At 43.1% G+C, this 138,490-nt stretch overlaps 17 protein-coding genes and 1 non-coding gene across 25 annotated transcripts; 10 read left to right on the plus strand and 8 right to left on the minus strand.

The window, feature by feature from the left end:
• Positions 1–9,210: 9,210 nt before the first annotated feature.
• LOC127768240 (IAA-amino acid hydrolase ILR1-like 3) lies at positions 9,211–11,812 on the plus strand. The gene is made up of 5 exons (XM_052293776.1): positions 9,211–9,498; positions 9,812–9,937; positions 10,032–10,346; positions 10,793–10,921; positions 11,333–11,812. The coding sequence occupies exons 1-5, from the start codon at positions 9,211–9,213 to the stop codon at positions 11,717–11,719; spliced, it is 1,245 nt and encodes a 414-aa protein (XP_052149736.1). The 3' UTR covers positions 11,720–11,812.
• Positions 11,813–13,348: 1,536 nt separating this feature from the next.
• LOC127765797 (IAA-amino acid hydrolase ILR1-like 4) lies at positions 13,349–17,139 on the plus strand. Its single transcript, XM_052290756.1, has 5 exons — positions 13,349–13,633; positions 14,723–14,848; positions 15,197–15,508; positions 16,467–16,595; positions 16,715–17,139. The coding sequence occupies exons 1-5, from the start codon at positions 13,358–13,360 to the stop codon at positions 17,114–17,116; spliced, it is 1,245 nt and encodes a 414-aa protein (XP_052146716.1). The 5' UTR covers positions 13,349–13,357; the 3' UTR covers positions 17,117–17,139.
• Positions 17,140–17,272: 133 nt separating this feature from the next.
• On the minus strand, positions 17,273–22,693 carry LOC127765795 (mRNA-decapping enzyme-like protein). 2 transcript variants are annotated; one of them, XM_052290755.1, is made up of 8 exons: positions 22,423–22,693; positions 22,284–22,324; positions 21,330–21,379; positions 20,692–20,758; positions 19,578–19,634; positions 18,851–18,974; positions 17,962–18,723; positions 17,273–17,676 (listed from the first exon to the last, which is right to left on the minus strand). In XM_052290755.1, exons 1-8 carry the CDS (start codon positions 22,612–22,614, stop codon positions 17,620–17,622), a joined length of 1,350 nt encoding a protein of 449 aa, XP_052146715.1. In that variant the 5' UTR covers positions 22,615–22,693; the 3' UTR covers positions 17,273–17,619. The 2 variants fall into 2 exon arrangements, with proteins under 2 accessions (XP_052146715.1, XP_052146714.1); XM_052290754.1 differs by having other exon boundaries at positions 20,692–20,836.
• A 3,522-nt stretch (positions 22,694–26,215) lies between these two features.
• On the plus strand, positions 26,216–32,069 carry LOC127765766 (probable cellulose synthase A catalytic subunit 5 [UDP-forming]). The gene is made up of 14 exons (XM_052290716.1): positions 26,216–26,649; positions 26,745–26,940; positions 27,026–27,234; positions 27,327–27,429; positions 27,512–27,686; positions 28,076–28,342; positions 28,425–28,770; positions 28,855–28,992; positions 29,104–29,229; positions 29,325–29,537; positions 29,630–29,921; positions 30,018–30,214; positions 30,303–30,653; positions 30,749–32,069. The coding sequence occupies exons 1-14, from the start codon at positions 26,569–26,571 to the stop codon at positions 31,331–31,333; spliced, it is 3,279 nt and encodes a 1,092-aa protein (XP_052146676.1). The 5' UTR covers positions 26,216–26,568; the 3' UTR covers positions 31,334–32,069.
• A 4,978-nt stretch (positions 32,070–37,047) lies between these two features.
• LOC127766458 (transcription factor MYBS1-like) lies at positions 37,048–38,251 on the minus strand. The gene is made up of 2 exons (XM_052291494.1): positions 37,842–38,251; positions 37,048–37,276 (listed from the first exon to the last, which is right to left on the minus strand). Exons 1-2 carry the CDS (start codon positions 38,249–38,251, stop codon positions 37,048–37,050), a joined length of 639 nt encoding a protein of 212 aa, XP_052147454.1.
• Positions 38,252–38,521: 270 nt separating this feature from the next.
• On the plus strand, positions 38,522–45,365 carry LOC127767603 (nicotinate phosphoribosyltransferase 2-like). Its single transcript, XM_052292988.1, has 15 exons — positions 38,522–38,727; positions 39,464–39,608; positions 39,869–39,988; positions 40,147–40,281; positions 40,365–40,426; positions 40,645–40,720; positions 41,101–41,202; positions 41,355–41,471; positions 41,677–41,735; positions 42,316–42,490; positions 43,134–43,268; positions 43,361–43,459; positions 43,649–43,757; positions 44,488–44,600; positions 44,713–45,365. Exons 1-15 carry the CDS (start codon positions 38,582–38,584, stop codon positions 44,788–44,790), a joined length of 1,671 nt encoding a protein of 556 aa, XP_052148948.1. The 5' UTR covers positions 38,522–38,581; the 3' UTR covers positions 44,791–45,365.
• A 9,076-nt stretch (positions 45,366–54,441) lies between these two features.
• On the plus strand, positions 54,442–55,253 carry LOC127766459 (uncharacterized). The gene is made up of 2 exons (XM_052291495.1): positions 54,442–54,559; positions 54,634–55,253. The coding sequence occupies exons 1-2, from the start codon at positions 54,442–54,444 to the stop codon at positions 55,251–55,253; spliced, it is 738 nt and encodes a 245-aa protein (XP_052147455.1).
• A 6,757-nt stretch (positions 55,254–62,010) lies between these two features.
• On the minus strand, positions 62,011–64,865 carry LOC127765954 (uncharacterized). Of its 2 annotated transcripts, none has more exons than XM_052290932.1 (8): positions 64,674–64,865; positions 64,350–64,439; positions 63,624–63,683; positions 63,376–63,418; positions 63,190–63,283; positions 62,795–62,854; positions 62,594–62,685; positions 62,011–62,453 (listed from the first exon to the last, which is right to left on the minus strand). In XM_052290932.1, the coding sequence occupies exons 1-8, from the start codon at positions 64,802–64,804 to the stop codon at positions 62,370–62,372; spliced, it is 654 nt and encodes a 217-aa protein (XP_052146892.1). In that variant the 5' UTR covers positions 64,805–64,865; the 3' UTR covers positions 62,011–62,369. The 2 variants fall into 2 exon arrangements, with proteins under 2 accessions (XP_052146892.1, XP_052146893.1); XM_052290933.1 differs by having other exon boundaries at positions 63,376–63,415; positions 64,674–64,864.
• Positions 64,866–66,321: 1,456 nt separating this feature from the next.
• LOC127766131 (uncharacterized) lies at positions 66,322–73,261 on the plus strand. Of its 4 annotated transcripts, XR_008016205.1 has the most exons (13): positions 66,322–66,782; positions 66,882–67,002; positions 67,391–67,476; positions 67,699–68,095; positions 68,205–68,305; positions 68,387–68,453; positions 68,821–69,048; positions 69,817–70,266; positions 70,423–70,495; positions 71,141–71,509; positions 71,630–71,673; positions 71,758–72,072; positions 73,066–73,261. XR_008016205.1 is itself a non-coding variant. In XM_052291196.1 (10 exons), the coding sequence occupies exons 1-10, from the start codon at positions 66,382–66,384 to the stop codon at positions 71,383–71,385; spliced, it is 2,169 nt and encodes a 722-aa protein (XP_052147156.1). In that variant the 5' UTR covers positions 66,322–66,381; the 3' UTR covers positions 71,386–71,623. The 4 variants fall into 4 exon arrangements, 1 of the variants encoding a protein (XP_052147156.1); XR_008016206.1 differs by lacking the exon at positions 71,630–71,673; XR_008016204.1 differs by lacking the exons at positions 71,630–71,673; positions 71,758–72,072.
• TRNAQ-UUG (transfer RNA glutamine (anticodon UUG)) lies at positions 72,244–72,315 on the minus strand. The gene has a single exon. It is a non-coding gene; the product is annotated as a tRNA-Gln (tRNA).
• LOC127766130 (G-type lectin S-receptor-like serine/threonine-protein kinase At1g34300) lies at positions 72,973–76,423 on the minus strand. The gene has a single exon (XM_052291195.1). The coding sequence runs from the start codon at positions 75,871–75,873 to the stop codon at positions 73,297–73,299; it is 2,577 nt and encodes an 858-aa protein (XP_052147155.1). The 5' UTR covers positions 75,874–76,423; the 3' UTR covers positions 72,973–73,296.
• Positions 76,424–83,121: 6,698 nt separating this feature from the next.
• Positions 83,122–86,906, plus strand: LOC127765607 (ammonium transporter 3 member 2). Its single transcript, XM_052290546.1, has 3 exons — positions 83,122–83,823; positions 84,107–84,392; positions 86,114–86,906. The coding sequence occupies exons 1-3, from the start codon at positions 83,164–83,166 to the stop codon at positions 86,605–86,607; spliced, it is 1,440 nt and encodes a 479-aa protein (XP_052146506.1). The 5' UTR covers positions 83,122–83,163; the 3' UTR covers positions 86,608–86,906.
• An 89-nt stretch (positions 86,907–86,995) lies between these two features.
• On the plus strand, positions 86,996–87,879 carry LOC127768580 (subtilisin-like protease SBT3.17). Its single transcript, XM_052294189.1, has 3 exons — positions 86,996–87,225; positions 87,339–87,436; positions 87,541–87,879. The coding sequence occupies exons 1-3, from the start codon at positions 87,050–87,052 to the stop codon at positions 87,615–87,617; spliced, it is 351 nt and encodes a 116-aa protein (XP_052150149.1). The 5' UTR covers positions 86,996–87,049; the 3' UTR covers positions 87,618–87,879.
• Positions 87,880–95,637: 7,758 nt separating this feature from the next.
• LOC127767194 (zinc finger protein STOP1 homolog) lies at positions 95,638–97,638 on the plus strand. The gene is made up of 2 exons (XM_052292451.1): positions 95,638–96,017; positions 96,107–97,638. The coding sequence occupies exon 2, from the start codon at positions 96,139–96,141 to the stop codon at positions 97,294–97,296; it is 1,158 nt and encodes a 385-aa protein (XP_052148411.1). The 5' UTR covers positions 95,638–96,017; positions 96,107–96,138; the 3' UTR covers positions 97,297–97,638.
• A 114-nt stretch (positions 97,639–97,752) lies between these two features.
• On the minus strand, positions 97,753–100,100 carry LOC127767195 (uncharacterized). 2 transcript variants are annotated; one of them, XM_052292453.1, is made up of 3 exons: positions 99,869–100,100; positions 99,340–99,412; positions 97,753–98,576 (listed from the first exon to the last, which is right to left on the minus strand). In XM_052292453.1, the coding sequence occupies exons 2-3, from the start codon at positions 99,409–99,411 to the stop codon at positions 97,992–97,994; spliced, it is 657 nt and encodes a 218-aa protein (XP_052148413.1). In that variant the 5' UTR covers position 99,412; positions 99,869–100,100; the 3' UTR covers positions 97,753–97,991. The 2 variants fall into 2 exon arrangements, with proteins under 2 accessions (XP_052148413.1, XP_052148412.1); XM_052292452.1 differs by having other exon boundaries at positions 99,861–100,098.
• Positions 100,101–100,589: 489 nt separating this feature from the next.
• Positions 100,590–103,568, minus strand: LOC127767196 (uncharacterized). The gene is made up of 5 exons (XM_052292454.1): positions 103,332–103,568; positions 102,191–102,390; positions 101,239–101,340; positions 101,091–101,142; positions 100,590–101,003 (listed from the first exon to the last, which is right to left on the minus strand). Exons 1-5 carry the CDS (start codon positions 103,438–103,440, stop codon positions 100,891–100,893), a joined length of 576 nt encoding a protein of 191 aa, XP_052148414.1. The 5' UTR covers positions 103,441–103,568; the 3' UTR covers positions 100,590–100,890.
• Positions 103,569–104,110: 542 nt separating this feature from the next.
• Positions 104,111–109,380, minus strand: LOC127766978 (uncharacterized). Of its 2 annotated transcripts, XM_052292169.1 has the most exons (10): positions 109,262–109,380; positions 109,034–109,133; positions 108,801–108,903; positions 108,299–108,442; positions 107,571–107,629; positions 106,948–107,015; positions 106,809–106,860; positions 105,718–105,906; positions 105,027–105,629; positions 104,111–104,760 (listed from the first exon to the last, which is right to left on the minus strand). In XM_052292169.1, exons 1-10 carry the CDS (start codon positions 109,276–109,278, stop codon positions 104,545–104,547), a joined length of 1,551 nt encoding a protein of 516 aa, XP_052148129.1. In that variant the 5' UTR covers positions 109,279–109,380; the 3' UTR covers positions 104,111–104,544. The 2 variants fall into 2 exon arrangements, with proteins under 2 accessions (XP_052148129.1, XP_052148130.1); XM_052292170.1 differs by lacking the exons at positions 109,034–109,133; positions 109,262–109,380 and having other exon boundaries at positions 108,797–108,900.
• A 1,010-nt stretch (positions 109,381–110,390) lies between these two features.
• Positions 110,391–113,866, plus strand: LOC127766979 (protein DETOXIFICATION 54). The gene is made up of 2 exons (XM_052292172.1): positions 110,391–111,500; positions 112,847–113,866. Exons 1-2 carry the CDS (start codon positions 110,526–110,528, stop codon positions 113,420–113,422), a joined length of 1,551 nt encoding a protein of 516 aa, XP_052148132.1. The 5' UTR covers positions 110,391–110,525; the 3' UTR covers positions 113,423–113,866.
• The last annotated feature ends 24,624 nt before the right edge of the window (positions 113,867–138,490 follow it).

Raw genomic sequence — 138,490 nt, forward strand, 5'->3', positions numbered from 1 at the left:
ACGCCAACATAATCAAGACCATCCTAACTATATTCTGTTGTTTATCCATCTTCCTTGACAGTTCTTGCACTGTATGTGTCAGCTCATGTGTGAAGTCTTGTGGATTTATAAATTAGTTTATGAATTTTCCATTTTACAATTTGCAGGTCAGGTTTTCACTGAGTTGGTTGGGAGTGCATAGTATGTTGCTCATGAGGTACTGCACAAATGTTATGGACCATAATCTGAGGTACTACAAAAATATTATGGACCATAATCTGAGGTACTACACAAATGTTATGGACCAGAATATTTAATATATTCTGGAATTGCTAAAGTGATCGCATCCTATCCTTTTCCAGAGACACGACAAGGAATATTTGATGCAGTTCTGAAGGGTCTCATCGATTTTCAATCAGTTCTAAAGATATCTAACAGTGAAAAGTATCTTATAGGGAAAATGCTATCTCAATGTCCTTCAGAGCCTTTGAACTTTGAAGGGCCATGAAGTGTTAAGTAAGTATATTTGACCTATTTCTTCACCTAAATTAGTTGCCCTTTTGTTTCGTTGCCTATCCATATAGCTGAGGAGCTCTGCATTGTTCATAACATATTTTGGTACATAATTTTTATGTCCACTAATTATTTTAGAGCCACAAACCTTTTGATTTGCTGAGTGAGATATATATATATATATATATATATATATATATATATATATATATATATATATATATATATATATATATATATATATATATATATATATATATATATATATATATATATATATATAAAATGTTAACATCAGGACACCCTTGGATGTGTGAAAGTGGAGTTGCTATTGATCAAGCAAAACCAACAGATACACTGATCAGTTTTGGCGAGATCACTAGACAGCGGCAGGGCGCTTCATCACTATCTACCCAACATTAGCCTCCTACGCTACTAATTTGAACTGCACTGTCTCTTCACAACATACAAATGGCAATTGGACTATAAGCCTGCACCCTGTGCTCTCTATGCAGTCACAAGCAGAACAATCCCTCATGAACACATTGGCAGGACAACAGTTACAGCAGAATATCCTGGATAAAAGATCTACAGTGACTGGCTCCATGGACATCACAACATCAACAAACTACAACCTACTGACATACCATGGTATATTATGGCAGCCAGCATCAATCATCTGGAACAAGGCAACCCCCAACACTTGCCGCATCTTCCTTTGGTTGGCCTTCAGGGACAGACTTAACACCAATGCAAACAGAGTTCACAAAAAATGGGCTATTGATCCACACTGCAGCTCTTCCCCAGCTATTGAAACAGCCAACCACATCATTCTTCGCTGCAAGCTAGCCGACGAAGTTTGGAAAATGCTAAACCTTCATATGCAAGCAATGAGCAGTGCCAACATTCAGGCCTTCGTCGAGCTAATCTTGGATAATATGCCGGAACAACAGAAGCTAGGTTGGTCAGCGTGCTTCGCAGCTTGTGCACATGGCTTGTGGAAGGCGCGCAATCAACGGGTGTTCAAACACACTGAGCCTCACTCTGCTACTATCATACAACAAATCAAGGAAAATCTACACCTGTGGGTCCATCGCCTTAAGCCAAGCCTTCGCATCCACATCAACACTTGGGCAGACAAGCTTAGTTGACATAGCACCCTCCTGTCTTGAGTTGCTTCTTCCTTTTTTCGTTTGTTTCTGTTCCATTTTTTCCATTCTTCTTCTTCTTTCTTTCTTCTTTAATTCTTCTTCCTTTCTTCTTGCTTCTCTGTTATTTGTATTTCTCACCTATAACTCCCTTGCCAGTTTCTGGCTCGGTACTTCTTTGACCACCATTAATACAATGGTTATAAGGTAGAGTCTCTCTACCTTTTGCATCAAAAAAAAGCTCTAGATCCCAGTGTTATCACTTGGCTCAAACATTTCTCTGCAATGAACAAGTTAAAAAGTTGGCTTTAAGAGCGAGTGCTTCATCTACCCTTATGCTTCCATATTGCTGCTATGATATTTGCTATCATATCATCTTAATCAATATCGCCGATTGGCCTTCACTATAATCCCTTTGCATGCCATGCTATATTGTCATTCTTCTTTGGATCCTTCCGATAGTAAAATAAGTTAATTTTGGTACATGTCAACTTTGAGATCTTTACAAGGCTGATAATATGATTTTATTGCAATGTCAATCATCACTAAGCTGCCACCTATATTCCAAATCTTTAGTTCCATTACCAACTACCATATTGCAAGATCAAAGAATAAAGATTCAATAGCCAGACTGGCATGGATCATCACTTGGCTTTAACATTAATCTGCAAAAGAGAAATGATCACATGGCTGCCAAAGTCCATTCTGCGTTGAAAGTTCTACAAAATGATAAGAAACGTGCGACTGTTGTTTTTCTTTGGGTGATTCTTAGTTGTACAAAGACATTCATGATTCACTTCATATTCTCAGAAACACTGTCAGGCTGAAGTCAGTGAAGATAAATCCAAAGCCTATAATGTTGCTGATCTTGGAGAGGTGAGATTAAGTGAAGAATTTTTCTTTCTGAATGGCTATCAGGTTGCTCTTGAGTTTCTCTACAAAGAGGATCGTTGTAATGTTACTAATGTTAAGGAAGTTGTGCTTAGTGTTATTGAGAACACACCGGTTCTCCACTTGATTGATCCAAAACGGATCAAGTTCCTGGCAGAAAACCTTGCTGGCAAAGAAAGTGAGACCAACCCAACCACGGCTCACTTGACCTTGGTTTTGCTTAGTCTGAGACATGCTGATTTGCTATCATGTTAAACATATGTATTTATTGTTCAAAAGCTATATGCATTTCTCAAAGTGCATAATATAGATTCTTTTTTTTCTGACGTAAATCTAACGTACATATTTTAGATCAGAAATCTATTGTTCCAATCACCTGTATTGCCTTAACAAGGTCACATAGCTAGAATGTCTTGAATATTGTTTCTTCTATTACTCCGTATACAAATGAATCATAAAGCTGAATCTCTCGGCGGGGAGCAAGATTCAAAATGATAGAAATTGTTTTCGTTAAAGCATTGAACACCATATGAACATTATCTGAACAATTAGTTCAGTGTTAAGGGATGCTTTTGGGCATGTGTTTAACGGTACTGATTTCATTTCATTTCATTTCATTTCTATAGGCGAAGATGAACTTGATGAAGGAACCTAAACATTCAGTATAGTCCCTTGAATTTTATTGAATAGTTAGTTTATGAAACTTTTGTTACTGAATATATGCCAGGGTGTGCCCCAAGAATCGCGTATTTTTGAAATTTGAAAAGAAAAGGTAACAAACAAATTTGTAGTGTGATGAATCTTTTCTTCTTTAGTGACAATATTGTTTTATGTTTTTGTAAGTGCCATGTTTGTGCTAACTTCCCTAAACTTTACGTATCTCTAGACGTGAAACAATGTTCAAATAACTGATCATCACCGTAAGGCGCGGCAAAGCCGCGGCAAGTTTTCTAGTACAGCCTCAATCTTTCCTTTTTACTTATCATTTATCAGATAATTTAAATTTTAAAATCAATTTAGGTTTTATTTTTTACTTTGTTTTTCATCCTTTGCTTTTAAATCAATAAGAATACAAATATAAAAGTTTTACTTATAAGTTATTTTTAAACCCGCCAGTGTTATGGGTTATATGACCTGTTACAAGCGAAATTAAAGTACTGAGTACATACTACTCTTTTTGTCCCCCAAACATAAAAGATTTTGGATAGATGTGATACATTCTAATACTACGAAACTGATATGATTTTGGGTGGATATGACTAGTATGAATATAAGATAGGAAAAGAGAAGATTGAGAAGATACGCAAAAAGAGGTGAGTCATTAGCATATGATTAATTGAGTATTAACTATTTTTAAATTTTAAAAATAAATTAATATGATTTTTAATAACTTTTCTATCGAAAATTTTTATAAAAAACACACCATTTAATAGTTCGGAAAACGTGTGCGCGGAGAAGACAAATCTTCTCACAATCTCCTTAGGGCATCCACAATGTGGTGTAAAAGTAGTCCATAAGCAATAGAATATTCCATTCAGCTACCTATTACCATTGTGCAACTAGTCCATATAGAAAAAATAGCAAAAGATACCCATATGCATATGGACTACCCATATGGAATAAATTATATTATCTATCTCTACTCCTCTTTCTTCTCCTAATGATACCTTGTATCTATACATTGTGGACATTGCCATAGGGATAAACTATTTATGTGGGTCCCATCTATATGGATCACTTTGCTATATACATTGGTGATGCCCTTAGGCTGGGTCCTTTTGGATGGGTTGGGAACCCCTCCCCTCCACACGGAAAATAGAGCAATAGATTAACACGTGATTAATTAAGGATTAGCTATAAAAAACTTGAAAAATGGATTAATAAGATTTTTTAAAACAACTTTCCTATATAAACTTTTTGTAAACGCGTACCGTTTAGACCTTTAAAAAGCGTGCACGTGAAAAACGATGGAGATGGGTTGGGAACCCATGGGAAACACAGCCAAATCTTTTTTTTTCTTGTAGTTTTTTGAGAGCTGTATTGAATGCAACAGATTCCAAGGATGGGGAGAATGTCCTAGCATTAAACTGTGTGGATCTGTGTCTGTGCATCTGTGAGCAGGGTGGTGTGGTTCCTCTGCACCATCTCCTTTCCTGGCTGGTTCCTCCTCAGCATCAGTGTTCATTGTATTGGAAATTTGGAATGGATTGATTAGTGGTGCCATCTGTCAAAGCATTTTTACAAGAATAACCAACTTTTTATAACACTTCTGTTTACCTTGGATTGAACATCACTTAAAGTCTAGGCTTTCAATAGTATGCTTATTAACATATCATGCACAAGAGTTTAATTTTTTTTTTTGAGGGAACAAAGAGCTTTATTGATTATGTAATAGCAATACAATCTTGCTGCAAAGTTTGCATAATACAGGACGGGGCACTATCACGCCAAACCGCGCTATGCCCCGACCGTTAAGCAAATTGAGCAAGTTCATGAGCTACCCTATTACAGTCTCTGTTACAGTGCGCCAGCTTCACCTCTTGGATGAACGTCATCATAGCTTTCGTCTCACGCAGAAGGAAGGTCCATCGTGATCTTTCTTCACCCTTGGCTTGAAGTCTCGCGATGACTGTGGCACAATCTGACTCTAGGATTACTGGCATTGGCAACCATTCAGCAACAATTTTCAGTCCCTCACAGCAGGCCAGAAGTTCAGCCTCTTCTGCTGCCGCACATTTCCTCAGAAATCTCCAGGATGTGAGGAGGACCTGCCCTGTGGAGTTTCTAATCACAATCCCGATGGCACCGCATCCATCCTGTGGAGAAAAAGCGCCGTCCACATTGAGTTTTGCCCAGCCACTCGGAGGTGGATTCCAGGTTCTTTGTCCCACAGTACGAGGGTTAGCTAGAGGCTTTGCAGAAGGGAAGTTGCTCCAACTACCCCTTTACCTTTCGGGTCATCAGATTTTTGTCGGGTGATGAGCAGTACCTCGGCATAGTTCTGAAGAAAAATCACAGACCCTTTTACAGTAGCTTGTCCATTACCATGCACAACATTGTTTCGTAGATACCAGGCTCTCCAAAGCATTAACAGGATGGCTGCTCTGGTGGAGGCATCTTATTGCTGCAGCAGCAGGAGTAACCAATCAGGTCCGTTTTGGACAAACTCCTTTTCTGGGGGAAGAATCCAGTGTTTGCGTAATTCAGTCCGCAGAGCTAGCGCTTTAGTGCAGGCCACCGTCGCGTGGAAGCTATCTTCTTTGCAGTTCCCGCAAATCTCACACACCGGGGAGCTGACAATGTTCCTGCGTTGTTTCTTTGATTATACTGGCCAGACAATCCCGTGCTAGCCTCCACGCGAAGACACGAACTTTCTGCGGGACTTGGGCATTCCAAATATTCTTCCATAAACTTCTTTCTCCATTCGCCGCTATTTTCAGAACACAATTCTGCCTCCGAGGCTAGCTTGTAGGCACTTCTGACAGTGAAAATGCCCATTTTGTCATAGTGCCAGGCCGCAATATCATCCCCAGGGCTGTGCGGGAGTTGTATCCGGAGGATTTCCTCTGCATCCGGGGGGGTAGAAGATGTTTCGCACTAGCTCTTCGTTCCACTGTTGGCGGTCCGGCAAAAACAAGTCAGAGACCCACTTCAGTCTGGATCGGGTTCTTCGACCAATTACTTTCAGGTTGTGTTCCCTAGGAATCCAATTGTCTCTCCAAATTTTCACTTTACTGCCATCGCCAATTCGCCAAATTAGTAAAGCTTACTGTAGAATTTTTTTAATATTTTGTAACATTATATTTTAAACTGCTAGTAACACAAATTTAAAAATTTTATCTATAAATTATTTTTCACTGTTTTGTTCATTTTCTACGACTTATCAACCGTAGCTGGAACAGTCAAAGCCTATATGATTATAATACTTACTCCTAGATAACAAAAGGTATCAGTATCAACACAGTGATGTAACTAAAGGTAAACTATTTTGTGTGAGAGAGGATTTGTTCCTTGAAAGGTGAAAAAAAAATCAGCTTTTTTTGTGTGTGAAACTTGTAATGTAATCCCTGTGTAGTGCATGACACTACTACTCCAATCTTTTCAAAGATAATCATAACATCATGCACAAAAACACTTTTTTTTGTAGAAGGATCATCGCATGTGGAGATTGCTGTTTACTATTCTTCCCTGGCACCTTAAGGAGAAATTTGGGATTATACCATTGCAAAAGAGTGGTTCTGCTGGAATGTCATCGCTTCAAACTGATTCGCTGTAATGCCATTCTAAACTTAGTGGTGTTCATCAAAATACCATTTTTGTTGTTTTCTGTGAATAGAAATGTTTTTGCTCAATTTTATATTTTTCCTACACCAAAATACCCCTAACGCGTCCCCACCTGTCATACTCTCTCCCCTCTCTCTTTCTCCTCTTCCTCTCTTTCGAGGACGCCGTCAGCTAGCAGGCGTGGCGGGAATGGTTGGCGGTTGGGAGGCGGGCAGTGGCCGGTGGCCGGCGGCAGGCGTGGCGGGAAGGCAGGCGTCCAGCGGTGGCGACGGCCACGGCATGCCCCTCGCAGACTACGCTACGGCCGCCGCGGGTGGGGGTGGCGTCGCCTCCTTCCTCTCCTCCCACCGTAACTGCTCCTTCGGCCGCGTCCACTCGTCGCCCTCCGCTCTATGACGCTCGCCTCCTCCTCCTCCTTGTCCTCGTCCTCCCCGCCATGCCCGCGCCCTCACCACGCCCGTCGTTGGGGCGCTCGCTCGACGCCTGCCTCCCCGCCACACCCCCCACGCGCCCACGCCCACCAGCCACCTGCGCTTGTCTAGCTCCAATTCTGTCGGAGTAGCTGGATTATGCGCGGTGGGTATGGCTGTCGCTGCCACTGGATGCCCACCTCTCCACCACGCCCGCCGCCGGCCACTTGCCACTGCTCGCCTCCCGGCCGCTGGCCACTACCCGCCAACCGATGGCGTCCTGGAGAGAGAAAGGAAGAGGGGAAAGAGAGAGAGGGGAGGGAGTATGATAGGTAGGGCCGCGTCAAGGGTATTTGGTCTGGCAAAAATATAAAATTGAGCAAAAACATTTCTATTAACATAAAAAGCGAAAATGGTATTTTGGTGAACACCTCTCAGTTTACAATGGCATTATATAGTGAATCAGTTTAAAGCGATGGTATTCCAACGAAACCAGATGGTATAATCCTAATTTTTGGTACTACTACTGGTACTATACTCTGTTGACGACTTGCGCTGCATACTTTACTGTTTAGAGAAAAGGTTTTTGCTTGATTGACACACAAAAAATAATGGCACCGTTATAGACTGATGAAAAAAAACTGTGTTTGTCAGGATCCCATGATCCTGGCACTACATTTGCTCACAAATCACTTTGATTATGAACTTCCTTCTTTAATTAATGTTACACTTTGGTTAATGATTAGGGAGACCTAACTTGTGGTGGACAGATCACATGATGAGGGTGTGTTTAGTTATTTAAGTGTAAATTTTTTGAAGTATACGAACACACATTTGAAGTATTAAACGTAGACTAATAACAAAACAAATTACATGTTCCACCTGTAAACTACAAGACGAATTTATTAAGCCTAATTAATCCGTCATTAGCAAATGTTTACTATAGCATCACATTGTCAAATCATGACGTAATTATGCTCAAAAGATTCGTCTCGCAATTTACATACAAATCGTGCAGTTGGTTTTATTTTTTTCCCCATTTAATATCCCATGTATGTGTCCAAACATTTAATGTTTTTAACCAAATTTTTTTTATCTAAACAAGACCGAGTTGTGAAAATTTGGCCTATATGCTATGGAATGAAGCAGATGAAGAGGCAAAAAGTACAGCTGCTAGCACAGCAGACAGACTGGCGTGCTCATATAGATTTTAACTTTTTTTTTCAAACTTCTAACTTTTCCGTCACATCAAACTTTCCTACACACATAAACTTTTAACTTTTTCATCACATCGTTTCAATTTCTTTAAACTTTTAATTTTAACGTGGAACTAAACGCAGCCTCAAGTGTTGGGGCAGATGAGTTCACTGGTTAGAGTTCACTGCTCATATAATGCGCTTGCTAGCTAGCACCATTATTCATCTATCGATCTATCATGATATACTATTATATTATATATTACTTTCTCCGTTTCATAATATAAGACTTTCTAGTATTATCCATATATATATAGATGTTAATGAATCTAAACACATACATATGTCTAGATTCATTAACATCTAAATGAATATGAACAATGTTATAAAGTCTTACATTGTGAAACGTATGATGTATACGGTATTAGTACACTGTACGTGAGATACCATGCACGTTATTAGAAGATCATCGTGGATTAAATTATAACAATCATAGGTATAGAACAAAAAGATAAGAGTATTACATATAAAGGAATACTCAATCAACCAATAGAAAATTAGCCACGCTGGTCTCGCCCAGACTTATTATTATTATTATTATTCGTGATACCAATCTTTTTTAAAAAAGCCAGTACGCTATTTTCTCGGCCATCGCGTACTCATATATAAATCGTACGTACTCAGGGTGTTGGGCAGATCAGTTCACTTGGTTAGCGAGCGCGTGCGGCGGCAGGCATTGAACCCTGTGATCGAGCGATCGAGCTAGCTAGACTTCCAGCACGAGCGGCGATGTCGACGGCGGCGGCGACGACGCTGGGGCGCGAGCTCCTGGAGGCGGCGAGGGCGCCGGAGTTCGCGGGGTGGCTGCGCGGCCTGCGCCGCCGCATCCACCAGCACCCGGAGCTCGCGTTCCAGGAGCACCGCACCAGCGCGCTCGTGCGCGCGGAGCTGGACGCGCTCGGCGTCGCGTACGTGTGGCCCGTCGCGCAGACCGGCGTCGTTGCCACCGTCGTCGGTGCCGCCGGCCCCGGCCCCGTGTTCGGGCTCCGCGCCGACATGGACGCGCTCCCCATCCAGGTCAATTAATGCGCGGGTGTCGCATGGGTATTCGTGTATAAAAAAAACTAATTACAAAATCCGCAAGTAAATCGTGAGGCGAATTTATTAAGCCTAATTAATCCATCATTAGCAAATGTTTACTGTAGCAACATATTGTTAAATCATGGAGCAATTATGCTTAAAAGATTTGTCTCGTAAATTGGTCGCAATCTATGCAATTAGTTATTTTTAGTCTATATTAAATACTTTATACAGGTGTTCAAATGTTCGATGTGACAGGGTGAAAAATTTTAGGGAGAGAACTCAACCGGGCTTGGCATTTAATTGGCAGGAAATGGTAGAATGGGAATTCAAGAGCTTGGAAGATGGAAAGATGCATGCGTGTGGGCACGATGTTCATGTCGCAATGCTGCTGGGAGCTGCTAAGCTGCTGCAATCACGCAGGGATCATTTCAATGTATAATACTAGCTAAGTTTAATTAATTTCAAAATGCAAGCTGATCAACATGAAAATTAGAGAATAAAAACAGTGTCACTGCAAAATAATTTAGGGGAAGGTGAAGCTCGTGTTCCAGCCGGCGGAGGAGGGGTACGCCGGCGGGTACTATGTGCTCGAGGAAGGCGCTGTGGACGATGTGCAGGGCATCTTCGGCATGCACGTCGATGCGGGTTTGCCGGCGGGCGTAGTCGCGTCCAGGCCGGGGCCGTTCCTCGCCGGCTCGGCTCGCTTCACGGCGACCATCAACGGTAAAGGCGGCCACGCGGCGGCGCCCCACCACGCCGTCGATCCGATCGTGGCTGTCTCTTCCGCCGTCCTCAGCCTCCAGCAGATTGTTGCTCGCGAGACAGATCCCCTCCAAGGCGCGGTACGTATGTACGGTACATTAATTAACTCGCTCTTCGTCTATACTACTCTCTACTCCATTCGTCCTAAGGGACCGTAACTCTTCTCATGTATATGATTTCTTCATTTCAATAAAAGTTCAGGCTGGTGTCTAACACCCACCGTAGTTTTCCTAAAAAAAATATAAGAGACCCAAAACCCTTATATTTTACAAGGAAGGAAACATTATTATAATCCTCTCCTATGTCTCAAAATAGATACTACTTTAGGATTAAAAAATTATCAAAAAGTGATCATGCATATAATGCAATAATGAATGATAAACAATTATACTACCTCCGTCCTAAAATATAATAACTTTTGGCTATAAATCTAGACACACAGTTATTCAGATTTATAACTAAAAATATTGATATTTTTTTGACAGATGAGTAACAAACAGTGATAATTGATGGGCCATGCATGCAGGTGGTGTCTGTGACCACCATCAAAGGAGGTGAAGCTTTCAATGTCATTCCGGAATCTGTCACTCTGGGCGGCACCTTGAGGAGCATGACAACCGATGGCATGTCTTACCTCATGAAGAGAATCAGAGAGGTACTACCTCCGTCCCAAAATAAGTATAGCAGTGAGAATCCGTGTTCAACGTTTGACCGTCCGTCTTATTTGAAAAATTTATGAGAAAATTAAAAAAAATTAGTCACACATAAAATACTATTCATGTTTTATCATCTAATAACAATAAAAATATTAATCGTAAAAAATTTTTAAATAAGACGAACGGTCAAACGTTAGACATAAACAGTGCAAAACTACACTTATTTTGAGACGGAGGAAGTAGTAAAATTATGCTGATAAATGAGCCAGTATATATCTAGTACTAGTACATGCATATAATATAGGAGTTTTTTTTTAGAAATTTTATAATATAGGAGTATCCTTGTATTTTTTTTCTTCTTGGGGAAAACATATTTTTTTTGTTGAACTTACATACTGGAATATATGAAGGTGATAGAGGGGCAAGCAGCCGTGAACCGGTGCACGGCGGCGGTGGACTTCATGGAGGATAAGCTCCCGCCTTACCCAGCGACGGTGAACGACGAGGAGATGTACGCGCACGCCAAGGCGGTGGCGGAGAGCATGCTCGGGGAGGCCAACGTGAAGCTGTCCCCACAGGGCATGGGGGCGGAGGATTTCGGGTTCTACGCGCAGAGGATCCCGGCCGCCTTCTTCGGCATAGGGGTCGGCAACGATGGCGGCGGGATGGCGGAGACGACAAAGAATCAGCTGCACTCGCCGCACTTTGTCGTCGACGAGGAAGCGCTCCCCGTCGGAGCCGCCTTCCACGCCGCCGTCGCCATCGAGTACCTCAACAATAATAATATCCAAAAATAAATGGTCCTACTAGCTACTAGCTGCCCAAGAACAGGCCGTTACAAAAACGTGTAAAAACTATTCCAGTTGGTCAGCACAAGCAGTGATAATAAATTCCCGGATTGTTTTCTTTTACTTCGTCTGCCATGGCCTCATGGGTACGACGAGCGAAACCAGCCGCTCCATTTTCCAAACTAGTCTCACTACATTACTTCTCGAGACTATACATATTCTCCTCGTTGGCAAACACACAGGATAGGGAAAAAAAAGTAGAGTAGGCGAAATTATAGATGGCCAAAAGGTCCAAGGCCCAACGGTTCGGTCCACGGCACGGTATTTTAGCTCGACCCAAGCACGACACGGCCCGACGAGGGTCGGGCCTATGCCGGCCTGGCCCGACCACCGGGCCGCGCCTGGGCTCCTCCACCAGCACATTGGGCCAGCCCGGCACGATGGGCTGCAGGCTAGGCCAGACACACAAACAATAGGGAGTAACAATAGATATATTATATGCCACGGTCGAAAGAATAGAGATATAAAATAGACTTATTTAGTTATATATATGTCAGTCCAAAGAGTAGGGAAGAAAAATAGACTTATTTTAACTATATATGTCACAGCTCAAAGAGAAGGGAGAAAAAATAGACTTATTTATTTAAAAATAGGCACGATAGGCCACCCGTGCCTTCGGGTCGGCCCAACTACTGGTGGGCCGTGCCTGGGCCAAAGGTGCAGCCTATGGGCCGGCACGGCCTGGCACGAAGTACGGCCCGATGGCTGGTGGACCGTACCTGGGCTGGGTCATGCCGTACGGGCCTTTTGGCCATCTATAGGCGAAATGCAAGGTTTCTGCCTTTCTGGTATTTGGAGCAAAACTTTTTCTGCTCCGAGAATACTGCTCAAAACTAGTCGACAGTTGGACCTAAACTATGCTAACCTCTGGTATGTCAAATGCACGTATGTTAGTCTACAGGCTTTGAAAAAAAATGGCCCTACCTAAAACACAATTACACAAACTAAAGCCTGTGGTAGTGATACAGTATCCTCAAGGTAACGGTTCAAACATTTGATGTGATATTTTTGGCCAAAATTTTTTTAATCTAAACACACCCATAAACAAGCTAGTATTTTCTGACAAACAAGTTTAAGCCAGCACTCTAAGGCTGTGTTTAGTTTGTGGTCCAAAATTTTTTTATGTATACGGACATACATTTGAAGTATTAAACGTAGACTAATAACAAAACAAATTATAGATTCCACCTATAAATTGCGAGACGAATCTATAAGTCTAATTAATATGTCATTAGCAAATGTTTACTGTACCACCATATTGTCAAATCATGGCGTAATTAGGCTCAAAAGATTCGTCTCACGATTTACATGCAAACTGTGCAATTTTTTTTGTCCACATTTAATACTCTATGCATGTGTCCAAATATTTAATGTGACGAAAAAAATTACAACTTTAAAGAAAAATGTTTAAATCTAAACACGGCCTAATTTCTCGGCCATCGCGTACTCATATATAAATCGTACGTACTCAAGCTGTTGGGCAGATCATCAGTTCACTGGTTAGCTAGCGCGCGCGCGGCGCCAGGCAGTGAACCCTGTGATCGAGCGATCGAGCTAGCTAGACTTCCAGTTCCAGCACGAGCGGCGATGTCGACGACGCTGGGGCGCGAGCTCCTGGAGGCGGCGAGGGCGCCGGAGTTTGCGGGGTGGCTGCGCGGCCTGCGCCGCCGCATCCACCAGCACCCGGAGCTCGCGTTCCAGGAGCACCGCACCAGCGCGCTCGTGCGCGCGGAGCTGGACGCGCTCGGCGTCGCGTACGTGTGGCCCATCGCGCAAACCGGCGTCGTCGCCACCGTCGCCGGCGCTGCCGGCCCTGGCCCCGTGTTCGCGCTCCGCGCCGACATGGACGCGCTCCCCATCCAGGTCAATTAATGCGCTAGCTCTAGCACCATTAATTTCGCACCATTATATCGTATGTAAATCGTACCTCTAAATTGTTTTATTAAGGTTCAAGAAGAAAGAATATGATACCTCTTACTAAATGGTGTATAGGTAATAGTAGAAGGTACTAAATGGTGTATAGGTAATAGTAGAAGGATACTTGATGGTAAAATATAGAGAAATTTAAATGATACTCCCTCCGTTTCACAATGTAAGACTTTCTAGTATTGTCCACATACATATAGATGTTAATGAATCCAAACACATACATATGTCTAGAATCATTAGCATCTAAATGAATGTGGGCAATACTAGAAAGTCTTACATTATGAAACGGAGAAAGTAGGTGATTAGTGTGAGCATTACTATTCTTTTGTGACAATTATTTTAGGATAAATTTAAATATTAGAAATACAATTATTATATATGGGTCATATATAGTATTATTATACTACACTGTACGAGAGCTACCACATTATTCGAAGATCATAGTGGACCAAATTATAACGATATAATTTAATTGCAATAGTTGTACATATATACAATCATGTACTCCATCCGTCCCAAAATAAGTGCAGTCATGGTTTTCCGCACCCAACTTTGACAACTCGTCTTATTTAAAAAAAATTTGAAAAAAATTAAAAACATAATTCACAAGTAAAGTAGTATTCATGTTTTATCATCTTATAACTACAAAATTGCTAATTATAAAAAAAAATCAAATAAGACGGATGATCAAAGTTGGGCGCTGAAACTCATGGCTGCACTTATTTTGGGACGGAGGTAGTATATAGAAAAAGAAGATAATATTTGTATATTAAATTTAATCATACTTTAATGCATATTATTATTATTATTATTATTATTATTATTATTTAACAAATGTAATTAAATTTATTAGTTCTCAATCAATCAATAGAAAATTAGCCACGCTGGTCTCACCCGGCCTTTTTATTATTATTTTTTTCGTGATGCCAACGTATTTTTTTTTAAAAAAAAATCGTGATGTTGCTAGGCTAGCTAGCTACCTGTGAATTATGATGGCTAAGTTTATTGGCATTTAATTGGCAGGAAATGGTAGAATGGGAATTCAAGAGCTTGGAAGATGGAAAGATGCATGCGTGTGGGCACGATGCTCATGTCGCAATGCTGCTGGTAGCTGCTAAGCTGCTGCAATCACGCAGGGATCATTTCAATGTACATACATACAACACCACCTAGTTTTTTTTAATTTAAAAAAGACCAATGTATAATACTCCCTCCGCTTCATTTTAAGCGCTCCATCTTATTTGGAATTTTGTATGATTAGTATTTTTATTATTGTTGTTAGATAATAAAATATGAATAGAAACTTTATACATGACTAATGTTTTTAATTTTTTTAAAAAAATTTCAAATAAAACAAACGATTTAAGTTGAACACGGAAATTCATGACTGCGCTTAATTGGGACATAGGAAGTAGTACTAGTTTAATTTCAAAATGCAAGCTGATCACTATGGAGATTAGAGAAATAAAAACAGTCCTGTCACTACAAAATAATTAGGGGAAGGTGAAGCTTGTGTTCCAACTGGCGGAGGGGGGCGCCGGCGGGTACCATGTGCTCAAGGAAGGCGTTCTGGACGACACGCAGACCATCTTCGCCGTGCACGTCGCCACGGATTTGCCGGCGGGCGTAGTGGGCTCCAGGCCAGGTCCGTTCCTCGCCGGCTCGGCTCGCTTCACGGCGACCATCACCGGTAAAGGCGGCCACGCGGCGGAGCCCCACCTCGCCGTTGATCCCATCGTGGCTGCCTCTTCCGCCGTCCTCAGCCTCCAGCAGATTGTTGCTCGCGAGACCAATCCACTCCAAGGCGCGGTATGTGCGGTACATTAATTCATTAATTAACTCGCTCTTCTATACTACAGTGTTATAACCCTCCCCTATACTTTCCACTTCTACATTGTTACTTTAACCCATTAAACTCTATAAATTAACATGCAAATGTGATACACTATCATTCATTAACAATTATCACATCTTAAAACTCGTGCAAATACATCACATCATCTACTCCCTCCATCTAATATAAGCTCACATAATATTAGATGTTGTACTATGAAATATCATATTTGATCCTAATGTATTTATATTAGAACAGAGAGAGTATAATTTATTACTCCCTCCGTTCCAAAATATAGCTATTTTTAGCTATGAATATGAACACACATGTATCCAGATTTATAGTTAAAAATGGCTATATTTTGGGACAGAGATAGTATATATTAGAGCTTAACATATGCTAGCATGATACGTGAATCATTCTTTCGATGTCATTTTCATAATGTTTCAACATATATCAATAGATCATTTTCATAACATTTAATGTACATATTTCACGGGAAAGCACGAACACCATCTAGTAAAAAAAGAAATCATCAAGTTAGCTGCGTGCAGTGTGTTCAACCGTATCCCGTTATTTATACTAAAATAAGACTGTGTTTGAGGGAGAGGGGATTGAGAAAATTGGAAAGATACGCAAAACGAGATGAGCCATTAGCGCATGATTAATTGAGTATTAATTATTTTAAATTTTAAAAATGGACTAATATGATTTTTTAAAGCAATTTCATATAGAATTTTTTTTGCAAAAAATACATCGTTTAGTAGTTTGGAAAGCGTGCACGCGGAAAACGAGTGACAATCTCCCCAATCTCTTTTGAAAGAACGCAGGCTAAGTGTGTTTCACGTGTCTGAACAATGCATGTAATGCAATAATTAATGATGAACAATTAACAAACAGTGATGCACATGCACTGTTGGGTCTTGCATGCAGGCGGTGTCTGTGACCACCATCAAAGGAGGTGAAGCTTTCAATGTCATTCCGGAATCTGTCACTCTGGGCGGCACCTTGAGGAGCATGACAACCGATGGCTTGTCTTACCTCATGAACAGAATCAGAGAGGTAGTAAAATTGTGCTGATAATCAGAGAAGTACTAGTACATGCATATAATGTCTTTTTTAGTTTTTTTTTCTTCTTGGGGGAAAACAGAAATTTTTTGTTGAACTATTGGAATATGAAGGTGATAGAGGGGCAAGCAGCCGTGAACCGGTGCACGGCGGCGGTCGACTTCATGGAGGATAAGCTCCCGCCATACCCAGCGACGGTGAACGACGAGGAGATGTACGCGCACGCCAAGGCGGTGGCGGAGAGCATGCTCGGGGAGGCCAACGTGACGGTGTCCCCAATGTGCATGGGGGCGGAGGATTTTGGGTTCTATGCGCAGAGGATCCCGGCGGCCTTCTTCGGCATAGGGGTCGGCAGCAACGGCAACGATGGCGGCGGGATGGCGGAGACGACAAAGAATCAGCTGCACTCGCCGCACTTTGTCGTCGACGAGGAAGCGCTCCCCGTCGGAGCCGCCTTCCACGCCGCCGTCGCCATCGAGTACCTCAACAAGAACGCCTCTGGCCGTTCAGCCTGATGCGTCGCGTCAAGGAGCTTAAATCGCCTATGCATGGCTTGGTAATGGGGTTATCTAAGACTAATACTTTCTCCGTTTCACGATATAAATCATTATAGCATTTCCTACATTCATTTAGATATTAATGAATCTAAACATATTCATTAACATCTATATATATATATATATGTGTGTGGACAATGCTAGAAAGTCTTACATTGTGAAACGAGGGAAGTAATATCCAAAAATAATGGTACTAGCTGCCCAAAAACAGGCCGTTACAAAAACGTGCAAAAACTATTCCAGTTGGTATTAGGCGAAATGCAAGGTTTCTGCCTTTCTGGTATTTGGAGCAAGACTTTTTCTGCTCCGAGAATACTGCTCAAAACTAGTCGATAGTTGGACCTAAACTATGCTAACCTTTGGTATGTCAAATGCACGTACGTTAGTCTACAGGCTTTGAAAAAAATGGCCTACCTAAAACACAATTACACAAACTAAAGCCTGTGGTAGTGACAGTCTCCTCAAGGTAACTGTCTCTTCACGAACTCCCGATATATCATATCGATGAATTCATCATTCTGCCAGAAGCAAATTTCACCCGTGAGTAAAATTTCTTAGTTAAGAATGGAGTGTGAGCAAAATTTTGGATACATAAGCGTTTTTGAGGAAATGCATTGGAAAAACAAACCATGTTAGAGAAGTCTAACGCAAAACTATGCAAGCAAAAAACTATGGTTGACACTTGACACCATAAAATCATTTAGAGGATAAAGCACACCAGAATCATGTGGACCCAGTAAAGGTTGAGCGAAAATCGGCGCCAATTTACACGGCTAAATAAACAAAAGGATTCAAGAACATACCTGACAAAGACTCAGTAGCACATCCTTCAGTTGGTCTCTTGTGATCACTGGGCGGCCATAAGACACTCCCGAGGTAAGAAATGGGGAAGGGTTGGGCGGTGGAAATGGCTGCAGTAATGGCATGCCATATGGTGGTGGAATGGACGATGCAGTCGGTAGGGAGAAGGGCTGGTGCAAGGGAGCACTTTGAAGCTGCTGAACGGTAATGGGAGGATGAAGAGGAGCAGCAGAACACAATGACGAAGCAGCATGAGAAGCTGTCTGCAAAGATGGCATCGGAGGAAAGAACAACGGATTTGCTAGACTTGTAGGCTGGATGGTAGAAGTGCTACTAGATCTATGAGCATCATGGGGCATCACAGGAACTGATGAAATTTGAGAAGGATGCAGACCATGCAAAGCAGGAGATTGTGGTGGAATAGCAAGATGCGATGCATGAGTAAGTGAATGAATCATCCCAACAGATTTATTTGACTGTACTGCAGGAGATTGTGGTGGGATATCAAAAGGTGATGCATGAGTAGATGAATGAATCATCCCAACAGATTTGTTTGACCGTATTGCAGGAGATTGTGGTGGAATAGCAAGAGGTGCCTGAGTAGATGAATGAACCATCCCGAAAGATTTATTTGACTGTATTGCAGGAGATTGTGGTGGAATAGCATGAGGTGACGCATGAGTAGATGAATGAACCATCCCAACAGATTTGTTTGACTGTACTGCACTTGCTTCGTCCATGGTAGCACCAACACATGCAGCACCCTGATCAAAGAGTTTTCAATATTCACACATAAAATCTATTTTCTCAGGAAAATTGCAAAATGATCCTAGATTGCTAAGCATCAGATAAATATGAACAAGGTCAATAAGAGATGTCAATTTTCCTCACCTTTAGCAAAGCCGACAAGAAATCATACTTCGCATTATCCAGCACCATGATAGATGACGTTGGCTGTTTTAGAGTATCCTCATTCGAAGGAACAGCAGGCACTACTTCCGGCTTTTCATACTCACTGAAAGGAGCAAAACAAAAGAGAATTTCACTATAATTGACAGCCTCAGTTCCTCATTGATTTTGGGTAACATTGTTCTGAATCGAAGGGATCAATTCGACCCAACTAGATACCACAGTGAATCTGCATTTCCTTCTTGTTCCCTACAATTTACTGAACTAACTCATTTTTCCTTTGAATCATCCAGTAGCAGTTCACATGGAGCATCACCTGCTCAAAATTTTATTCCTGCAATTTTTAAGCTTGTGATCTAAAAAGGCCCTCATATTGCAAACTAGGAAAAAACTCTTTTCAACTAGGATATTGGTAAATAACACTCTTCAACGATTTTTTTTTCTTTTAGGAATGAATTTTGTTCAGGTTAGAATTACATTAGATGAGAAAACAACTATAATAGGTACGTACAACATTGATCTGTGAGCAATGACCATATACGAAATAGATATTTAATCTTAATAAGGAAGTGATTTCTAAATAACAAATAATTTAATGTCTGAAGCAAATAACAATAATTCATTATCACCTCATGTCTAAGCAATTGGTACAAGTTACATCCACTTGCAAAGGTGAACAGGAAAGAAAATGCATGACAGTTTCAAATACCTTTCAGTTACAGAAACCTTGGCCTTTGGGGACACCCTGGAAAATGCCTTCTGTATCCTGTACCATTGCAAATGAGGTGTATAGTTCAGCAGGCATGGGGGGAGAACACACAGAAGAGTTACAAAAAAATGATGCCTTGCCCTTCATAATGTTTTGTATTGCCAAGCCAGTGGACGCACGCAACAAACTACCAGTCAGTCAGTAGAGTAAGGTTTTATATAGAAATATTATGAATATTGACTAAACTACTGTGTGACTTACTACAGCCACAATTTTAAATAACAAAACAGCTTGTTCAAACTTCAAAGCCAAAAACAAAGACAGCTGAAAGTATGAGCCGGTAGTGGTTTATCTTGCTACACATTTTGTTATATTAGAAATCATGTTTTACATATTTGGCACCAAGGCACCAAATTTAGTTGTGATGTGACAAGTGAGACAACTCCTTCTAAGAGAAATTCTTTCGGAGCAGACCTCCAGTATTACTGAGATGCATGCTTACAGAGAATTGGAGAGTTAAAACTTGAAAAACTGAATAACATTATATACGGAAACTGCACAAGATAGCATGTACTAAAGGCCTAAAGTGGTGCAGTAATAGGGTGGATAGAACAGCAGGCCATTGCATGATCAGAGAAAACAACACAGTTCTTATGGATGCCAGATACACGGGAAGTATCATGCAGCCCAGCAGGCTTACAACTTGATGGTTTGGCAGCATTGCTTTCCTGAAAGATACCATGACTCACAGAGCACTGAAAACCTCAACACGTCTCCTAAAAACCACATTGCTACACTAGGCTTTAGTGGGCTTTACAGTGAATGATAATAGAGAAGGGCCATATCAGTGTGCACATAATTGTAATTTAGCGGGTCATATCAGTGTATTGATAATTGCAATATATTAGTTCAGTAACTCCAGTTTTCGACAGGCAGATACCTTATCAAACATGGAATGCCAAATAGACCAATATAAAATCAGTTCTCTTGTTTATGTTGAAAAAACGCCTACCCTGAGAAGCAAGACATCTGAAACAAGCCTACTAATGATCTCCACAGATCAAAACAATGCTATTGATGAAATTTAGTGACATATGAAAGAGAAAATGATTACCTACTGAAAAGATATCCAACTTGTTCACATTCCTGAGGATCATAGAACCAAATTCCTGTGATTTCGTCTGCAGCATTGTGGTACATGATGTAAGGGACTTGTACTTGATATTCAAAACCCCCCAAGAGATCTTCGGTCAGATTTTCTGTTCATAGGAGGAAATGGGGAGGACAGCATAATCTACATAATCAATCTCCATACTAGCATACAAAGTAAGCAGAAATCGGAAACCACAAAATCACTTAACTAGGATATGGAAGTTAGTGTTTTGAGACCAAAAGCATGATTCCGTAAGATGAAAGTGAGTGAGCTAGCTTTGTACTGATGTTACGGCCTTACAGGATGCACCAATTTTTAACAATTTATTCAAGTCCATACAAGTGTTTTCTATCATGGATATGTGCTTCAAAACAATACATAGTTTAGTCGTCCAAGGGATTACAAGCAAAAACATTTGATTACACACTGATATGGCATAACAGAAATGAACAGGAAGCATTAGTTTCATCATTTTACATTGTAATTAGAGTAGACAGTGATTCAAAGAACAGATAGCTTCGATTTTAGGATGCCTTAGGTTCGGGACTTAAGGTTATATCAGATGATACTGCCGGAGCATGCCGATGTAGATATATTACCTGTATTTTTACGATTCATGACAATAAACTGGAATCTGGGTTGGGTGTTCCTGAAAGAAGAAAATTTTGGTGTTAAAAAACAATGAGCAATTTTAGACAACCAGCAGATGCAAACACGTCAGGGTTCACAGACCCAAAAGTTAAGGGACTTCTGGCCTTAAGTATTACTTATTAAACATAGAGTGTCAATAGTAGTGGGTGACAAAAATTGTCAGCACGATACTTGCATAAAAATTGGATCCTTCTGTGTTGAATATTGATATTTATAAGAAAAATGTTTTCCTGAACCTGCTGTCCAATTCCAAAGTATTCTATATTAGCTGTATGTTATGAATAGGCACTCCCTCTGATTCAGAAACATGCATCACTGTATCTACAGGTAATCAGCAGAAAGAAATGATCCAATGTAGGCATGTACTATTCAGATCGACTAGAAATTCGTAAAAGCATCTAAAACCACCAATACTAATCAGCTTGTGAATATAAACACCAAAATAAAACCTACCCCCAAAACTCAGTGAATGGTACTGCAAATGCCACATCAATATGCACATCGACATTTAACAATGCAATGTCCCATCTTATAGTTACTTGATTCAATTCTTTAGGAATGGCACGTGTATCAGAAACAACAATAAGTAACGACAGTTCACACTACCCCTGGCAATCAGATTCTAATACTCTTTGTTATGCAGGAAATTGCTGAATCACACAACAAAACACAATATAAGAACCGAACCATGATGCCGTTATTTTCCAGAAGTTCACTACGATGCCCTTTTCAGAAATTCCAAAAACATCGGCATTATTGATCAGATCGGCAGTGAGCAACTAGTTCATGGGAATCATGCAAAGCGTGTCCGCAGAAAAAAAAATCCCAACCACGCTAATCCACAACAGCAACAGACCATAATCAGCTAGAACCAAATCCACCAGCTAGGGTGAGCGCGAAACCTCTTGACGACGAAGAGCGACCCCTCCACAGGCCTCCGGCTCTGCAGAAAACGCGCGCGCGTGCGCCGAGAGCCACAAAAACGAATCAGAGTCGGGGCTTTGGCGCGGGGGGAACGTAGGGTTAGCACCAGAGTTATACCCATTGGTGGATGTTGTCGTCGAAGCTGTAGAGGACGACATGCGCGGCGATGATGAGGATGTCGGCGACGGCGGGGTCGAGGCGACGCAGCACCGTGAGGTTGAGCGTCCGCGTGCCCTCCTGGTCGCTCGCCAGGTCGGGCCTCACATTCAGTCTCCTCCACCTCCCGCCTCCGCTCCCGCCGCGCGCCATGGCCGCGCCCGCCCCCCTCGACCTCCTCGCCGGAAACCCTAGCGGCCGCGCGGCGCGGGATTTTTTTTCCTTCTTTCCGTGCTGGATTATGGAGCCAGGAGGGGAGGTTTTGATCACTGAAGTGCGGTGTTCTGGAAGGGGAAGAGCTCTCGCTCGCCTCCGCTTTGCCGCGCGCACTGATGGTCCGTGGGGCCAGCTGTCCTAGTGACGTGGCATATAAGTTGGGCCAGCCCATCACACTTGCAGGCCGCGATCTCGTCCAGCAGTAAGGCCAATTGAGCCAGCCCAGCAGTCCTGACATTTGGGCCCAACCCAAATGCGAGCTATAAGGCCTACATAGGAGAGGAATTGGGCCTAAGGCCCGTTCGTTCTGTCGATTTGGAGAGATATTTAATGCACGTAAAACTAAACTCGTTAGCATATAATTAATGAAATATTAATTATTATAAAATTTAAAAAATATATTTATTTGATTTTTTAAACAATTTCTACATAGAATTTTTTTTTGTCAAATACACACTACTTAGCCGTTCGAAAAACGTGCTATTGGAAAATAATAAAGTTGAGTTTTGGAGTTGAGAAAAATAACTAGGCCAAGGCTACTAAGGATCGAGTTCCAGACTTCCAGCCTGATGAGCTTTTAGTAAGCCAGTGAGATGCGCGCAGTCAAACCAAGTTTTTTTTTTTAACCATCCGTTTAGCTTGATCACCAACCACAATGTTGAAAGGAAGCAATCAAATTGTAAAAGGGAACAGAAGCATATGATCATGTAAGATAATAAGTTCCGTAAAAAATGTAAGGTGATAAGTATTTCATTTTATTTTCAAGCAAAAAAAGAGCTGATTAAGTAGTCATCGTCAAAAGAATCTTGTCTGCAAGTGCTGGAGCAAGCTGTCCTCTACTCCTACTTTGTGTATTCATGGGACATGTTGACTTGGAAGAAGAAGAAGAAGAGATCAAGACGCATGGACTATCAGTTGCCCAGTTGTCACTAGTAAACCAATTTGCTGGTCAAATGTTCATGTGATCCATGCATATTTCTGTAGTTCAGTATGCATAGAGAGGAGATGGGCTCATATACCCAGGATTATATTTCCCGGGAAGCAACAACGGAGTCTCCTAGCCCTATGTTCTACTGCTGCAGGTAAACAAAGCAATGATGCGATTACATGCCACGAAATCACATCGATTTCAGGGGCAAAAAGTTTTGAAGTAAGGTGATGAGTTGATGATTGATGGTATAGAATTATGATTTGAGTTCACTTACTGCCCAAGAAACCGTGCAAGTCTGCAACCATCTTCTCTAAAGTACTTATGAAAACAGTTGTCACTCGTAGAAACCCTTCATTTAACACATGAATTTGTTAAAAAAAACAGCTTGATAAATCCAAAAGAATTGTGAACGAATGCCGAATACCAATCACGACGCTTTTGCTATAATTATGAGTACATAGTAGCTCTGAAATCTGAATAGTTCTTTTTGCTCGTGAATCCACGAGGCTCGAGACTTGAGAATAAGATCGACGAAGCAAGCAAGCAAGCAAGGAGGGTCCATGTCCATGGCGACCTGGACCGAGGCGGCTACTGTCTACGGGCCAACTTAATTTAGTTTAGTGGCCCTAGGCCCACTCCCCACTAAACACGGCGTTTTACTTTGTAAACGACGATGATTAAGAGTGAGAAGAGTGATAGCGTCGGCGGTCACCACGAATCTAGAGAGAGAAAAGGTGTGTGGGAAGCGTGCGATCCTCGTTCCAGCTCGAGCATGTGAGACTGAGGCTGAATTTCGTTGAATTTTCTACGAATTTCAACTGGATTTATTCTCACTCAGTGGTTTCTGAATTTTCCATCAATGCGCTCGTAATTTCAGTTACGGCATGGTGCATTGTACTGCAGTAACTGTAGCTAATATCGAAATTAAAACCATCACTGTAGCTGTAACCTGCAACCCGTGCAAAGTGCAGCATCAAACGTCGCCGGAGGCTTGGATTAATGGACTCAGTGGAGAGCGTCAGAAGTGAATTCAGCCACGTTCGTGCTGAACTGGATTGGCGATCGATCGATCGACGACGACGACGACTAATTGTTTTCAATGCGAAACTAATTGCAAACACATGGATGTAACGACTCGTGGAGACTCATTAATGCAGCAATATAAGTACTAATTCTTGTCTGTATAGTGTCAGCACTTACACTAACACTGTACTGTACCTTACAGCAACAACTCCTATAGCTAGTAGTATAGTGTACAAATTAACCTTCAGGCAAGTGGCTGTATATATATATATACTTGTATAAATAAACAGCTCACTACACTACATCTTCATGCTTAGCAAGTTGTAGTATAGTAATAGTGGTTACTGAAACTCTGAAGTCTGAAGCCATCTTCTACAGTGGGGGCTCTAACGTCTCTGAAGAATATAATAGCAGATGCTCCACAAGAAAGCAGGTAGTAGTGGCAAAAAATGCGACTATTAAAAACTAATCGAGCCGGTCAGCAGCAAGCATCGTGCAATAATCCTTTTTCGGCTCGTTCCCTTCCTTCCCTTAATGCCTGTCACGGGCCCACCGACAGCGACACCTGCCGCTCACAGCATAAAAAACTAATCCAACTATAGTGTGCTAGAGTATTATAGTATATTTTATTAGTGCAGCAACTATGTTAAAACAAATACTAATATTAAAGATGATGAGCAGGAGTGATGTTCTGTTGTCACAGAGATTAGTGAGAAAGAGAAAGATGAGAAAAAGGTTGGTGCAAAAAGGGGAGGAGGATAATCAGTTAAACACGCCTTGTGTGCTGCTAATAACACTCCACCTACCGACTTTTTGCTCCCTCCTCTGAATAAAATTTCTTGTTTTGTTAGTTAGTGGGTTCCTTTCTTTCCCTTTTTCTTTTCTTTTGGTTGCGTTCCTTTTCGTTCCAGCTAAAAAATCTAATCGATCTCCACTCTGAACAAGATAACATAAATCAAAATCTTGTGAGGTACGTAGACCTTGATTAATCATTTGTTGGCACTCACTGAAACTCTGAAATGGCAAATAGTATCACGAGGGAGATGTTTTTTTTCTTCTTCTTCTCAGCAGCAGTAAGCAATGGATCTCTTTTCCTTTTTGACGAAAGACCGTAATTCTTAGATAAGGCGATGCTCTACTAAAACTGTTTGAAAATCTATTTAATTCTCCATCCTAGGGAAAACGGGAAGTACAACATAAAACTCTCGTGACACATACATCCGTGAATCATTGTCACTAGTATTTACATCACCTAAAACTCTTGATGAAATGCCAAATACTCTCCTACCATGAAACAGACAATTTCCCCAGTAGTAATGCATATATTTTATTTTCCAGTGATGCCTGATTGCCTGTCAGTGCAAAATATTTTGCTCACTATGAACAGTTCCCTACTGACTCTGAACCTAACATAAGAACAGCCTGGTTAAGCAGACATCCTAACCACCTTACTCACAGTCTCACTCCGTCACTCCAATCAAGTCAACAGTCCACCCGCCCCGTGTCACCGACACTTTTCATCCCATCTCATCTCTCGTTTTCTTCCCTTCCTAGAAAAAGAAAAGAAAACCTCGTGGTTAGAAGCAAGGTATTCACCCACGGAGGAGGAAGAAACAAGGGGAGGGGGACGAAGCAAGCGTGCATGTGAGGTGGGACGAAAGAAACAGCAGCGAGAGGTGGTGGCGATGAGCTGTGTCTAGCCGAGCAAGCAGTAGACAGTAGAAGCACTAGCACAAACACACACGCACGCGCATACACCCACCCTCACCGCACAAGGAAGGAAACAAGCCAAAGAATCCACAGCATTCTCTCTTCCTCTCTCTCTTCTTCCCCCATTTTGCTCTCGCCGCCGCCCACGCCGTTGCTGCTCCGTCGTTGGTAGCCTCTGCTGCTACGAGGGCGTTGGGATCTGGAGATCTGGTAGGGAGGATTGCGGGATGGAGGCCAGCGCCGGGCTGGTCGCCGGCTCCCACAACCGGAACGAGCTCGTCGTCATCCGCCGCGACGGGGAGCCCGGGGTACGCGCGCGGCGCTACTGATTTCCGGTGTCTCGCTCTGCTTGGTTGCCTACTTGCTGCTGATTTTTTGTTCCTGTCTCTGTTTGTTTGTGCAGCCGAAGCCGGTGAAGCATACGAATGGGCAGGTGTGCCAGATTTGCGGCGACGACGTCGGCCTCACCCCCGACGGCGAGCCCTTCGTCGCCTGCAACGAGTGCGCCTTCCCCGTCTGCCGCGACTGCTACGAGTACGAGCGCCGCGAGGGCACGCAGAACTGCCCCCAGTGCAAGACCCGCTTCAAACGCCTCAAGGGTAACCTCGCCGCCCGCAATGCCCGCCGGATTTACCGCCCTCCGTCGGCTGCTCACGCCTCCCCCCGGTGGTTCTGGTTTCTCAGGTTGCGCCCGCGTCCCCGGCGATGAGGAGGAGGAGGACGTCGACGACCTGGAGAACGAGTTCAACTGGAGGGACAAGACCGACTCGCAGTATGTCGCCGAGTCCATGCTCCACGGCCACATGAGCTATGGCCGCGGCGGTGACCTCGACGGCGTGCCGCAGCATTTCCAGCCAATCCCCAATGTTCCCCTCCTCACCAACGGGGAGATGGTACCTGCCAAATCTCACGCTGTTTTTTTGCATTGCGGTTGTCTCAGCTTTCAATTGGGGTTCTCAATTTGGTTGTTCTGATGTGCCTGTAGGCTGATGACATCCCGCCGGAGCAGCACGCCCTTGTGCCGTCTTTCATGGGCGGCGGAGGAAAGAGGATCCACCCTCTTCCTTATGCGGATCCAAACCTTCCTGGTTCGTATTTGGATCATCGCAAGGCTAGCTTCTAGTTGTATTTTGGTGCTTCGGATTGACTCAATTGGTGGCTGTTGTGCAGTGCAACCAAGATCCATGGACCCATCCAAGGATCTCGCCGCGTATGGGTATGGGAGTGTCGCGTGGAAAGAAAGAATGGAAAGCTGGAAGCAGAAGCAGGAGAGGTTACACCAGATGAGGAATGATGGCGGTGGTAAAGATTGGGACGGCGATGGCGATGATGCAGATCTACCACTGTATGACACTGGAAACTCGTTTGACTTTTAATTTGTTTGGTGCTTCTCTGATAGGCTATTTTTGGTGTCCTTGCATTGGTCAAACCTTAAATTGGGCATGATTATGACCGAATAACGACAGAAAATCCAATAAACTGTGTCAGTGTGATAGAATTTGGAATCATACTGGCTGCTTCAAATTAGTCACATAGTTCAACCATCATGTGTGATTTGCTGGATGAAGGGAATCTCATCATCAGCCATTTTAGTATGTGGCCTAGAAAATTTGTGGTGGTTGCTACTGCTAGTAATAATTTCTATCCGGTAATTGCTTAAGTAGACATGTGTTGCCCTGTTGCTATATGTGTTTAGAGACTCAACCATCGATTCTTTCTTGATTCTTTTAACAGAATGGATGAAGCTAGACAGCCATTGTCCAGAAAGATTCCGATTTCTTCAAGCCTGATCAATCCTTATAGGATGATTATCATAATTCGGCTGGTGGTTCTGGGCTTCTTCTTCCACTATCGAGTGATGCATCCAGTGCCTGATGCATTTGCATTATGGCTCATATCCGTCATCTGTGAAATCTGGTTCGCCATGTCTTGGATTCTTGATCAGTTCCCAAAGTGGTTTCCTATTGAGAGGGAAACTTACCTTGACCGGTTGACATTGAGGTTTGTTACTCTTGCCACCTAGTATCACTTGCCTTCTATTCTTTCCGACGTTCTGTGACTTACTATTATTTTTCCTGGATAGGTTTGACAAGGAAGGCCAGCAATCTCAACTTGCCCCAGTTGATTTTTTTGTCAGTACGGTTGATCCCATGAAGGAGCCTCCCTTGGTCACAGCAAATACTGTTCTGTCTATCCTTGCGGTAGATTATCCGGTCGACAAGGTCTCTTGCTATGTTTCTGATGATGGGGCTGCCATGCTGACATTTGAAGCACTGTCTGAAACATCTGAATTTGCAAAGAAGTGGGTTCCTTTCTGCAAAAGGTACAGTCTCGAGCCTCGTGCCCCAGAATGGTACTTCCAACAGAAGATAGACTACCTGAAAGATAAGGTGGCACCAAACTTTGTCAGGGAGAGGAGAGCAATGAAGGTACATTGCATTTCTGTTGTGTTTTGCTATGATATGTAGCTCATAAAATTAATGCTAATTTTGACCTCAATTCCTTTCTCTCAGAGGGAATATGAGGAATTCAAGGTCAGAATCAATGCATTGGTTGCTAAAGCCCAGAAAGTTCCTGAGGAAGGATGGACAATGCAGGATGGAACTCCCTGGCCTGGAAACAACGTTCGTGATCATCCTGGAATGATTCAGGTATGCTTTTACAGTTCATGGTGCTGTTTAATTATCTGCTGACATGATGTGATGGCTACTTTCCCCTTCTCTTGCTTTACCATAACAAATCTCAAACTTTTGCAACCATAGGTCTTCCTTGGCCAAAGTGGTGGCCATGATGTGGAAGGAAATGAACTGCCTCGATTGGTTTATGTTTCAAGAGAAAAACGGCCAGGCTATAACCATCATAAGAAGGCTGGTGCTATGAACGCATTGGTAAAGACAACACGTTCAAGGCATTTGTCAGTCTTCTATAGCCTGTAGCAGCATCCAGTGGATATTGATGTCCTTTCTGTTTGTCTGTTTTTCAGGTCCGAGTCTCCGCTGTACTAACTAATGCTCCATATATGTTGAACTTGGATTGTGATCACTACATCAACAACAGCAAGGCTATAAAGGAAGCAATGTGTTTTATGATGGATCCCTTGGTAGGAAAGAAAGTTTGTTATGTGCAGTTCCCACAAAGATTCGATGGCATTGACCGTCATGATCGATATGCTAATAGGAATGTCGTCTTTTTCGATGTAAGATTTATCTCCAATATTTCTGATTCTGTTCATCGTGTATGTTGAGCCATCAAACTTGATGCTGTTTCCCTATTATTTATTTCTTGCAGATCAACATGAAAGGTTTGGATGGTATTCAAGGCCCCATCTATGTCGGTACTGGATGTGTCTTTAGAAGACAGGCGCTGTATGGTTATGATGCCCCCAAATCAAAGAAACCACCATCAAGGACTTGCAACTGCTGGCCAAAGTGGTGCATTTGCTGTTGCTGCTTTGGTAACAGGACAAACAAGAAGAAGACTGCTAAACCTAAAACAGAGAAGAAAAAGAGGTTGTTTTTCAAGAGAGCAGAGAATCAGTCGCCTGCATATGCTCTTGGTGAGATTGACGAAGGTGCTCCAGGTATCGCTTTAACTTCCAAGAAAACCCTGTCGTTATTCTAGATGCTTCCTCATCTTCATTGTATTAGCACACCTAATCTTGGAATGGTTTCTGCAGGAGCTGAAAATGAAAAGGCTGGTATTGTAAATCAACAGAAGTTAGAAAAGAAATTTGGTCAATCTTCCGTTTTTGTTGCGTCCACACTTCTTGAGAATGGTGGAACCCTGAAGAGTGCAACCCCAGCATCACTCTTAAAGGAAGCTATACATGTCATCAGTTGTGGTTATGAGGACAAGACAGACTGGGGAAAAGAGGTAAAATTTGGAGCATGGTTGTGTGTTAGTTGGCAGGTCGAATATCTTCCGTTACCTTGTAAACCATAACTTCTTTGTCTTTTTGTAGATTGGCTGGATCTACGGATCCGTTACAGAGGATATTCTTACTGGGTTTAAGATGCACTGCCATGGTTGGCGGTCGATTTACTGCATACCTAAGCGGGCTGCATTCAAAGGTTCTGCACCTCTCAATCTTTCTGACCGTCTTCACCAGGTTCTTCGGTGGGCGCTTGGATCTATTGAAATTTTCTTCAGCAACCATTGCCCTCTTTGGTATGGCTATGGAGGTGGATTGAAATGTTTGGAAAGATTTTCCTACATTAATTCCATCGTGTATCCTTGGACATCCATTCCACTATTGGCTTACTGTACATTGCCTGCCATCTGTTTGCTGACGGGAAAATTTATCACTCCAGAGGTAACGCTTATTCTGCTCGTAATTCTGTGTGGTGTGAAATTGTAGAAGACCAATGACCTGAACCTTACTTTTCCTCCTTTTGTTCCATTCTGCAGCTTACTAATATCGCCAGCCTTTGGTTCATGTCACTATTTATCTGCATTTTTGCTACGGGCATTCTGGAAATGAGATGGAGTGGTGTAGGCATCGATGATTGGTGGAGGAACGAGCAGTTTTGGGTCATTGGAGGTGTCTCTTCACATCTCTTTGCTGTGTTCCAAGGACTTCTCAAGGTCATAGCTGGTATCGATACAAGCTTCACTGTGACATCAAAGGGTGGAGATGATGAAGAGTTCTCAGAGCTGTATACCTTCAAATGGACAACCTTGTTAATACCCCCTACCACTTTGCTCCTATTGAACTTCATCGGGGTAGTGGCTGGCGTTTCCAACGCAATCAATAACGGATATGAATCATGGGGGCCGCTCTTTGGGAAGCTGTTCTTTGCATTTTGGGTGATTGTCCATCTGTATCCGTTCTTGAAGGGTTTGGTTGGAAGGCAAAACAGGACACCAACAATTGTCATTGTCTGGTCCATTCTGCTGGCTTCAATCTTCTCGCTCCTCTGGGTCCGGATCGATCCTTTCCTGGCAAAGAATGACGGCCCTCTTCTGGAGGAGTGTGGTTTGGATTGCAACTAGAAGGTCAGCATGTGAACTTCCCCAATCAAGTGTGTGCTTGAAGAAGTATTTTTGCAGGTGTTTGTGCCCATATTTTTTTTTCATTTTTTCCTCTGTAGATAGAAACACGAAAAAAAAAACTTGCATTTCTTTTGTTCCATGGTGGTAGCTCAGCCTCATATCTGCAATATTGAGCAAACGGGAGGCTGCGACAACCTTGTGCAGTTCGGCCACGAAAAATACAGTGAATGCCAGTGTTTGATTGTTCAGCATTCTTTATTAGTTTGGTGGAAATTTGATCGAGTGAGCCGAACAGAAAGTTGCTTGATTCTGCATTGCTCTCCACCATCTACAAAAACTCGGTACTTGTTTCTCAATAAGGCAGGAATGGATCTGCCGTCTGGAATAGAGGAAGATGCACATTATTTATGTAGCGAGTTAAAATATGCCTGAAGGGCTTGTTCATTCCTTGTTCCTCTTTCTATTTCATTTTTTTGTCCTTGTTAGAACAAATAGATCTCTAGTTTTAGTGATTTAGCCCATCCGGTGTTGTAATTTGTAAAGGTGCCCCTTTGTTCAATACTTCAATTGCGTAATGTCCCTGATAACTGTGGGTGTGCTTGCCGTTTGTTGTTCCCCTTCATATCTATACACAGTTTCAGAAAAGAAAGGCTTCAACACTGGAGATGAGTGGGTGACTACAGAAAATGTCGGCAGGCAATGCCCGAGGGACATGCGATGCAATGCTTGCAGCTCATCACTCCATCTGCTATTCTGATGTGATACTGTGACACTATAGTAGTACATCTACATTTGCTTTCTCTTGCAAATATAATGGGTGTAGGGCAACGTGGTACTTGACCATTGAAAGAGCCAGCTTTGCCTGGGAAGAAAGAAAGAAAGGTTGAAGACATCTCACTCACATCTATCTTGGCTTGGGTGGGATCGTGAGGACGAAACGTTGGCCCCCGCGTGCAATCACTGCGATTAAGCAATCTGCGAGAAATGAATGAATGCCACCCTCTGTGCACCACATGATGCTGGATTCGCTCCCTGGACCCCAACTCTTGGCTGTAATCATATTCATGGGGGTGGATCAGCTTTCTGGTCCTTAACCGGCAAGTCTCCCCACTGTTTGTTACTGCTGCTGCTGATTCCATCCAGGCAGGCTTCCAACCATCTCAGAAACTTTGACTGCAAGTGAATGCTGCTACTATTTGAGGAGAAAAATGGAAATTTGGACTTGCTGACCATTTTGAAACACATGGAAAATTTGATTGTTTCTTTTTTTTTCCCTTTTCAGAAAGCAGTATAATCATGCATTCCAAAACAGCACAGGACATTTTTGAGTGCTGGAGGGACACAGAGTGGCAGCTGCTGCAGGCACAGAAATCACAACAGATTCACAGGGGTAAGGAAAGCTCAACATTCCACATAGTTGTTGACAAATAAGACCGGACACATGCCACGCCCACTGCCAGCCTGCCATCTCTCTCACCCATCCACAAGCCACAAGCACAACAAGCTGAAGCCCCCATACTGATCTGAGCTAGTGCGAGCTATAGTGAGCTAGCTGCATATGCTCTGCATCCAAAACATCATACAAAGTTCGTTGTTAACAACAACAACAACACCAACAGGCAGGCACCAACCTATCCAATTCTGCCTACCATAATTCCATGTACTCGCAAAAGGGCCACATGTTTGTAGTACCATTTTTCCTTTAGCCTCTTTAATTTGCTTGCAAATCTATTCTTGCCAAACCAATGTTAGCTATCCACTCATATCAAAAATAACGAAAATTCTAACTAACTAGTAGTACTAGGTTAGACAAGGTCACTGGGTTACCTACCTTCATTTCCAGCTCTTAAATCTCAAGCATGCCATGTGGCGAAGAAAAGAACAGATTTTAGCAGTGGTATGTTTTTAGCTTTCAGGTCACCCTTTACCTACAAAGGGGGCTTCAGATTTGGACAGCTCATACGAGTCCTTGTCGTGCATGGCGTTCATGAATCATTGAAACGTGCATGGTTGTGTTACTAAACTACAGATGTGACGTCCTAACGAACCGAAGAAAAAAGGCAATCTAGCATACGTCATACGTGTGCAATTCGCCAATACTTTCAATTATCGTTAATTATCAGTATTCAATAGGGCCAGCTGCTGCTTGCTAATACTCTCTCCATTGTAAAATATAAATATTTGTATATATTTATCTAAACAGATAATGTTCAAGTACATAGCTAGAAATACTTATATTTTAATTTAATGAAATAAACCCTACTGAATTATTCTATTTTTATTTAATAAAAGTAGATTACAGACAGATATCTACCAGAACAACAGCTAAACTGAGAAAGACTTGTGGGGGCAGGTACCATGGATGCATCGGACGGCAGATCGATCGAGCAGGCGAATTGATGCTTCGACGGCCAGGATGGAATCTACAGTACATGTGCGGCAGGAGATTACACATGGGTGCATATACATGATTAATTAATGGAAGTGAAAGCCACAGCTTAATTCATCCATTCGGATTCACTCACTGTACTATCACCTGGTTGAAAACAGTATATTTAGTAGTAAGAGTATTTGGCACTATTCATTGGTTGCTCTGTGGCCAATGTCCATTAACTCCAGCTGGACCGATCGTAATCGGATCACATGTGCCATTAACTTGCTTAGCTTCGCGACAGGTTACAGCTAGTACACTTTGCTTAACTAGGAGTAATTAAGCATGCATCCATCCATGCTGGGCCACTCGACATGGGAACAGTTTAAAAAAAAAGGAGTACCGAGTACGTATGTACCCTTCGATTCTCTTTGATCATAATCTAACTGCGATCGAGCTACCCACTGTTTTTTTTACTATTTTTTTTGAGGTAATTTTTTTTACTAATTACTACTCCCACCGTTCCATATCGCAAGTTATTTTAGTTTTAGTCAAAGTTTAATTTTAACTTTTTATCAAGTTTACAGAAAATTAAAGATATACCAATATTTTTAATAACATATAAACAAACTATCACGATATATATTTTCTGGATTTTACGAAACTAATTTTATGTCACAGTGGTTGGTGTTTTTTTTTTATATAAATCTAGCCAAAGTTAGGATGGTTTAACCTAAGAATACTACGGTAGCTAATATACGTGTCAAGGCGGCTGGAGGCTTGGGATACACATCCTCTATATATTGACGGAGCCATCGTTCACTTATTGGCGGAATAAGCGAAACGGCATATTTGTAAATAAAAATTAAATTATGATGTGTTTTTAGCGATCTAAAAGCAAACGCTGAAAAAATAAACTTCGATGAAAAAACCTCAAAATCAGCTATAAATTTAAAGTTGAAAATTTAAATTTTGACTGATAAGTATAAGTATAAGCGAAAAGATGAGTCCCTCGGACTTTACCATGTGTTTTAGGTGCAGTCTTCCGAACGGCTGGTTGGAAATTGCATGCAGAAAACAACTCCAGAGATTTCTACTATACAATTCTGAGTATTTTGTAGATAAAAGGAAGCAACTTGTTAGGGCATGAGAATTTGACGCATCATCCTTGACAGGCAGGTTTATGTATACAGACAGCTAGCTGTAGCTGTAGCCTGTATTTATAAGAGTACTTACAAGTTACATGTGCCCGTCAGTCCACATGCCGTCCATAAACACGGGCTTGTGTATTATTTTTCTCTATCTCTTAATAGCAGTATATACAATGTATTGTTTCCACTCCCTGTGCATGATACTTTTCAAGATTTTTAACATTACACAAGGACCCAAAGGATCAGACAATGTTTTGAAGCAATTGTGTCCATTTTGATCCTTTATAAAATAAAGATGTTTAATGTTTGTGTTCATTAAACTATCATAAATCACAGAAAACATTAAAAATGTGGTCCAACAGCTACCTCGTGGGAAATGGAATATTTCCAAATCCAAGTTTCTGAACAAGCTGCAGTACAGTACAGTGTGCCACCTCTTTATTTCACTCTTGTCTGAATAATTTAACAGATAATTAGCATGACATCAGATTCTCCCTCTGTCTCTGAAAGTTGGCCATCATGCATGTTCCAACCATCACGCCCACTAACCAACTAAACAAATCTATCACTACAATGATCGCGCTCTGAATACGTAAAGAACCGAACCTTCTGATCTCTGACAGAGCAAGCAACGCCTCATCACTTGGTTCTTCTGCTACTTCTACTTACTACTTTAGTCAAAGCAAAGAAGGGCTAGAGATCATAGAGTAATCGAGTATTCGAGTGACAGCAAAATGGCTTTGCGTTTCAGTAAAGAACGCAAGACATGGCGCACGATGGCAACCTGTCAGCTCGCAAAAAAAAGTTTCACATTCGTCTTCTTCCTGTAGCTTCTGCTGCCCCCTTCCTTTGTCTCCTGTCAGAAAAATTCAGATCTGCCAGGCCAGCTGATGAACACAAGCCAATCTCTCTTTCACCCACTATGCCATTGTGTGTGTAATAAGAGAGAGAGGAAAAGAAAGTGAGGAAGAGGAGGATCACATGCTTGATGCTTGTTTGTTTGGTTGTCAAGCTACTCAGCGGCGTGCATGTGGCTGGCTAGTGTCTGCAGTGGTGTCAAACGTTCGGTGACACAGGAAACGACAGCGAAATGGCTTTGGCTTCAGATTCAGCCTGCATCTGTTCCCAGCTTGCCTCACTACTTCTTGGAGTGTGGCGAAAGAACCTACCGTTGGGGTAATCTCGTCTCATTCAGGTGCCCCAGAAAACAACGATGTGCAGATATATTATTAGTGCATGGCTAATTAAATCCTAATGAAGCCAATGAAGCAGAGGTCAGAGTAGAGATTATTAGACGCAGTTTCCCATTTTTTTGGTCTGATGAGATGCTGTATAATTTGGTGGTTGTTCATAGTTGCTGAGCAGTATTGGAGAGTGTTACATATGGAGGAGTTGTTCAGATCAGTGTGGAATATGGATGGACTGAAAAATGCATATACAAATGGAATGCAGCTTGTTCTGACTGGAATCAATCTGAAGAATTTTCTTGCTGTAATATTACTGATCTGGGGACTGAATGCAGCATGTGACACTGAAATGAGCTGCTCCATTCATAACGTAATGACATATGCAGGACATGCAGATGGAATGATATCAGTGTTGCAATTTGATACCTGAATCATTTCATGGTTTGGCCGGCTGGAAACTGAATCTGATGAGAATCTGGTGATGTGAACAACAAAGGAGCTTAAACCTACAATCTTGATCAAAATGGCCTACACAAGCCAGGCGACAAAGACAAACTGTTGCCAACAAAAAAAAAATTGGTCCCCGTCTGCTGAGTGCTCACTCACCCGTTGGCTGTTGCTTGTCTGTTCAACATGTGGGCCGTGTGCAGTTTTGGGCTACAGTAATCTCTCCTTGTGATAACAGTGAGCTTTTCTGGGCCACACTGGCCCAGATCCCTCTTGGTCGGCCCAGTCGCATAGTGAAGCCTTGTGTGACTTGTGTCTGTGTACCCAATCAAAAGATTCAAACCTTATTAAGCCTAAAGAAACCATAATTAATTTTTGGTCTGATACATAACTGTTGGCCAATTAAGCAGCAAATAATACAACCATTAGTAACTACTGTTTGTAGCTAGACTCATGCATGCAATGCAAACAAAACACCAATGCTGCATGCATGTAAAGATCACTAGTAGTTAACGGCTAGTATCAACTAACGGGATGATCACTAACTGGAGCTTCTTGTTATTGTTGTTGTTGGTGAGCGTGAGCATCAGCAGCATTAGGCAGATGAAGATGATAGGGGGTGTCGTGTATGCTCTTCCTCTTGCGATCCTCCTTGGGCTTGGCCATCCGGAGAAAATACTTCTGGGAATGGCTGGCAATTTGTATCGGTGTCCTTGATGGAACATACTCTATCGATATCTGTGTCCAACGACCGTGCCCGATCTCTTCGATCCCTCGTAGGCATTGCCTGCCAAATGCCAATATATATGTTATAACATTTACTCCTTCGTATTCCAAAATATACGTTGTTTTGTAGAGTTTAAATTTCAAAACAAATTGAATTATTTTTACCATCTTACCTATTACTGTTTCTTAATGAAGAAGTTTTATATCTCTTTAATTAACATATCTTATCCACCTACCAACAAATACTTTGGTCATTTTCCCTATTAAAAGCTGTATCAGGATGAGACAGAAAGTTGATTCTAATTAAGGCACATATGCTGTGTTAATGAATATGGCTAGCCAACGTGTATTTTTATAATTCCTTTTGTAGAAGAAAATAAAATAAAACGAGGGAAGCGGGTGTACTGTGTACGTGTGTATATATATATATATATATATATATATATATATATATATATATATATATATATATATATATATATATATATATATATATATATATATATGATAATGCATTCATGTGTGCGATCCGTCCCATAGGGATCGGTTTTCTAGAAACGACCATGACCCGTCTGAAACCTATGGCACTTTGTGTACAAGGAAAAATGTTTTTTTATAGTGCGTACCGGTGCTCTTCCTCACTCCATGGCCCTGACTTCTTCTCCACGACCACCTTCCCCTCCTCGCCGCCGCCATCGCTCCCCGGCCCCGCCGCTGCATGCTTCACCGGCGCCGCCGGCACGGCGGCGGCTGCTGCTGCAATTGCAGGGTCTTCCGCATCCCAGGGCTCCTCCATGACGCGTCTCACCTCCGCGGCTATCTCCCCGTACCGCTGCTCCACCTGCGCCGCCGTCCTGTCGTCCCCGAAGGCGGCGGCGATGGCGTCCCAGCCGCCCACGCACTGCCGGTTCATGGCGCATCGCGCCACCAGCGTCTCCAGTAACTTGTCCTTCTGCCTCGTCCATCTACAAGCTGCCGCTGCCGGTGCTGGCTCCGCCGCCGCCGGCGCGGCCCCGTCGCCGACGAGGTCACCCATGCCGCATACGCAAAGACATCGACAAGTAAACAAAATCAATTAATTCATTTAGGATCTAAACTTAGGTTACGGATATTCCTTTTTTGGGATAATGACACTGAAATTTAAATAACGCAGTGTATACTGTCGCTTCTAGAAAGCCCAATTTAACTTCGGCCCATTTACGAGGAAGTCTTGGCCCATCAAAACGGGTGCCACGTGTCGCGCATCCAACGGTAGGCGAATGTTGGCCCCTCGCACCTCCTACCTCTCCAGTGTGAGTCTCCACCTACCACTCGAGTGCTCCGGCGCACGAGCGGCACGCGCGCACCGCCACCACCACCGAGAATAATGGCGGCGGCGGCGAACGGGGCGGGGGGCGGAGGAGGGGTGCCGCGGCCGACGAACCCGATGGTGACGCCGCTGCTCACCGACCTCTACCAGTTCACCATGGCCTACGCCTACTGGAAGGCCGGCAAGCACCTCGACCGCGCCGTGTCAGGATCCCTCATTCCCTTCCCCTCCTCGATCCCCTCTCCATGAATCCATCCTTTTTTTTAGACGCGTGTTTCCGCTGCTACCCGATCCGTCGTGCTCGTCAGCTCTTAAGCTCATGTGACGGGGTGGTGATTTAGGGACAGTGGAGGAGGAGAGGGACGATCGGTTTTGGTGAATGCTCGGATATGGCGTGGAAGAGGCCCAATTGGTTATTGGTCCTGAGTTTTCGATCTGTGTTATGTGAATTCATGTGCGGTGCGGATTCGAGATTTCCAACTAGCTTTTTTCTCAATTTGATGATCCACTTAACTGTAACCACGGGTATTTCGATTCGAGATTTTTCTGTATGCAGATGTTGTTTGAACAACATGTATGTAAAGTGGTAGATATATGTCATCATAGCTGATGTAATAAAGTGAACATAGTGTCCTTTTTAACCTTGTTTAAGAACTCATATAGAACGCTATCACCTGTCATGTACTGTGACGTGTGAACAAATAGAGGAGAAATTGAGAAATCCATGTGCATTAAAAAGTCAACCACCATAAGGTTTTGCAAAGGTTATAACTTATCTAATTATCCAATACGGAGTATGAGATTGTATGTCACCACATCACTTCTTCAGTTTGTCAATCTTCAGATTGAATATATCAAATACAATACTCTTGTACCCGCTGATATATTGTCTTGAAAGAAATACCTGCTAATATTTACTGTCACCTTTAATATTTTCAGCTTTGATCTTTACTTCCGGAAAAATCCCTTTGGTGGTGAATTCACCATCTTCGGTGGCCTTGAGGAGTGTATAAGATTCATTGCTAACTTCAAGTTAACAGATACGGAAATAACATTCCTGCGATCTGCCATGCCTACATGCGAGGTAGGAATTCCAAACTTGTAGAGAAAATTGATGTGACATTCTGCATTCTATAAATCTTATGCTCATCAAATTCATGCATGAATGGGCAAATCATTTTGAGTGTTCATACAACTGAAGGGAAGAGGGGGTCCATCCTCCCAAGTGCTCAGGAGCAGACGAAATACACAAAATGTTATAGTTGTCACTAACATGTTTGGTGTTTTGGTAATTCTATTCATATCTTTTGGCAGCTTTTAATGAATATTTATTTATTCTGATAGGACGGCTTCTTTGAGTACCTTAGTTCAATTGACTGCTCAGATGTTGAGGTTTATGCCATCCCTGAGGGTTCTGTTGTATTCCCTAAAGTTCCACTGATGATAATTGAAGGACCTGTTGCGGTAAGTATCAGGAGTGAGTTAGCAGCTAGAATCCATAGCAGTAGTTGTCACAGATTGACTTGTCCAACATATGTCTCTATCCAGCACTCCTAAACGTTGATGTCACAGATTGATTTTTTTTCCTTCAAAAAAATGTCTTGAATTTTCTTTTGTCCTAGGTTATTCAACTTCTTGAAACACCATTTTTAAGTCTGGTCAACTATGCATCCTTGGTTACTACAAACGCGGCAAGACACAGACTTGTAGCAGGGAAGTCAAAGAATTTACTTGAATTTGGACTTAGAAGGGCCCAGGTGAGTCTTACTTTTGACCTTTTGTCTTGCTATGTTTGTCATCCATTAACCTTCACATGAACTTATAGCCACACATCTATCAGGGGCCTGATGGAGGAATCAGTGCATCAAGATATTGTTATATGGGAGGATTTGATGCAACAAGGTCTGGTTTACAAAATGAACAAATCTCTCTGGCTATACAGTTCTGTGTGTCCTGATATCTATCTGGCCGTCATCAGTTTTTTCTTTTGTAGATATTAAATATTCTTACACAATATATTTATCCTTGGATGACTTTGACGTGAAAGCTGAAATCCTACAATGCTTATACAAAAAAGCTTACTGCAATAATACTCTGACACGCTTTTACAACATGAGCAGCAATGTTGCAGCAGGAAGGTTATTTGGGATACCAATACGTGGGACTCATTCTCATGCATTCGTGAGCTCTTTCATGGTTAGTGGTAATATTTCTGATACTCGGGAGTTATTTGGATTTTTGCTTTGCACCAATTTAGAAGTATCATTCATGAGGAAGGATGTTTACATCCAGATAGACGCTTAGTCAGGTCAAAAATCAAAACCTTCTGGTCAGCAATGTTTTGACTGCCTAGATGAACATATTTCACTTACCAAAACAGATGGCCATCCCTTCTCATTGATATTCAAATGCCCTAGTGTTAGAGGCAGCCAGGTATCAAGTTCATAGTCGTGACTAATGAAATGTTTTACATCATGAGCCATTGAGCCTTGCATCTATATCATTACTTGTTCTTGCCAAGAAATTGGACATATTTTGTAACAGTATTTTTTCTCTAATATATTATATGTCTGTAGGGTCTTGATGACATCATTGACAGGACACTCGCTAGTTCTGATGGTTCAAACAAATGCGAAGACTTTGTCTCTCTGGTGCAGAATTGGCTTGCCAGGATTAAGGTGTACAGATGAACATTGTCTTGCCTAACAAGTGGAGATGATATCTTCTGTAATTTTTAGTTATACAACTTACTATACGTTGTAGAACTTCTAGTTAGTAACACCATATGTTGAACTATCACAACTAAAGATCGTCATTATGATATTCTCAGGATGCTGGTTCATTGCGTGGTACCTTTCGTGAAACAAATCTAAGTGAGTTGGCTGCATTCACGTCATATGCGCTGGCATTTCCAAATTCCTTCCTGGCTTTGGTGGACACATATGATGTATGTCAATCTTTCTCTGCAGTTGTATATTGAAACTTTCAATGGCGTGGCCAAATTTCCAATTGTTTAATGATTGCTTTACTGTATCTGCCTAGGCTGTAAACCTTGTGCATGCTCAAAATGATGTGTGACCTTGACAGAACTAATGTGACAAATCGATTTCTATCAGAGCGCAGCTGATATTTAAATATGTGTGGTTTGCTAGGTCATGAGAAGTGGAGTGCCAAACTTCTGTGCTGTTGCTTTAGCCCTCAATGATATGGGGTAATTTAGCCTCAACTCTTCTCGGTAATACTTGTGTTTGCACAACTTGCTTCTATTACATGGGAAGTTATAGCCAATGAATAACACAATTAAAAAAGGAGGGTTCTCACTCTGGGTGTCACCTTGCTATTAAATTCTACTACGTAGTTTCCTTCACTGTTGTCAAAAAAAAGGGTTTGCATGGGTGAATGTGTACACTTTCAATATATTTCTTTTACTCCAATGGTTCGTTGGTGCCTAAGTAGTTACTCTTAGGACTCATTTATTAGTACCAATGATGTGATATAGTGTACAAAGTAGTTCAAACAAGCATCTTGAGCACAATCTCCCAAAACATCACATGGTTAGTCAGCTCCCTGTTTTAGAAATTGTTTTCCTTAATGACATTTTTTTTATATACTGTACAAATATAGATTCTGTGTATTGCTGGAGGCGCATGTCGAATGCTAGTTGCTTTGATGTTTTAACAAATGAACCTACGAATGGATGGATTTTCTTGTTATGCTGTTGCTTTTCCTGTCATTATTAAAAGGGAAAGGTAATGTCTCGCTTTTATTGACTCTGAAAATTTTCATTTCAGGTATAAGGCGGCTGGAATTAGATTAGACTCTGGTGACTTAGCATACTTATCTGTTGAAACTCGTAAGTTCTTCCGTGCAATTGAAGAAGAATTTGGGTTTATTGGCTTTGGAAAAATGAATATCACAGCGAGCAATGACCTAAATGAGGAAACAATTGATGCCTTGAACAAGCAGGTATGCTGTACTTCAGAGTAGCTGTGAAGAATTGGTTTGTGATGCCATACCATCCAGTCTTTCAATCTAACTGTGTTCTGAAGTTACTCCCTCCGTCCTACAATATAAGGGATTTTGCCCCTTCTAGTTGTCCCACAATATAAGGGATTTTGATGTACTACTTGTCACATCCATCAACTCCAATTCAAATTTTTACCTATTTTAACCCTCAACTACCCACTCACCTATAATCAAATATCATTTAATAGGGGCATTCTAGTATTTTCTTGATATCCTTAAACTTACCCAAAAGGGAATAATCCCTTATATTATGGGATGGAGGGAGTAACTGATATATTCTGATTTGCACAACGATTTATGTCGATATTAACTACAGATTGGACCCAGCTATCCTGGCTGGTCCTGCTAACTATATATAATATAAAAAATTGCTTAAAAATACTTCTTATCAGCTAGGGTGATGGTGTCATGGTGGCATTGAAATCTGCTACTGACTACTGTAAACCCTTTGTTTCTTGGTATTTATTGACAACAGAGTTGCAGAAACAGTCTCAAAAGCCTGTGTTGGATATTCGCACGCTCAGTGTATCCCTTTTATAACCTTGCTATGATGTGGGACGTGATTATTGATAATTTTATGTAGGGTCACGAGGTAGATGCATTTGGCATTGGTACCTACCTTGTTACATGCTATGCACAAGCAGCGCTTGGTTGTGTGTTCAAATTAGTTGAGATTAACAAACAACCTCGCATTAAACTGTCTGAAGATGTGACAAAGGTATATATGCCTTCACTGAGCAAAAGTACTTCTACCTGTTCATGAGACTATGATGCATCAGAAAGACCTAAAACTGCAGTTCTGTGCTCCAGGTATCCATACCATGTAAAAAACGATGCTACAGGTTGTTTGGAAAAGAAGGTTATCCTCTGGTTGACATAATGACTGGAGAAGATGAGCCAGCCCCAAAGGTAAACAACATCCACGTTATAATCATTAAACTTGTCATTCGGAAAAGAATATATATATTTTTTCTACTTCAAAACACTACGTGCTTCCAGTTAGCAACTAGTATCTTTTATTGCTTGCTCTAGTTCTCCAAACTCCTGTAGCACATCTGATATATCTGTTGATTTTGTCATTTCTGGAACCCTTGATAGGTTGGTGAGAGGCTCCTGTGTCGGCATCCTTTCAATGAATCAAAGAGGGCATATGTTGTTCCACAGCATGTTGAGGAGTTATTGAAGTGCTACTGGCCTGGAACTTCATGTGAGTATCCACCTGGATTACTTCACTTATATGTCTAGTAACTAGATCCGGATATACGCTTCACTTGCCATGTTGATTCCATTTTGTGAAGTATATATTCACAGAAATTTGGTTGCCATAGGCCTGCACTAATATGATCTTTTGCCTTTGGCTGGATATTTACAGTTTCTAAAAATAAAGAGGGTCTCTAGAAATAATGATGTCTATCAGCACTGGACTACCATACTAAATATGTATTAACAGGCAACATGATAACTTGATATATTGAATTCACCAAAGTAACTAGCTATCGTTGCAATCATGACACTGACAAACAAACCAATATTGTGGGGTTTTATAGGCACATTTATTAATTTTAAGATAAAAGTGTGGATCTATTGCTACAACAGTTTACCGTTAGTTGAGAAGTACTCCCTCCTTTCAAAAATCTGATACCTATTTCTTTTTGCATCAAAACCAAGAAGCAATTAACTCACCCACCATGTAGCAAAACCAATGAACATGTAACAAGTATTAGAATGACTTCTTGGTTTCCGATCAACAATTTAATTTAGCACATAGCGACTATAGATAGGACTTAGATTTTTGGAAAAACCAAAGAATGAAATAGGTCTCAGATTTTTGGAAGGAGGGAGTACTAAATTGATGAGTTCAAAGTGCGTTGTACTCTATTTCTCCTATTTGATGCTACTTGAAAAGCCCATTGATAGATACTGTTCTTGTTCTGAAGCCGAACCACGGGAAGAGCTACCATCCATCAACGAAATAAGGAGTCGGTGCATGGGCTATCTGGACCGTATGAGGCCAGACCACATGAGGAGGCTGAATCCAACACCGTACAAGGTCCTGCTCCTCCTTTAGCTATAGCCTATATATGGATTTTTTGGATTATAATTGATCTGACTACCTGACGTTTCAAACTTACGTGACACTCCCACTGCTTATTCCTTCACAGGTTAGCGTGAGTGCTAAGCTGTACGATTTCATCCACTTCTTGTGGCTCAACGAAGCTCCGGTAGGCGAACTGCAATGAAGGAAGAAAAAATGCCGGCGTGGTCATCACTGAATCAAAGTTTACTATCTTATTATGAGAATAATGTGCGCAAAATCGTGTACCATATGGGTTTCTATCAAAGGCAATTTGACACTGCATCAGCAGAGCCCCAAAGATCAGTACGCGCGCTATGCAGTGCAGACTGCAGAGAAAATAGCGTTGAGAATTAAACATGCTGTTCGGCTACAGGAATTAAATTTTCAGGCACGGCCTTTTGTCTAGTATGTAAAGCCCATATCCGGGGGATGGACCGGTGTATTCGGCCTTGCTAAAGAAGGCCTACATAAACACTTTAACCTAGTGATGGTTTTTTCCTTGGAATAAGTTCCTCTGAGGTCCCTCAACTTGTTAACAAATCCAATTTTCGTTCTTGAACTGAAAAGCAACTTGTTAACAAATTCGATTTTCGCTCTTGAACTGAAAAGCCAGATACAACGGGTCACTCAACTGTTAAAACTCTAAGCAGTTTGGGTAGCTGTTTTAGCTGATGTGGTGTTTACGTGGCTAATTTGACTTGGTCACTTGTCAGAATTATTCAGGATGTGTCTCGATAATTAGCTCGGTATTTTTCATCTGTTCTTTGCCACTTTAGTTCCTTTTTCAGGGGACGGTAGATCGATCAGTAACTGAAGTGTAACTAGTGACATTGAAGTGACCGTGTTCCTTCGCGTTTGTTACTCTCTTGACACGTATAATAAGTTTTTTTTTTACCTCACATTATATTCTAACATGTATTGATCCATCACTAGTTGTGGGAGATACTAGGTTTATATATCGACTTTGATTGTGGAGGCTGTTCTACTTGTGTAATCTGTCTCTAATGTTCGCTTGGCCGGCGATGGAACATCGGCCGATTGTATTGATGCCTATTCTTTTTCTAATTAAGATATAGATTCTCGTTAGTATGTTTTTTAAACTGTTAAATGCTACGTCTTGTATAAAAACTTTGTATGTAGAAGTTGTTTTAAAATATCAAATAAATCAATTTTAAATTTATAATAATTAAAACTCAATTAATCATTCTCTAATGGTTGTCTCGCTTTTTGCCTTTACTTAATCAGCTGCTAACACCACCAAATAATGAAGATTAGAGATGAAAAGCGAAGTAATTGTAGCTTAACTGGTTAGGTTTCTCGTGGTGAAAGTAGTTCATCCGGATTTAACTTCTACAGTTGACACATGTGCTCATATTTAAAGATAATTAATAGGGAGAGAGATTGTGGCAGTGGCGAAGCTAGGATTTGACATTGGGGGGGTGTGGCTATAATGCCGCCATGCCGGCCAAACTCCATAACAATCACTGCAGATATATAAGTATATAATCTATGGCTCTGTAGCTTGATAAATCAACCAACATATGTTTTGCGATACAAAAGAAGGCCCAAATGTTCATTATACCATTAGGTAGCAACTAGTTCCAAGTCTCCAACATCAAATAAACAATGTAACATGGCTGCATACGATTTACCATAAAAAAAATTACATCTCAACTAACTTGAATTTGCATCTACGAGAATTAGCTAGATCAAATGCCTTAATAATATCATTGGAACTAATCATTGCTAATAAATCCCTTTCAATATAGATTACCAAATAATCACGCAAATAGGCATCTCCCATTTTACTTCGAAGACGAGTCTTGACAATTTTCATAGCTGAAAAGGCTCTCTCGGTGGTTGCAGTTGACACAGGAAGAGTCAAGACTAATCTCAACAACCTATCCACCATTGGATAAGAAGAATCTTTGCCAAGCTTAACAAGTCCACTTGTTAAATCAGCCAAAGATGATAAAATTTTTAGTTCCGGATGGTTGCACACATCAAGTTGAAAGTGTGGCAATTGGCACTCTAATTGCATTCGTTCTTGATTTGAGAAATCTGCGGGATAGTACTTCTCCACTAGAATGCATACCTTTTCCATGTCAAATGAGTCAAGCCTTGGATCCAAGGACACACAAAGTGCTAAAAGGTCTGTAGCTTGAGAACCAAATCGATCTTCTAATTCAATCAGTTGTTGATCAATTGCAACATTAAACACATCAACTTTATAATGGTGTAAAGTTGAGGTGTTATCATTCTTGTTTCGAGATTTTGTCACATCAACAAACCTAAAAATACAAGGGTAAATAAGATTAATCCATACAAAAGAAATCACCATTCAGATTTAACAATTTAGGCAAAAGAACTTACTTCCTATTCAGATCTGGAATATCAATCTCATGCTTCTCACAGAAGGATTTGACCTCCTGTAGAAGAGGCTCCCAACCATCATTTCTTAAGTCACCAAGTAACATTTTGGTGTTAGAAACAGAATCAACTGCATTTAAAATATCAATTGACTTCTTTTGGAGAGTTTGGCACAGCACATCAGTGATTTTCATAATCTTTTCCATCATGAGCAGAATAAACACAAAATCAAATGTGATAATCATTCGCAGGGCACTTGAAGCATCTCCACGTGAATACTTTGAAACTGAACGATCATGTGCAATGTTGCGTAGAACTGAAACTGTTGCACCAAACATTTTCTTTAAGCTCTGAATTGACTTGTAATGGGAACTCCATCTTGTATCCCCTGGCCTTTGTAGAGAGCTCATCTGATTTGCCCCTCTTCCTGTGTCAAGCTCTCCCAACTCAATTTCACGAGATATTTCTTCAGCTTGTGTAGCTAGTAACTCATCGTTGCGCTTAGGAGATACACTCACAACATTTATGATGAAATTTGCATGCTGAAAGAAGTTATGTACCTCATGTACTTCTCTTGATGCCGCGACAAGAGCCAATTGGAGCTGGTGAGCCATGCAATGAATGTAATATGCATAAGGGCACTCATTTAGAACTAGTGCCTTCAATCCATTCCACTCCCCTCTCATGTTGCTTGCCCCGTCATAACCTTGACCTCTAATGTCTTGTATATTCAAGCTATTATCAGATAAGACAACACAAATTGAGTTTTTAAGAGTCAATGCAGCAGTGTCCTTAACATGAACAAGGTCAAGAAAACGCTCCTTGATAAGTCCTTCTTTGTTAACAAAGCGAAGGACTATTGCCATTTGCTCTTTTTTAGATTCATCTCGAGCTTCATCAACCATGATGCAAAACTTGCTATTGCCAATTTCTTCTCTAACTGATTTTTGCACTTTTCTAGCAATTATGCTTAGAATTTCCTTTTGGACATCAGATGAAGTGTACTTTGCATTTCTTGGAGCATTTTCCAACACAACTTCTTTCACCTCCTTGTTAAATGAAGCCAAAAGCTTGACCATTTCAAGAAAATTACCTCGATTTAACGAATTTATAGATTCATCATGGCCTCTAAATGGACACCCTTGAAGTGTTAACCACCTATTATGATAGACAATACTAAGTGCTGTTAGATATTAAATTATTGACATAGTATAGTCTTACATATAAATAATATGCAAAAGAAAAAAGAACAAAACTTATTACCTAATGGACTCAATGGTAGTTGTAAGCCTTAGTCTTGCTCCTGCAAACAATTTTTCTTTTTGTGCAATTACTGCCCTGTCAATGTGAGCCATACTATTTTTGAGATTATTGAAACAACCAACAGAATAGTTATGAGCAGATCCAGAGTTTCCCATATGTTTTAGAAAAGCACACTCTTTTCCTTCATTAACTTTCTTCCAATTTTGGAACCCCCTCACTGTGAATGTATCTGATCCAAACCTCCCAATTGGTTTCTTTGAAAAGAGAAAACATGGCAGACAATAAGCACGGTCCGTGTGAGGTGAATACTCTAGCCAACTAAATTGTTTAAACCAATTGCTTTGGAATCGACGAGCATGAGATGCATCATTCAATGGGTACTCATCCAATATAAATTGATATGGGCCTTCAGATATATAAAATCTTCGAGCTTCATCTTGTTGATCAGTAGAGAGTGCAGAGATTTGAACACGTTTACCTGGGTCCCTCTCAAATGCCGTAGTTACAATTACTTCTTGTTCAGCTTGCAAATTTTCCTGATCAGCAACTTCCACATTGGTTGGGCTAGGATTTTCAATTTCAACTGAGACAGCCCTAGCAACAACTGGCTTGTAGAAGCAATCAATCGTTATCGTTTTCCTCTTCATCTTGGCTGAAATTAAGATGGGAAATAACAAAACTGAGTACTCATAAACTGACTGAAGTCTAGTGGCTACAGCATACAAGCTACAAAACTTTGTTGTATTGGGGATTTGGAGGAGAAAAGGAGAACTGGAGAAGGAACTCACCTGAACGGCTGAACACCCCTGTCTTCTGGACTCTGGCGGATGGTGGACTGGTGCCTGGCGGCGTCCAGTCCGGCCTCCGACGTGCTCAACGGCCGAACGGCGAGATAGGCGATCGCTGATGAAGGGCGAAATCACACAAAAGCTTGCCGCCGGCGCCCCTTTTCCGTTTTTTGGCTTCGTCGCTGATGGTTGCTGCTCTTGCTCGCCTATGGCATTGCGCAATGCGAAGGTGAAGTGACGGCTAGCAGGGTGATCGAGACGAGGATTAACGAAGAAGGCGAGGCGTTTTTTCCCTAATGGTGGGCTGAGATGAGAACTTGCCTAGTTGCCTTGGGCTATTGGACTTACCACTACCAGGGAGATAGAAGAGAGTTTTGGGGGGGGGGGGGGGGTCGGCCCAAATCTGATAGGGGGGTGTTGGCCCACCCGGCCCCCCCTTAGCTTCGCCACTGGATTGTGGTGAAAAAAAATGTTTAACCCTAATGTGGAATAGATTTTCCCACATTACAAATTTTGCTATATGGGTTTCTGCCAAACGATTTGACCCTGCATTACTCAAAGAACAGCGCGGAGAAGATGGTGTTCACAATTAATTCAGAGAAAATCTAAGGAACATGCCGTGTACCTTTGCACTGGCTCTAATTAGCTACAGATTAATCCATCTAAAAATAAGCTAATACAGATTAATTTTATTTTCAGGCACGGGCCTTTCGTAAACCGATTCGATTCAGTTTTTTGTCGGAGACTCGGAGGTGGACTCCCTCTGCTCGATATATTTGGCGCGCTCGCTCTGCAGCAATGCATCTCGTCTAGTTCGCGCGCGCTTCCAACCTCGTCTGCCATGGCGACCACTCACGGCGAGGAGGCGGCCGGGAAGGCTTACAAGCTCGCGGAGGATCGCTTCCTCGTCAAGGACATCGCCGGAGCTCTCCGCGCGGCGCGGGAGGCGCGGCGCCTCTTCCGATCTCTCCCCGGCCTCGCCAACGCCATCACCGCCTACGAGGTCCACGCCGCCGCCGCCACCTCCCGCGCAGGCGGCAGGAACTGGTACGCCGTCCTCGCCGTCGGCGACCGATCGGCGAAGACCTCGAGCGGCGGCGGCGGCGTCACGCACGAGTCCCTCAAGCGGCAGTACCACCGCCTCTGCCTCGTCGTGCACCCGGACAAGAACCGCTCCGCCGCCGCCGCCGGCGCGTTCAGGCTGCTCCAGAAGGCGTGGGACGAGCTCTCCCTTCGCCACCCGCCGCGCGCCGCCGCCGCCGCCGCGGCGCCCGGGCAGGCAAGGCCATCAGGTACCCGAACCGTGCAATGCCCGCACTGCGGCTGCTCGTTCGTTGCGTTGTTCGGCGACCTGCTCCTCTCCGGCGTGCAATGCGTCCACTGCAAGCAGCAGGCGACCACGCCGTTGTGGAGGAGGCCAGCCACCGCAGGCCGAGCTCCACCGCCTCCGCCTCCGCCTCCGCCACCGCCTCAGTCATCACCGCCGCCGCCTCGTCAGACGGAAGGGATGCGCCTCCGCCTCCGCCTCCGCCACCGCCTCAGCCATCGCCGCCGCCGCCTCATCAGAGGGAGAGGGATACACCTCCGGCTTCGCCGCCGCAGCCGGCGGCGCCGCGGACTGGGTCGTCGGAGAGGTGGAAGTTCTCGTGGCTCGACAAGTGCGTAATGTGCGGCGCGAGGTTCACGGCGTGGACGTGGCACAGCAAGTGCGACGAATGCCGTGCCTACCGTTGGACAGTAGGAGAGAGAATAATTAGGGATAATGTGTATATTGAAATATTGTATTAAGCCTCGGGAGCCTGATATATAGAAGTATATAGAGAGGAGATAAGAAATAATTACAAATAAGAAAAACGTTTACACAAATTAATCCTATCATAATACGACTCTAACTACAATATACGCTAACATCCCCGCAGTCTAAGCGTGAGCAACGTGGACACTTGAATATCATAATATGACTCTAACTATAATATACGCTAACATCCCCACAGTCTAAGCGTGAGCAACGTGGACACTTGAACTGGACAAGTAACCGGCAAGAGTGCTCAATATCACAATGATAACCCTTTGTTCCATAGTTGATCTAGCCAAAGGCCTAAAGCGAAGGAGCCAAGAGAGCCGTGGTCGATGATAGCCCGGGCGGACGGCAGGAGGAGGGGCCCTGTCGGCTAGGCCGGCGGCACACCATGGCAGAGGGGTGAGGACGGCGACGGAGGAGGTGCGGTGGCCGGTGGTGGAGCCGTGGAGGTCCCTGGGGTCGTCGGGCGCCGGGGAGGACTTCGTCCCGGCCCCGACGGCAGTAGAGGCGGATGGGGACGCTAGGTAAGAGGTGGTGAAGCAGCAGCGGCGGCCTCGGATCCTGGCGGGGCCGGCACGCGCGCACTACCGCCGCCGCCACCACCACCGGCGAGAATAATAAACGGTGTCGAGAATTATGAAAATAAGAATAGACAATGTAAGAGGTAAAGAAAAACCTCCTGAAATAAGCATGCACACTATGCAGCAAAACGGTGTCGAGGATTAAACATGCCATGTGCCCTTGAAGAAGAAAATTATGCAAGATCTCACTCGAACAGGCTTATCTACACATGAATTAAATTTCAGGCACTGGGCCTTTAATCCAACTCGGTTTAGCCCTAATCGCGACCCACCAGAACATCAGAGCCCCCGGTTTATTTGGCAACAGCCAACGTGCAATTCTCGTCTAGTTCGCGTCTACCTTGCAACTTCTTCGTCTCCCATGGCGACCGGTCGCGACGCCGAGGAGGCTTACGAGCTCGCGGAGAATCGCTTCCTCGCCAACGACATCGCCGGAGCTCTCCGCGTGGCACGGGAGGCGCAGCGGCTGATCTACCCGGCGGCACTCCCTGCTGGCCTCGCCAACGCCGTCGCCGCCTACGAGGTCCACCACGCCGCCTCCCGCTCAGACGGCGGCAGGTGGCACGCCGTCCTCGCCGTCGGCAACCCACCTGCGCCGACGACCTCGAGCGGCATTAATGGCGCCGTCATCACGCACAAATCCCTCAAGCAGCAGTACCGCCGGCTCTGCCTCGTCTTGCACCCGGACAAGAACTCCTCCGCCGCCGCCGATGGCGCCTTCAAGCTGCTCCAGGAGGCGTGGGGTGAGCTCTCCCTTCTCCACCCGCCGGGCTCCGGCGCGACGCCGGTAAGCTGGTCGTCGCCGCCGCCGCCGGCCGCCGCCGAAGCGCCTGAGTGGAAGGCGCCCCGGCAGGCAAAGCCACGTCGCCGAGCAATGCGCTGCCCGCACTGCGGCTGTTCGTTCGTCGCGGTGGTGAGCGATGCCGTCTCCCGCGTGAACTGCCTCGACTGCAACCGGTGGGTGAGCACGTCGTCGCAGAGCGGGCCCGCACCTCCGCCTCCGCCTCAGCCACCGCCGCCGCCGCCTCATCAGAGGGAGACACCGTCGCCGTCGCCGCCGCCGCAGCCGCAGTTCCCGTGCCCCGGGAACTGCTCGAGGTGTGGTGCGAAGTTCACGGCCACCGTGTCCATTGGCACGCGTTTCGTCCCGTGCGGCGTCTGCAAAGCCTTCTCCATGGTGTCCGTGAAGAGCCCCAGCGTCGCCACCACCTGGATGCTCGGATAGCCAAACCTCCGTATCTTCCTAACAAACATTCTTTTTTTCTAGAGTAAATTCCACAAAACTATATGTTTTATGGTTCAAGTTACAGAAAACTACATACATTTTGACACTTGGCACTTAAGTACATATATTTTAGTAGTTTAGTTTCACAAAACCACACTATCGATAAATGGATTCACCCATGAGATAATGTGGTTGTTTCATCAAGGATGAGGACGTGGCATCCTATTAGTTTCGTGCGATGGCTGGTAATAGGATGCCATGTCCACATCCTAGGTGAAACAATAACGTCATCTCGCGGATGAATCCATTCATTGATAGTGTGGTTTTGTGAAACTACACTACCAAAATATATGTACTTAAGTGCCAAGTATTAAAGTGTGTGTGGTTTTATGCAACTTTTTCTAATATATTAACGTATAATTTTACCCGTTCGTAAAAAACAGACATACCGCACTCTTAATTCTCAAATGATTCTAATCCCTCAAGCGAGATCGTCTCGTTCTTGTTTGTCATCCAGTTAGTTAAATACATTATTTTAAAGGAAATTAAAAAGATAGATTAATATGTGATAGATCACTATACCAACATGTAAACATTCACAAGTTGAAAAAAAAAACAAATTTAACCTAGCTAGTATACGTGTGCTGGGATGCTCACTCGTGGTTATATTTGTTTATTTAATTACTATAGAAATTTATCTCTATGCAGCCAAAGGGCAAAATAAAAAAAAAGTTTGCATTGTGATTTGTATAGTGCCATATATTTGTGGAAGGAAATGTTGGTTAAAAGTGTCAAGTAAACATACAGAGGAAGTAAGATTTTTACTCATGCATGTATTGAATCCATTCCCGTGAAAGGAAAAACATATATTGGTCCATGACCATGAAAACGTGGATTGTGGAAGATACCTGGTTTGTGTGTCAATTTGACTTTTGAGGCTCTTCTGGTTGTGTAATCCATCTACTCTTTTAACATCAAAATGTTTCAGTAAGACAATATATAACTTAATTGAATTTGAGATATGCTTTACAATACTTAGAAAATGTTAGGGGTACCTCTCAACAGTTGATATTTCTTTTAGTGAAAGAGTAGTGAAATGGAACAAAATATTTTTTTCCTCTCTCCATAATAGCCCAGTCCGATTTTTGTTTCTCAATATTAGAATCATATACGAAGGTTCACTCAATAGCTATGTTCTTTTCTTCAACAAAACTTGGATGAAAATAAAGATTTTCGTGGCACGCTTTTCAAACTGCTAAACGGTATGTTTCGTGCGAAAATTTTCTATATGAAAGTTGCTCTAAAATGTCAAATTAATCTATTTTCCAAATTTGTAATAATTTAAACTCAATCGATCATACGTTAATACCACATCGTTTTACGTAAAAAAACTTATTTTTTATCTTCAGGAGAAATGAACACCACCAATATTTTATCAAACCGGATTGTTTTATCTCCACAAGCGGTTCGGATGGCAATTTCATCTTACTTGGCACGTTGACCTGGTTTTCATCTAACACAATATCTACTTGACATTTACATAGCGTTAATGTCAAGAAAAAAATAAAAATAGATAGACCCATATATGTAAGTCTATAAAAAATAGAAAATAAAATACGCATATAATCCGACTCGGTTCAGCCCTGTCGTGACCCACCATCGGTATCGGACTCGGACTCCACTCTTGCTCGCTATAATTGGCGCGCTCGGCAACAGCCAACACTGCAATTCGTCTTAATTAGTTCGCGCGTCCATCGATCACTCGCTGCGCTGCAACCCGTCTCCAATGGCGACCGGTCGCAACGACGAAGAGGAAGCCGAGAAGGCTTACGAGCTCGCAGAGAATCGCTTCCGCGCCAACGACATCGCCGGAGCGCTCCACGCGGCCCGGGAGGCGCGGCGGCGTTCCCGCCACTCCCTGGCGTCGCCAGCGCCGTCGCCGCCTACGAGGTCCACCACGCCGCCGCCTCCCGCGCAGACGCCGGCGACAAGTGGTACGCCATCCTCGCCGTCGGCGACGATTCATCCGCGACGACCTCGAGCGGCACTAATGGCGCCGCCGCCGTCATCACGCACGAAGACCTCAAGCACCAGTACCACCGGCTCTGCCTCCTCCTGCACCCGGACAAGAACGCCGCCGCCGCCGCCGAGGGCGCCTTCAAGCTGCTCCGGGAGGTGTGGGACAACCTCTCGCTTCTCCACCCGCCGGGCTCCGCCGCGTCTCCTCCGGTAAGCTGTCCGCCACCGCCGCCGCCGCCGCCGCCAGGGCCGCGTCGCATCTCCTGCCGGAAATGCCGCGGCTCGTTCTTCACGGTGGTCGGCGACGTCGTCTCCGGCGTGAACTGCGTCCACTGCAACCGCTGGGTGAGCTTGTTCCCGTGCCCCGCTCGCTGTGCGAGGTGCGGCGTGAGGTTCACGGAGACTGTGTCCACCGGAACGCGTCTCCTCCGGTGCGCCGCCTGCGAGAGAAGCTCCTACGTCTTCGTCAAGAACCCCTACTGCGCCACCTCCTGGATAACCGGATCTTCATATCGATTAAAATGTTGTCGAAGAAAACCATTTAGTGCTCCTACTCCCATCACAATTTTGACAATTTAACCCTTTGCAAAATCTAATTTTACAAATGAACTGCCGCCGCCAAAACTTATTTAAAAATGACCTTTTTGTTCAGCGCCAAATCGTGTGACGCTGAATTTAGACACATCAGCGCCAAATAGCATGGCACTGAATGCACATTGACACGCTGACTCCGCCTCTCATTCGCGGTGGCACAACATTCAACGCTAGTTGATGTAGTGCTGAGGTGTCTAAATTCAGCGTCGTAGGATTTGGCGCTGAAAAAAATGTTATTTTTTAAATAAGTTTTGGCAATGGTTTATTTGTAAAATTAGTTTTTTCAAAGGATCAAATTGTCAAAATTTGTGTACCCCCATCCTAAATCAGTTAGTCTCTTTAGCATTTAAACTTTACTAGATGAAAACATTCAAATTTGTCATGTAATTTGTTGAAGACATTAAATATGCAATTCAAAAGAAGCCAATGGATTATTTTGTGAAATTTGTACTGTTTGGACAGGGGCATGGACAATACGTAGCCACTTTTGTTTCTCTCGCGCACACACTTTCTCTTCCATCTCTCTCTCGGGTACTCTGCTTCTGGAATCATACGGCCAGTATTTAGCCATATGTCAGTAAATTAATTGGTGAATGAGGAGCCAATCAGCTGGCGGCAACACGGCCAGCTTTAGATAGATAGATAGATAGATTCCAAGATAGTTCCATCAATTATGTTAATTCAAATTTCTCTCCTTTGTACTATTATATTATTGTCGGTCCACTATAGTCATTTTTCTCAAATCTTAATCTATACGTACTAAATAATCTAAAACGATAACTAATATGAGACGCACTCTAAAAATATACAAATTCAAATTCAACTTACATATATGCAGGAAAACAAAATATTTTACTCTAAATAAAGTTTCTATGCAAACCTCTGCATCTTCAAGATATGGTGCTTCTCAAAACTCAGGATGCAGTCGATAATTAGATCCTCAGGGAAAGGTATATACTAGATTTGTAAATCTGTAACCACGTTCGTTTCCTTCCAGATACATTGAGTTAGAAAGTACTTCGATTTTCACGCGCACGCTTTCCAAACTATTAAACGGTGTATTTTTTAAAAAAAATTCTATAGGAAAGTTGTTTAAAAAAATCATATTAATTCATTTTTGAAATTTAAAATAGTTTATACTCAATTAATCATACGCTAATGACTCACCTCGTTTTGCGTATCTTTCCAATCTTCTTAATCCCCTATCCCTCAAACCTAGATCCTCAGCAAGAAATTGAAAAAAGTGAAATATGCTGAGATATTCTGATCGTTTTTGTTTTACCTTTCTTTTCTTTTTCTTGTTCTCCACGCATACATCGTGCATTACTTCAGTAACATGGTGTGTATCTGTATATATTTTATCTTATCTTAATAGCTTATTTACCCATTAGGTATTGTTCGGTTAGTCCCTCTTTCAAAGATCAAACTTTATATAGATTTATGTCGGCCGCACTTAATAAATCCTCTAAAAATATTGCGAAACAAACACTACAAATCCCTCTATTGCTTAGAATCTCACAAAACCTTACAAGTGGTGTTCAGCTATGAAATTAACTAACTATAGTAGACATGTATTGATGAATGTAAATATGTTTTGTTGGTAATAAGGCTTTTTTCTGGAGGTTTGGTCTTTGGCTTTCTATGTGGCAAACTTCTTTTATACTCCATCCGTCCTAAAATATAAGGGGTTTTGGATAAATCAAATGAGACACTTCTTAGTACTATAGATTTGGACAAACAGCTAATTCCATTTATCCAAAATCTCTTATATTGTAGAATGGAAGGAGTATTAGCACAACCTACTTTTGTATTGAACGGTTCTCTCAATAGGAAGGCCATTATCAAGGTCGCACGACAAGGCTACATTGTCAAGGTTGCGTGACAAGACTAACCAACCAGGACGCCCGCAAGTTTAGGGGAATGTTTAGATCGATGATATTTTCAACCATACCATTATTTAATAAAATCGATAATTATGTGGTTACATTTAGTTTATTAAATATTGACAATATGTATAAAATTTTGGTAACAATATTAAGCCAATTCTATTAAAATTAACAATTATTATCAAATTTTAGTATGATTTGTTGAAAATCTAATTGTTGTATTTTGGTGTTTTCTGATCTATTACATTGACCCTCTCATGAGGTATATATAAGAGTACATATGGGATAGAGACTTGGAGTACATTACAAGTAAGAGTAGATTTATCTCTCTAAGATTCTATCTTTAGGACTCTATCTTATCTCTAGGATTCTATCTCTAGGATATATCTTATCTCTATATTTGTATTTGACTCTTATCTCTAACTAACATATTATACTTCTAATATCCCCCCTCAGTCGTAACGGGAGCAAAGCGAACGATTACGACTGGATTTAAAATCTTCTAATTCTTCATCTCCTTCGAGTGAGTCACCATCATTGATTGCATCTCTGATGGACGGTCCTCCACCTGGTGCCTACGTCCCTTCTGTGTCGTCCCTTGACTCTCCTCTATTCCCTCCCGCAGTCATAGCGGGAGTGTCATGGACGATAGCGATGACACGAACGCTTTGACTGGAGTTTCCGTAGATGATTCTTGTTGTAGACGTTTGTCGATGTAGCCGATCATGAAGTAGTCGTGGTCATGGTAATCATGGTAGTTGATGTAGCCGCAAATAGCCGAAGGCGAAAAAAAATATTTACGCCATGGTGTGAAGACGAAACTGCAATCGTTAACATCTTGCACCTTGTAGATGTCAGAGGATGTCATTGGAGACGTCTTGCATATGTCAGAGGACGTCGTTGGCGATAGGCCACCACTTTGGTTGGTCCTTCTGCGCCGTGTAGCAGTCATCACAATAGTGATGCCGGGTAGATGCAGTCGTTGTCGTCGTAGATGACATGATCGATGCCGTCGTCGGTGACGCGGTCATTACCGTTGTAGAGGACGCGGTCGATGTCGTCGATAAAGCGTCTTGCAAATTAATCTGTCAGAGGACGCGAGGTGTCTATATATGTGGACGAGTCGGCGGCGGCGTGTTCTGTTGATGAAGATCGATCGGCGTGGATGTCTTGCCAGCGGCTTGACGTGGGCTCTTCGTGGGCGACGACGAAGGCATACGTGATGATGATGATGATGCAATGATATAATGCTTGAATAGTTGCTGCTTCCGCTCACGAGGAATCGAGAATCATAGGCTTTATGTGGCTAATAAAGGAACTAATCTAATCTAGTGCTAATTAATGGAATTGGCGGCTGATGAGATGCTTCTCGGCGGCCTCGTCAACGAGCCGCTTTCGGCTCCGGCGCTGCTTCTGTAGATGATAGGCCGGCGAGGCTAGCTAAGCTACGCGATGCATGCGGTGCCCCAGGGAGAGCACACGAATTGATCTCATCTCCCCGGGGCAACGCAGACGGATAATGGGTGGAACCAAGGATCTATAGCTCTAGCTCTGATATCACGTGGAAAATCTAATTGTTGTATTTTGGTGTTTTCTGATCTATTACATTGACCCTCTCATGAGGTATATATAGGAGTACGGGGATAGAGACTTGTAGTACAATACAAGTAAGAATAGATTTATCTCTAAGATTCTATCTCTAGGACTCTATTTTATAATTAAGATTCTATCTCTATATTTGTATTTGACTCTTATCTTATCTCTATATTTATATTTGACTCTTATCTCTAACTAACATATTATACTTCTAACATAATTTTCATTTTGGCACCAATCTGAACGGATCCTAGATTATACGAGGCACGGCATTGTTTTTTAGTCAGCAATCTGCACCAGCCTTCGATGATCCGACTCAGTTCAGTCCCCTGTCGCGACCCAACCATTCGGACTCGGACTCGGACTCCCCTCTGCTCGATATAATTGGCGCGCTCGGCAACAGCCAAAGCTGCAATTCATCTTGTTCGCGTCCATCGATCACGCGTCACCCATGGCGACGCCCGGTCGCGTCGAGGAGCTGGCGGCTGAGAATGCTTACAAGCTCGCAGAGAATCGCTTCCTCGCCGACGACATCACCGGAGCACTCCCCGCCGCCCGGGCGGCGCAGCGCGTCTTCCCGGCACTCCCTGGCCTCGCCAACGCCATCGCCGCCTACGAGGTCCACGCCGCCGCCACCACCTCCCGCGCAAACGGCGGCGGCAAGTGGTACGCCATCCTCGCCGTCGACGACGATTCCGCGACGACCTCGACCGGCATTAGCGGCGCCGCCGTCATCACGCACGAATCCCTCAAGCAACAGTACCGCCGGCTCTGCCTCGTCCTGCACCCGGACAAGAACTCCTCCGCCGCCGCCGAGGGCGCCTTCAAGCTGCTCCGGGCGGCGTGGGATAAGCTCTCGCTTCTCCACCCGCCAGGCTCCGCCGCGGCTCCGGTAAGCTGTCCTCCGCCGCCGGCCACCGCCCAACCGCCTGACTGGATGCCCCGGCAGCCGGGGCCACATCGCCGAACAATGTTCTGCCCGAACTGCCGCTGTTCGTTCGCCACGGTGGTCGACGACGGCGTCTCCGGCGTGAACTGCGTCAACTGCAACCACTGGGTGAGCACGTTGTGGCAGACTGGTCGAGCTCCGCCGCCGCAGCAGCAGCAGCAATCGTCGTCGAGGTTCCCGTGCCCCACTCCCTGCCCAGGGTGCGATGCGAAGTTCACGGGCACTGTGTCCATTGGCAAGCATCTCCTTCCCTGCCGCGCCTGCAACAAATGCTTCTTGGTCTTCGTGAAGAGCCCCAACGAAGCCTACGCCTGGATACCCACGCCAAAAGAGAAAATGCCATATGTACCATGGAATTTTAGCTAATCTCTTTTATATCCCTAAATTTTGCTTATTTTCTTGTATATACTTTTTACATCTAAATTTAGTATCTTAGAATGGAAATAGAGAAATTGCCAAAGTTTGGAGGTTCTGCTGGTTTTTCTCTGGGAGGGCCGGTCTGACCACCGTGTATAGCGGTGTGTGGCTGGTCTGACCGGCAGAGTCCGAGCTCGAGTCTGCTTTGTCGGGTCTCGAGTTTTCCTTGCTCGGGAAGACATGTTCGGGCTTGCTTCGGTTTCTATCCCGAGTTGGACATGGAGGAGGGCGGCAAGATCAACCCCTATATAAGAAACAAGGCCGGTTCAATTATAAAAATATCCTACAATCAATCAATAGAATCGCTTTTTCAATATTGCTTTCTACTTTTCAATTAGCTTTAGTTTAGTTCGTCCATTTTTGTCGATTTGTGCTGAAAATCGTTTCCCGCCGCTGCCAGAGAGCGACACCTCTTTGTAGGTTTGTGCTGAAAATCTTCCGTTTTACCCACGAGACGGATAGTTATCCGTCGTTTCATCTAAATCGGCTCCGCTAGCCGGTTTAATCTATCAAAACTAATCTTTAACTTAGCGATTGCTAGGTTAGGGTGGTTGGCGACTCTACTATCACCGCAAAGTTTTAGGTGCTGCGGTCATGCTTGTCAACTTGTCACAAAAAGTTGTCAACATGATTTTTGGCGATTCCACTGGGGACAAAATGACAAGCACGACCGCAGCACCCAAAACCTTGCGATGATAGTAGACTCGCCAACCACCCTAACCTAGCAATCACCGCATTGATCCTGTTGCCCTTTGTGATGATAGTCTCTGAATCCGATTTAAATATCCAAATCCAAGTCGGTTAGGATTTAGGAGTCGGACTCTCGGACGACCATAAACCTCCTACCCATGGTGCGCACTTGGGCGTCCTGGCTAGGCTAGCTAGCTACTCGCCATGGCGGTAGCCAACCAACAGCAAGCCGAGGAGGCTTGCCGCCGCGCCGAGGAGTTCTTCCTCGCCGGCAACATCGCCAGCGCGCACCGCCTCGCCCGGAGAGCCCAGAGGCTCTGCCCCTCGCTCCCCGGCGTCGCCAACGCGCTCGCCGCCTACGACGTCCACGCCGCCGCCGCCGCTGCCGCCAACCCCGGCCGCCCCAACTGGTACGCCGTCCTCGGCATCGACCAGCCCTCCTCCGCCGCCGCCGCCGTCACGCGCGACGCCATCAAGAGGCAGTTCCGGCGCCGCTCCCTCCTCGTCCACCCGGACAAGAACCGCTCCGCCGCCGCCGACGGCGCCTTCAAGCTGCTGCGCCAGGCGTGCGACGCCCTCTCCGATCACCACCACCCTAACGCCGCCGCCGCATCCGCCGCCGGCACCGCCGCCGCTGCCGACACCGCGGCGCAGACCTGGTGGAGCGAGTACTGGGCGCGCCACCCGGAGATGGCGGCCGCGGCGTCCAGGCGCCGCGGCGCCGCCGCCGATGAGGAGGGGCCCGCGCGGCGTCAAGGGGAGGCACTCATGGTCATCTACTGCAAGCGCTGCGACCGCGAGTTCGTCAGGGAACCCGATGAGTTCGGCGTGACGTGCCGCTGGTGCCGCCGGCCGGTGAGACCGCCGTGGGTGAGAAGGAAGCCATCGTCTCCGACGACGAAAGCGCCGCCGCCGCCACGGCCGAAGCCGGAGATGTTCCCGTGCCCCGGGCAGTGCCCGCGGTGCGGGGTGCAGTTCGCGTCGATGGTGTACGCCGGTAAGTGGCACCTCCGGTGCAAAACCTGCTCCAAGTACACCATGGTCGACGTACAAGGCCCCGACATGGCTACTTGCTCCAGGTGATGCTGCATCATAGGTATTCAGGCTGTTTCAGGATAGCTGACATATCTCATAGCTCCACCTTTTTCCAGGGAAGCTTGCAGATTTGTAAATTAGAAGGAAGATTCATTGCAATTCTATGCTGTTGATATACAAATCTGATACTGTATATGAATAATTTGTTGCAAATATACAAATATATTGACAAGTAAGTTTAGCGAGCTACTGGTTATGACTTACTCCTATATAAGAAGGAAAATCAAGCCAAAGAGGTTAAACAATCTTGAGCCTCTTGCTGTTGAATCGACCAAGATGCATTTAAAACAGATGATGGAACCGCCTAACCCAATGAACTTAAAACAAAATAACGGATGATGTGGTACCTAACTGTATGATGCTACCAAATCACTACAGAACTTTGTAACTTCTGTTCATATATATACTATCGATATTCTCAAATACTATCCACGGCGTTCTAAAAGGACCATTTTGGCAACAGCAGTTTCAGTCATCGTCTGCTCCAAACTCATCATCCGGGTCCAGGAATGAGCCAATGGACTTGCGAAGGTTGACAATGGATTTGTCATCCTGCAAACACACAAAGAGAAGTACTTGCGAGTAAGAAAATCAGGACACATCAATTCTAACTTGGACTATGAGACATGGTATCAAGTATCAACAGAAACAAGAAATTATAGTAGATCATGTAAGCCATTAAATGACGGAACCTGCTTCATCTTCTTCAGAGATTCTTCTGCATTAGTTATCTTCTCTGAAAATGTTTTCTCGAGTTCAGACAGAGTAGCCTTCTCCTTCTTCCCTGTTAGACAAGATCAGAACAAATGTCTTTCACACATGGTAACTGTTTAAGAGACACTGGTTAAGAATAAAGAACATTTACAATGAGATAGAAAATGATATATCCTTACTTTGCAGTTCATACTGGATAAGTAATTTCTCCTTTGCATCTTCGAACTTTGAGAAAAGGTCTGCAGAACACAGTATATGCATGTGTAAATAGGTTGATAACAGGTGACAACTGATGATATCTATGTGGCAGGAACTAATGAAGTCAGGAAACTGCCAAGGAGCATGCACATTGCTCATTATGAGTATTATGTAATGATATCGCTCCATTTTTGTACAAAAGAAAACAAAGGTCAAGGTTAACTAGTACAATAATCCTGGTACCAAATCTCAAGATAAAATATGACAGTTTTTCCTTGCACAAAGTTCACCTATATAATTCACCTAATAGCACAGGAAACAAACAGCAAAACTCACTTCTAAGTAAATGTGTTTGCAGGTAGCTCATTTGACATACCTTTGAGAGTTTGCATGTGTGCAGCTTTTTCTTTGCAGAATTTATCATGTGTTGCTTGAAACTTGGTGTACTCGTTCTTCAGTAAACCTTCACACTACATCAAATACAAATGAAGCTGACATTAGCACAAACTATGAGGGGATTGTTACCAGATGAGCATCACTGCATTGGATACAGGTCGGTAACCTCTTTTGAAGTCTTTGATAGAACTTTCAGATAATTTTGCCTGCTAATGCAAATAAAAAACAGTTGTCAGAATTCATAGTATATTTGAATGATGCACCGTAATCATTTCCAAGAAAGCTTCATATGATAATCATGTTATAGGAATGAATCAAAAACCACTTTAAATCTCACCACAGATGTACAACAAAAAGGAACTGCATTCATACAAGTAGAAGTTCACAGGCAAGTAAAATGAATTGGTCCTTTACCTTTCCTTCTCAAACTTGCCCTTGGCATCCTGTACGATAGTCTGAATTTCTGTAGCAACACTGAAAATTGAGCAGAACAGTTAGTCATGTAATCTAATATTATGCACGTGGTAGATAACTTCAGAAACAGACCACATTGAGACACCACATTAATTTTGTCATGTGGATATGAAAACCATGTTAGATGAAGCTATTCTTCCACATCACTAGTCTCAACTCATTTTCCATGCTTTGGGAGCGATTCAATTAACGCACTCTACGCCTCACATCTGCTACATTGAGTATAGCCTACAGGAGCTCCAAGGCTCACACAGACTTATACAGTAAAAAAAATCGGATTCAGGAGATAAGTTGAACAATAAGCAGTTGGCACACTGGTACATCCTACTATATCATTGGTTCATAAAAGATAGGAGACCTAAACGGTGATCTGTTCACAATTCCACAGAAATTAAAGTGACGTGGACCAACTACTGCTGGTCAACACAACGGAACTCATAACAGATCATTGGTGTATAGAGACTTGAGCACAATTCTGCAGAAATTAAGCAAGTGTGGTGCATAGTGACTAGTGAGCACCATCTGTTGATATCTAACAGTAAGCACATTAAATTATCTCTCAATTAGCACTAATAGAAAACTTAGAAACAATTTCACGCGTGTAATCTACAATACCAATTGGCATGGTAATAAAGCCGCCGTAAAAAGGGTGGGACTCGGAATCACCTGGAGAGGGTTTGCTCGGTCTTCTTCTGGCCATCCTTGTGAGCCTTGTCCTTGATCTGGCGCAGCAGCAACACGATCTCCTTCATGTCACTGCCTCCCCCGATCCCCACCGAAGCACGTCACGAATCACGAAATGCATACGCAGAAAATCGGTTAATCGCACAAAAATCCGGCGCAAAATTAAGACAAAATCGCGGCAAGCGGGAGAGCAACCAGGAAACCCTCGCTTCGAGTTCGATCCGAACATAGCGCGGGGACCCCGGGGAGGAGGGGGAAGGGGAGGCGAGGGGGGGGGGGGGGGGGGGGGGGCTGCTAGCTAGGCACCTGTCGAGCTCGGCGTCGTCGGAATCGTCCATGTCGCGGCGCTTCTTGTCGGAGCGGAGCGCGTCGGTTGGGTCCTTGGCTCCTCCCCGCCTCCCGCCGCCGCTCGCCTTCGCCTTCGCCGCCGCCGACATCGCTGGTGCGGTGTGCGAGTGTAGGGGTTTGAGCTTTTGCGGGTGCGAGAGAGAAGGTGAGACGAGGCCGTTTTGGGCTCGCGGGTTTTGAATTCCAGCTGTCACGTACGGACACATGGGCTTGGGCCTCGTCCAGTACTCTGGTACCGACCCAACATGTTGATGTAGGCCTAAAATACTGCACTGATCTACTCATTCCAGTCATATTTGAAGTTTAGATAATATTCAGTTAAAATTTCAAATAATCAACTTTATGTTAGCATAAGTTTATAAAGTCTAGATAATGATTATATTTTTTATAACAAATTTATATGTATGACATTTTTATTTTGAAATAAGCATTTGAGAAATTATTGAATATCGAAACTTGATTTAATTATAAATTTGTTAGAACAATATACTATCTGTTTTTTTCTCCAAATCGGGATCTTACAAGAAAAATCTAGCATTTGGTCTAACCAAGTACACCACGGTCGTTTCGGACCACTTCTCGTTGGGTTATGTTGGAACAACCTACTTGGATAGCGATGGTGACACTGATGCGTGTGTAAAAAATCGGCACTCACAGAGCTTTCTCCAAAAGGACAAAGTTTATACTTCAAAGGTCGGAATTTGCCTCAAATAAAGCCTAGTAGCTTCTAGGCATTCGTGGTCATCGGCAAATGTCAGTTGCAAAATCACTTGATGTCAACTCGCAAGGAAGATAAACAAAATCAACATGTTCATCATCTGAAGTACATAATGGCAATACAATGATCATATATCACCGGTAATGTGGAACTTTGGATATAGGAGGGACTTTCCAAAAAAACATAATTTCCCCTTTTCTTCACATGTGATAAATCTCATGTGAAATGTGATACATCTAGGTGTAGACTGTCATTTTGGACTATCTATCTTATTTATATTTTAATTAAAAATAAAGATTCAGGGTCTGTTTGGTATAACTTCAACTCCTAAATATAACTCTAGGAGTTGAGTCTGGAGTGGAGTTGTGGAGCTGCCTAAACCCAGCTTCACAACTCTAGTACATTTTATGAGAGAGCTCCACCCAATTCCACTCCTAGTTTTGGTAGAGCTGAAACTGTTTGGTTGAGCTCCAGCTCCAGGAGGGGTGGAGTTGGAGTTGGAGATGTGCCAAACAGGCCCTCAAATTACACCGTGCAAACTCCAAACTCTGCAATTTTTTTACAAGTTGAAAATAAGCTCAAACAGATGGTGGAACGAGATTTGGCCCACTGCCCAACCCGATTTTTCTCATGGGAGGCGCAGGACGGGCCACGTCGGCCCAGAGCCCGGTCACCACAACCCCACGCTGACAACCGGGCCCACACAAGATTCATTGTACCACGCGCCATGGCTGCGCCCCTTCCCCTTCCCGCCACACATCTCACCTCGGCTATCCCCATCGCGGCAGAAACAATCCCGACGTCTCCGTCGTCCAGAACCACGCCACTGACAAATGGGACCCACGTTCGTGTCCCCACATGTCAGCGACTGCAGCCCCACCTCCAAAAAATCCGTAACTCTCGCCAACGGCTCACCGGCCACCGCTCCTCCCCCCCACATGAGCGGCGATGACGTCGAGGGTTCTCGTCTCCTCCTCCTCCTCCTCCTCCGCCGCCGCCGCCGCCGCATTCCTGCCGCGAATTCCGAACCCCTGCGCGAACCCTAGCCACCGCGGCGCGCCTCCTTGCGGGGCGGCGCTCTGGCGGCACCATTCTGGCCGTGCGGTCACCACGGCCGCGGCCGCCGCCGCCACCGGCGACCACTGGGGCGCTGAGTACCACGGCGGCGGAGGCGGGCGCGGCGGGAAGAGCGCCGCGGGCCCCGGCGTGCAGTGCGACGTGGACGTGGTGTCGTGGCGCGAGCGGCGGGTGTTCGCGTCCGTGGCGGTGGCCGCCGACGTCGACACCGTGTGGCGCGTCATCACCGACTACGAGCGGCTCGCCGAATTCATCCCCAACCTCGTTCACAGGTCCACATTCCATCTCTCCTTCTCGTGTGTCATTGCAAATTCTCGCATGCTCATTGAGGGTCTAATTGGGGGAAATTTGTGCGTCGTTCGGCAACGCAGTGGGAGGATTCCATGCCCGCATCAGGGCCGAGTATGGCTCGAGCAGAGGGGGCTGCAGCAAGCGCTTTACTGGCATATCGAGGCACGCGTCGTGTTGGATCTCAAGGAGGTTCCGGATGCTGTACGTGAAGTGATCACCCTAACCTCGTTTTTGTTATGTTGCAACTAAATTAGTCGTGATTTTCGTTTTTCACGAGGTAATTAAGATGCAATTGAAACATATAGATGGTTAGGTTAGGTGAACATTTGAGCTGAATGCATGAGAATATTTGTAGATTTGTTCCTGACATCCCATGGCATGAACGAACCTAGCCGTCATCTTCTACTGTTAACCTTTCTGAATGCGTTGATTCTTGTGGTGAAACTATCTTGATGTTACACCATATTTGGCGTTTAGTTGTATAAATTTTAGATAGCGAATTTAAAGAGGTGTTGACTATTGAATGATTCTCCTAATTTCCTAGTTATTATATCAAGCTATTCTTCCTTATTAAACAGTCAACATCCAGGTTAATGGACGAGAGCTCCACTTCTCCATGGTTGATGGTGACTTTAAGAAGTTCGAAGGGAAATGGTCCATCAGATCTGGTCCAAGGTGGGGATTTCATGGTCATCGTCTTGTCTTGTTTATTGCATATGCCTTCGATGATCGTCCAGACTGTTTGCTTACTGAGTTACCAGTTACTTACATTTTTGGCAGCCACATGATGCTCTGATCTAGAATTCGTGGATCCTTAAACATCTTCATGTTTTAGCTAGCAAAAAAGTAATGCCAGTTTAGAGGTCTCATATGACATTTTGTTTCGTTTTATGACAGGTCATCTAGTGCAATTTTGTTGTATGAAGTTAATGTGATTCCAAGATTTAATTTCCCAGCAATATTTCTTGAGAGGATCATAAGGTCGGATCTTCCTGTGAATCTTGGAGCGTTGGCCTGTAGAGCTGAAAACATATATTTAGGAAACCAAAGACATGGAACTGCAAAATTTAGTGGTGCAGGCTCCAGGTTTCATAACTTCCGTAATGCAACCACTGAGAATGATGCCATTGCTCCTAGTAAGTTCAAAGAAACACCTCCTTCTGGTCTTGGTGGTGTGCTTGCTTCACCTCCTTCTGAGTTGAACAGCAAATGGGGAGTATATGGAAATGTCTGCAGACTTGATAGGCCGTGTGTGGTAGATGAGATCCATCTTCGAAGATTTGATGGTCTCCTGGTAACTTACTAAATTTGTATGCATCTAAGAATTATCATTGGGTTCTTATATTTTGATGGGAAGCACACTGACAGATTTGTCTTCCCCTCGTGAAATGATTTGATTGAAGGAACATGAAGGGGCTCACAGGTTTGTGTTTGCTAGTATCACTGTGAAAGCGCCAGTGCGAGAAGTATGGAATATTCTCACTGCATATGAGAAGTTGCCTGAGTTAGTAGTTCTATCTTCCTTCAGTTTTTACAGTTCAGATATCTTGTTATACAAGTATGAGCTAACAAAGTTATCTGTCAGATTTGTGCCGAATCTGGCTATCAGTAGGATTATTCGTCGGGATAATAACAAGGTTCGCATACTGCAGGTGGGAGCTTTGCTAAATACTTATCTCATATGTTACTGAATTAGCATCTTAAGTCTAGAGGTGGGATTGCTCCTTTTCTATAGAAAGCGTCAATCCTCAATTTCACTTTCTGGTTGATAGCTAGCTTAGGTTTTCACTTTTAGTCCAAGCTACCAAGTGATCTATCATTTTTACCAAGTCTTGCAACTTCATGCTTTTATGTACCTATCACTCCAGAATACTAAACAAATGGAATTTAGCTTTTGTCCTAAAAATGGGAAGAAAGATCACCTTCTCCTCCCAAAAGATACTTTTTCTGGAAGAATTTAATTCAATTTGGTTGTTTCATGAGCTTTGCAAGAACTGCAACATCTCACATCTTTTATAGGAGGGTTGCAAGGGTCTACTTTATATGGTGCTTCATGCCCGTGTTGTTATGGATCTTCGCGAGAAACTTGAACGTGAGATAAGCTTTGAGCAAGTTGAAGGTGATTTCTACTCATTTAAAGGAAAATGGCGCCTAGAACAACTTGGCGATCAGCACACCTTATTGAAGTATATGGTTGAGACTAAGATGCATAAAGATACCTTTCTCTCAGAGTCTATCCTTGAAGAGGTATAAGAAATTTATATGCATGTAGTTTATCAATAAATATAGAGAACACGTTAATGTTATGAAGTGGAAAAATGGTAATTAAAATACGCTTTGTTGTGCCCCTGAATTTCAATTGTGGTTCACTGAGGACCAATTGTACTAATACTATTTAATCCAGGGGTATATGTTCATAATAGTTGGTTTTGATGCTTGGTGATTAAGTTTTCAAAGCAACTTTCTGATGGATGTATCATCTAGTTGAGCATAACATCGTGCTATTGTGCTCATGCGAAAACTTTGTCTTTATGTTCACCAGAAATTCAGTAAAAATAAACACTTTCCTGAAAAATGAATGAATCTCTAAATTCTGAATAGGTATAAGCACACATCCTCTATCTGTATTATCCTGCGTTGCTTCATTTGGTTAGTGCAAGAATAATAGTTCCATATTTTATTATCTCTGGATAACCTCACATGGATTTTTTCCCCCTCTCGTCAGTACCAAAAACTTGTTTAAACAGCTTTTTATAAGATATCCTCATGACGCAGACATTGCGCTTTATTAAACTTAGTTCCACCGTCACATTCTTTAAGGATATCTAATCTTATGACTTGATGCTATTTGGGGGGGGGGGGGGTATGTAGGGGAATGAATGCAGCTTTATGATTTTTTGCCACTCTTTCTTCTTATCAAAAGCTGATTTATGCATGGTCATGGTGCTTTGATAAACATGTTAATGATTTTTTTTTTTGCTAAAAGAAAACAAACATTTTGATTACGTACCTCAGGTCATATATGAAGATCTTCCATCAAACTTATGTGCAATCCGTGATTATATTGAAAAGGCAGAAGCTGAGAGCGGTAACTCCACAAGTAGCTCTATTGTATCATCAAATGCAGATACTATTGCTATTGATTATGCAGAAGGTAGGCAATCAGAACAAGCATCCACGTCATGTTCTTCAAGTCCTGTGAAGCAGAGACCAAAAGTCCCAGGCCTTCAAAAGGACATTGAGGTCCTCAAATCTGAACTTGAGAAATTTATTGCAAAATATGGTCAGGATGGCTTCATGCCTAAGAGAAAACACCTTCGTTTGCATGGAAGGGTGGATATCGAGAAGGCAATAACACGCATGGGTGGGTTCAGGAAGATTGCCAGCATAATGAATCTTTCACTTTCTTATAAAAACCGGAAACCAAGAGGTTATTGGGATAATCTGGAGAACTTGCAAGAAGAGGTAATGAAAAGTATATACCCCTCCTCCCACTGTGTTCTACAGGGCTTTAGTAGTTCAGAATGCTAAAAATTGTGATCTGAGATTTCCAGCATGAGGAGTGATAATGAGCACTCCTTTCATTCTTGACATGTTATTAACAGTAACCATTATATACAGATCAGGCGATTCCAGAAGAATTGGGGGATGGACCCTGCTTATATGCCAAGTAGAAAGTCCTTTGAGAGAGCAGGTATTTGATTATTTTTGTCTAAATATTTGCTATGGTCAATTTATTATCTATATTTTCTTAGTGTAGTTTATCTGGCAGTTGATAAACCTTATAGAGTTATACAAAGTCATTCTGACTTTTTTCTGGTCAAAATTATTGAAGCCATGTTTGACTGAGGTGTTTTGAACAAAATTTTTCCCATGCTTGCTTAAGGTACCTGGAAACCTTGGACCCTTTTTTTTCTCTGGGGCATGAAAATATGTTCAGTTTCCTCTAATCATATTAAAATTTTGGCAAATTTGGTTATATAGCATTGAAAGTTCACGTTTTTGGTTTTATAGCACCGAAAGTTACCGGTTCACTTTAATAGCACCCAAAGTTCACCATGTTCCCATTTTTAACACTTCCGTCAATTCTCGATCATCAGGCCAGATATATATACATGTTAAGATTGGTGAATTCAGTAGTTTTTTTAGAGCGGTGAATTGAGGAGTTGACTACATAGCAACATAGCATTCATGGATGCCATTCCTTTATGTCAGACTGATGTTTGTAACAACCTTATTGCCTGGGTTCCTATCATGCTAGTTTTACCAGTTCTCTCTTTTGTCAAGAATTCACAATCTTTCTTTATGAATAATGCTCGTACTTTGTTGTTAATGATAGGACGTTATGACATTGCTCGAGCGTTGGAAAAATGGGGTGGAGTACACGAGGTTTCTCGCCTTCTTTCTCTTGAACTCAGACGACCTAGAAGGCGAGCCAACTCTGATGATGAGAGTAAGGCTGGATCCTCATATGCCATAACAAATAAACACGCAGGCAAGCCAAACAAACCAAGCGTTTCTCCGGACAAACAGAAATGGCTCCTGAAGCTGAAGGATCTGGATGCTAATTGGATTGAGTACTGACTAGGAGGACTTCACTAATACGGTCCTTCAAATATATCATCTGACTTCAATGAAGAAGGATCTGATAATCATGTACAGATAAAGGTGGGCAAGTTTCTTGCCTACAATACTGGATTACAACACTGTAAGTTTTCCACGCAAAACTCCCCGCTCTGTAAAGTATTCCACAGCTTTTCTTCGTTATCTGTCCTTTTTCTTCAAAAGAAAATTTGAAGTGCTTGGGTCTTTCTGAATGACTTTCTAGAACTGCCAACTTTGTTGTTGCAACCGAATTGAAGTGCAGAACTGGTAAGAATTGAATTATTAAACCCAGGGCATGTTCAAAGTTATTCATTGACATTTGAACCCCGCCTTTTGTTCATCCTGTCCAAGCTCACAAACATTGGAAAAGCTGAGGATGATTACTTGTGTGGTTACACTACTTGTTCTTGGGCATTGGCTGACCGGGAGGCAGGAGACCTGGAGAAAGACCGTATATGACAGTTCAATTGGTGGTGGGTGAGACTGGCGAATATCTTAGTTCGGACTGCTCTTATCATGGCTGAATGTTTCTTCGGTGTCACATGTTAAACTACGAGAAGCTAAGATAAGGACGATAAGTGGTCCAACAATAAAAGGACATGACACTTAGTTCGTTTTGATCAAGAAAATGACTTCAACAGTTTGAGGGTAGGAGGAATTCTGTCGGTAAGGCTGTTATTGTTTTGGAAACTTATGGCTCCAACATCATAATCATCAGTAACTTCGCATAAATGCACCTAAGAAAAGGAAAGGATATGCAGTTTGCGTCAAGAAGTTGTTTAGACAGTGATGTTGTTAAATGCAGTGATGCAAAAAGATTAGTAAAACTAAAAAAAAAGGTCCCACCGGGATTCGAACCCAGGTCGCCAGATTCAAAGTCTGGAGTGCTAACCACTACACTATGGAACCATTTTACTTCATTTTCTTAACTAAAGCAATTGGCCAATAAATCTAGGTTCAAGTTGGAATGTGCCGGTATTTTCTGAATGTAACACCGATGAGTCTGCTTGCTAAACAGGAAGCTTATAAATCAGTGAGTCTAAGCTCAACAACATTCTTCAGTGACTGCTTCTGAATGAATAGCTGAACAAGGGGCCAAGACTCAAGAACAGCTGTGTGCTCATAAATCTAGCATTAAATAAGACCCAGTATAAGCCTTAATCACATGTTTCCTCAGCTACTACGCAATTGCAAGCTCTCCATGGACATGGAGATGCAATTGCCAGTGATGACACATGATGCAGGCAATTTGATCTTTGGAAAGGGTTGTCATGGGTCCCATGCATTTAATTTAATGGAATAAAGGTTGATAGAGAAGTTTGTTGAAAGTTCCTGCACATGTTTTTGTGTACTATCAATCTGCCAGATTGCTCATGCCTTGCCCCAAATGCCAAAACAATCTCTTACTAATAGTATGCATGTGAGTGTGAGGCAAGCTGCTTCTCAGTACTGAACAAACTGAAGTAGCTGAATTTTTATTGATCTGCTTATCTCTGCCTTTGCTTTAGCTTCCCCAAAACCATAATCTACAATCAGACAAGCTATTGCATCTATGTTTGCACTCCATTTATCAATGCATCGCCTCATTTGAATTATTTGTACAAGTTACAACGCGAATATACCATTGAGTTTGATCTAATCTGCACTTACAAATTGCAGAATTCAGCTCATCAGGCACATAGATATCCTCTCAAGCAGAAGTACGAAATTGCTCACCATCAGTGAAAAGCACTTCTCTTCCACCGACAGCTGCTTCTATGTTCCACCAAAACAAAATCAACCAGATCAACTCCCTAATTGCTCACTAACCAGAGCAATTTTCCCATTTACTGGAGCAAAAAAAAAAAAAGCAAAATCATTTTGCTATTCACCTCATGAGAAGATGAAGTTTTACATTGTCATGTATGGCTCCTGCCCCAGCAGCGAACGAGACGCCCGGTCGCGGATCCTGGCCGACGCCGAGCGTCCCACGGCCATCTCCTGCTGGACCTCGTCGACGTTCGGCGACGGCGTGGGCGCCGGCGGCGCCGCCGAGGAAGTAAACGTGGAGACCATGCTGGTGCTGCCGCTGCCGCTGACACCGGTGGCGGTGGTCGCCGACGTCAGGCTCAAGAAGCTGTCCGACGACTTGGGCGGCGGCGGCCTCTCGAGATCCATGATCCCTTCCAGCATCTGCACCACCTTCCCCATCGACGGCCGCTGCGCCGGCTGCTCCTGGATGCACCAGAAGCTCACCTGCAGCGCGCGCTCCACCTGGACCATGTCGATGTCCTCCCCGGGGAGCTTCTTGTCGACAATGGCGGCGATGTTCCCCTTCTCGTACTCCTCGTACGCCCACACGGAGTACTTCTTCCGGCCGGTCTCCTCCGACACGTCGAAGTTGCGGTGGCCGCTGACGAGCTCGAGCAGCACCATGCCGTAGCTGTAGACGTCGGACTTGGCCGTGATGGGGAGGTTGGCGAGCCACTCCGGCGCGAGGTAGCCCCTCGTCCCGCGCACGCTGGTGAGCGTCCGGTGGCGGTGATCCTTGGGGTTGACGAGCTTGGCGAGGCCGAAGTCGGAGACCTTGGCGTTGTGGTGCTCGTCGAGGAGGATGTTCTCGGGCTTGATGTCGCAGTGGACGATGCAGTCGCGGCACTCCTCGTGGAGGTAGGTGATGCCGCGGGCGGTGCCGACGGCGACGGCGAACCGCGTCGGCCACGGCATCCTGCCGCCCGGCGCGTCGGCGAAGAGGAAGGCGTCGAGGGAGCCGTTCTTCATGAACTCGTAGACGAGCAGGCGGTGGCGCCCCTCGGAGCAGAAGCCGATGAGGCGGACGAGGTTGAGGTGGTGCGTGCTGCTGATGGTGGCCACCTCCATCCTGAACTGCTTCTCCCCCTGCTCGATCCCCTCCAGCTGCTTCACCGCCACCACCGTCCGGTTCGCCAGCACGCCGCGGTACACGGCGCCGAACCCGCCGGCGCCCAGCTTCTCCTTGAACCCCTTGGTCGATCGCTGCAGCTCCCGGTACGAGAACTGCACCGGCGCGCCGGACGCGTACTCCAGCAGCGCGTACTGCGCCGACGCCGCGCCGTACTTGGGGCTGTGCCGGCAGAACACCCACCACAGCGCCCACTCGCACAGCACCAGCCCGGACACCGCGCCGAGCACCACCACCGCGACCACCCACCCGCGGACGCCCGACGCCCTGCCCGACGGCGACCCGCCGCCGCCGAGGGGCGGGTTGGGGATCCCCGGGAAGCAGACCTTGACGAACGACGTGCTGGGCAGCGCCGCGGACTGGTACCCGCTGACGAAGTTGGACACCTTGAGGAAGCAGAGGCCCGAGCCGTCGGAGAGCGCCGTGGAGGCGACGCACGAGCTGCCGGAGAGGCAGTTGAGGCGGCAGGCGGTGATGCCGACGAAGAACTGCTCCGTCGTGATCTCCGGCGGGTAGGTCAGGAACTGCGTGTTGTCGAGCTGGAGCATGGTGGAGTTGCCCGGGCAGTTCTGGAGCTCGATCTTGCGCCGGCAGCCGCCGCGCGGGTCGGCCGGGTTGCTCAGCTGGAAGTTCTCCGACGGGCATCGGCACACCGGCGACGTGCCGTTGTAGCCGCACACGCCCATGTTGCCGCAGTAGCCGAACACCTGGCACTGGTCCGCCACCGCCGACCACTGCTCCGTCGGCGCGTTGCTGCCGCGCGCCGCGCTGTAGGCGCGGAAGTTGCCGTCCGTGTCTAGGCGCACGAACCTCAGCATGTCGCCGCTCTCGCCGTAGTTGCTGCTGTACGCGACGACGACGGGAGAGGTGAGCGAGCCGTCGGTGAGGGAGACGATACCGTTGGTTTGCATCGCCAGCGTCGGCGAGCTCAGCGTCTTGTTCGCCGTGAAGGTGGTGTTGTACCCCTTGTTGAAGTAGGTGACCGTGCCGCCGCCGGTCCACTTGAGGGTGAGGTTGCCGGTGTTCCGGTCGAGGGAGAATTGGTAGCTCGCCGAGGTGAGGTTCATGCCGGAGGTGAAGTTCTGCCCCATCACCACCGTGTCCGTGGGGTGTTCGAACGATTGCCACAACGTCGCCGACGAGTTCCTGAGCAGGAGGTTGCCGCTCTCCTGCAGCGCGGCGGTGGTGACCCCCTGCCCGCCGGTGTTCGATGACCAGACCACGGCGCCGGAGCCGTTGACGAGCTGGAGGTCGCCGCTGGACGAGAGGCGGAGCGCGCCACCGGAGTCAACGGTCGCGCCGTTGCCGGCCGTCCACACGGGCACCCCGCCGGCGTAGGTGATGGCGGCGACGAAGAGGGACGGCGAGGTCGGGGACGCCGTGAAGGAGAGGGAGAAGGTGTTGTTGGGAGACGACCACAACGCCTGGTTCGCCGGCGAGAGGGAGGAGCCCAACGGCATGTCCGCGCCATGGGAGAGGAGAGGGAGGAGGAGCAGCAAGAAGCAGCCGCCTACCAGAGCAGCATCTCCGGCCGCCTTCCGCCGCATCTTCCTCCACCGGAATCAGCCGCCGATTCCGGCTGGTTTCTTGACCGGCGCAGCGATTGCAGCGAGCTACACGCACAGCTCGGCTTCCCCTCTCATGGCGACGTCTCCTCTCTCGCGGAATCCATCGGAGTTTGTACTAATCGGTATTGGCACGGGGATGAGGAAGAAGAAGACGAAGACCTGATTAGGCTCGCTAGGCTGGCAGATGCGGTGAAGAAGAGGAGATGCTGCTGCTGCTGCTGCTGTTGCTGTGGAGGAGAACGTTGAAATGTCTAAGCGTTGGGAGGGTGAGAGACAGTGACACACACTGACCGACCGGGCTGCTCCTTGTAATGACTCTATTAGGGTCAAATCGTCTGCTTATTGGACTAATTAACGCCACTTCAACACCTCAAGTGCTCAATTAGTTTACATAAAATACTTCCATATCATACATGATACTAGTACATCCAATGAGAGCATAGCTGGTTTGTTAATCCTTAAGATTTTTTTTCTAAGATGTAACCCCAAGTGATTTTTTTAAGATGTATTTTGTTTTGTACAACCTTACGTTTCACAATGTAAAATTTTTTTAGCATTGTTCACATTCATAAAGATATAAATGATTCTAAATATTTATATGTGTTTAGATTCATTAACATCTATATGAATATGAATAATGCTAAAAAGTTTTATATTGTGAAACGGAGGAATTACCATTTTATACTAATCAACTGTTTCTGCTCCTGGTAAGAAAAGAAGCAAATAGTCTTTTTTTTTTAATTAAGAAGTAAAAGAAGCAAATAGTCAAGTTCGTCGAAGCATCGAATCGAAAGAAAGAGAGAAAAACAAGAGACCATGGTTTATGAGCATAAATAGACCGAGTCAGGATGGACATCGACTTTGCTGTTGCGACACGGTATGTGGACGTTCACGAATGACAGTCTCCCTCAGGAAGCAATCACAGGCGTCCAATGGACCATCGACGGCCTTGATGAGTCCTCGTGCTCGTGCTCCTGATGAGCTGATGGTTGCAGTGGTGGTCAGCCTAGTGGAGTAGGTTGGTCAACATGGGCCCACATTATCGTTTGCTGTTTTCGTTGTGGTTCTCTCCATGGTCGTTAATGATTCATCTTCTTCAGGTGTCAGTGTGTCACTCGGTTTAGTAATTAACATAAGCAGTGAGATTAAAATTCAGAATTAATTACGAATGTTTCTTTTCCTTCTCCCTTTCTTGTACGACTGTCTTTTGTGCTACTGAATTTTGGGACAGAATTTGATATTTGACCTTTCAGAGAAGATTATTCCTTAATCCTTCTTGGAAGTTACAGTATTACTACTTCTGTATTGCTAGCGAGTTGTGCGATATCTGGAAGGTTTTGACGGCTGAAATACATGTATTAGTACTTGTATGAAAATTAAAATCTGTGACAACGGAAGATCAACGCAAGAGGGATCACAATTTACAAAATGTCAAACTGATTGTTGACCCTGGGTAAATAGTAAATTACAGGCAGACAACAAGTCAGACAACACGAAAGTAGTACGTACTGCTCCATTCCGTAATATAAGGTATCTTGAGTTTTTACTTACACTATTTAATCACTCATCTTATTTAAAAAATATTGAAATTATTATTTATTTTTTGTGACTTACTTTATTATCCAAAGTATTTTAAGCACAACTTTTCGTTTTTTATATTTGCACAAATTTTTTAAATAAGACGAGTGGTCAAACAATACAAACAAAAACTCAAAATCTCTTATATTATAGGACGGAGGGAGTACTACACAATAATACAGGTCAGGTTAGGAAAGCAGAAAGAAAGGTTTGTGAACGGTGGCGCTCTTCCTTGAGTGGAGCATTTGTGAATTTGTCATCTCATCGACTCATCATCGTGCAACTACTCTGTTCGAGGCTTCGAGCTCGAGCCGCCGAAAACGACGAATTCGCTTTCTACCGAGGTAGCTGGGCTTTCCACCGAGATTTTTCATGGGCTTCTTCTTTGGGCTGTTGTATATGAGCCTCATACTTATATGGGCTGACAGGAAAACGGCCCATAGGCTTCGCTCGGCTATGCTGGGGCTGGGCTTCAAAATCTGGCCCAATGTGAGCTCTAGGGCATGAGAACGTGGGCTGAGCTCAAAACACTCAGAAATAACATGAACTTGAACCATACCATTTCTTAAAACAAATAATAAATATATGGATGCATTTAGTTTGTTATCACATATTGGTACTGCTTAAAGAATTTGACAATAACATATTTAATATATCCTGCCAAAATTTAGCAATGTTACCAACTTGACAAAATTTGGGCATGACCAAATTTTAAAAATGTTCATTTCGGTAGTAATTTGAACAGTCCCGAAGAAACAACAAGGGCGTTGCGTTACGTTTCCTTGGGTTTTCCCAAGTTTACAAGCTACTACTACTTCTTCGTCCTTTTTCTTTTGAAATAAATCTACGTCAACTCTTCAAGGGCATGCAAATTTGCATATACTCCAGTCAGCTAATACCTCGTCCACCGACTAGTGAAGTATATTTTACAGAGCACCAACCCTGTCAGAATATTCCAAGATCAAGTTTATCACCATCGGCCAGCTAGGACTAGCTACCACTCCAGTAGCATGCAGTTCATTGCTTAACTTTTCAGGAGTCTCACATCACCCCCCAAGGCCAGCATCATCATTGTCATCATCGTTCATTGATTATTGTTTTGCGATGTCAACGGTTCTTGAGACAGCATTGCTTAATTATGTAGTTATCTGAAGATGAGCCTATCAGCTGCCATTATTCTGGAGCTCACTACTCTGAACCAAAAAAAATAATAATAATAATACTGACTGATGAAGTGATGATGCGCCGCATGACGCATGACAGCACACATTGGGTGTTCATACTGGCTACTAGATTTCCTTAATATTGTGTTCTTAGGTTAGTCATCAGATCATTCAGAATATACTCTCTCCACCCTACAAAACTGAACTGGTACTAGAATGTGACACATTAACAAGTTATGATTGTTCAGGCATACAGTACCTGTTTCTCCTGCTGGATGGATCCGAGGACGGATTGATTGTTCTGAAACTTCTGATTCCTGTCACAAAGCGTTGTCCGATCCCTTTCCTGAATTTACATACGCTATCACTTTGCCCTGAAAGAAAAGAGGAATTAAAAAGTTTAGGCTATTAATTCCTAGTACGTCGTATGAAACTCTGGTTGACATTGGTGCACAACGTGTATTTTTGGTTGCCGCGCCCAACGGTTTAAGGGAGTATTCTTGTGATTAAAAAGTACTCCCTCCATTCCAAATCGATCTACATATTTATGTTCATTCATTAAGTCTATTCGTTATTTGTACATTGAAGTAAATGGATATTGATGCATACATTCATGCACACAAATATTTATAACACACATGTAATATTTTGATTTGCTATTGGCTAGAAAATAGTAGGGATGATGCATGCATCGAGTTTGTTGTTAAAGTAAATATAGTATGAGAGAGTTATTAGTTTTTCTTGGTCTTAGTGTATCTATGAAATATGTAGACCAATTTAGAATGGAGGAAGTACTGTCATAATCCACAAAAGTTAGCTTATGGCTGTCTCTTACACTAACTAATTAATTAATGTAAATATGCCATTATGATGACAGGTCTAATTTATTTGTACTCAAACTGGTGGCATGATGATGTGCAATTACACAGCTGTTTCCCTCGATATATACATATATATAGAAATTAGAACACAAGCAAGCAGGACAGATTACACATAAAACAAAATAAAAGTCTACTGGTTGATTTGGTGTGTACTCAAACCTGATTTTTCAGTGTTTATCTAGCAGATCTTCTTGTACTATGCTTAATGATGTCCGCTCGTTGTTGGGGACCTGCTTGATTGCACTTGTGTTTTCTGTCAGAATTTGCGATTATGTGTGGATGTGATAATTGATGACAATATATTGTATATGAACTAAAAAAGAACAACACATAGTTGAATCATGTAATTACTTGAAGAGCACAAGAGATTTTGTATATATACAATTTAAATGCATACTTGCAGACTTTGGTGATAAATTGAAGGTTAAGTAATCTAAATTAATTTGTTGTAGTAGTCCTTGTCCTTCTAATCCTGGCTGGAAGAACAAGCAATGGAGCATGCATGCCTGTCGTTGATTGAGTTTGCCACATGATGAGACAAACTAGGCATATGCACTCATCAAAGAAAGCTAGCTAGCTATAGTAGTAACAAGAAACCATGGGCAACGTGCGGAATAATTGGTTACAACTTACGCACGTTAACTTGCAGAGTAATTAAGCTTAACCCCTTACTTCCTTACTCAAGCGAAGTCACATGTTTGGATTCTGTTTGCTGTCTCTCAGTCGTCCTGACAGTCCCCTAGCCACGTATAACATGCATGTACAGAGTAAAATCAGCGTGTTTTCATGCACATCGAAACGAATAATAATAACATTCTATTATCCTTTACCTAATCCTAGAACGAGCTTATTTTCTTTAGCTCCGATAAATGTTCAATGGTAATCATGGCCACCTCAAAGAACTATAGCTTATAGCAACGATGTGAAGGTATACAATTTTTTTTACTTTTAATATAAAACAAATCACTACACCAGGATACAATTTTTTTTGTTGTTAAATGAAAAAAATGAGTCCATCTAGTTTATTGTGTAACTTCGATGAATATACATAGTACTCCAAATTAAAATGTACTATTTTCACTTCTTAGCATTTGTTAAGTCAGGGCTTTAATCTATACTTTATATAAAGTTATAGTCCACCAAATCTAAAGCTCAAAATGCAACCATGCCACATCATTACCTACTAGTAATAATTATATATTTTAACTCATGCAAACATACAGCATCATCTACAATTTACTCCCTCCGTCCCATAATATAAGGGATTTTGAGTTTTTATTTGCACTGTTTGGCTACTCGTCTTATTAAAAAAAATGGAATTATTATTTATTTTTTTGAATTACTTTATTATTCAAAATACTTTAAGCACAACTTTTTGTTTTTTAATTATATTTGTATAAACTTTTTGAATAAGACGAGTGATCAAATAGTGTAAGCAAAAACTCAAAATCCCTTATATTATGAGACGGAGGGAGTATTTAATTCTACAAATCAACATGCAAGCATATCCAATCACATCACCCCTCTCATCATTTGCACAATATTTTAACAAATCTATCTATCATTTACTAATATTTAACATATACTTATCAATATATTTCACATTAAAGCGCGGGTATCATTTGTTTGTTTTATGATAAGTACTGATGTTTCATTATATTTTTGCTTTTTACTCCTAACTTGATTGTCGAAAAAAAATATATTGAGAATTGCTTAGTAATTCCCGCTGTAAAGCACAGAAAATCACCTAGTTTCTAAGATTCTAATGTACGGCCCAGTTACGAAGCCTATATCGATGGATCAAGGTAAAAAAAAAAAACATACCAGCGCAATAATCTAAATGCAAGAGTACTCTATAATTAAGAATACTAATTTAAATAAATGTTATTCGGGTCGTATGCGTGAGGTCATGCATACGAAGCTCCTAAAACTAATAGGAGAGGGATGCTCGAGAGTATTATGATATGACTTTTTTTGTTTTGAGAACTTATGAGTATGACTTAAGTGGCCATTGTAGCACTATACATGGAAAGGGACGGTCAAAATGTTCTGCGATAATACTGCCTCCACTTTAAATATAAGACGTTAACTTTTAGACATAATATTTGATCATTTTCTTTATTTAGAGAACCATTTATTTTGTTTTGTTGCGATGTATTTTAGGAATTAGTCTTTTTATTAAATTCGTAGTATTTTATATTAAGATAAATAGTTAAAACATTATGTCGAAAAATCAACCGTCGAATATTTAAAAATGGAGGAAACAAACTGAGCATAGCTTAGCTCGCTAGGTTTTCTGTAGTGGAACCTACCCACTCGTATAACCAGCCATATTTAAATATTAGACTCAATACGTTTAATTGCTCGTATTTTTTATTAACTATTCTTTTGGTGGTAATTAAGTGATGTACCCGTTAATAGCAATACGTTTATATTAACTTTAATAATCTTAAGGTATATTGGTCTAGTTTTTGGATGTGCTCACATAAGAATACACGCGTGCGCCTAGCACCTGCCTTATATATGAAACACACTTGTAGCAATCCCAGTATTTGCACACATGATCGAATATATATGTTTGGTGAAAAGTAGTACGGAGTACTAGTGTTCAGTAGAAATGTATACATGGGCCTGTGTTAACTGAGGTCAGAGCTACAAGAATCTCTATGCACTGTCAGATTTGTTGGTGAGGTCAATAACACTGGTGCTATCGTTTAGTCAAAGATATCATGCCATAGATTTCTAGAAGCATGTCCTTGCTAGCATTGTCATGCTCATGCCAGTAGTACGTCTGCTAAAACTTAATGTATTTTTCGGTATTAATTTCATCAGTATAACTAGTATGATATAGGTTTGAGTACTCATTTTGCAACTTAGCGTATATTTTTAGTTTTTTTTTTCATCAGTAGTCACGTAGAAGAAGAAAACATGAAGATCGCACTTGTACTGCATGTTCCCGATTGGAATAGCCATTGCATCGTAGGTTGCATCATTGAAACAGAAAACTACATTTACTAGAACTTATGATGTACCGGAAGAATCTTTGCGCAGCATAGATTATTATGCAGAAAGTTCATGTATATGACCAGCACGACACAACCTCCAATTAGATTGCTTGATCATGCTAAGATGCACTTCTCTGCACACTACCAACAGACCAAAATATACAGTATTTGTAAACTTAGTACAAGTACAGATTTCTTTAGTCAAAACAGCAAGTATACTTGATCATTTCTTAATCATTATTGAATCTTGATGGACAAAGCTAGGGTTGTAGTAGGCTTGTAGCCAGGAATCTGCTGCTGGGTAAAAATGAGAAAAATATATTAATTAGTTGATGTGGATGATGATCTGTACTACATGCAGCCAAAGTCATGTGCTCATGGCTACTTCAAACGAGTTTGTGGTGTACATGCTGGTCGTTGATGATTCCTTCCCTAATTAAACAAACGAATTTAACCTCTCTTAAATTTATCTTAACCGCTAGTACGTACAGTCCTAGCTAGCGAGTCAAAATGGTTAATCGATCGCCACCTGGACCATGCATCCTCTCTCTATCTCTATATAAGCTGCCTAACTAACACTAACTAGGATACCAAATTAAAGAAAGCATACTAAGCTTAGTGTGTGTTGAATCGGCGACGAAGATGTCGTCGTCGGCGACGGTGGTGCCGCTGGCGTACCAGGGGAACACGTCGGCGTCGGTGGCGGACTGGCTGAACAAGGGCGACAACGCGTGGCAGCTGGTGGCGGCGACGGTGGTGGGGCTGCAGAGCGTGCCGGGCTTGGTGGTGCTGTACGGCGGCGTGGTGAAGAAGAAGTGGGCGGTGAACTCGGCGTTCATGGCGCTCTACGCCTTCGCCGCCGTGTGGATCTGCTGGGTCACCTGGGCGTACAACATGTCGTTCGGGGAGAAGCTCCTCCCGATCTGGGGGAAGGCGCGGCCGGCGCTGGACCAGGGCCTCCTCGTCGGCCGCGCCGCGCTGCCGGCGACGGTCCACTACCGCGCCGACGGCAGCGTGGAGACGGCGGCGGTGGAGCCGCTGTACCCGATGGCGACGGTGGTGTACTTCCAGTGCGTGTTCGCCGCCATCACCCTCATCCTCGTCGCCGGCTCCCTCCTCGGCCGCATGAGCTTCCTCGCCTGGATGATCTTCGTCCCGCTCTGGCTCACCTTCTCCTACACCGTCGGCGCCTTCTCCCTCTGGGGCGGCGGCTTCCTCTTCCACTGGGGCGTCATCGACTACTGCGGCGGCTACGTCATCCACGTCTCCGCCGGCATCGCCGGCTTCACCGCCGCCTACTGGGTCCGTACCACCAGTCTCGTCTTTTCCCTTATGCTTATACTCATCAGCCAATATTAAAATTTTCAACCTTACATTAATTTAAAGCTGATTTTAAAGTTTTTTCATCGAAGTTTATTTTTCAGCCTTTTTTAGGTCGCTAAGAACACGTATATAAAAGTTTTATTCACAAATTACTTATAGTTCACGATTAAGCTAAACAATAGTACTCCATTTTTGCCGCCGCCGCTGCCGACGTCGAAGTGGCTCTGACAAGTGTACATATATATCAATGTGTGGCTAGCAGGTGGGGCCAAGGGCACAGAAGGACAGGGAGAGGTTCCCGCCGAACAACATACTGTTCACGCTGACGGGGGCAGGGTTACTATGGATGGGGTGGGCAGGGTTCAACGGCGGTGGTCCGTACGCCGCCAACTCCGTCGCCTCCATGGCCGTCCTCAACACCAACATCTGCACCGCCATGAGCCTCATCGTCTGGACATGCCTCGACGTCATCTTCTTCAAGAAGCCCTCCGTCGTCGGCGCCGTCCAGGGCATGATCACCGGCCTCGTCTGCATCACCCCCGCTGCAGGTACGTCATTCATCACACTACACAGAAAACGAAGCCTTATTACTTAAGTGTTAGCTAAAATAACTTAAAAGTAAATTATTGTTATTTTTAAAAAAAAAACAATCTTTCTATACAAAACTTTAACGAAAATATACCGTTTAGTAGTTTGGGAAGACACGTGTATGCAAAATAAAGGAGTTGAAATTGGAAAAACTGAGTACCAAACCTAGCCTTATATTAATCAAATTGTTGTCTAGTACTCTAATTAACTTTGGGATCGATGAACTATAACGTGATGGCGTGCGTGACGAGCTCGGATCGATTCTTAATTAGATTAGATTATCCCGGTTTGCAGATTAATGATCCTTCACGCCCAGGTTGTTTTGACTTTGAATTCTAAACTGTCTGCGTTGCCAACAATACAGGAGGTTCGTTACCTTGCCTGCCAAATAATCTGCATTTTCCCCGTAGATTACGCCGTTTACCATTTTGTGGCAACTAATTAAACACGCACACGCAACTGATTCATCATCTCTCTCTCTCTCTCTCTCTCTTGTAGTCGAAGAGTCGTAAATTTTTCATACTCAATTTCCGGTCACTGGTCACTACAGTACCTAATGTGAACAAATACAGAACGTTCATCGGAATCTAGGTTGGTTGATGCATACTCCCTCCGTCTCAAAATAAGTGCAGCCATGGTTTTCCGCGTTCAACTTTAACAACTCGTTTTATTTGAATTTTTTTTTAAAAAAAATTAAAAACATAATTCACGAGTAAAGTAGTATTCATGTTTTATCATCTTATAACTAGAAAATTGCTAATTATAAAAAAATTTTAAATAAGACGGATGATCAAAGTTGGACGTTAAAACTCATCGCTGTACATTTTAGAAACGGAGGTATTACATATTTCGTCGGAAACCAGGAATCTTATTTGTCGTTCGTGCTTATGTCAATACCTATCACTAACTCGTAGTACTAGTAAAGTCAAAGTCGTGACACTGCCAATTTGTTTTTTCTGAGTTTTGCTTGTACGCAAGCAGCCAAGAAAAGCACACTGAAAATAAAAGTAGAATATTTTACAGCCTCCCATTCCGTCGGTGACTTCGTTCAAAGTCTATTTACGCGGCGAGGATGGACTACAGTACTCCATAGCAATCGATGACATCAGCCACCGTCACTGCTATTGCAAAGGATCCGTGTCCTTATTTACGACACACACCTACACCCCCTTATCGTTATATTTGTTTTTAGATTCGTGCGTATAATACAGATTTCAATAGAGCATAATATTATGAATTTTCTTTTCTGTACAATATATACACGAATGTCAATAAAACATATACTATCTCTGTTTCACAATGTAAGTCATTCTAACATTTTCCACATTTATAATGATGTTAATAAATCTAGATATATATATTTATCTAGATTCATTAATATCAATATGAATATGGGAAATGTTAGAATGACTTACATTGTGAAACGGAGAAAGCACTCTTTTCGTATCAAAACATAGCAACTTAGTACTGAATTACTGCCTCCGTTCTAAATTAAGTTCATTTTTGTATTTCTGTATCCAACATTTGACCATCCGTTTTATTTGAAAATTTTATATTTTTTTAATAAAATAGGCATACATAAAGTATTATTCATGTTTTATCATCTAATAACAATAAGAATATTTACCATTAAAAAATAAATAAGACGAAGAATCAAACGTTGTATGGATTGGTATTGCAGGGGTGGTACAGGGGTGGGCGGCGCTGGTGATGGGGGTGCTCGCCGGCAGCATCCCGTGGTACACCATGATGATCCTCCACAAGCGCTCCAAGATCCTGCAGCGCGTCGACGACACCCTCGGCGTCTTCCACACCCACGGCGTCGCCGGCCTCCTCGGCGGCCTCCTCACCGGCCTCTTCGCCGAGCCCACCCTCTGCAACCTCTTCCTCCCCGTCGCCGACTCCCGGGGCGCCTTCTACGGCGGCGCCGGCGGCGCCCAGTTCGGCAAGCAGATCGCCGGCGGCCTCTTCGTCGTCGCCTGGAACGTCGCCGTCACCTCCCTCATCTGCCTCGCCATCAACCTCCTCGTCCCGCTCCGCATGCCCGACGACAAGCTCGAGGTCGGCGACGACGCCGTCCACGGCGAGGAGGCCTACGCGCTCTGGGGCGACGGCGAGATGTACGACGTCACCAAGCACGGCTCCGACGCCGCCGTTGCGCCCGTCGTCGTATGATCGATGACATTGCATGTGCTGTCACCTGATGAAAACCTCAAGAAATTCATACACACAGAAATTAATACTACGTGTTTGCTTCTACTCGTTAATTATGAAAATCTATGTTCAAGTTTTACGTGTATTTAACAGCGCGCGTGTGGAGTTTTTAGGTATTGCACTTTGCAGATTCAGGGGAGTCCGGTTCTGTATTTTTGTTAGTTTGTAAAAATACATACGTAGTTTTGTATCCTTACTTGATCTGAATGAACACAAGTGTAATATTGTATTTTGTTAATTAAGCTCCATTTTTTCCAAAATGCAGATTAGCTATACATTCACATTCTATTATAGGAGCTAATGCTAATGCATCCCGCAGCTTAATACGGACCTCTCGTTCGCTGCTCATAAACAGCAATCCGATAGAGGAGAGGCACCGCTGAGATCCTTCGCCAATCTCGCCATGAAACCTTGGACCGCCACCGTCTCCCTCCTCCTCGCCGCCGCCGTCGCCATGGCCGCGGCTGTCGCCGCCGGAGAAGGCGGCGCAGCTAACTACCTCGTCTTCGTCGACCCCCCGCCCTCCGGCGTCGTCTGCACCGCCTACCAGCTCTCCATCCTCGCCGCCGCGCTCGGCAGGTAATAGTATACCATCCTCGCCGCTGCATCGATCAAAATCAACCGATCCAAATTAACAATTCTGAATTAATGCAACTTCTGATAAATGATTTGGAATCTGGAAATGAATTCAGCGAGGAGAAGGCGAAGGGGGCAATCATATACAACTACAAGAACGTCGTGAGCGGGTTCTCGGCGAGGCTCACTCCGTCGGAGCTGGAGGCGGTTAAGAGTGAGTAGTCTAATCAAATTAATTAATTGGTTTAGCTACAGTTTTGTCAGATCCTGATGATGCGAACTGAACGCAATGGTGTGTTTGGTTTAATCAATTCGCAGAGCAACCTCAGGTGAACCGGGTGCTACCGAGCGCGACATTGTCGCTCATGAGCAGCAACTTCGACGGCATCAGCTGATGAGATCAAAACGAACGATTTCGCTGGGAGATCCGCTCGGTGTTTTTAATTTTAATTTCTCGTGCTTTCATGTTCTTTTGCTGCGTGTAGGCGTGTGCTTTGGGTGATTGTGTAGCACACTGATTCAGCTTTTTTTTTTCTCTTTAATTAATCTTGTTTAAACTGCCGACGTGTGCTTATCTCTGTACTATGCAATTCTACGCTGTACAAATACTTGTCTATTTATGTGAATGGATAATTATAGACCAATGCACATATGTTTTGGAGCTAGATGTCAGATCATGTAGCTGGTGGTGTACAAATAGGAAATAGTACACCGGAGGTCCCTCAACTTTATCATCGAGTTACAAAATCATCCCCCAACCACAATACCAGATATCCGGCGTCCCCCAACTTATAAAACCAGTGCAAACTAGATCCCTCGGCGGTTTTGAGTCTGGTTTTATCTGATGTGGCAGCTGACTCAGCGTGGGACCCACGTGGGCCCCACGCGTCAGCCTCTTCTTCCCCTTCCCTCACCTCTCTTCCTCTCTCCTCTTCACGGCGCCGGCGGGGGGAGAAGCCACGCGCGGGCAGCAGGCGGCAGAGCGGCGCACGGGCAGACGGCGGGTGGAGCGGCGCTCGGGCGGCGGGCGGCGGAGTGGCGCGCGGGCGGAGCGGCGGGCGGCGGACGGCGGGCGGAGCGGCGCGCGGGCGGACGGCGAAGCGGCAGCCGCAACACGGGCGGCGACACCGACTGCGGAGGCGGCGGCACCAGCTGCCTCTGCGTCACGCTCCACTTCCACGGCTCCCCCGTCGGCGCCGTCCCCTTGCTTCCCATCTGGGTCACCACCGCCGCCGCCGACGACCCCGACATCCTTCGTTGGATTCCCGTCTCCCTTCGCCATCTGTCGTTGTGCTACCCCTTGCGAAGCCGGCGGCGTCCTCGATGAGCTGCTCGCGTCATGCTATTCCTTCCGGTGCCCTCCGTTCTCGCCGTCGCGGCGCCGTTCACCGTTGTCGCTGCAGCCTTGTGTCGCCGGCCATTTGCGAGCTCCAGTACCCGTTGTCCCACTCCGCCTTGTTGCTCCGCCGCCCTCACCCCATTCCACCTGCCTTCTCTGCCCGCCGCCGCTCCGCTTCGCCTCGTCGTCGCCCCACTCTGCTTGCCGCCGTGCTTGAGGTCGTCCTCTTCGATCTCCCCTATGCTCCCGCCGCCACCGCTCTTCCCTTCTGCCTTGTGTCCGCCTGAGCGCCGCTCCGCTGTCCGCCCTCCGCCCGCCGTCCGCCCACGTGCCACTCCACCGCCCGCTGCCCGCGCGTGGCTTCTCCCTCCACCGGCGCCGTGAAGAGGAGAGAGGAAGAGAGGTGAGGGGAGGGGAAGAAGAGGCTGACGCGTGGGGCCCACGTGGGTCCCACGCTGAGTCAGCTGCCACATCGGACAAAACCGGAATCAAAACCGCCGAGGGACCTAGGTTTCACTGGTTTCGTAAGTTGGGGGACGCCGGATATCTGGTATCGTGGTTAGGGGATAATTTTGAAACTCGATGACAAGTTGAGGGACCTCCGGTGTACTTTTTCCTGTACAAATATACTTTACTACTACGTGGATACGACCCTACAACTTCTTCGGCCCATATGAAGTTTACGTAGTCAAAGTCCATATACATAAAGTTTACATATATTCTTTCTATATAAAAAGTCTATTTATAGAAATTTTCTAAGGATATTATTCATTTAAAAAATATTCCTTTAGCATTTTGTTATTTCTGCACTAAACTTTCTAAGTATGATGTAATTTCTATATAAAGTTTACATATACAAAGTCTATATATATATATATATGTATAAAAAATCTCCCTACATATATAGGAAGTTTTCACGAAAACTTTTTATATAGAAAATTTCCGTTAAAAAGATAAAAAAACTAGAAATTTTTTTATAGCAAATCCCAAAAACTATATATAACAAAAAAATCTGAGAAATAAATAGAAGTGAAAAAAAAACAGAAATGCTTGATACTTGCAACATATTACAGAAGAATCTCGTAAAAAGAAGGAAAAAGAAAATTGAAAACGGAAGAAAATGACGTTTATCCGATTTCTCCTTCCGTCGACCGATTCGCCGGATCAACTAATGGCGAATACTCGTGCACTACCTTTTCGATAATTTGCTACTTACCTCACCTGATGGAGTGATGGACGGTAAAAAAGAAGGAAAGAAAGAAATCACTGGCTCGTGTAAATTCACACATAATGCTCATGGCTATACTTAAATGAGACGGAGAAAATATATATGTAGGTACCGTATATTAATAGTAAGCGATTATTATATTATATAATAGTAGTACATATAGTTGACGTGAATGGATAATTCGAGGTAAATGCATGCCCATATATCTGGGAGATGTCAGATCATGTTGCTGATGGTGTGCAATTTTACGTGTTCCGTTTTCCGTTAGTTTTTGTTTGTCTCTCTTCCCTGTAACTTGGCTACGGCCCAACAACTTAGTTCGGCCCACTTGTTGTTAATGGGCCACGGCTCACGGCTTCGTTGTCCGGCCGCGGCCAGCAATTGGGCCATGCCATGCGTGCGGCCCAAGGCCCATAGCCATCACCGTCATTGGACTGTCAGCTGGTGCGTGTCCCGTGGGGGTGGGGCCCTGTACAAAGACAACACTCTTTCCCGCACGAACGGTCATAGTTACGTTTCGCAATCATAGAGATCCGCTTTTGTTGTTTTCCGCAGCTTCTGCGAAGCCACTCTTAATATGATAAGAGCATGTACAATAGCGGGCTATAAGCCAGCTATAAATATATTTTAAATAGACAAATGAAGAGAGAGAAAAACAGCGGACTACAGATATATAGCCAGCTGCAGCACAGACTCCACAACGTAACGAGTGTATGACAGGTGGGATCGGGTATTAATAGTATAGTAAGCAACTATTATATAAATTGACTATTACATTAGCTCTAGATCATTTGGAGTTAGTAGTTGACTATACTATTAAATTTGCTCTAATAGTAGTATTCCATGTCGGATACCATTGTTAACAGTGAAATTTGGTAAGCCCAAATTTACCATCGGTTTAAAGTCAGTATCGGCTTCAAAGTTCTAGAATCAGCCGATGGGAGTCAAGTCGCCACGATGTCGTGTTCTTGGTGGAGTCGGATCAATCAAAGGAAGCTTATTATCTATTAATTAGGTATAGTTTGTTAGTTTTCTTTTATCTTTAGGAAAGTGTGTTTAGTGTCCGATAAGAACTTTATCTTTTCCTTTTCAGTTTCTTTCTTGTCCGACAAGGACTAGTATCTCCCTATGGGTATAAATATGTACACCCAGGGTCATTGTAATCTATCAATCTATCGATCAATAATACTCTCGGCACATCGCCACCCTCTTCCCTGAGGGTTTTACTTATCTTCCGGCGGAACTTGGGCACCTGACGCAGGGCTGCATCGGCTTTCGATCTCCAGCGAAGGGGTAAGTCCTACGTTCTGTCGGGCCTTGGTGAATCTGTCGGCTACGTTGGTGTTGTTCAAGGCTGCATCGATTCGATCTCTTGGATCGCTCTGGTTTGGTTGATATATTTGCCTACCTGATATCTCAATTATATCTCTAATTGCATTGTGTTTAGAGACGCATTGGTTTAGCTGGGACTATCTCGGTTAGGTTTGATCTCCTATCTTAGCCGATATATCTCTACAATCATAATACTGTTCTAAATAGATTTGTTATATCCATCACATTAGACAGATCTATCGGCTCATCGAGTATTAGAATATCATATACAATCTCGTGCTGCATCGGTTAGGTTCGATCTACTAGATTGTAGTTGATAATATAAGTCTTGTTAAGCCGATAGGTTCATGCTAATGTTTTATCGGGGTGCTAGTCGATAAGTTATCTGGACGTTGCATCGGCTTGTAGGGATTGCATATACATATAAGTTGGATTTAGCCGATGGCAACAAAGGTTTCACTGTTTAATCTAATCTTGTGGATCTTATGACATCGGACCTCCAGCCGATGTGTGCTTTAACCTTCGGATCAATATTTGTTCTACTATTTCATATTGTTAGCCGATTGGTTTCTACTGGATTATATTGCTATATTATATTATCATCAGCCGATTGCCTTTATATCATTATCTATATTGGACATATAGCCGATTGCTTAAACCTATCGCTATCGGCTGGTATCGGCATCGGCTATTATCGACTATCGGCTGGAACTACTTCATCGGCTTGTCAGCCGATCGGCTGTTTGATCTATTATTTGCAAATCTTGTCAGTTGTAGGATTAAACTAACTGGCACGCCCGCATCTCATTAATCTTTGGATCTGCACAGGAGCTAAGCAGATCTCCCAGACCGGTGTGTTTGATTTTTTCATCAACAACCATCAACATCAGTGTTTGTTGAAGGATATACTCCCTAGTACAGCTGATCGACCAAGGCATGGCTGGTGTCTGGTGAGAGCTGCGTTGTGTGTTGTGAAAGCTTCAAGATTCTGCCACGTAAGCTACTAAGTTTGGATAAGCTGTTTCAAAATATAGGCAAGAATAGTAATCAGACACGTGCAGTCGGTGACAGTTCAACGGCAGCAAGCATAGGGTCGGTTAGTTACATGAAAGGGCAAACAAGTTACACTAGCTTTCTTGTCCTTGTTTAAGAACTTAAGATTCTGATTAGAATATGAAGAAACTCATAGTAGTTTATAATTAGCTTCCGACTTTTAATTATTTTTTAATTCTACAACTATATTTTTTTTAAAAAAAATAAAATGAAAATTTAGAATGTTTACATGATCGCTTCTAATAGCTATCAGAAACTTCAATAAACCCTTTGTGTCAGTAGGTGCATGGAGCCGTAAGCCAATAACATCGACAGGACCAACCGTGTTAATTTGGCTTTGGCAAATTTTACTACATGACATCGCGACTTTGTGGTTTTAGCTGTAGGACACCGCACAAACTCACTTTTGGGGAAAAATACTATCTAAACGTGGTTATTTGCCAGAGTCAATAGAGTATTCGTCCATTAAAATAGTGTATTCGTGCTGACGAGTCAATAGAGGGCTCAAAATTTTACACAAAGTGACCAAATTGCCCCTCCTTTCTTTTCCTCTTCCTCTCTTCTTCCTTTAGCTCTTCCTCTATCTCCCACCACGGCGTCTCACAGGTGATGCGCCCACGGCTCAAGATGGCAGGCACGGGGGCGAGAGAGTCCCAACCGCCGGGGGCCGTGGTCGTCGGGCGAGACCTCTTGCTAGGTATGCCGTGTCCAGACACCACGGCTAAGCTGCCGCCAACGGTGCCTGAGCACTCTAGCCAGTGGTGCCTGAGCACTCTACAACGGTTCGATGGGGGGCAGCAGCAGCTATGCTTGTGTGTGGCTTGCTACTGTACGATTTGGTGTTTGAGTGTTGCAATTTGGCTCAATGGAAAAAGGAAGAAATTGGAGACGAGAGATTTGACTCCGTGATGTTGGTTGCTTGTGGATTAGCACAAAGAGGGGGAGAACTCCGAGCCGGCCCAAGCCACGCCGCCGCTACTTCATGCCGTCGCCTCGAGCTGCGACATCGTCACTGCCACGTCATTTCCGTGCCGCTGCCGCCGCCGGTGAGCTCCGGCCGCTCCGAGGCCGAAACCTTCTCTTTTCACACTGCCGCTTCCCTCTCTTTCTTCCTCAACTCCGGCAGATGCCGCCCGTCGTCGAGCGCCGCCTTCCCATCGTTTCGGAGCTCGATGCCGCGCCACGAGTCCGCCTCCATCTCCTCATGCCGATGCCGCCACTCACAGATACTGCCAAAGCGTTGTCTCCGCCGAATGCCGTCGTGCCAGAGTGCACCCACGACGCGGTGGAGCGCTGCCGTGACATTGGAAAGGGAAAATAAGGAGGAAGAGGAAGAATATGATAAGTGGGGCAAGGGGTATTTTTGACATTTCACACTCTTTATCTCTCCTACTCAACTAGAAATTAATATTTTAATGTGCGCGGTGTTCAGCAGTAAATAACCATGTTTAGATAGTGTTTTCTCCCAAAAGTGAGTTTGTGCAGTGTTCTACAGCTAAAACCACAAAGTCGTGATGTCATGTAGTAAAATTTGCCTTTTGGCTTTTAAGCAGAGCGCAGGACATACGTGGCACACTGTCACTTAATCTGGACGCTGTTACATGCATGTCCGAATACGGTGCACTGCATGCTGCCATTTCGCTCTTCGTTTTGACTTGGTCGCCCCTCTCGACTTACTAATTTCTACACACCTTGTTCCGTGGTTCGTTTACACAATACTAACCGATAATGTATAATCCAACTATGCAGTTTTTTCCATCATGTTTTTAGCGAGAATTATCTAGAGTGTTATAGCCGTTGGTCTAGCTTTATATATGTTGACGATTTCGCATATGACTGTATCTTTTTTCTGGTAAACAAAACTCAAGCTCTTGGTCTTAAAAAAAAGAAATATTACTTTACTTTTAATCTTCACTATTGATGCAACAAATTAGTTGGTAGAGAAAACCTTAGTTTTAGTGTCTCCTTGTCCTCGCACACAACATGCGAGAGAAGTGTGATACATTTAAGACTAATCTCAAATAAAAGAAATAAAAGAAATGTGGTTGTGTAATTTTCAGTCACCTAAAACTACCCATAATTTTAAGTTGTGTTATGCATGGCTAGATTGCATCAATATTTGTGTGTGCTACTACAGTAACGGACATCTTCCCCTCCTCTCCCTCGCCACGCGACTCCAGATCTGATTGAGCCATATGCGTTGTAATTTGTGCTTTTTCCTACCCCTTGCGTATTGTCAACAAGGCTCGCCCTACCGGCCTTCTCCCTTCCCCTCCTCTTGCTCCTCCTGAAGCCCAAGCGGCGGTGAAGTACTCCCACCCTGCTTGTTTTTTTGTCCCGACGGCTTGTGCTATGAGACACCGCCACCACTGCCACCCTCATCTTTCTAACTACCTCCTCCGTTTCATATTATAAGATTTTCTAGTATTGTCCACATTCATATAAATGTTAATAAATCTAAACCCATATATATGTCTAGATTCGTTAACATATATATAAATGTAGGTAATATTAAAAAGTTTTATAATATAAAACGGAGGAAGTACTCCAGATCGGAAGCACCCATTGTCGACCTCGTCCACCGTGGCTCCTCCAACCCCTCAAGCCACCTGCCCACGTCCACGGCCGATCGCATGTCCTCAGCGCTTCCCGTCATCCTTCCAAGTTCATGGAATCCCCCTGTTTCTTCTGCCTTCAATCCCCTAACCTCTAACTTAGTATCGCAGCCGCCATTGAGTCCTTTGCCATTAATTTCCCTCTCTTTTCTCCTATTTCCCTTGATTTAGAGGTTGGAGGTGAGCGAAATTTCTCACAATTTTAAGTTATCTAAAGCCTAGAGATCTCCAAAACAAAATAAGTACCAGTAGCGTATGTGGACCGTGGAGCATACGTATCGTGTGTAAACACTTCTGTTACAGCACAAATATGGGGTTAGCCCGCTGTTAATAAAATCGGTTGGTGTGAACACTCACAGATACTACTCAAGAGGAACACAATACGGTAATACCCGGTGACACCAACCCAGCTTCCCAAGCATATGCATCATGCTTACCTTGTTACTTATGCTGTAGATGGAAGGTGACCTTGCTGTTCTCTTTCAGAGGAAAGGCAAAAAAATGATCAGTGAAGGAATGGTGATCGGCAAGTGAGGTCAACACATCCATGGGGCCTTTTAACGCAACGTGTACCCAGTAAAATTATAAAATACTCCATCCCCTTTATATTATAAGTGTTAACTTTTTTTCTAGTCAAATTTTATTAAGTTTAGCTAGATTTACATAAAAATTAGTAACATCTTAAAAATCAAATTAATTTCATTAAATCTAACATTGAATATATTTTTTAACATTAAATATACGGAATTGCTATTCATCTGTTGACAGATTTTTTGATAATATGTTTGTTTTGTGTAAAAAATATTAAAGAAGTTTAATTAGAAAAAAGTGATTATAATATGTAAGCTTTCTATTGTTCAGAAGGGCAAAATTTGGTGGCTTTCCTGACCAAAGCAGAGCACCAAGAGCCAGGAAGAAAAAGCACGAGACCCTGAAGAAGAAACCAGTCAACCAACTCGTGCACATTACATTTCCATGCCAATGCTTCGGCTTTAGTGACGCAAGAGCTTACCATGCCGTCGACCTAGTCGCCGCCGCCGTGGAGCCCACACACCTTATCAATTGGAGTATATATTACTGCCTTGATTAGCTCAGCTGTCAGCTCGACTCACATTTCATCACCGACAAGCAGAAGTGATCTGATCAGGAGCACAAAAAAAAAATCATCTGACACTCGATCGAATTTTTACCTTTCTTTGATCAGCATTGTCATTCTCATCATCTCAGGGTAAGTGTTATGCCATTGCCAATGCCACTCTGAACATGTCCATTTGGGTTCTTGATCATTGATTCAATTTTTGTTGGCATGTATTTCAGGGGAAGGATCATATTCATCGTTGTTGTCGACGATGATGATGAGTAGTAGTGCCGATCATTTCAGCAACAACAATAATAATCAGGCGATGTACTTGGAGCAAGATGAAGATTTCTCCCAGATGATCATGGAGCTGTGTGATTTTGATGCGAGTAGCACGACGCAAGCTCGCCATGGCGGCGAAGCAGCAGCAGCAGCAGCTGGGGACGCGAGGGCGGTGCTGACGTACCTGACATTTCTGGAGCAGAAGATCGGCCACCTCCGCGGCATAATCTCGTCGACGCCGAACCCGCCGCCGCAGATCGTCGCCGCCGAGCTCAGCTGCATCGTCGTGCAGCTCGTCTCCATCTCCAAGAACCTCGCCGCGGCGCGCCGCGGCGGCGACGACGCGGACGCGGACGCCAAGCACGACGGCAGCAGCGACGCCGACGAGGGCGCCGATGGCGACGGCGAGCGCGCCCCGCCGCGGGGCTCCTACGAGGTGGTCCAGATCGAGAAGGAGGAGATCCTGGCGCCGCACGTCCACTTCTGCGGCGTGTGCGGCAAGGGCTTCAAGCGCGACGCCAACCTGCGGATGCACATGCGCGGACACGGCGAGGAGTACAAGTCGGCGGCCGCGCTGGCCAAGCCCGGCGGTTCGCCGTCGCGTTCGCCGGCGGCGGCGGACGCGGCGGCGAGGAGGCGCTTCTACTCCTGCCCGTACGTGGGGTGCAAGAGGAACAGGGAGCACAAGAGCTTCCAGCCGCTCAAGACGCCCACCTGCGTCAAGAACCATTACCGGCGGAGCCACTGCGACAAGAGCTTCACCTGCCGCCGCTGCAACGTCAAGAGGTTCTCCGTCGTCGCCGACCTCCGCACCCACGAGAAGCACTGCGGCCGCGACCGCTGGGTCTGCTCCTGCGGCACCTCCTTCTCCCGCAAGGACAAGCTCTTCGCCCACGTCGCCATCTTCGACGGCCACTCGCCGGCGCTGCCGCCCGAGGACTACGACGACGACGCCGCCTCCGGTCAGCTGCCGCACGCCGCCGGCGAGGCAGTGGGCAGAACGGTGGACACGAACCGCTTCTTCTCCGATGGATTGATGATCAAAGGCAGCATGGATGATGAGCGAGGAAGCCTCTCGCCGATGGGGCTCGATTACTGTGAATTCGATGGAATTGATCTCTTTGCAGCAGCAGCATTCGATTTTTGAGAACAGAGGATGGTTTCAAACTTTGAACTGTCTCTCAATCCTGATGAATAATGTCAAAGCTTAAGCTTAATCAATTGACACTAGCATGTACAACACTTAGGAAACATGTTAGAAACATTTTTTTTTCTCTCTAAAAAGGGGAAATCAGAAGAGGGCATTAGACTGGACATACCTTAATCCTGCACATGTTGAAACAACCCAAGAGATTGGGGAATCTGAGACCCCTTCCATCTGCAGATACTGACATATCATATTGCATTTCATTACTCAGAACCGTGAAACACTTGTTCATCATACATATATCAGGTAATCAGATGCAAATGAGAAACTGATTTTTTTTAATACACAAATATGAGATACTGATTATATATCAAGCACAATGACAAGAATGGCAGAACAGCACAATTCAAGTACTCGCATTGCCTCAACAGACCAAAAGAAAAGAACAATTAAACGTTGAAGAACTCACAGAAATTCAGGTATCTGATATATTTGTTTTTACATCCCTGATACAGATAGTATGGAAAAGGTGCTGTTCAAGATGTAAACAAAACTAACATGCTGAGGCTAATCCATCTACTATAAATGTGTTTTGTTTATGTTAAGAGAGGTTTTGAGTAACCGATATAGAAATAGACAAATAGCTGGGAACCTATAATTCAACTGTAAGTTCTGCACATTAACGTAGAGCAGAACTAGAACCTAACCCAGCAACGGGTGCACTGCGCCATGCAGTCCCCTCGGCAGTCCACATTGTACCCCAAAACTTTTGGATTCCTTAAAAGAAGACTCCGGAGTGTTTTTCCATTTATTCCCCAGTCACTGTCCAGCTTGCCTACATTCAGTTTCACCTCGCTGTCAAGGTCACATCCAAGTACTTCTGGGAATTTCTTCAGCAATTTGCGAAGGTCATCATCGGAGAGCCCAAGAGTTCTAATGTAGTTCAGTACTCCACTAACCACCTCAGCATTTGGAACCTCCTTCTTTCTCTCTTCACTCCAGTATGGTGAATGAATCCATCCAAATGCCTTCTTCAGCATTTTGTCGGCGTCTTCAATGGAGTAATCCAGTGATGTTAGTATCTGTTTGGCTTCTTCCCATGTTTTGTTGTCACCAGCATCGACAACGGTAGCTTGAGCTTGATCAGCGGAGAATGTCCTCCATTTTCTCTGAGTCCTACTATTTTGAGTTTTTCCAAATTCAATGTTTGGCTGGATAGTTAATCTTCCTCCATATTTCTTCTTGGAAAATCTCGCATTTGGTGAACTAAAGAGATCACACTACACAAAACATGAATCACTCAAAATTCATCAAAATACATTAAATCAATCTGAAGCAAGCTGGAACTGAATGTGATATAGTGAACCAGTTTTTTCAAGGAAAAAAAAAGATTGACATATAGAAATAGAGAACTCCTAATGGAGATATCAAGCTTGTTACAAACTAGAGGTAACATAATAAAAGTATAAAACACTGCATAACTTATTACATAACTCCAAGTGCAGAAACACAGTACATGGCCCTTCACTGAAAACATAGATTTTTGAACAAATGGAGAATTGGTAAATGATGTTTGAGAAAAGCATCTAGTATTGAACATCAAATCAATGAGAATGCTGCCAGGGACCTAACCAAAATAAATACTTAAATGCAGTCTGAATTTGCTGAACGTGTCGAGGTGTAAAGGTATATCTAAGTATCTAACCACTGGATGACTGAAGAACCCCACGCACATCTGTTTCATTAAACGCATTTGAGAGGCCATTTCATCAAATTCATATGGTGTCATAGTATATGATACATAAGTAGTCAGCTGGCACAATATTTTTTTTTCACTGAACAAGACATTTAATCCTTATGTGGGGCGCACGTTCATATAAAGAGTGCCAATAAATATAGTCCGACACTGAAAGGCGCACATGCTCAATATTAACAGTGCAAAACTATATAATTTGTTGATTCAGCATGGCAGGAAATGAAGGTGAGAATCTCTGGAAAAACACAACATGAATGGCCATCACCGGACAAAGTGGAGCATCTTACGCTTGGAGAGAGGCTGATCGCAGCAGTTTCAGTAGCAGTTAAGAAAGGCAATGATGGGGATTTCGCCAACATCCTGCATATCAATCAAATGGCTAAAACAGTTAATGGCATGGAGGAAAGGCAGACACTTATATACAGGTGACAGATGGGGGAATTTGATGGTCTTGGTGCTCAGAAATTTCCTAAGGAGATAAATGGGGCCGCAAATTCTGAGTCAGATTTCAATCTAGATGAACTCTCGCACAACCCCCCCAGGTTATATACCCTCCATTACTTCATTGGCTTCCGATCAAAAGAGCTCTCTGTAGTCTGTAGCACGCGACTGAATTCCTTTCCCTTTGACACCAGAGCACAAGCAATTACTCACACAATTTCATCCATCCAGAGAGGTAGGGACTATATGGTCTATGAATGAAGAAGCAAGTAACGAGCATAGCAGCCGATTGAAATCACAAGTACTAGACACTAGTAGTAAAAAACAACAGATAAATTCGAGGACGAGAGAGAGAGAGAGCACGCACGCACGCACAGGAGGGAGGAACCGCGCGCGAATCTGGCCGCCTCCTGATTCCTGAAGGCTTTGCTCTTGCTCCGCTAGCCGGTTGCTAGCTCCTCGAGGAGAAGACGAGTTGTGTCTGTGTGGCTGAATGAATCTGCTCCCTCCCCGCCACAGGAGCGCGTCTCTGCCGGTGGGAGAGGGGAGAGAGAGAGAGACAAGATGGGAGGCGAGCCGTAGCCTAGCCCTTCACACTACTGGGGAGCTGGAGTACTTGGCATCAGCAAGAGCCACGCCACGACTACGAACAATTTTTTTTCCCCCGGAATGTGACGAGCTATAGAATCTAAATACGTGTATTTGAAAAAAAGGAAAAGAAAAGAAAAAAGTGTATTTGCCGTTTGGAAACTTAATTTCTGGGTTTTCGTGTCTAACGTTTGACCGTCTGTCTTATTTAAAAAAATTATGAAAAAATTTAAAGAGATAAGTCATGCACAAAATATATTTATGGTTTATCATCTAACAGTAATGAAAATACTAATCACAAAAAAATTTCATATAAGACGGACGGGCAAACGCTAGACACAAAAACCTAAAAATTGAGTTTTTTTTGGACGGAGGGAGTAGTGTATGTTTCTTTCCACTCCTCAGAAAAGGAAGAAAAAATAAAGAGAAAAGAAAAGAAAACTTTCTCTGGCAGAGGCCATAGGCCCATCCATAGTTGTTGGAGCAGCAATGCCATTGGGGCTCATCAAGGATGAACAAGTGCTCACTGTTGTTGCTATTTGCTAATCTCGTGTGAGTATATATATCAAACTAAAGAAAAAGCAATCGGTCTCATTAAATCCACCATGTGAATATCACCAAACAAGGCATAGCATAGCGAAATAGAATACACAGGGGGAGAGAAACTACTGCCGCCATCATTCGTACCATCAATCATCATCGACTTTAGCTAGCAATCTCTTCCAGCACAAATGAAATATCTCTTGTCTCAGAACGTCAGCCAGGGACGCAAGTACTCCATCTGCCATCACGTTATGTGCAGCAGCAATTCAGTGGCCTCCGTGGCGGTAGAGCAGCAGAGAACGGTAGACAGCAGCAAGGTGGAGGAACACGATCAGCAGCACGAGGAAGTCATCGAAGAATCCAAACAGCCCCAGCACGTCTATAATATATTCAAAACATTAACATTTAACAATCATATGCCCAGTGGTACTGGAATTCAGATCGCGGAGAAGAATATCGAACTTACTTTCAGGAAGAATGTCGATGGGGCTCAGGACATAAATTGCACTCAGGGCTACCTGCAAATTTTAATCAGTGAGAAACAATGTTTACTTCCACAAACATATAGTAGCTTTACAGATAACAAAAGGCACTTTAATGGCATAAAACCTTACCATCATGACCATCCTCGCCCTGAAGACAAGTGGGAGGGTCCTCTGGGGATCCAGTAGTTCCCTGAACAGTCTTCTGATGAAAAAGGGTAGGTCTTGCAACCTCTGAAAAAAGATCGTGAAAACATCAAGTAATTAGCTACCAAAGCTACTGCAGTTAGTCAACTAGATATGCTCATATTTGTTATATCTTAGATAGTTAAATATGACAACATGTTACACCTTAGTCACATTCCTCGTACAACAACTATGACAACTCTAGTCAATATGTACAAATAGAGTAATGATGAATAAGGGTATGTCACACTATTATCTATAATCTTTCCAACATAACAGAGTAACCGTGTTCATGTTTCCATTTTACCCTGATTAATGTTGAAGTACTGCCTTTCAGAGCAAGAGTAGAAGCTACTATTAGCGTTGGTTTGATTATGTAAAAATGGATGTTACTCTGTATAGGGATACACAATCACAAAGAAATAGAAAGCTAAAGATACTGAACCAACAGAAAGGCATAAAATGCTAGGTGTTATGAAACCTGACCTAATAGAGATTATCTAGCAACAATATTAAATGCATGCTACCATTTTTTAGAACTCAACGGTGCAGAGGCCCATTTGCATGCCAGTATCTGAAATGTGCATGCATTGTAGGAGTTAGAAGACAGATGATTTCTCAATCATAACCTGTGCAGGAATCAAAACTACACTATGAATCCTATAAAAGAATTTGGGGAGCATGCAAGCAAGGAACAATGAGCTAATTATGAGAAAATGAAACATATCCCCTTGGAGAACATTTATTGATGTGTGTGTGTGTGTGTGTGTGTGTGTGTGTGTGTGTGTGTGTGTGTGTTTGCAAATACAACATTTATTGATGTTGATTAGTCCTATGTACATTCAAATTTCCAAATCTGAAGACAAAATAAGTAAGCTTTCGTGAACAATGTATAAACCTGAGTCAGGTTGCGGGGTGTTCCACCAAATATGCGGTTGTAATGCTGAACCTCTCCTAGAACATGCTGAATTTGCGGATCATCATCATTATCTATTGATACATTTGCTGGTACCAGAAGATTAATAAGGCGACGGCAAATGGGACACTTGCAAGGCTGTACAGCAGGTCCATGATTCCAAACACGGATAATGCACTCTCCTGCAACAAAATTAGCATAGTTACTACTAATACTTTCAGTAATACTAGAGAAGTAGTGAAGGAAGTATAGTTGGGTAGGAAATACATGCTCAAAAAGCATATGCGCTACCAGGTCTTATGGCCAAACTGAAATAAAAAGAATAACTGATGCAGTGGGTAGCTCTGTTGTAAAAGACAAAGTGGTAGTATAATATATCATATCATACTGATTTCATAGTGTTGAGCCTGATTCATGCATCATAGAAGATATTGCTCTTTCGGAGTGAATAAAATTAATGCTACCATTTCATAACATGACAAGTAATACCATTGAACTAAGGGGGTAAGAGCCATTTGGTTATCCCAAATAATCCTAATGTATAAACCTAATTCAGTCCTATAAATATGAATGCGCACAAGCACTGAGATGGTGTTTGATTGGCTTTAGGGATGAAGTTGACTTTTCCACATAGTTGCTCGATGAGCAATTGTGGTGTTCATTGGTATTCAAGTGTATGGCACAATCTTAGATCTGACCTGGCTTTCCATCAGTTCATGTAGAATGTATTACACACTACTCCCAGTCTTCCAGCTACATGAGTTCCAAAATTTCAACCAACCTACCAAAAAACCACCATAAACCCTCATTTGGCATCGACACACACATACACAAATTATCCTAAACCGGCAAATTAGAGCCTTCTCATCATGCAGCCAACTCAAAAACCGCGTAATCTACAACATCCTTGTCAATTCTAGCCAATACAAACCATTTCTATATCCAGCGGAAGCCAAAAAAAAACGACCGGAATCAAATGAAAACCTACGCATAATCTCCCAACCTAATCGGTGGAAACAGGTGGATCGAGGTTCCAGGAAGCGATGGAGCTTCCATGGTGAGGGGAAGCGGGGGGGGGGGGGGGGGGGGGGGGGTAAGGGCGAGGGAAGATTGGGAGACGAACCGCAGAACCAATGGGAGCAGTTGGCCTGGCAGGGGATCCGGAAGCGGTCGTGGCAGACCGAGCAGACGTCGTCCTCCGGCGGCACAGCCGACGCCGACGAGGAGCTCATCCCCTTCCCTCCGTCGAGCGGACGCGGTGTCCGCGGTTTTTTTCCGAGTCGTCGGCAAGAGGAGAGAAATTTGGGAGGGCAGCTGGTTGAGTTGCTTTCTTCAGCCACGGCCACGATCCGATTCGACACCCCCGCCACCAAGGAAGCTAGTAGGAGTTTATACTCTGGTTTTATTTCTGTGTTTTTCTTTTCTTTTTCATTTTTTTGTCATTTTAACAGCAGGTAAAATTCTGGTTTTTTTCTGTGTTTTTTTAGTTTTTGTCATTTTAACAGCAGGTAAAAGTTCTTGCTTATTTTCTGTTTTTTTTTCTTTTTTTTTGTCATTTTAACAGCAGGTAAAATGGTGGTGTGATGTTATCATCGGAAACATTAGCCGCTAGGACCCACATGGCTCAGACTGGTTTTGCAATTATGCCTAGGAAAGTTCGATGAACCGGACTTCTAAGCATAATTACCTATAGCCCCATTTCGCTCGAATTGATAGATTATATGATTTCCATGATAGCTATATGAGGGTACAGACAAATGGATTACCTAACACAAAGTAAAAAAAAAATGATTTAGAAAGATATTCTAAGAAAAAAAATTTACACGAAACAAACTTAATAAAGCATACAAACGAAAATCTAAAATCTAGAAACCCACACAAAAAAAAACAGCTGAACAATCGTTCTTTAAAATTCAGTAACCCCACCCAAATATTTATAGAACTTTCACACGAGTTGATTGATATAGTACCCGTAGAAATCGAGAAAAAGAATATCTACGTGCAAAGGAGGTGCTAGACTGCAACCTGCACAGATTGACTGATCTTCGTCAACAGTCAACACTTCAATATCATCTTGCCTTGCACAGATCTGAACTTTGTGGGTCAAAACAGAAGCGAGTTACTGGAGTGCAAGAGGAGTACATTCAAGGTAATCCTAGATCACCAGGAGATCCAATTTATTTCTTTCTAGCTACATTTATTCTCTGCAACGTGTGCCTGTGATGCATTACTACTCTGGATGAGAACACTAGAGACAAAGTACACTATACTAATTTAGAATAACACATCGACACTGCAGTAACAACTAACAAACTTAAAGTTTCCGGATCTACTGTCTATGAAAACAGCGGCCATTTAGCGTCGCCCATTGCATACGAGATTATGTTCTTCTTCAGTGGTGATATGTACTGGGCACCGTGAAACGCTGCAGCCCTAAGCACATTGAGGGGTCCAAAATCAACAGAGTACATCTTCTGGAAACCATCTAGCAGCGCTGCCATTGCAACATTGGCTGCTTTGCGATCATTCTCATACCTTTTGAGCAAGGAAATCTGTCAAATAAAATCATTTATCATGTCAGTTTGATGTGATAATAAATATGATGTTGTTTATAGTACACTCCAACAAGAATTACACTACACTAAAGGGGAAATGAATTACAATATTTCAGATGCAGCATGATCGGTTCTTTCACATGTATCTAGTCAAGTACTTAAGTTTCAACTTTCAAGATGATGATATATTTGCTAATAGAATCCAGGTTGTGTTAGTATTTGAATAAAATGTTAACCAAAAGATTGCAGCAAGAGGTACTTACATCCCCAAAATCAGCACCCACAGAAACTCCTTCAGCGATAACTTTTGCTAAAGCAGCTGCATCTCCAAAACCTAAGTTGACACCTTGGCCAGCTAAGGGATGGACTGTATGAGCTGCATCACCGACTAGTGCTAACCTTTTTGAAATATAATCATGTGAATGCTTCAGCGACAATGGAAATGCCATTCTCTCAGAGACTACCCCGATTGCTTTTGGAGGTACTTCAAAGCATTCCTTTGTAGATGCAGCAGTACTTCCAATGTCAGAAAATAACTTTTCCATGTAATAGTCAAGACTACCAGAGTGTGGATGTGGACCGTAACCAAAATCCAATGCATTGTTCACAGACTTCACAAAATCTTCAGGACTCATTGACTTACGGCGCAATGACTCCTCTGGGCTCATTGTCCACACAATATTGCTGTAGTTGTCACCTATTGGAAGTAGAGCAATTGGCCCAGAAGGGAGAAACCTCTGCCATGCACAATCGTTTTCGGTAATATGCTCCACTGTACAAATAATTGCACTTTGAGGATAATTCCACCCTGTTGTTTTTATGCCTGCTGTTTGCCTTACATTGGACTTGGAACCGTCAGCTCCCACCTACAACCATACATTTAAGTAGGCAACTGAAGGCAATGGACAAAGACAGAAGTTTGAACAGAAGCAAAAGAAGATGGTAGGCAATTACCACTAGTTTTGAATATAAAGTTTGTCCATCACTTAGCTCAAGTTTAACTAAATTGCTGCGATTTAATTCTTCTGGAGGGTAACCACTGGATATTGCTTCCCTTGTTGGTGCTTGTCTGCTCTTTGATGGTAAAGCAAGAGAAATCAGTCTAGTAGGGTAGATCATCTTTTCAATGTCTCCATTTTCCTCCTGATCAGGCAAAAATCTTTAAGCATTAGCCTTACTAAAAATAAAGGTAAGATTATCTGGCTGCAAATAACCCGACCATCAACTTCTATGTAGGTTTACTCTGTCCTACACATGGGTGGGAGTATTATTATGAGTAAATTGTATCAGAGGTACACGAACTTGTCAGATGGGTGCAATCTAGTACATGAACTTGTAAAACGCTCGTTTTGGTGCACGAACTTGTTTGGTGCGTGCGAACAAGGTCAAAATCGCACATCAAGGTTAATCTTGTTGATTTTGTTGTTGATTTAAACTCTATGTAAACATGTGTCTAAGAAGGATTAACATATAGGCATAACGATTGCATAAAATAAAAAACCGAGTAATGATGTAAGAGATAGAAACAAAGAAAGATAAAGTGGAAAGTAAGTTTACAAATATAACATTTCTACTATGTGCACGCACATCATCTACTAATTTATAATTTATATGTTCAACATAGAAAAATCGGTCTTGTCATGTCATTTTAGCCTTAGTTTGCATGTATCAAACAAGTTCATGCACCAAAACGAGCATTTTATAAGTTCATACACTAAAGTGCACCCACCTGACAAGTTCATGTACCGCTAATGCAATTTACTCTATTATTATCACAAAACCTTTACTGCTAATAAACTATATTGGTTAACCAAGAGGAAAGGAACCATAAAATGGTGTGTGTGTGTGTGTGTGTGTGTGTGTGTTTATAAAGGCCTCATAAATTTAGCTGTCTTGAATGCATAGATGGTAAGAATGTTCTATTCCAAATATATGCAAGGAAGCATACAATTCCATTTACAGATTAAAGTGGTATTAGACGAGTTCAAACATCACGCTCCATGCAGATACTAAAAAAATATCAAATATGTCAATTGAAGACAAACCTGTAATCGTAACAACAGTGAGTTGCAAAGCACCTTGTTCTCCACCACGCATCTAAACATTGAATCAATAAATAAGAAGTTAGTAATGAGTCAGTGACAGAAATTAGTCATAAATCACAGCTGCTTTCATAGAGCATACCCAAGATATTCTTTTCCCACATCCCTTGCACTATACCTTGTGTAACCCAGTCCAGTGTAATCCCATACCTGTTAGCAAATAGTACATGAGCACATCCAGAATTGCAGTTAGTGCTTAAACTGAAGCGCCCACTATCTGGAGGAAGAAACTGCTCTTATTTTGTGCAAGTTCAACATCAAAGAAGAAAATACAAAAGGTAAAGAATCCAAGTTCTAATACTTGCATGTATGGGTCCAGACTACTAAAAATATGGGTATGCAAACAGAAGCATAATATAGGTATACAACTATTCTATGTTCCAATTGAGAACTGATTACAAGTATTTTAAAATTCTAAGTACAATGATCTTTTATTGCTAGCCTGATGTGGAACCTGCAGTAGATGAATTCAGAGGCTGACTTAATTTTTCATTGATATTGATATAAAGGCAAGAACAAAGTCGCCTAGTCCAATAAGAATCAACATGTTCAGAATTTTGAACTTTAAAGAAATAAGTGGGCTCAAAGAGGAAATAGAGTTAAATGTGTTGGACAAAAATAGAGTAAAGGTGAAATTGAAAATAAAAGGATATTCACTATACATACAGAACAAATCATTTCATCAGGACAAGCAAGGTATATCACCTGCATTTTACCAAAGAAAGTGTGTCTTTGCTGTTGAACATGATCCCATGCACCAATATCTGCAATATAACATGGTACAAGTATGAAGAAATTGTTGAATGGGACGCTACCATCACTAGTAGGTAAAAGTAGCTTATTTGCACGTTTGAAGGGAGAAATACAGATACAGCAATTCTCAAGCTGTACTGTGCAAGCATGCAATTTCCCAGCCTTAATGTGCAAAAAATAGGGCTGAAACCTTAGCAAAAAATTGTGAAGATCACACATGAGAAAGGATATATAATATGATGCAACTGTACTGCAACGGAAATGGTGAGCATATAGATCAATGGAGTTCACAAGTCGCTTCAGCTTATCACTATACGGTACTGTAGTACGTACTCCAAAAGAAAGAAAGTTCAGCCGAATATTGCATTGTGATCATCCCAGGTAGGCGGTAGGCTATCAACTAATTTATATAATGAAGCAGATATCCACAAGAGTAAAAAGGAAGATAATAAAATAAACTACTAATGATGTAACTAGATAACTTTACAAAATGATGGAGACATAGAAGTAATACAAAAACGATTATAGCATTATGTTTATATATCTGCTCAAAACCAACATAAAACGTCATCAACAAAGTACCCAACCATGTTAAGAAAAACTTAATTCAAAGTACAAGCGCCTGAAAAATTCTGAACACGTACAGATAATATCAACGCATGTTCGATTAAAAACTGTACCTCTGAAGAAGGATATGGTCGCGGGAGTAATAGTACTGACCCTTGAATCAGGTACACCATCTTTCTTCAGATAATTTCTTGACTTCAATGCAGGATTGCTATCAATGATGCCAACCCTCAGATGTTTAGTCAATGGCATATTGGCTGCATGTGGATAAATAAGCATGTGAAAAACTTGATCCTTTTGTAAAATGACAGGTGTTTCTGATTTGAAACATTCAATCGTCATTTTCACATGTCTGAGGTGCGATTCAACTATAGCATGAAAAGCTACTCATACCAATACCAATGAAAAAAAATAATCATTAATAGCACTTAAAATTGCACTAATAGGTCGGTGAGGATCCTTGAGAACTATTTTCATCTGGGTTAAAAACTTTTTTCTAGACAATATCATAGCCTACAACAATAAGGGAGAAGTCTTCTTTACAGCCGAAAACGACTGACAGTAAGCAGAGCCAACAAAAAACAAGGAAGTACAGCATGAACAGAAAATACCTACACAATGCACAAGCAACAGCCAATCCCACCATGCCTCCACCAACGATAGCAATGTCGAGCTCGTCGGGTCTAGCTTTCACACCATCAATATTCTCTGTGTGATCCTACAAGTTTACAGTCAGAGTCAGCACCAGTATACGCTTGTTCCACGTCAACTCCTCAGTTCAGTTCCACACAGAGCAGTTCACAACACCCTAAACAACAAAATCGGCACACTCCAGTGGTGAAAGGTACCTGCGAGCTGGGCACCCCGGCGGCCGCATCCTGGAGAGAAGGCGGCGCGTCGCAGAAGGCCCTGACCAGCGGCCGGATCCGACTCGCCGCCGGGAAGCATCTGGTTTGGAGGGGGGGAGAGGGAAAACCAACGGAATGAGTAAGGAATAATCCAGGTTTAAGCGCAACGAGCAGGGGACGGGGGAGGAGGAGGCAGGTAGGCTCAATCGGAGAGATCGCGCGGCGCACCTTCCTCTGGAGAGCATGCCGGAGAGGGCGGGGCGGCGGCGGCGTCGTCGTCGGCGACGGCGGAGAGCTCCCGTCCGGTGCTAAAACCTGTGTGCCGTCGCCGGGTTTGGTTTGTGAGTTTGTGGCCGACTCCGCGACACGCCCGCAGAAAGCAGGCAGCGCACTGGACCCGGGCTTGGGCTTTTGTTTTCGTCGTGGGTTGGGCCCAACCAACCCACCAAGCAGACCAATGTGAAAACTTTTCGGCCCTCTAACTGGCCTACCAGATGCAAGCAGGCCGTAATTAGTATAACCTCTCGAGGAATAAGTTCACTTTAAGTCCTTTAATTTGACTAGTCCGAAATTCATCCCGAACCAAAATACCATATATAACGCGTTTTTCAACTCCCAAAACCGGGGTAAACTTGGTCCTAAGATGGTTTTGATGGTGGTTTTTGGCTAACGTGGCTAGTTGCGTTAACTTGGCACTTGCAATCATAAAAGACAGTGGCGGTTTTAGAAGGGATCTACAATGAACTTATTCCATCTCTTGGCGAAGAATAGAAGAAGAATCTTGGTATTCCATTTGACTTGTTGCGTATAGATCCACCAGATTTAGAGTGAATCCCAAACGTCTAGAGCGCGACAGCAACCCCATTGATTGTCTCTAGTTAATCTCGACTGGAAAAGTTCGCTTGTGGCCATGGGACATTGGAACTTCAAACAGTGCCCGATTAGTAGAAGTAACAGACTGGGCATAAGCGAGTAGAGATGCTTTGACAGGGAGATTCTTTGGCATCCAATGGGGGGAGAGAAGAAGAGATGAAAAGCCATCTCTGCGAGATATTCACTCACTCGTTGATCTTTCGCTGATGTGCTACGGCCATTAACCGGCATGCTAATGATCATCGATGGTTAATTACTCTAGTAATTTTTTTACAGTGATAATAATACTGGTAATATATGTGAACTATTGAAACGGCAACAGTAGCGGTGATGTTTATAATGGGTTAATGGCAAGCTACGCGTCAATGCGTCATGCACGGCCATTCGTATTTGGAGGAATTTTCTGTCCTTTTTTTTGAAGAAAAATAAATAATAAGAGAATAAATATAACAAAAAAGAAATGGAGTGAGGAACAGAGAGGAGAGGAATGGAATGAGAGGGGTCAAGCCGCCATATATAGTGGAGTGGAGGGTGCAAGCCTGGAGGGAGGCAGCTTAGCTAGGCTGGTCATCCGAGACAGCAAAGCTACAAAGTAGAATCGAACACATCCAAGGTTGCCATGGCCATCTCGCTGCAGGGGAAGGCGCAGCAGCAGCAAGAGGAGGGCGGCAAGGGCGGCGGCGCGGTGGATGACGACGGGGACGACCAGCCGTCGGTGGCGTCAGAGCTGCGTGAGCTGTGGGGGATGGCGGCGCCGATCACGGCGCTCAACTGCGTCGTCTACCTGCGCGCGATGGTGTCCGTGCTCTGCCTCGGCCGCCTCGGCCCTCTCGACCTCGCCGGCGGCGCGCTCGCCATCGGCCTCACCAACATCACCGGCCACAGCGTCCTCTTCGGCCTCGCCTCCGGCCTCGAGCCGCTCTGCGCCCAGGCGTTCGGCTCCAAGAACTACGACCTCCTCACGCTTTCGCTCCAGCGCGCCGTCCTGCTGCTCACCCTCGCCGCGCTGCCCATCGCGCTGCTCTGGCTGCACGTCGGCCCCATCCTCGTCGCGCTCGGCCAGGACCCCACCATCTCCGCCTCCGCCGCCGCGTACGCCGTCTACGCGCTCCCGGACCTCGCCGCCAGCGCCGTGCTCCAGCCGCTGCGCGTCTACCTCCGCTCGCAGGGGATCACCAAGCCCATGGCCGCCTGCTCCGCCATCGCCGTCGCGCTCCACGTCCCGCTCAACGTGCTCCTCGTGTTCGGCCTCGGCTTCGGCGTGCGCGGCGTCGCGGCCGCGCAGGCGCTCACCAACACCAACATGGTCCTCTTCCTGCTCGCCTACATCCGCTGGTCGCGCGCCTGCGACGCCACGTGGAAGGGCTGGGCGCGCCCCGCCGCCGTGGCGAGCGGCCTCGCCGGCCTCGTCCGCCTCGCCGTGCCCAGCTGCGTCGGCGTCTGCCTCGAGTGGTGGTGGTACGAGGTGGTCACCGTGCTCGCCGGCTACCTGCCGGACCCCGCCGCCGCAGTCGGCGCCGCCGGCGTGCTCATCCAGACCACGAGCCTCATGTACACCGTGCCCATGGCGCTCGCCGCCTGTGTCTCTACTCGGGTACGCCTCTCATCACTCACCAACTTAATTTGCACTAATCACTCTTCAGACACTGCATCCCAACGGGAAAAAAAAAGGTACTGCATCAAGATTCGTGAAAACGAAACTAAAGGCCACAACCATGGTCAGCGCTTGCCAACATCTTTATTTGGCACATTGCCACCTTTTTTTTCTTTTATTTTGATTCGTGCCAATCCGAATGTCAACAGCTCAGGCTGAGATTTTGCTTTGAGTTCACATCGCTGGAGTTAATTCGTCAACGGGTATAGGGTTGTTATACTTTCGAGAAAATTCAGTGAGCGAGTTTGTTATGAGCTAGTGCTGGGCAACATCATCATATAGTACTAGGCATATAGCATAATTTGCGCCGAGCTAGATGTTTTTAATCCTCCTCCTTGTTTGCTGGTGTCACTGTATCTGAGCTTATAGAATAGCTCAAGTTCAGATACAAACAAGCAAAACGACTGAATCTATCAAGATAGATATATATATCTTCGTGAACAGATTTGTGTCCCAATCTTGGCACAACAAGAAGATAAGTGCAACCTTAGCACAAGAAGTTTATCCTAATTTCTTCCTTCCACACACTCGTCAACCGCAAAATCATGTGGCTAAGTGTGTGTTGATGAGCTAGATACTCTAGACTGAATTTTCGATGTATAGTAGTAACAGATACCAACATTGTAGCAACAGATTCGTCTCTCTTTTTTTTATAGCATGGATATATAACCAAATCTTGAACATGTTCATCATCTTCCCACTGTTCCCTACACACATCAATCAACGAGCAAAGCAAGCGAGAGAAGCGACAAAATTCTGAATTTCTGCTGATTTTGTACAGAATCACCCCCTTCTTTTAAAGGCTGGTTGCCGGATACCATTTCTATCAGAGAATCGATTTTAGTAGCACTATTTACTGCATGCGAAACGGGACAAAGCTTGTGGGGGTTTTTTTTTTTTTTTGGTTTGTTTCTTCTTTGGCCATTGGTGGTTGGTCTTGTCATTGCTCGTGCATGTCAGCACAGTGCACACGAACAGTGCTTCCTCTGGGTGCCAGTGAAGCTCACAGCTGCACAGTAGGTGTTCGGAGAAAAGACAGAATTTGCAGACCGCGATGTCGCTGTTCATCCACTGTTTGTGAATTGTCAATTTGTCATGCATTGTACAGTGCAGAATTGAATCAGGAGTTGCAATGTTTATCTGGTTTAGTTCCCAACTTTTTCTTCAAACTTTCAACTTTTTTTATCACATTGAAACTTTCCTACACACATGAACTTTTAACTTTTCTGTCACATCGTTCTAATTTCAATTAAACTTTTAATTTTGTTTGATTGGTGATGATGCAGGTGGGGAATGAGCTGGGGGGAGGGAAGCCGAGGAGGGCGAGGATGGCGGCGATGGTGGCGCTGGGGTGCGCGGTGGTGATCGGGGTGGTGCACGTGGCGTGGACGGCGGCGTTCAGCCGGGAGTGGGTGGAGCTATTCACGCGGGAGGCGGCGGTGGTGAGGCTGGCGGCGGCGGCGATGCCCATCCTGGGGCTGTGCGAGCTGGGCAACTGCCCGCAGACCACGGGCTGCGGCGTGCTGCGCGGCACGGCGAGGCCGGCCGTCGGCGCGCGCATCAACCTGCTCTCCTTCTACCTCGTCGGCACCCCCGTCGCCGTCACCCTGGCGTTCGGCGCCCGCGTCGGCTTCGGCGGCCTCTGGTACGGCCTCCTCTCCGCGCAGGCCGCCTGCGTCGCGCTGGTCCTCCTCGCCGTCGTGTGGCGCACCGACTGGCACCTCGAGGCCCTCCGCGCCAAGAAGCTCACCGGCCTCGAGATGATCGCCGCCGCCGCCGAAGGCGACGACGACGAGTGCAAGCGCCTCATCGCGCCGCTGCCGCCGCCCGATGGTCACGATGTCGCCGTCGACGTCGTGTAGGACGACGTCGTTTACGATCGTGCACGTACGCTTTTGGTTTTGGGTACACGGCGACGCATGGCGCGGACACATGCATCGATCGATCGTTGATCGTACGGACCGAATTGGCCTAGCTATATGCTGCTGATCATACACTACGCGCTGCAAGTTGGGGCGTCAGTGGCTGAAGCTGCGTGCGTGCGTGGTTGGAAAATGACAGGGGCTGAATTAGATTAAGTGGGCTAGCAATATCAGGATCAACAAGCTATATATAGCTACAAGCACTGGTGAGGTGGGTTTGTTTTGTGTGTACATGTGCGTGTTTGTGTGAGTGTTGACAAGTTGAGATCGATGGCGATGGAACATGCAACGTGTACTGCTAGATGATCAGGAGCTAGCTAGGCCTGCCTGGATGATGATCATGGAGTATGATATTGCATGCAACTGCCATTTTATTGCCTACTAGGGGGTGTCTAGATTAGATGGGGCTAAAACTTTTTAGTTCATGTCACATCGGATGTTTGGACGTTAATTTAGAGTATTAAATATAGACTAATAAAAAAACTAATTTCATAAATGAGAGCTAATCCGCAAGATGATTTTTTAAGCATAATTAATCTATAATTATCAAAAGTTTACTGTAGCATCACATAGTCAAAATCATGGTGTAATTAGACTCAAAAGATTCGTCTCGCAAATTAGTCCAAGCTTATGGAATGGGTTTTGTAATTAGTGCATGTTTAATACTCTAAATTAGTATCCAAACATTCATTGTGATAGTGACTTGTAATAAATGCCTGGAAAACAAAAAGCCCCATGGTAGGAGCGTAGAGTAGAAAGCGATGGATCGAATTTAGGAGAACCTGGCATACAATACAATGCTGTTACGAGTACACGATCGAGTAGATGATGGATAGTGTGGGGGCCTGGGGATGAGAGAGATGAGATGGGATGAGATGAGAGATGTCATAGCTAGGGTAGGGACGACGATGGACGTGAGTGTGAGTGGGCTTTTTTATTTTTGTGGGAAAGTGGCTTTTTTGCGATGGATGATGATATTCTTCCCCCTTTGGGGAGGACAGAATCCCACCACCTTCGCTTTCGCCTTTCACCGCCGGTCCGCCGCCTGTCCCTCCCCTTCCCTCCTCTTCAATTCCCCTGCTTGTCTTGTCGCCGCCCTCTTGCCTTGCCTCGCTTTGCTTTCACCCCGCGAATCTTTCTTATTTTTCCCACTATATTTCTTTCACCTCCCCACCACTTTATCCATCTCTCTCCGTTTCAAATAAGTTTATTTTTCATTATCTTACAGATATCAATACAACACAAAAAAATAAAATATCTCTACTTTATTAAATCTCACTATAATTATTTCTTACTTTATTTACTCCTAATATAATTATTTTACACTTTTATAAACTTAAATACATTGATTACTTAAAAAAACTTATTTAGTATAAATAAAATGAGCTAAAGAAAATATAGTAGAGGGTGTAGTTTTCAAACAAATTCAGCTCCATTTTAGTTTTGCAGACTGCAGTGCTCAGCTGCTAGAATAATTTCTATGCCAATATAAAGATATCTCCACCTCACAATATAGCAACTTTTTGATAGACGGAACATATCCCGCTAAAATAGATTATATGTCTCGTCTAATTAAAAGTTGTTATATTTTGGAACGGTAATATGTACTAGTATCAATGAGCCTGTCTGTAATGCACGTGCTCTGTGCATGTCGACGTCTTGGTTACCGGCCGATATGTTCATGCGTGCGTATGTGCTTCTCCTGTCTCTCCCTCCCTGAATTCATCATCGGCTGCGTACGTGCGTGCGAACCATGCGTATCTGTTGCACTCGTCGTTACAGGTCTACATCACTATATCCACCCTCCGTGCTTGCGTACGTACGTTTAGGCCTCCTTTAATTTGCACCCTAGGAAAAATAGAGGATTGTAATTCTATACATACCATTGGCATTTGGAACATCAAATCCTATGGACTGGTGGATTGAGTTTCTATATACACCAATTTCGTATCAGACTAAAGCCATGTTTAGTTCCCACATAAAAATTTTACACCATGTCACATCGAACGTTTGAATATTTGCATAAAATATTAAATACTTCTTTGCGAGACAAATCTTTTAAGCCTAATTGCTCCATAATTTTCTAATGTGGTGCTACAGAAAACATTTGTTTATGATGGATTAATTAGGCTTAATTAATAAATTCGTCTCGTTGTCTGCTGTTGGATTATGCAATTAGTTCTATTAGTTCCCGAACATTCTCTATATAATAGCCGATGTGACACACGCCAAAACTTTACACCCCTTGATCTAAACATCTCCTAAACACTTAGCTCACGCCTCTTTCTTTTTTTTCCCATGTAGAAGCCGAGTGAGCCCTTATTCTACATGCAGCTAGCTAGACCCTGTACGACAACTCGACGAATGAAACACACGGAATGTCGGAATCAATAACGGACGACTGATCCACACCATAGTCTTTTCTCCTCATTGTAATCTCTACTTTCTCCGTCTCATTTTAAGTGCAGCCATGATTTTTCGTGCTTAATTTTGATTGCCCGTCTTATTTAAAATTTTTGAAAAAAATTTGAAAACATAAGTCACGCGTAAAGTACGTTTTATGTTTCATCATCCTATAACATTAAAAATACTAATTATTCAAAGTTAAACACAGAATCTCATGGTTGCAATTAAAATAGGACGAAGGGAGTACTAAGCAACCTAGAAATACTCTCTTTATTTTTTAAAAAAATACAATGTACCACGTCTAGCATTTGAAATTTATATCAAAATATAAGCAGTTTTTCACGTCTAGCATTGTTCAGAATACCACTTTTTCCACCAATCAGTTTCCATTTAAATTTCGTAAATCAATCACCTTTTTGTCTAAGCCATCCTCGTTTAATGGGATGGGTCGTCAAAGTCTTTTTTTATTTTCAACTTTAATATTTATACTAAATAATTTAATTAAAAAGGTTTATGTTTTAGCAAAGATGGCACTTATATTTGGGAAGGGAGGGGAATACATATATATGTTGCACGTATATGATGGACTGCTGCTGGTACGGTGGCCAATCGAGGAGGACAGAAATGCATGCTCACTCTGATGATCACACATTGGATGGGCCGAGCTTGTTTTAATTTACAGCCTTAAAAATGCTAAGAAAAATACTCCCTCCATTTTAAAATGTTTGACACCGTTGACTTTTTAGCACATATTTGACCGTTCGTCTTATTAAAAAATTTATGAAATATGTAAAACTATATGTGTACATGAAAGTATATTTAACAATAAATCAAATGATATGAAAAGAATAAATAATTACTTGAATTTTTTGAATAAGACGAATGGTCAAACACGTACTAAAAAGTGAACGGTGTCAAACATTTTGAAACGGAGGGAGTATATCTGAACCTTTTTGCGCATGCGGCCATATCAGAGGCCTACCGGCTAACAGAAAGGGCAAAAAAAGAGCAGGCAGTGCCAATCAGGTTAACGGCTTGATTGGGATCAAAAGGGAAAGCAACTTTTGTTTTGACAAATCACACTACTATATTGGACGGAGATTAGTTTGTGTCGAACACCATGATGCCTGACGCATTCACGATTGAGCGAACATAAAGTCATGCTTAATATTATCATTTTTTTTCTTGGGATAGCCTAACTAACATTGACAAAAAAAATCCTAAAAATATCAAGTATAATTACAATGTAACTAGTATATAATTATAATAGCATAAGTTATAAGCAACTATATAAATCCGCGGCAGCTCAGTAGATATATGAACACACACATGATTTTTGTTTCCCAGCATGGTACGAATCTCGGCGCTTGTCTCTAACGGTCAGCATGAATCTCAACGTGTATTATTCAATGGCCAATTATCAAATAATGTTAGAGAGTAAATCTGATCTTTTGACTTCCAGCGTAGAAAGGCATCGTACAGCGATGTAATTAATCCATCTATAAACTAAACTTAAAGTACGTTTTCTTTTTCACCACAAAATTGTTGTTGCGATTCAATTCGATGAACCTCCATGATTGAATATAAAGTAGATCAGCATGTCCTAGCTAGTGCTGTCAAATTAACCAGCAAGATCGTGATTAGGACGCGTGATCTGTGGCTAGCTTGTACAAATTAAGCTCTTGTAGCTAACTAGCTACTCCCTCCGTTCCATAATACTCCCTCCGTTTCAAAATATTTGACACCGTTGACTTTTTAGCATATGTTTGACCATTCGTCTTATTCAAAAACTTTTATGAAATATGTAAAATTATATGCCTACATAAAAATATATTTAACAATGAATCAAATGATAGGAAAAGAATTAATAATTACTTAAATTTTTTAATAAGACGAACGGTCAAACATGTGATAAAAAGTTAACGGTGCCAAACATTTCGAAACGGAGGGAGTATAAGGGATTTTGAGTTTTTTATTGCAACGTTTGACCACTCGTCTTATTCAATTTTTTTTCAAATATAAAAAATAAAAAGTTGTGCTTAAAGTACTGTAGATAATAAAGTAAGTCACAAATAAAATAAATAATAATTTCAAAAAAAATTAAATAAAACGAGTGATCAAACGTTGTAAGCAAAAAAAACTCAAAATCCCTTATATTATAGGGACGGAGGGAGTACTAGCTTAGACGACGACTGGGCACAGGAGACAGGACACTGAAACGAACACACACAGCGTGCGAAAGCGATGCAAAGGTTAATGTTCTTTGCTAAACGAAAATGCTATACATACAACCAAAGCGTCCGACCCTTGTACGACTAAGACGTCCGCCGTCCGTGTCTCCACATCCGCATAGATCGCTAATTCAATTGGACCTTACAAAAGCCCAATTTAATAATCTGGCCACACGTCCGCGCATCGTTTCATCTAGCCGATAATATTGCCTTAACTTGACTTTCCATCTCCTTCTATCCTAAACCCCATAGTCTAATTCCTTTGTCTTTCATCTCTAATCAATTGCTTGAGTTCAATAAGATGTAATTTGGCCGCACGGCCACGTTGTTTTATCTAGCCAATAGTATTCACTGATCACATCACACAAGGTATGTGAAAGCTGCTGATTTATTTATGCCTACTCCAAATTTTCATCTGAAAAATAATAGACATGAGACAATATATCGTTGTACGGCTAAAAGGACATGTTGTGTCCTTATAAGTTTAGACTTGAAATAATATATGTGCTTTGATGTGGATTATGTTACGTGGGACAGTTGGAGCAGCAGCCCATCTGACCAAGTCAGTGCTGCCTCACACCGTGTAATTCGCTGTTGAGTAGTACGCCAGTCGAACACGCTAGTCGGATGTATAGCAGCGTTCTTTGCTAAATTGAGCACCAATTTCTAGCCTCGCCGCTCCATGGAGCTGGACCTTTCCTTTTTCTGAACACTTGTGACGGTGTGTGGTTTCTTTTTCCAGGTGCAAGGCCCACATAGACAGAGAGGTCCGGCCGGCCGGAAGCTAGCGGACAGGGTAACCGGATGCAGAGACGAAGGAATTCAGGGATTACAGATCTCGACAGGACAAGAATTAGTCAGGTGCTGTTGCTGTCGATATTATTGGTGCACGGCATCTGCATGTTCCACTTGCTCGATCGATCGATATTGCCCCTGATTGAGTTAATCAGATCATCAAGAGATGATCGATCATATCATACCGAATTGGACCTGACCTGGATCAATCGGCCATATATGCATGGTCTTAAATATATCAATAGATATGGCACATGATGACTCCGAGACAGAGTACTGTCATTTTTGCTGGTATCCATGGATTTTTTTTTCTAGTCAAAATTTAAAAAGTTTGACTTAGTTTATAGAAAAATATAATATTTTCGACACAAAACAATTATATTATTAAAATATATTTTATATTATATTTAAATTGATTTGGTCGTTTAGACGTTGCTAAATTTTTCTATAAATTTATTTAAATATAGAAAAGTTCGATTAAGATAAAAAAGGTCCAAAACGATTTATAATATAAAATGGAGGGAGCAATTACATGGTTATTGGAGGATGTGATGAGAAAAAATAAGCGGCAAACCGCATATATATATATACTTGAGCAGTTCAGTGCTGGGTACAATTTGCTCTTAGTCCTATGTGAATACTTAGGAGTAAGCAAGAGGCAGTTTAATTAAGTAATAATCGTCATATATGAGCAGCGACAGCACGTGCCTTTTGGCTATATGTTGCTTTATTTGCTGGAGATGGATGCAGATCCTGAGAACCCGGAATATATGGCGTCGTGTTGGTACATCTCCGGCCTGCATACCATGCATGCAGCCAGCTGCTGAACACCCGGTCAAACAAATTACACACACACACACACAAGTAGTCAAAGCTGCAAAATGGACAAGTGCATGCATTTGCATATGCGTGTGTGGATCCGACAAGGGAAGGGCCTCCCCCTCCCTACGTTGCGTATGTACAGCATGTGTTGATTGATTGACTCATGTTTTGGACAACATGGAGCAGCTACGTACGTTCCAAAAATATTAAACTTATTTTATATTTTGGTTTATCCGTTAGCTATGTTTATAGTTTCATGTATCTGAGATTTAGTATAATGAAAAGATAAATTAAATATTTAATTGGAACCCAAAAAGCATCTAAATACCCATTAGTTTCATATATACAAAGACTACTTGATTTTTATTATATACAAGATGAATTAATTTCTCCTTTGTTTTAATGATAAAAGTGATACACCTAACTTTTCTTTATAGAGGGAACAGTACACTACACACATTTATATATATACTAGTACATGGTCATTCTCAATATCAGATATATGTACTAAAAATTCAACGCGGGTCGTCACAAGCTTGTCGGTGCTATAGCTACGGTTTACAATGTTCGTTCTAAAATAGATAAATCTAATAGAGATATTTATTTTGAAATAGAGAAAATATTTATTTTGAAACGAACGGGATATATGCCGTGAATAGCGATGAACGGATGACGCATATGCACGCATGCAAATGAATGGCAAGGACCGAAAATGATGTACTCCTAGTCAGCTTTGAATTCAATGGTGTCTTGTGCATGTGTGGTCTTGTTGCCATTGACGGTCCGATAGATTTCACGTGCCAACGCACAGCCAAACTCGCTGCTCCCCATGCAATGCGATGCATGCAACCAAAGCAGCTAGCTACTCGCCACAAATTTTGACAATTGGAACCTTTGCAAAAAACTATTTTTACAAATGAACCGCTATCAAAACTTATTTCAAAAATGACTTTTTTTTTTCAGCGTCAAATCGTGTGACGCTGAACTTACACATCTCAGCGCCAAATAGCATGGCGCTGAATGTGCGTTGGCATATTGACTTAGCCTCCCATCCGCGGTGGCACAGCATTCAGCGCTAGTTGACGTGGCGCTGAGGTGTCTAAATTCAACGCCACATGATTTGGTGCTAAATAAAAGTGTCATTTTTTAAATAAGTTTTGGTGGTGGTTTATTTGTAAAAATAGTTTTTTAAAAGGGTCAAATTGTTAAAATTTGTGAGCCACTCGCTGCCACACAGCTACTACTCCCTCCGTTCCATAATACAATAAATTTTAAGTTTTTCTTGCACTGTTTGATCACTTGTCTTATTCAAAATTTTTTGGAATTATTTTTTTTCCTGTGACATACTTTATTATCTAAAGCATCTTAAACACAACTTTTTATTTTTTATATTTGTATAAATTTTTTGAATAAAATGGGTGGTTAAATACTTAAAAAAAACTCAAAATAATTTATATTATGAGACTGAGGGAGTACTACCTCAGTACTGGTTGCAACTGTTGCTACAGCTGCAAACAGATGCATCATCTTGTCTTGTTGTCTCGCTCTTTTGCATGCTCGTCCAGACTCCAGCTGATCCCTGTACTAGCCTTAGCCTGTGCATGCATGCACGGTCAGCACGGCCACTGTACTGCACGCTAGCTGGAGTACTTGGTGTACAGTATGCATAGTACTGCCACGTCTTGCCTGGTTCACTTTTCACAGTCCTGCGCTATGCGTTGTCTGCTGTGTGCTGTCACAATTAGAAAAAACGTAAATATTACGGATGAATCTAATATCAATAATTAAAATGGTGAGACTTCAAATTCAAACCAACTAAGCCACCACCTTTGAAGCCAGTCGAAAGATTCTTAGACGTTTTTCTGTTGTCCCAATTCCTACATGCCTCGTTTTTCATGTCAACGACCCAGAAGTAGCTTAATTACCAACAGCCTTAGTATATTTCACTAAGCATACTAAGCAGCTAGCATGTTTAAAATTAATTGTGGTAGCTGCTACAGGTTCTCTCTCTGCAGTAAAACCTTGAGATTTTTTTTACGAGATAATGCGCTCAAGTAAACCACTACAAACAGCAGCTATAGAATAGTGGAATGCAGCAATGCAACTTTGGAGTAAAAGCACAAACCACCACTACCTGCCCTAGATACCACCTAGTAGTGACTAGAAGTAGTGTACTGTATCATATCAATGACACACAAACACGCACAACAAATGTCTTCTGCACCAGTGCCTAGCTAGCAAATGCAATGTACGTATGTCGTCTCTGAAGCTACCTTTCTTCTTCCATTCGTCATCTCTTCTTTACTATGGGTCCTCTCCATGACTTGACCTCAGCATCCCCCCATGTTTCACACACAACTTTAATTCATTTCAGCATGTACTAGTAGATTTTTGAGAGATAATGGAAATCAATCTGGCCCCTACATGCATCATTATCTAAAAAACGTCCTACATGCATGCATGCATACATGTACATCCAAACACAACAGCATGTAGATGAAGAAGAAAGATAGTGGATCATGCTGCTAGCTCATCTAGCTCGATCATGTTCTGTAAATTTCAACCCGGGATCTAGATATATATGCATGGGGTCACAGCTATATATGATGCAAACTAATTAAGCAGAGATTAATCTAGTGCGTTTTGCCATCATATTATGTGTACTAACAGTCTCGCAACAAACTCACAAACAAACAGAGAGCTAAACAAAGTAACAAAAACCTAATGATGGTGCAGGGTTGTTAGGGAGTAATATGCTGCGTGTGTGCGCTTGCAGTACTGGTGCAGTATATGGGTATAGGGTGTCTTTAGTTTTTTAGTTTTTTGAGTGTAAAGTTTTTAAAGGATACGGATACACATTTGAAGTATTAAATATAGATTAATAACAAAACAAATTACATATTCCGCCTATAAACTACGAGATGAATTTATTAAGTCTAATTAATTCGTCATTAGCAAATGTTTACTGTAGCATCACATTGTTAAATCATGACGTAATTAGGCTCAAAAGATTCTTCTCGCAATTTACATGCAAACTGTGTAATTGGTTTTTTTCCCATATTTAATGTCTCATATATATGTTCAAATATTTGATGTGATGTTTTTGGCGAAAATTTTTTAGGTCTAAACAAGACCATAGTGAGGCAGCTTTCGAAGTGATTGTCCCTGATTTCATGATATCTATCTTTGAGAAAATAATCCACTGCATCACCAGTACAGTGCAAATGGCCAGTACATTTGCACCTATATATATCTGCTACTCGATCTGTCCCCCAAAATACTTCTAGCCTCATCTTTGATTTATACTTACGCTTATAAATTAAAATTTTAAATTTTAAATTTAAATTTAGAGTTAATTTTGAGGTTTTTCATCGTAGTTTATTTTTTAGTCTTTGCTTTTAGATTGCTAAGAATACATATATAAAAGTTTTATTTATAAATTATTTTTCATTTGTAAATATGCCGTTTCGCTTATTCCGTCAATAAGCGAAACGATGAAGTCTGAAATCATTTCCGATCGACTATACAACTGGATAAATACTAGCTCCTAGTATTTGCTACATCTGTTTCAAAAAGATTCATTTCTGATTTTACAATTGGTTAAATATTTGTCTAAATTCATTCATAGCTAGGAATAAAGTTTTTGCGGGAGGTACTAGATTGCATATGCAGGCTCGTACTTCCTCCGTTTCACAATGTAAGTCATTCTAGCATTTTTCATATTCATAGTGATGTTAATGAATCTAAATAGATATATATATGTCTAGATTCATTAACATCAATATGAATATAGGAAATGCTAGAATGACTTACATTGTGAAACGGAGAGAGTAGCTACTAGCTAGCTTTTAGTGATGCAGGGGCGTATGTATGCATATGCTAGCTACTATACAGTGGCATTATTTCACATGCATGCAAGCTGCTAGTGCTATCAACTGGAGTAGTGTTGTGTTGACAACATGGCTAGATCGACCAGTCCCTTTTGTTACAATCAGTTCGTCCAGTTGCTTGACTCTTCTAGCTGAAATAACACTACTAGTGCATGCAATCGAGTGGATGTATGACAGAGAGCACATATATGAGAGTGACAAGAGAAGGACAGGAGATATATATGAGAGCACTGGCAATGGTAGTAGAAATTAATCATCATCATCATCATCATATAAATGGATCTAAATTCAGTCTACAGTATTATGCACAAGAATTATGCATGGACAAGTGGACCATGTTATAATTAGCCCCAGATAATCTAGTTCGTAATATCAGTGACAACTTGAGAAATTTTGGATGTATCAGCAGAAAGCAATTCAGGGACCAGTTCATTGGATGCTATGGTTGTGTGGCTGAAGGGTGGAGACTGAACATATCCCCTCTCGTTAGGTAGTACAGTCCATTAAATATATTAATTAGTCTCATTTAACATTAATCTTTTTTTAGCGGTTTAATTATTTCTTCTGACCATTCATTCAGCTAGCTAGGCTGAATATATATATAAATGTATCTATCATGTAATTATCATCTCCACTACTCACAAAATGTTTGCACACATGGACCACAAGATGCGCAAGCTAATTGAAACCTCCACGAACTTTCAACTTTTCTTCAGATGACGCACTTTCTCTCGCAGATCGAAGCAGATGTCGATTGATTGATTGATCACTATTTCTAGCTCCAGCGCGTGTAAAGTTGCAATAACATGAGTACACATGAGCCCTTTTTTTTTTCTCAAATCAAAAGCTAATTGATCGATCAAAATCTCCATGGATCTCCACAAGCAAAGCATTAAAGCTAGCAAGCATTGGTGACTGGTGAGTCTGATCATGAATTCATGATAAGATACTCAACCGTCGCCACTATCAGTGATAAGAATAGTGAATTATTCACAACTGTGTGCATGTAGACGTGGATCAAGATTAAACTACTCCTAACAGCTTCGCTTTCAGTTAGTTCCAGATGTTAACTAACTAGTTAAAATATACTCCACCAAAGCATATATATAGTGGTTCATGATGAAGCATGAAGATGCAGAGAAGGCCTTCAGAGACTTGCGCACTAAATTCCGCGATGTGCAGAGTTTCAAAATGCATGGATAGTATAATAATGAAGCAAAGTTTGAGGTTGCATTGCATTGTGGCACTCCCACTACGCAGAGTTGAAATCCAATTCCTAGACTATGTGATGCCCTACACTACACTTTCTCATGAAATTAAGCAATTAACAAAGAGATTAAGAAGGAAGCAGCGCTAGCTCAGCAAACTTCAGTCCCAAAAAGAAGCTAAAGCCAGGCAGGAAGTTGTGCTTTGTACTAAAAAAATCTTAGAGTTTTCTGCAACTGCTCGAACTGATAAAATCTGAACACTGCTATCGAACATGGTGGACATCTGCTTATGCCCAGCCCATAAGGCTTAGAGGACGGCCCAATTATAGCTGGGCTTAATGTGGAATAAGATGATGGGTGTGTCTGGTTCGCGAGTGTTCGCTCGTCGCGAGTCGTCGCTTCTCGGCTGCAGGTAATCTGTCGCGTGATGTTTAGCAAAATCGTTAGCAAAATCTTTTCCAAAAAACTTTTTTCTCTTAGGGCCCAACACTAACCCTAGTGGGCTAGGCCGACTTAGCTAGCCTGCCTGCGTACCTAACACGAGGAATTTAACTAGTATTTGCCACTGCTACATTTGGTAATTATCCGCGTGTACTTTTTAGATTCTAAACTCCAGCAAGATACAATTTTTTTTCTTGGCTTCCTTTTCAAACTGTTAAATGATATGTTTTACACGAAAACTTGACTATAAAAAATCAAATAAATCCATTTTTATGTTTTTAATAACGAAATCTTAATTAATTATGTATAAATAACTTATTCATTTGCGTGCGCACTTAATCTTCATCATTCCATCACATTCAAATGGGACCTTACAAAATTGCCACTGAACATAGATATTTTTTTAACTATTTCTAGTTTTGCCTATGTGGAGAGCCAACATGTCTTGTTCGTGTGGAAAGCAATGTGGACACCACATGTCAGCCTCTCAATATTGCATCCAACTTCAACCTCGGACAACCACCACTTGACTCGCGCCCTTGGCTCCCGAGCACTCCTAGGCATACCGACCACACCCAGAACCCCTAGTTGATCAACCAGAACCCGTGGATTCCCATGTCCTTATCTCCTCCGCGCGTGATGGTTAGCTCTGCATGGTCTACCATCATCGAGGCTCTGCACTCTCAAATTAAATTTGAAAATATACTTTTTTTTTCAATAATTTACATTTATATACCTGGGCAGTAAAGTTTGGCACAAATATACCTTCTCCGCGCGCTGAAACGCGAGAACGATTTGGTAATGCAGGTTGGTGGCGCGGGAACGCGGTCGCGCGGAGCGGGGGCGCGGGATCGGCTCGGTCACGCGAATTGGGTGTGCGGAACCGAGTCGGTCCCACAGCGCGGCTATGCGGGCGGGACCGAAACGGTCCCGCAGCCCCAATCGGCGGCACCGAGGTGATCCCGTGCTATGGGCAGCCAGGCCGATCCGCCGATCGCGCAGAACGAGACGTCCCGCAGCCTCAATCTGCGGCACCAAGCCGATGCTTCGGTATACTTCTGAACAATTCAGTTATTCTGTGATGCTTCGGTTGCACGTATATGCCAATTTGTGTCCAGAGCTATTAATCATTGTAAAGAGTTGCACAATTGACACTTCACATTGGGTTGACAGATGGCTCGTGCCTCTCTAATAAACCTGAATAATAGTCCTGTACTGACTGTTGCGGTGATTAATTTAGAACCATCTTATCTCAGCAGCAGTAAAGCACTACCACGTATGTATAGGCAGCTCTTTTAACTGCTCTAGATCATGAACACACTCTTTTCATGTATACTTCCTCCGTCCCAAAATAACTCAATTCTGAGGTTTCCGCGTCCAACGTTTGATCATCCGTCTTATTTGAAAAAACTATAAAAAAATTTAAAAGTATAAGTTACACATAAAGTATTATTCATGTTTTATCATCTAATAACAATGAAAATACTAATCATAAAAAATATTTCATATAAGACGGACAGTCAAACGTTGAAGACAAAAACCCAGGAATTAAGTTTTTTTTGGGACGGAGGGAGTAGGCACTGGTCCCACAGTCCCAATGCGCGGGAGCGCGTCGATCCCGCTTGGCCAGTCTGCGCGACCGCGCGCGTGCACCGGTGGGGTCCCACCCAACTCACATGAATCCGTGTTTATTTGCTTTAACTGTGCGTAAAATTTAGGAGTGATTAGACATAAAGTATAGGAGTGGTTGATTAGTTTTAACTGTTTGCAAAAGTTTAGTAGTGATTGGATTTGGTTTTACCGGGAAGGAGAGCGCTCTCGCGTTTCCAATATGCGGCAGCCCGTCCCGCACATCTATTCTGCGGGACCGAGCCGGTGTCGCTCGGTCCCGCAAACCACCGCGGTGCCGCTGAACTACCCAGCGGAAGTGCGCCGATGCCGCATGCCCAATATGCGATCTGTGGTTACGCGTCGCTCCCGCATCGCTGCACCGTGGGTTAGGTATATTTTCGCAATTCCGCTCCATGCATATATATAAACACAAATTATGAAAAATAAATGCATATATATAAACACAAATTATGAAAAATAAAGGTATATGTTTCAAATTTAAATCCTGCACTCTCGGTGTTCCACCCTCATTTCTTCTCCATTAGCCCTACTTAGGCCGTGTTTGTTTCCCACGGTCGGAACCCATGCCCTGCACACGGGAAAAATAGAGTAGTCCATTAGCGTGTGATTAATTAAGTATTTTCTAATTTTTTTTCAAAAATAGATTAATATGATTTTTTTAAGCAACCTTCGTATAGAAACTTTTTCAAAAAATTGTTTAGCAGTTTGAAAAGCGTGCGTGCGAAAAATGAGATGGAGGGTTAGGAACCTGAGAAACGAACTCAGCCTTACAGCAAGGATAATAGTAGAGCCCACTTCCTACTATTAGCTCATCTTAAAGCCAACATATATAATAAATTAGCTATCAGATTGGCTACAATTTTTTTCCTCTCTATCATAAACAACATGTATTTGTTTTAGAGCTTGTGTTAAGCTAGTTCTTGCATGAGAGCCAATATTCTTGATTTTTTTGTTACCTCTCTCCTCCACGTAAATTTGTACTACCTCCGTTTCAGGTTATAAGACTTTTAGCATGTGCCTAGATTCATTAACATCTATATGAATATGGGCAATGCTAGAAAGTATTATAACCTGAAATAGAGAAAGTAGTATACTTATAGCACACTATTATACTTGCTCTTAGGGTGGCGCTCTCCTCGATGAAGCGCCTTTGGCATGTTCTTCAAGGATGAGTATCTCGGCCTTAGGCTTAGTTCGGTAGGATGGGTTTCCCAACCCATCTCACTTGTGTTCCCGTACACGTTTTTTAAACTATTAAACGGTGCGTTTTTTTTTTAAAAAAATCTATACGAAAGTTGTTAAAAATCATATTGATCCATTTTTGAAAAAAAAGGAAATACTTAATTAATCATACGTTAATGGACCGCTCCGTTTTCTGTGTGCTGGAGATATGTTCCTAGGAGTAGCGAACACAGCCTAAGGGCCTGTTTGGAGGAGTTTCTAGCCGCTGCAACTTCTCACAGAATCAGAAGCTCCCATAAACAGTCTAGCTTTTGGTCCAGATTCTGAGAAACTGTACTTATAGAATCCAGAAAATGAGCAAGCCAGAAGCTGGGAAACCCAACTTTTCTAGGGCCTGTTCACTTTGATGCCATTTTCAACCTTACCAAATTTTGGTAAAGTTGCCAAAAAAAGTGGCTACATTTAGTTTGCTGCCAAATTTTGCTAACTATATAAGAAATCATGCCAAAATTTTGGCAAGTTGCCAAACTTTTAGTAACTATACCAAAATTTTGGCAATGCCAAAATTTAGTAAGGTTTTTTTTTGGCAACAAAGTGAACAGGCCCCTAGATTCTCAGAAGATGGCTACCAACCAGCTGCTTCTCAGAATCTTAAGTTCTCCAAACAGGCCCTAAGCCTCGCCAAGAGCGCCATCATGGTATCCCCCATTGTCCCATCTTCTCCACCGCACCACAAAGCTCCGCCCCCTACAGTGTCATCCCCAAGCAGAGGCCGTTGTGGAGAGGAGAGAGAAGGAAGAGCGGAAAGGGGAGAGAGGAAGGTGGCAGAGGAGAAGTAGGTTCCCATATTAATGGGCCTGTTTTGTTGGTGAAATGAAAATTTTTTGGTGTCACATCGGACGTTTGACCGGATGTCGGAAGAGGTTTTTGGACACGAATGAAAAAACTAATTTCATAACTCGCCTGGAAACCGCAAGCCGAATCTTTTGAGCCTAATTAAGCCGTCATTAGTACATGTGAGTTACTGTAGCACTTATGGCTAATCATAGACTAATTAGGCTCAAAAGATTCGTCTCGGGACTAATCATAGACTAATTACTGTGCAATTAGTTTTTTTTATCTATATTTAGTGCTTCATACATGTGTCCAAAGATTTAATGTGATGTTTTTACGGAAAGTTTTTGGGCATCACGTCAGTAAAAAAAAAAACAAACCATTCTCGAAAACAACCGAGCGAGATGGTTTTCGTTTTGTGGTAAAAGATGAGATTCAGCCAATATTCCAAGGGAGTCATAGTGGACTTGTATTTCTTTCCCGGGTTGCTGATTCCGCCAACATTTTGGTCTTTACTGGGCCCACGAGCTTCTGCTCCTCTTTTCTTTTAGTACTCCATAGGAACCTCCTCTCTCATCTGAGATGAGATAATCCCTTTCCTCTCCTCTCCGTGGGGGTGCTGTGTCCACCTTCGGCCGCCGCCATGGACAGGAATGGTGTTAGCCACTAAAAAAAACTAAATAAATAAAAGGGCCTCCGCTGGGAACACACAAAGGCCAAGGCGGAGGTGGGGAGGTGCCTGTAGAGCGATTGGATTCGTATAAAGAAAAGGTAAAACTGTGCCCTAAACCGTTTCCGATTCTTCCTACGGGACTGCCTACATATTTTTAATTCTTAACAATCTTTTTAACTGAAGAAACAAGAGGATTTGTGAATACAAGAAATAAGATTAATGAAAAAACAAGAGCATTGTCAACATATAATCGACAAATAAAATTGTTGACATAATATTTTCATCCTCTAACAGAAGAAACAAGAGGATTTCTCAACAGAAGATAAAGGATGGAACAAGAACATTTCTCAGCATATGACAAATAAATTGAAGGAGCAGGAAGACCCGCTCAATAACCCTGCTCGTTTTTTACCATACAAAGCATGCATCCATTCAGACCGAAATAATTTAGTTTAGATGAATAAAAGTTTCACTCACAAGCAACTAATGACTGACAAAGACACCGCTTAACTTGATCTTACATAATACTTAAAAGCATTTCCATTATCATTGAACAATAGTTATATGAAACTTAAGGCACCCAAACCACTGGTCAAAATCTGCAATTAAAAATGCACTCTGTCGACTAAATGGGCAGAATTCACCAAACCGGTTTGAGCTTCCAGGATTATTGTGCATTTGTATGTTGATAGTCCTTCACAGAACTACAGAACAGAAGAGACCCAGCGAGAATCAGGCTCGCGAGTACATCATAAATCCACTGGAGGTCTTGATGCTAGAGTCCATCGCCCATGGCGTGCTGGTCGTGGCGTGGCCGCACTTCTCCGACCAGTTCCTGAACGAGCGGCTCGTCGTCGACGTGCTCGGCGTCGGCGTGACGACGCCTGTGCTGCTGCTCGGCGACGAGGCCATGGCGGTCACCTGTCACCCGGGGTGACGTCGCGCGGGCGGTGATGGCGCTGATGGACGGCGGCGAGCACGCCGGCGAGAGGAGGAAGGCGAAGGAGTACGGGGAGAAAGCTCGCAGAGCCATGGAGAAAGGAGGCTCCTCGTATGAAAGCCTGACGCAGCTGATACACAGCTTCACCTTGCAAGGAGCCAAAAAAGCTCTATAACAGTAGAACAGTGGAGGTGCAAACAAAAGCACATTTGAATCCAAAAGTTGCACTGTTTGCTGAATATTTTTCCATTTTGTTGGCATCAGATTTGCACTGATTTACTCCTTCAATTCACCTTTGTTTCTTATTCTGAAGAAGTTAATAGATAATGTAATTCTAGTAGTGAACAGACTTTCTTCATGATGTGGACTGAGAATCCCAGAAACGCGGAGGCGGCTGCGGCGGTGGCGGGCGCGGCTGGGCGACGTGGCGGAGATGGAGAGCGCGCTGGAGGTGGTCAAGACGGAGTCCTCGAGCGCACGTGTGGAGCTGGAGCTCGACCGCGCAAGGAGGTGGACGACGACGATGCCGCCAACGCCGCCTCGCGCCCCGCCGTGCCCGTGGCGCGCGTGGAGCAGGAGCTCGACCGCGCGTGGAGTTGGAGCTGCTCCCGGTGGTGTGTGAGGGCGACGGCGCCCGCCGCCCGCCGGACGTCGCCCACCTCTCCACCACGCTCGCCGCGCCCCCGCCACGCCCATCGCCGGCCACCAACTCGCCGCTCCACATCTGTGACATAGAGATTGAGAGGAAGAGGGGAAGAGAGAGAGAGAGATTGGGAGGAAGAGGGGAGGAGAGAGAGGTCGGAGAGTATGACAGGTGGCCCCACCATTTTTTTTAAAGAAATGCTAACTAACTTGCACACCACGTAGGACAATACCGCTTTGGATTGTATCGAAGAGGGTTATTCATCTGGTATAGATAGTTCAGGGTATAAAATGTCTGGTTTTGTGGTTTAAGGTTATAATTCATACTATCGTAATAGTTTGGGGGGTTAATTCGTACTTTTTCTTTAATCAAATGGTTGAGGTCTATTTCTACTACCACCATAATTAACGGTAGTAGAAACGTGGATGGGTAGTATTATCTAAGAAAAAAGTATGCACGGGGTATAATCGTAATTTATCGCTCATGAACCCTAGCAACCACTTTTGTCAATGGATTTAGCCGCCGTCCAAAACGAACCGCTTCCAACTCACTTCTGTCGCCTGTCCCCCTCCCTTCCCGCCTAAGCCGCCTCCCCTAACCTCGGCGATTCCACCGCCTATGCTGCTAGTTTCTTAGAACAAGTATCGGCTAAATGCTTAGGTGGAGGAGAGAAAATAGGAGAGAGAGGAGTAGCGGGCTGTAAACTTACAACTGGCTTGGACGCAAGAATCAAGATTTATGTGAGAGAGATAAGTGGTCATATATTAATTGTAAATAGCTAACTATTATATGTGTGAGCTAAGAGAAGGCTGAAAAAAAACCTTAGGTCATTCCCAACCCCAAGACACTAGACATGGTTTCCATAAACTTCACATCATCAAAAAAACTAGTACTAGACACTACCCTTCCAATACAAACACCACTATTCCATACTTAAATTTAATACTACTTATCTCACATGATGTATTGGATGTTGTGTAGAAACCATGTCTCATACAAGACATGGTTTCCTTCTCTTTCCTCATTTATTCACTTGTCACATCATTTTTCATCCTAGGTGATAATTTATTTAATGCTATAGACACTATCCTAGTCATTGTGTTAGGAATGGCCTTATAGCCAACAATCGGTTGTATTATTAGCCTTGCTCTTAAATGGAATCGATATGTTCAGCTGTAGAGTGCAGAGCTCATGTTTCTTAAATGAAACCATCTTTTCTGGTGGTTATACTGATACAGTAAGCAGTACACAAATTTTGACAAGAGGAACGAACAGGATCGCAGCCATCTTATTACGTATTATTGATAGATCTGTCAACCGCTGTCAGTTTGAGCATGTAGCAGCCTTGCCGTTATTAACCTGTGTTCTAAAGAATGGGCGTGTAAATATCAGAACTCCACGTACAGTTAAAAATATGCATATTCCGGGAGGTTCCACCATTTTCAGGTGCAGGACAATCACAGTCAAACACAGTCCACAGGGCATGTTCAGCACTATCTCATTTTGCAAGCCGAAACGTGGAAATGAACAGGCATCTCGCTTACAATTACAGATCATACCATTTAGGACATGTTTAGTTCCCTAAAAACTTTTCGTAAAAAACATCACACTGAATCTTTGGATACATGTATAGAGCATTAAATATAGATAAAAAACTAATTGCACAGTTTGCATGTAAATCACGAGACAAATCTTTTGAGCCTAATTAGTCCATGATTAACTATAAATGCTATAGTAACCTACATGTGCTAATAACGGTTTAATTAGGCTCAAAAGATTCGTCTCGCGGTTTCCAGGCGAGTTATAAAATTAGTTTTTTCATTCATGTCCGAAAACCTCTTCCAACATCCGGTTAAACGTCTGATGTGACACCCAAAAATTTTTATTTCATCAACTAAATAAGCCCTTACCTTTCACAATACTCCCTCCATCCCAAAAAACACTTCTTTCCTTGGTTGAGTTTTTTTTTTTTGACGGAGGGAGTAAATAGATCACAAACAGAGTACTAACTGATAATAATCTATACACGAGCATCTCTGAATATTCTCACTAGCTTCACACATAGGACTGTTGTTTTCCATCAACCACTAGCTTCAGACATTCGCCATATAGGACTTTCTTTTTCCAGAACCACTACGATCTGTGAATCTTGGTGCTCTTGGAGAAGCATTCGCCGGCGGCTGCTCCCAGTCCCAGCTTCACTGCCTGGAGCGTCCGCCCCCAGATACTGTTAGCAAAGTAACATCATTTATGGCTTGAGGATACATCACAACTGAAGCTCAATACTTGAGATGACTGAAATTGCATCCTTCACAAAGTATCCCCTGTCTAAATCTTTATCATATATAGTTTCTTAAATAAGGTTAATAAAAGAATCAAGGTATAATATCCCAGTGTACATCACAATTGATCATATATAGGTCTTTTCAGAGCTATCTAAGCATAGAAACTGAATCAGTTCGTGCATAAGAAGAAAACAAATGTCTGCTCATTACCAAGGATTTATGCTCACACTACATTGCTATTCGAACATGAACTTGGGTTGAAAATAAGAATTTGTGAAAAAAAAATGGAACGTTAATTGGTGAAAAATTTAACCAAATATTTTCAATACACACTGTGATCAGACTGCCAAAACTAATATACTATAAAACTACCATCGCTACATGCTGCAACCAAAGTTTGGGATTAATTGTTCTCAAATGAAACACAGATTTCCTTCACCTAAAAATGCAGAGCTAATCCCAAGCAACTCACTGCTGGCCTTGCAATTATCTTAGCAGGTAAACAATGTTAAACGAATATAAGGCAAATCAATAAAAAACCGGACAGCAAACCTGAGGATGTGATGGCAAGGGTTGTTCTTCGCAGTACTCGTCGTGCGCGCGAGACTTGCACAGGAATGGAACGAATCGGCCTCCGAGGTTGGCGCCGCCGCAGGTCTCGGCCGCACGCGGACGGGGATCGTGAAGGCGGCGCCGGAATTCGTCAGAGCGGCCTCCGAAGTGGGCGCTGCCGACGCAAATCGGGCGCACGCGGAAGGCACTGCGCGCGCATCCAACGCCAGCGGCCGGAGTCGCGCTCTCCACAGCAGTCGCTCCTGCACGTACGCACACACGGCGGAGAAGTGGGTTGACGCCGATTAATGGAGGAGGCGAAGAGGAACGGAAGGAGAGGGGGCGCCGGAGAGTTTCGCCGTCGGCGGAAGGGAACGCGATATACTCCTACAAGCGCAACCGTTGGCCGGAGTCGCGGATGAGGAAGCGGCGACTCTGCCTTTTGGATTCGGGTTTTGATAAGGCCGTGGGCCGACCGGCAAGGGACGGAAATAAGTCTATATTAGGTCCCTCGGGCCTTCAGAAGCATTTACAATTATTGAATGTGTTTATTTCTAAGCAAACATTTTCTTTCTTTTTCCAATTAAATAATTATTAAATGATGTTTGTATTATAAAAATTAGCAATTAAGCTCTGAAAATTCTAATAAAATTTCAAAGAGCGTAACTAATCATTGAGAATTTAATAAAATTAAATTTAACAATGTCATTTTATTTCTCACACTTACTTTACTTGTAAATTTATTTAATTATACACATACCTACTTAAAAATACCAAAATTTCAGTGAATTTGTATTTTAATTAATTGTATATTTTTCTGATATATGCGCTTCCCGGTGCAACGTACGGGCACTTTTGCTAGTCTATCCTTAAATAAAAATAAAGGGTTCAGATTAGTTCTACCGGTAGTATTATACTATGCACCGAAGTGTCGCCCATATCAGGTAAGCGTGTAAGCTTTGTGTCATTTGTTCAGTTTGGGTAGAATAATCAAATCTCACAACGGAATGGTCTAATAAGGCTGTATTTAGATCTATAGGTATAAAATTTTGGCGTGTCACATTGAATATATGGATATATATTTAAAGTATTAAACGCAGACTAATAACAAATCAAATTATAGAATCCGCCTGTAAACTTCGAGACGAATTTATTAAGCCTAATTAATTCGTCATTAGCAAATATTTACTGTAGCACCACATTGTCGGATCATGGAATAATTAGGCTTAAAAGATTCATTTCATAATTTACACGCAATCTGTTTAGTTAGTTTTTTTTTATATTTAATACCCTATTCATGTGTCATAATATTTGATGTGATAAGACGAAAATTTTTGCCAGGGTCTAAATAGGACCTAAGCTTATTTTGGAAAGCATATGCCCTGCTTTGTGACTTCTTGTTTCATATTATAATATTCTGCTAATGCATTCCTTTACGAATTGCTTACCAGTAAGAGATAATTCATTTCAAAGGGACTTCCGTAAGATATCAACACATTGAAATAACCTCATACATTCTTTGACTTGTTTCTCCAATTCGCAGGGTGCAAGTGTTACTTTTGATCTGCTGTTCCTTCTGGTGATTGGCTCCTATATAACGCTCTCATCTTTTGGCCCAATCAACATATACCAATGTCAAATTTTAATTTTTTAAACTTAATTTTAAATTTATATTTGATTTTTTTATCATAGTTTTCTTTTACAATATTATGATTTAAGTCGTTACAAACATAAATGTAAAAATTTTAATCACAAATTATTTTATTTTGCTAATACGCCAAATTTTCTGCATATAGCCATTCGATGAGGCCCTTATTCTCTTCAATTTCGTAGTAACCGCTGCACGGGTATGTATCATTTCATGAGTCTTCGAGTATGGACAGGAAGCTTTGTTTTTCCTGCAGTTGAGAACTTTTTTTTTCCTGAACAGGGTCCTGAAGATCTCATTAACATATTCTGGCGACCTCCGTCACGCAAAGTCAAGGGGCATAGGGTAGATTGTGCTCTGTGTATTTATACCGCGTTTAGTTGGAGAAAATTTTCGTGTTTAGTTGTCATATCGGATATACGGATACATATTTAAAATATTAAATATAGTCTAATAACAAAATAAATTACATATTCTGCCAGTAAACTATGAGACGAGTTTATTAAGTCTAATTAATTCGTCATTAGCATATATTTATTGTAGCATCACATTGTCAAATCATGGCGCAATTAGACTTAAAAGATTTGTCTCGTAATTTACACGCAATATATATAATTGATTTTTTTTCCTACATTAAATACTTCATATATGTATCAAATATTTGATGTGTTAGCTGAAGTTTTTTTTTTGGAATTAAACATGGCCTCTTATCCAGAAACGTGATGCCAGTAGAGCTAGACAACAGGATGGCAGGCGAGACGACCCCGCTCTCCGCAGCAGATTGACTTGCAATTTCAAAATTTTCTTGGGCTGTGTTTAGTTTCACATTAAAATTAAAAAACTTTGGTTGAAATTGGAATGACGTGACGAAAAAATGAAAGTTTATATGTGTAGGAAAATTTTGATGTGATGGAAAAGTTGAAAGATTGAAAAATTATTTTGGAACTAAACGCGGCCTTGTTCTCTAGCCAATGTTAGTGCCTTCAGATACTGCTGTATTTTGACTGGAAAAGTTGGGTTTTATTTTGGGTGAATAGCTAGATTAGTCCTCAATTTTCACTGGAGGCACAATTTGGTTCTCTATATTTTATTTTGTCCTCATATATCCCCTAAGTATTTATTTTGGCTTAAAATCATCTTGGCCCAACATAATATTCCATATGGCTATTTCTAGTCAATATTTATATTAGAAAATGTCCCTTTTGCCCTTAATTTGTATACAAGTATACACTAGAAAAAGAGAAAATCAAGATGAATAAACAACATTGCATATGTAATTCCCATTATTTCAATATGTGCACATGAAACTTAAACAATAGCTATCATATACACTTGCAAGTACATAATTTATTTTTGCTTTACATAAATTACTATGTATTATCTATAAAAAAAACTTATTGCATGTAATTTTTTCTCTTATATATGTAAATGGGGGATATAAGTGTCATTTATCAAGAGAGTTGTTGGTTATGTTTAGCCATATGGCTTCTAAGTGGATCTAAGGATAAGTTTGAACTAAAATGAAAACTTGAAGAACTAATATGGATAGATTAAAACATCAAGGACTAAACTGAGTCTCGGATAAAACTTGGAGGACCACTTTAACTACTTACACTATTTTCTCTTTTATTTTATTGCCTTTTAATTTGCTGGTGCTCGCCATTTTGGCTACTGTGGAATCAAAGGCATAATTATCCTGTTAGTATATCACTGCACGTCTAATATGTGCAAGATGTTTGATTTGTACTAGCAACTTTTCCATGTATTGTTGGCATTCCTCAGAACGTGGGATGGTAAATATGGCGTTTGTTTCACTGTTTGCTCAATATTTGCAGAACAGGCATCGACGATCTTAACTGGTAAATCGAAATGAAATGATGCAACTGAACGCTGAATCAACACTATACTATACTGAACTTAAAGGAAAAAAAAGAAAAAAAAAATACTTCTGTATGTAGATGATGCTTGAGCAAAAGGTATAAACCATACAAATCGACGATCGTTTTATTTTAGGAAGGAATAAGTTCACTTCGACTCTCTTAACTTGGCCAAATCTAATTCATATTCCTAAACCACAATAACGAATATGTTGACGCCTCAATTGTTAAAATCGGTGCAATGTAACTCTCTCGGTAGTTTTGGAGGATGGTTTCGCTGACGTGGTGCTTATGTGGTGGTGTTGACCTGGTCATTGTTCTACGTGGCATTGATGTAGCGATTATATGACATTAGAACTAAAATATATATGTGGGACCCATTTATCATTCACACTACAAAATATTGTGGGACACACTAACATTTCTCTCCCCTTCCTTTCTTTCTTTCTCTTTCCTTTCTTTCTCTTCCCTCCTTCTCTCTCCTCATTTTTCTCTCCCCTTTCTCTTCCCCTTCAGACCTACTCCCTCCGTCCCAAAAAAACACAACCTAGGATGGGTTATACTAGAATATCTCCTATCCTATCCTAGGTTGTGTTTTTTGGGATGGAGGGAGTATGTGGGGGAGCGGGGACCAGATCAATGGCAGCAGAAGGAATAGCAGAGCGGCGGCGGTTGGAGGCGAGCTTCCACTAGGACACAGCAGAACCAAGGGTCGCGGTCGTGCGGCTAGGACGACAGAGCCAAGGAGGACGGTGGTGGCTCAGCCTCATGGAGGCTCACGGCAGCAGGAGGACGAGGGTAGTAGCAGCGGTGGATGGTGGCAAGCTCTCACCGGGCTGCAGTCGAACAAGGGGCGGCGATCAGCGTCTAGGACGGTGGCCACTCAGCCTCACGAAGGACGGGCGGATGAGTTTCTCCGCAGCGGCCGCGAAGTAAAGGCCAACGACTT

Source organism: Oryza glaberrima, chromosome 3 (genome assembly GCF_000147395.1).
Source record: "Oryza glaberrima chromosome 3, OglaRS2, whole genome shotgun sequence".
Lineage (NCBI taxonomy): Eukaryota > Viridiplantae > Streptophyta > Magnoliopsida > Poales > Poaceae > Oryza > Oryza glaberrima.

Bases quoted from the DNA above. Each gene is read 5' to 3' on its own strand.
- LOC127765797 (XM_052290756.1), top strand. From the start codon at position 13,358: ATGTCGACGACGCTGGGGCGCGAGCTCCTGGAGGCGGCGAGGGCGCCG. The intron at 14,849-15,196 runs GTACATACATAC...CAAAATAATTAG, and splicing joins CACGCAGGGATCATTTCAAT to GGGAAGGTGAAGCTTGTGTT. The intron at 16,596-16,714 runs GTAGTAAAATTG...TGGAATATGAAG, and splicing joins TCATGAACAGAATCAGAGAG to GTGATAGAGGGGCAAGCAGC.
- LOC127766131 (XM_052291196.1), top strand. From the start codon at position 66,382: ATGACGTCGAGGGTTCTCGTCTCCTCCTCCTCCTCCTCCTCCGCCGCC. The intron at 68,096-68,204 runs GTAACTTACTAA...ATTTGATTGAAG, and splicing joins GAAGATTTGATGGTCTCCTG to GAACATGAAGGGGCTCACAG. The intron at 69,049-69,816 runs GTATAAGAAATT...TACGTACCTCAG, and splicing joins CAGAGTCTATCCTTGAAGAG to GTCATATATGAAGATCTTCC.
- LOC127765607 (XM_052290546.1), top strand. From the start codon at position 83,164: ATGTCGTCGTCGGCGACGGTGGTGCCGCTGGCGTACCAGGGGAACACG. The intron at 83,824-84,106 runs GTCCGTACCACC...TGTGGCTAGCAG, and splicing joins GCTTCACCGCCGCCTACTGG to GTGGGGCCAAGGGCACAGAA. The intron at 84,393-86,113 runs GTACGTCATTCA...TTGGTATTGCAG, and splicing joins CTGCATCACCCCCGCTGCAG to GGGTGGTACAGGGGTGGGCG.
- LOC127767195 (XM_052292453.1), bottom strand. From the start codon at position 99,411: ATGTTGGCGAAATCCCCATCATTGCCTTTCTTAACTGCTACTGAAACT. The intron at 98,577-99,339 runs GTAAGATGCTCC...TGTTTTGTGTAG, and splicing joins CGATCAGCCTCTCTCCAAGC to TGTGATCTCTTTAGTTCACC.
- LOC127765795 (XM_052290754.1), bottom strand. From the start codon at position 22,614: ATGGCGCGCGGCGGGAGCGGAGGCGGGAGGTGGAGGAGACTGAATGTG. The intron at 18,724-18,850 runs GTGAGGAAAATT...CTCTTTGATCAG, and splicing joins TCTTGTCGGCTTTGCTAAAG to GGTGCTGCATGTGTTGGTGC. The intron at 17,677-17,961 runs GTATGTTCTTGA...TGCTTCTGGCAG, and splicing joins TGCTACTGAGTCTTTGTCAG to AATGATGAATTCATCGATAT.
- LOC127768240 (XM_052293776.1), top strand. From the start codon at position 9,211: ATGTCGACGGCGGCGGCGACGACGCTGGGGCGCGAGCTCCTGGAGGCG. The intron at 9,938-10,031 runs GTATAATACTAG...AAAATAATTTAG, and splicing joins CACGCAGGGATCATTTCAAT to GGGAAGGTGAAGCTCGTGTT. The intron at 10,347-10,792 runs GTACGTATGTAC...CCATGCATGCAG, and splicing joins CAGATCCCCTCCAAGGCGCG to GTGGTGTCTGTGACCACCAT.
- LOC127766979 (XM_052292172.1), top strand. From the start codon at position 110,526: ATGGCCATCTCGCTGCAGGGGAAGGCGCAGCAGCAGCAAGAGGAGGGC. The intron at 111,501-112,846 runs GTACGCCTCTCA...GTGATGATGCAG, and splicing joins CCGCCTGTGTCTCTACTCGG to GTGGGGAATGAGCTGGGGGG.
- LOC127766978 (XM_052292169.1), bottom strand. The intron at 108,904-109,033 runs GTACCTTTCACC...GTAAACTTGTAG, and splicing joins CCGGGGTGCCCAGCTCGCAG to GATCACACAGAGAATATTGA. The intron at 105,630-105,717 runs GTAATTGCCTAC...GTATGGTTGTAG, and splicing joins CTTTATATTCAAAACTAGTG to GTGGGAGCTGACGGTTCCAA.
- LOC127766130 (XM_052291195.1), bottom strand. From the start codon at position 75,873: ATGCGGCGGAAGGCGGCCGGAGATGCTGCTCTGGTAGGCGGCTGCTTC.
- LOC127766459 (XM_052291495.1), top strand. From the start codon at position 54,442: ATGGCGACCGGTCGCAACGACGAAGAGGAAGCCGAGAAGGCTTACGAG. The intron at 54,560-54,633 runs GTTCCCGCCACT...CCTCCCGCGCAG, and splicing joins GGCCCGGGAGGCGCGGCGGC to ACGCCGGCGACAAGTGGTAC.
- LOC127768580 (XM_052294189.1), top strand. From the start codon at position 87,050: ATGAAACCTTGGACCGCCACCGTCTCCCTCCTCCTCGCCGCCGCCGTC. The intron at 87,226-87,338 runs GTAATAGTATAC...AAATGAATTCAG, and splicing joins CTCGCCGCCGCGCTCGGCAG to CGAGGAGAAGGCGAAGGGGG. The intron at 87,437-87,540 runs GTGAGTAGTCTA...ATCAATTCGCAG, and splicing joins GGAGCTGGAGGCGGTTAAGA to AGCAACCTCAGGTGAACCGG.
- LOC127765954 (XM_052290932.1), bottom strand. From the start codon at position 64,804: ATGTCGGCGGCGGCGAAGGCGAAGGCGAGCGGCGGCGGGAGGCGGGGA. The intron at 62,855-63,189 runs GTATGTCAAATG...TGTGTTCTGCAG, and splicing joins ACACATGCAAACTCTCAAAG to ACCTTTTCTCAAAGTTCGAA. The intron at 62,454-62,593 runs GTTCCGTCATTT...GTGTGTTTGCAG, and splicing joins CTCTGAAGAAGATGAAGCAG to GATGACAAATCCATTGTCAA.
- LOC127766458 (XM_052291494.1), bottom strand. From the start codon at position 38,251: ATGGGTGACCTCGTCGGCGACGGGGCCGCGCCGGCGGCGGCGGAGCCA. The intron at 37,277-37,841 runs GTACGCACTATA...GGCATTTGGCAG, and splicing joins TGGAGTGAGGAAGAGCACCG to GCAATGCCTACGAGGGATCG.
- LOC127767196 (XM_052292454.1), bottom strand. From the start codon at position 103,440: ATGAGCTCCTCGTCGGCGTCGGCTGTGCCGCCGGAGGACGACGTCTGC. The intron at 101,341-102,190 runs GTTTATACATTG...ATCTTTTTTCAG, and splicing joins CACCCCGCAACCTGACTCAG to AGGTTGCAAGACCTACCCTT. The intron at 101,004-101,090 runs GTAAGTTCGATA...AATATATTATAG, and splicing joins CATCGACATTCTTCCTGAAA to ACGTGCTGGGGCTGTTTGGA.
- LOC127767603 (XM_052292988.1), top strand. From the start codon at position 38,582: ATGGCGGCGGCGGCGAACGGGGCGGGGGGCGGAGGAGGGGTGCCGCGG. The intron at 41,472-41,676 runs GTATGTCAATCT...GTGGTTTGCTAG, and splicing joins CTTTGGTGGACACATATGAT to GTCATGAGAAGTGGAGTGCC. The intron at 41,736-42,315 runs GTAATTTAGCCT...TTTTCATTTCAG, and splicing joins TTAGCCCTCAATGATATGGG to GTATAAGGCGGCTGGAATTA.
- LOC127765766 (XM_052290716.1), top strand. From the start codon at position 26,569: ATGGAGGCCAGCGCCGGGCTGGTCGCCGGCTCCCACAACCGGAACGAG. The intron at 30,215-30,302 runs GTAAAATTTGGA...GTCTTTTTGTAG, and splicing joins AGACAGACTGGGGAAAAGAG to ATTGGCTGGATCTACGGATC. The intron at 30,654-30,748 runs GTAACGCTTATT...TCCATTCTGCAG, and splicing joins GAAAATTTATCACTCCAGAG to CTTACTAATATCGCCAGCCT.
- LOC127767194 (XM_052292451.1), top strand. From the start codon at position 96,139: ATGATGATGAGTAGTAGTGCCGATCATTTCAGCAACAACAATAATAAT.